This window comes from Triticum urartu, chromosome 2 (genome assembly GCF_003073215.2).
Source record: "Triticum urartu cultivar G1812 chromosome 2, Tu2.1, whole genome shotgun sequence".
NCBI classification, from domain to species: domain Eukaryota; kingdom Viridiplantae; phylum Streptophyta; class Magnoliopsida; order Poales; family Poaceae; genus Triticum; species Triticum urartu.
This window is the reverse complement of record NC_053023.1, coordinates 291,142,601-291,286,779: the sequence shown is the minus strand read 5'-3', so window position 1 is coordinate 291,286,779 and position 144,179 is coordinate 291,142,601. Positions and strand designations below refer to the sequence as shown.

At 45.6% G+C, this 144,179-nt stretch overlaps 1 pseudogene; it reads left to right on the top strand.

Annotated features, from left to right (window-relative positions):
• The first annotated feature begins 30,858 nt into the window (after positions 1 to 30,858).
• LOC125536308 lies at positions 30,859 to 138,188 on the top strand (annotated as a pseudogene).
• Positions 138,189 to 144,179: the final 5,991 nt, after the last annotated feature.

Genomic DNA, 144,179 nt, shown 5'->3' with positions numbered 1-144,179 from the left:
AAACCCTAACTATATTGCTATGTTCGTCATGCCGTAACTTTGCATCCGTAGCTCCGTTTTGGGCATATAGCATATCAAAATGTTCGTCTCCAAGAGATCATCATTTCATCTCATTGCATCATTTTCATTTGAGTTCATCTTGATGCCCGAAATGCTGTTGGAAGAATGCTATTTGAGATAATTGTCAGATCTGCTGCTCCAATTAGATATTTGTCATTTTTGCCATGTTTATTGTGTGCATGATATGCCCAGGAGCTCTACATATGTTTTGTTACATGCTTTGTAAAATTTCCAGTGGTGCCATCCTTGTATTTTTGTGATGTGTGTGGTGACTAGCACAAGCTTGCAAAGTAGTGCATTCGTTAATGCTGATTTCAGGGACTTAGCAATTCCACTAAGTCCTTGATCTGTTTATTTCAATATGCCATATGTTCATGTTGTTTCCTAGTGATCCGTGCCTCTTTTGAGGATGATCAGTAAGGATGATTTGTTAATCTTGTAGTGCTCTATCCATCCATGTCTTTGTTTGTAATTATGTAGCACCCTGGCTTGAGTCAATCGAGCTCTACTTTTGTCATTTCGTGAATCTGGGCAGATTATCTACTTGTTAGCGATTTTGCCGAGGATGTTGTAGTTGATCCGTGCATTCTATGTTATTGTTCTTTCCATGACTAGCTTGTATAATGTGTATTCTTGATGGGTGCATTCTTAGATTGTCATGCCTTGCTCTGTAGTGAGTGCATCGAGCTCGTAAACATGCCTTGATATCTGTTTTTGCATGCCCCAGTTTTTCACCAAGTCTGTGATCTGTTTATGTTTTTCCCATGTTCACATGCTTGCAAATGTATTTTCTGATCCCTTTTGGCTCAAGGTCACTAAGGAACTTTTGTTAATCTCTTTGAGTAGCTCCATGCCATGCTTTACTTTGCCATGTTCAGGCCCTGTATCATATAGTTTTCATGCTCCAAAGTGTGCTACCTGATCTGAAATTTCAGACAAGTGTTAATTTCACAAAGTCTGAAATCTGTTTACTAAATGCATTTTTTCCATGCTTGTTTGAACCTGTTAATGGATGAATTGGCCATAGCTCAGTGTTCCTCTTTTGTTAAGCATCTTGGATGGATCCCTGCCATGTATTTTGTTGCCATGTTTGGGTGCTGTAGCATAATTATCTTGTTGCTTTTAGATGACTACTTGCTGTATATCGAAGACCGGTGCCATATTTGTTTTGCTTGCCATTTCCAAACCATGTCTCCGATTCCAGCGTTCTTTATATTGTTTTCAAGCGATTTCATCTCACCTTTCCATTGGCACACTTGGATTTCCCAGTTGAGGCCAGATTCATTCATCTCTTGTCAAATCTTGCATATGCATCACATATCGCATCCCGCATAGCATACCATGTTTGCATCATGTTGTTTGACTTTGCACGTGGTTGATTGTGTTCTTGTTGCTTGTTTTTCTTGTTTGGGTAGAGCCGGGAGACGAGTTTGCTAACAAGGAGCCCGTTGAGTTTGCTTTCGAGGATCCAGTCAACTCTGACAACTTTGCAGGCAAGATGATCATACCCTCGGAATCACTTCTATCTTTGCTTTGCTAGATGCTCGCTATTTTGCTATGCCTATGCTACGATTACCTACCACTTGCTTATCATGCCTCCCGAATTGCCATGTCAAACCTCTAACACACCATGTCCTAGCAAACCGTTGATTGGCTATGTTACCGCTTTGCTCAGCCCCTCTTATAGCGTTGCTAGTTGCAGGTGAAGATTGGAGACCGTTCCTTGTTGGAACATTATTTACTTGTTGGGATATCACTATATTATATTGTTATCTTAATGCACCTATATACTTGGTAAAGGGTGGAAGGCTCGGCCTTTTGCCTAGTGTTTTGTTCCACTCTTGCCGCCCTAGTTTCTGTCATATCGGTGTTATGTTCCCGGATTTTGCGTTCCTTACGTGGTTGGGTTATAATGGGAACCCCTTGATAGTTCGACTTGAATAAAGCTTCTCCAGCAATGCCCAACCTTGGTTTTACCATTTGCCACCTAGCCTCTTTTTCCCTTGGGTTTCCGGAGCCCGAGGGTCATCTCATTTAAACCCCTGGGCCAGTGCTCCTCTGAGTGTTGGTCCAAACTAGTATTGTGCAGTGCCCCCTCGGGGAAACTCGAGGTTTGGTTTTAGTTGTATGGAGCGCTCATCTGAGTGTGCCCTGAGAACGAGATATGTGCAGCTCCTATCGGGATTTGTCGGCACATTCGGGCGGTGTTGCTGGATTGGTTTTAACTTGTCGAAGTGTCTTGTAGAACTGGGATGCCGAGTCTGATCGGAATGTCTCGAGAGGAGGTCTATTCCTTCGTTGACCGTGAGAGCTTGTCATGGGCTAAGTTGGGACTCCCCTGCAGGGATTTGAACTTCCGAAAGCCGTGCCCGCGGTTATGGGCAGATGGGAATTTGTTAATGTCCGGTTGTAGATAACTTGAACCTTAACTTAATTAAAATGAATCAACTGTGTGAGTTACCGTGATGGTCTCTTCTCGGCGGAGTCCGGGAAGTGAACACGGTGTTGGAGTAATGCTTGCCGCAGGTTGTTCTCTAGTTATCCATTCGTGCCTTGCTATCTCTTCTCGCTCTCTTTTGCGAATAAGTTAGCCACCATACATGCTAGTCGCTTGCCGCAGCTCCACATACTTACCTTGCCTTACCTATAAGCTTAAATAGTCTTGATCGCGAGGGTGCGAGATTGCTGAGTCCCTGTGGCTCACAGTTTACTTCCAAACCAGATGCAGGGCCAGACGACTCCGTTCCAGATGACGCGTTAGAGCTCAAGTGGGAGTTCGACGAGGACTCACGCCGTTACTATGTATCTTTCCCTGATGATCAGTAGTGGTACCCAGTTGGGGTGATCGGGACCATGTCGCTTGTTGGGTTGGTCTTTTATTTTGGCGCCATAGTCGGGCCATGAGTGATTGAATGATGTAATGCTATTTATGTACTTTGATTGACGTGGCGAGTGTAAGCCAACTATGTATCTCCCCTTTTATTATCTATATTACATGGGATGTTGTGAAGATTGCCTAACTTGCGACATTGCTTTCAATGCGGTTATGCCTCTATGTCATGCCTCGACACGTAGGAGCTATAGTCGCATCGAGGGCGTTACAAGTTGGTAATCAGAGCCTTCCCCGACCTTAGGAGCCCCATTGCTTGATCGTTATTAGCGGCCGAGTTGTGTCTAGAAAAATGTTTTGAGTCATTTAGGAATTATATATCGGAGAGTTTAGGAATTCTTTTTACTTCCCAGTCCCTTCATCGCTCTGGTAAGGCATCCTGACGTAGTGTTTTGACTATTCTCTTCTCAAATTTCACTAAAATAAATTTAGGATCACGCGGGTATCTTGGAATCGTTCCGATGGTTTTGTGACGAGAACATTGTTCTTGGTGCCTCCTGTCTTTAGGGGTTGTGGCAGTGTCCCGGGGAGTTGAGCTCCGAGGTGTTGTCGTCACAATTTTATCGTTGCAGTTCTGCAATAGCTGAGTTTAGTACGCCGACATCGAAAATCTCTTTTATGCAGCTCGTTGGTGAGATAACCTCGACGCCACCCAGTACCGGGGCGGGAGTTTGGGAGTATTGCATAACTTGTATAACGGATGCTTTTCGAAGGTTGAGGTAGATGGTTTCCGAAGTTTTCTCGGTTATGTGTTGAAGGATGGATACAGCTGGATGTAGGATTTGCTAGGTTTGGGTGAGATATTATGCTTCCCCTATATCCCCAACACCTGATTGCATAACCAGAAAGGTTCGGGAGTTTCATAGGTGGGAATTCTTGTAGCTCTAGTTCTTCTTCCACGGGTATTTGGTTTGAGATTGGGATTTCTTACCAAGTATTCGTTCTTGATCTGTACCTTGTTGATTTATTCCTCTACCTAAATTCTAAGTGGCTTCTCAATTTATGGATATGTGACCATTTCTAGTGGAATGCATTCATTCATTTTGTGCGGATGTGAAGACTATATGTTGCAATTTTCTTTCCGTTGGATCCAGCTTCAATATTTGTCTATCTATGGGCTAATGGATGTCAACCTCTTCAGGATGGCTCCTCCAACGTGCACGACTCCGAATCCTGATCCGCCACCACCTCCCCCTCCTCCGGAGGCATGGCAAGCTGTGATGGCTGCTACTAATGCAAACACGCAGTTGATCATGCAAATTCTTCAAGAGCGCAATCAAGAGAATCAAGGCAACCAAGGCAACAATCAGAATCACTTTGCTACACTCAACCAGTTCCTTGCTAACGGGCCAAAGACTTTCAGCAATTGTGTTGAGGCAACTGATGCTGACGATTGGCTCATGGACCTGTGCAAGCATTTCATGTGCAGTAACGTCAGGCCTAAGGACTTTGTCAAGTTCGCTTCCTTCCAACTCAAAGACCAAGCTGCAGAATGGTTCCAGCAGTACAAGGATTCAAGAGGAGGCCGTGTGATTACCTGGGATGAATTCCGTCAAGACTTCAAAGCTCATCATATTCCTCAAAGCATGGTTGAAAGCAAGCGTGAGGAATTCCGCAACCTGAAGCAAGGCTCTTTGTCTGTCTATGACTACAACAAGTTGTTTCAGAAGCTCGCCCGCTTTGCTAAGCAGGACGTCCCTGACGAGAAGAGCATGATATACCAGTTCAGGGGTGGTTTCAAAGAAGAAATCCAGCTAGCTCTTGTTCTCTTTGAGCCCTTGAGGTACGATGAGTTCTACAACATGGCATTGAAGCAAGAGGCTGCTCAACTGAAGTGTGATGCTTCCAAGAAGCGAGTCTGAGATGCTACTCCTTCTTCCTCTACTCAAGTGGCCAAGCAGCAGAAGTATTGGCTTCCTCCTCCTCCGTTTCGTCAGCCGTATCAGCAGAAGAGCAAAGGTGGCAGTGGATCTTCCCACCCACCCAACCCTGGCTTTCAGAACAAGACTTCGTCTCAAGCTCCAAGATCGAGTGTTCCGTACCACTGTCCGCTTTCAGAGGTCACATGCAACAAGTGCCAACAGAAGGGTCACTATGCCAACAAGTGCTTCAATCAGAGGGGTCTTCCTCCTCCTCCTCCTGTGAGATCGGCAAGTATAGCTGTGGTCAAGCATAACCCCAAGTACGCCAAGGTCAACATGGTGAATGCAGCTCAGGCAGAGGACTCGTCAGATGTCATCATGGGTAACCTTCCTGTTAACGATATTCCAGCTAAAGTTCTTTTTGACACTGGTGCATCGCATTGTTTCATTTCCAAACCTTTTGCATCAAAGTATGAGTGCGATTATCAGTATCTGCAAAGTTCCTTGCAAATCGTGTCACCGGGCAAGCAAATGACAGCTAATACCTGCGTCCCGGATGTTACTATCACGTTGGGCGACTACAAATTTCTAGCGTCTCCTATTGTTCTGGGCGACTCAGATATTGATCTTATTCTCGGAATGGATTGGCTTTCTAAGCACAAGACGCATCTTGATTGTGCTGCCAGGCAGATTCAATTGACTCATTTGTCTGAGGACGTAATTGTCTTTGCCGCTCGTGATGATACCATCCGTCTGTTTTCTCTCAATGAGAAGGGTGAACTCGATGCCATCTCGCAAATTCCTGTCGTTTGCGAATATCAAGATGTCTTTCTAGAAGAGCTTCCAGGAATGCCTCCGCACCGGCCAGTTGAATTCGTCATCGATCTTGAGCCTGGCACGGAACCTGTTTGCAAACGTCCTTACAAGCTCGGACCTGAAGAGTTGAAGGAGCTGAAGAAGCAACTCGATATTCAAGAGAGAATGGGTCTCATCCGACCTAGTTCTTCTCCATGGGGTTGTGGTGTTCTTTTTGTGAAGAAGAAGGATGGAACGGACCGACTTTGCGTTGATTACCGTCCATTGAACAAGAAGACTATCAAGAACAAGTACCCACTTCCCAACATCAACGAGCTGTTTGAACAACTCAAAGGTGCCCAAGTATTCTCCAAGCTTGATCTCCGTATGGGTTATCATCAGATTCGAATCCGTGAACAAGATATTCCCAAGACGGCTTTCAGGACAAGCTATGGTTCATATGAATACACTGTCATGTCTTTTGGCCTCGTCAACGCTCCTCCGACTTTCTCTCGCATGATGCACTTCATCTTCAACCCCTACACCAATGACTTCGTTTTGGTCTATCTCGACGACATTCTAGTCTTTTCGAAGAACAAGGAAGATCATGCCAAGCACTTGCGTTTGGTGCTCGATAAGCTCAGAGAACATCAGTTCTACGCCAAGTTCTCAAAGTGCGAGTTTTGGCTCGATGAGGTTCTTTATCTTGGGCATATCATCTCTACCAAGGGCATTGCGGTGAATCCCGAGAAGGTGTCTGCAATTGTGAATTGGGAACCTCCTCAGAACGTGAAGCAACTCCGTAGCTTCCTCGGTCTCGCAAGCTATTGTCGAAGGTTCGTGGAGAACTTTTCAAAGATCGCGAAGCCCCTTTCCAACCTTCTCCAGAATCACGTCAAGTATGTTTGGTCTCCGGAGTGTGACATTGCTTTCAACACTTTGAAAGAGAAATTGGTTACTGCTCCAGTTCTGACTCCTCCTGTTGAATCCAAACCGTTCGAGGTCTTCTGCGATGCCTCTCTCCAAGGTCTTGGTGCAGTTTTGATGCAAGAGAAGAAAGTTGTGGCTTATACCTCTCGCCAGTTGAAGCCCAATGAGAAGAACTACCCCACTCATGACCTCGAGTTGGCGGCAGTTGTTCATGCTCTTTTGACTTGGAGACATCTCTTATTGGGAAGAAAAGTGGACATCTTCACTGACCACAAGAGTCTCAAGTACATCTTCACTCAGCCTAATCTCAACCTCAGGCAGACTCGTTGGGTCAAAATGATTCAAGAGTATAATCCGAGTATCGAGTATACTCTAGACAAGGCCAATGTGATTGCTGACACTTTGAGCAGGAAGGCTTACTGCAACAGTCTGATTCTCAAGCCTTATCAACCCGAGCTTTGTGAAGCTTTCCGCAAACTCAATCTACAAGTTGTTCCCCAAGGTTTCCTCGCCAACCTTCAAGTCTCTCCTACCTTGGAAGATCAGATTCACCAAGCTCAACTTCTTGATGCTATGGTGAAGAAGGTGAAGATTGGGATTGCCAAGAGTCAACCCAAGTACAAGTGCTACCGCCTAGATGACAAGGATACTCTCTTCTTCGAGGATCGTATTGTCGTGCCCAAAGGTGACCTTCGTAAAGTGATCATGAATGAGGCTCACAATTCTCTCCTCTCCATCCACCCTGGGAGCACGGAGATGTATCAGGACCTCAAGCAGGCTTATTGGTGGACTCGAATGAAGCGCGAGATTGCTCAGTTCGTGAATGAATGTGATGTCTGCAGAAGAGTGAAGGCAGAACACCAAAGGCCAGCTGGTCTCCTCCAACCTCTTGCCATTCCAGAATGGAAGTTTGACCACATTGAGATGGACTTCGTGACTGGGTTTCCAAAGTCCAAGCGTGGCAATGATGCTATATTCGTCGTCATCGACAAACTCACTAAAGTGGCTCACTTTCTGCCTATCAAAGAGTCAATCACTGCAGCTCAATTGGCGGAGCTCTATACCTCTCGAATTGTCTCGCTGCACGGTATTCCACAGGTGATCTCTTCAGACCGTGGCAGCATCTTCACCTCAAAGTTTTGGGATTCTTTTCAGAAGGCCATGGGCACCAACATCCGCTTCAGCACAGCTTTCCACCCTTAGACTAGCGGTCAAGTCGAGCGTGTCAACCAGATTCTTGAAGATATGCTCAGGGCTTGTGTGATCTCCTTCGGCATGAAGTGGGAGGATTGTCTTCCATATGCTGAATTCTCATACAACAACAGTTTTCAAGCAAGTTCGAGTAAGGCCCCATTTGAAATTCTGTATGGCAGGAAGTGCCGTACCCCTCTCAACTGGTCTGAAACCGGTGAACGTCAGCTTTTGGGAAATGACTTTATCACAGAGGCAGAGGAAATGTGCAAAGTCATTCGTGATAACCTCAAAGCAGCCCAATCGCGCCAGAAGAGCTACTATGATAGTAAGCACCGTGATTTGGCTTTCGAGATCGGAGATCATATTTACCTCCGCGTCTCTCCAATGAAAGGTACTCGTCGCTTCGGTATCAAAGGGAAGCTTGCCCCTAGATACGTGGGACCTTTCAAGATCGTCAGCAAGAGAGGCGATCTCGCCTATCAACTCGAGCTTCCTTCAAAATTTTCCAATGTTCATGACGTGTTCCATGTCTCTCAGCTCCGCAAGTGCTTCAAGACTCCTGACTGCACCGTCAACTTCGAAGACATTGAGCTCCAAGAAGATCTCTCTTATCCTGAGCACCCCGTTGCTATTCTTGAAGAGACTGAACGCAAGACTCACAACAAGTCAATCAAATTCCTCAAAGTCAAGTGGCCACACCATTCCGACCGTGAAGCTACCTGGGAACGCGAGGATCACCTCCGTTCTGAGTACCCGGTGTTCTTTCAGTCCTAGATCTCGGGACGAGATCCTTTCGTAGTGGTGGAGTGTTGTAACACCCCTGATATGATTTACCCAATATGTAATCCAACTCTTGCCGTTTCCGACGTTAAGTTATTTTATTTCCTCGGGTTCGGGTTTTTGTCTCCGTGTGGTGTTGTTGTTGTCATGCATCTCATATCATGTCATCATGTGCATTGCATTTGCATACGTGTTCGTCTCATGCATTCGAGCATTTTCCCCGTTGTCCGTTTTGCATTCCGGCGCTTCGTTCTCCTCCGGTGGTCATTTCTACCTTTCTTTCGTGTGTGAGGATTAAACATTTCCGGATTGGACCGAGACTTGCCAAGCGGCCTTGGTTTACTACCGGTAGACTGCCAGTCAAGTTTCGTACCATTTGGACTTCGTTTGATGCTCCAACGGTTAACCGAGGGACCGAGAAGGCCTCGTATGTGTTGCAGCCCAACACCCTCCAATTTGGCCAAAAACCCTCTCCATCATCTAGAGCGTTCAATCACGATCGCGTGGCCGAAAACCGCACCTCATTTGGACACTCCTAGCTCCCTCTATGTCTATATAAAGACCCCTCCGAAATTCTCCTTCCCCTTCCCCCCGAAACCCTAGATCCACCCACCTCGTGCGCATCGGACACGTCCGGCCGCAACCGGACACGTCCGCCCGCCGCCGCCAACCACTCAGACAACGCCACGTGTCCCGCCCATGCCCACATCGCCGCTCCCGCCGCCGGCCCGCGAGGGCCCAAGGCCGGCCCTCCCCATCGCCGACCGGGCCCCGAGGCCACCTCGCGCCGCACCGCCTCTTCCCCAGCTCCGCAGCCCCAGGAGGCGGGGTCGCCCAGCGTGACTCCACCACAGGCGGCAGCGCCACTGGAGAGTGATCCCTTCGCGGCTTCTGTCCTGTTTTTATTCCTGCAACATGCACCATGCCTCGCGGAGGCGTTTAAACTTGTGTTTGACGTCGTGAAACAATCTATGGCTTGTAATATTTGCTTTGAATTTCCTAGAATTTTCGTTGTTCTTCCCTACTTGCTCGCACTCTACGTCGGCAGGGCCCGGCCCCGCGCAAATATCACCCAGCGTTAGCCCCGACCGGAAACCAGAACGGGACTAAGGAGTGAGGGGCTACGTGGCAAGTTAGGCTCCTGAGTCGCGGTGCTCAGGAGTCCCCCTTGACGCACAAGCAACAAGTAGGAAAGGGGGGAACGAGGAGTGGATTGATCGTTCTGCGTCGGTAGGGCCCGGCGCCACGCGTACCTCACCCAGCGTTAGCCCCGACCGGAAACCAGGACGGGACTAAGGAGTGAGGGGCTACGGAGCAAGTTAGGCTCCTGAGTCGCGATGCTCAGGAGTCCGCCTTGACATTCAAACGGGTTTCCATACCTTGGCTCCGCTTGGGGAGGGGCGTGTGATGACCAGGTCCGAGGGACCTGGCTGTGTGGCGTGCGCTCAGGCAAGACCCGGGCGTAACCTCCGTGTCCAGCCCCCTCGCGCGGCGCTCCCGAGGGGAGGCGTTGCGATGGTGCCGAGCACTGAGCTCTGGGGTCCCTGAAGTTGGTACGGCCGTAGGCCGCCCTCAGTTGTTTATCACCAGCACGGAGCATAGCGCTTCCGTATGTGTACGGGCATAGCCGCTCCTCGGCAGTGTCGTCAGCTAGCGCGGAGCATGGTGCTTCCACTGGTACGTGGGAGGGGGCTCCCCTCCGGGAGGAGCCCCCGGGGCGTGTACAGCCCCGCCCTGACACGTGGCCGGCACGGTAGGGCTAGGAGAGGTGTATCTGGGCACTCGTGAGCCAGCGCAGGACTCACAAGGCCCTACCTCGAGGCGGGTTGCGCCTAGCTCTGGGCCTTTATCAATGGTGTGTTCCTGCAGGGTGGTTAGAATGCAAATTCTCTACGTCCTCAGGTCCCGGCCCTCGAGCGAGCTCAGCCGCTGCTGGTATGACAGGTCACGATGCCGTGGGTCAAGGCCAGGGGGTGAGGGCTGGAGAGCCAGTAGGAGCACATGAGTCGCGATGCTCAGGTACCCCCCTTTTAACGTGCAAGCGCTTTGCATAAAAGCGGAGAAGTCTGCGATAAGCAGTAGGTGACAATTAAGCACGAAAGAGAAAATTCATTTTAAGTAGACGCGGGAAAAGCAAACGCCGCAGGGCCAGGCCCGAGCAGCTCGGGGATGATGCAGCCCGAGGGGCGCCCCCAACAAGGTAAGTAAAGAGCATAAGCAAAATGGATACACACCGCAGGGACGGACCCACGCAATCTGGGAATGATGCGTCCCTGTGGGTGCTCCCATCTAAAACGGAACTTAGAAAGATGTCACCTGGTGCCGTTGAAGATGGAGTGATGTTGCGGAAGCGGGCGATGCGCGATGAAGACGTCGATCCTTACGAGCCCCCAGGCCTAGGAGCCTTGGAAGGCTCCGGGGGCACTGGTGGGTTTCCGAGGGCCTTCTGCATCTCCGCCAGGACCATACCATGCCTGAGCTCCTGAGCCTCCAGAATGCTCCTCAGCAGGCGCTGATGAGCGGCGACCGCGTTCGGCAGGCCGAAAGGCATGCGGACGTAGCTGTGAGGTGGACCCTCGCAACGCCCCGCGCGCGAAGGCCAGAGGCGCTCCTGAGACGCGGCCTGGTTGAGCCCTGGCATGTCGATGCAGATGCCAGCCTACCATCCACGCCTGGATGTGGGGCCATGGCGGGCAAGCGGCGGCTGCCGCGCATGACTCTCGACTCCTGTAGCTCCTGGGTGTTGCTTGCGATGAACTCCTGAGGGTTTGGTCTTCCTTGCCTTGTACCTTCCTAAGGGAAACGTGCCTGGAAGCACCCCTCCAAGCGGTGCCCAAGCGCCTCCCTCGCGACCTCGGCAAGGTCGGTGGCTCTCCAAGAAAGAGCCCCCGAGCCCTGCCTGAGGAGGGTGTCGGGCACGCCTTCCTATGCGAGAGAGGGTGGCGCTCCTTGATTGGGCGCAGATCCTGACCCAACACCTCCGGAGGCGCCTACCTCCTTATGGCTTGGGCCAGACGAAGCCCTCTTCTTCTTGGGGGTCACCTCGGGAGGTCTTCCGTTCCTGTGGTCCGGGTCTTCGATTGCTGCGGCTTGGAACGCGCGCTCCAGTGAATACACTGCGTCTCTTTCTTCACAGGGTACGGTGATGACTCCACCGCTTCCTGGCATCTTGAGGATATTGTATCCATGGTGAGTCACTGCCATGAACTTGGCCAGGTCTGGGTACCAAAGGATGGCGTTGTATGGCAGACGGATGTGGGCGACGTCGAAGTCGATGAGCTCGGTGCGGTAGCTGTTGCGCTGCCCGAAGGTGACTGGAAGGCGAATCTGCCCTATCGGAACAATGGAACCATCAGTGACTCCTGACAAGGGCTTGGTTGGCTGAAGCTAATCGTACGGCACTTGGAGATTGTCGAACGTCTCAGCGGACAGGACGGTGAGTCCTGCTCCGCTGTCAATGAGGGTCCTGGTGACCTGCACGTTGCTAATGACTGGGGAGCAAAGCATTGGGAGGACTCCGGCCGTTGCCACGCACTTGAGCCGATCCGCTTAGCTGAACGTGATAGCGCACGCAGACCGCCTGAGAGGGCGCATGGCCTCAAGCTTGGGGAGGACTGCATTCACCTCGCGAGCAAACTGCTTGAAGATGCGCTGTGAGGCTGGGGCCTGTGCGCCACCCAAGATGCAAGCGATTGCGCGCGGCTCCTGGAATCCCCCAGCCCCCTCGTCTTGATGTTGGTCTTCGTTCCTCCTTGGTGGTGGCGGCAGAGGAGGAAGGCCTGCATTACCGCGCGGGCGATCCTCACGAGGCTGATCTCTCCAGCCTCCCTCGCGAGGCTGGTCCTGCCAGTGATCCTCGCGAGGTCGGTCACGCCACCCTTGGCGAGGGCCACGGTCTTCCCATCGTCCGCCACCTCTTCCTCCTCATCGGCCATAGCCCCTGTCGTTGCGCTCGGGGCGTCGCCCGACACGTCCATCTCTCACGGCCCTGAGCTCTTGACATTCGTTGGTGTTGTGGGTGTGGAGGTCGTGGTACACGGAGTACCGGCTGCCCTTGGATGACTTAGGCTGATCCCTGCCTCGCTTGGTGTCTGGCTCCGCTGGAAGCACGGCAGCCCCCTTGCGCTTCATGTCCTTGGCCTTGGGCTTCTTCTCTTCTGGGTCGGCAGCCGGGAGTTCGAGGAGGGAAAGGCGCCCTTCCTCAGCCCTGGCGCACTTGGTCGCCAAGTTGAACAGCTCCAGGGATGTGCACAGGTCTTCATGGATTGCTAGCTCCTCCTTCATCTTGATGTCGCGTACGCCATCGGAGAAGGCCAAGATGATGGCTTCTTCAGTCACCTTGAGGATCTTGAGGTGAGCGTTGTTGAAGCGCTGGATGTATTTCTGCAGGGTTTCCCCTTGCTGCTGCTTGATGCGGCGCAGATCGCTCACGACCGGGGGCCGGTCGCGAGTGCCCTGGAAGTTCGCGATGAAGCGAGTGCGCATCTCGTCCCAGGAGGAGATTGTGCCAGGAGCCAGGTTCAGGAGCCAGGTGCGGGCCCCGTCCTTGAGCGCCATGGGAAACCAGTTCGCCATGACCCTTTCGTCTCTGTTGGCGGCTTCGATGCACAGCTCGTAGAGCTGTAGGAACTCCGCGGGGTCTGCCGTGCCATCGTAGCGAGGGGGCAGGTCAGGCTTGAACTTGCCGGGCCATGCGACGCCGCGTAGCTCGGGGGTGAGGGCACGGCAGCCTGCTGTGGCCATCGGTGCAGCTGCCGTGCCCACCGGTGCCTTTTGCTGGTACTGGGCTTGCTCCTGGGGATTACCGCGCGCCGCCGCTTGGAGCAGTGCGGGGTCTTGGCGTGGAGGTGTAGGGACGCGATCTTGGCGCGCCGGCGCTGGGAGCGCATGAGCACCTTCTTGGGGACGAGGGATCTCTTGGCAGCTCCTTTCTTGCTGCGCAGGCACCGGACGCGGAGGGTCTCACCCTGGGGCTGCGCGCCTTGGAGCCAGGGCGCCTTCTTGGGGAGGAGGTGGTGGAGGCACCTCCTGATCCTCGCCTCCTGCGCGGAATGGAGGGCGAGGCAGCGAGAAGGACGACAATGGGGAGGCCCTTGTGGCACTGACGAGCTCGGTGATGCGGGCGAGCCAGTCTTCGTAGAGGTCGTCGATGGGGCGGTAGTGCAAGAGTTCTCTTGCCAGGAGCAGCGCGGCGTGCGTGTCCATGGGGGCGCGACGGACGTGGGACGACGAAGCGGCTAGATTCAGCGACGGTGTGGCGGTGCGGCCCTCCCGCCGTATCGAAGGATGCTGGGACGAGGCCTGCTGCTCGTTCCCCGCCGGGCCGGTGGCGGCGTTGGCGGCAGGCGATGGGGAACGACGAGGGCGTCCGCCGACGGGCGCCGTTTGGGCGACGCGGGTGGCGAGAGCAGCCCGGCGCTCGGCGCGAGCCCGACGAGCGTCAGCCATGGACACAACGGAAGATCACACGCGAACAACGGAAGAAAGATTCCGGCGCACCCCTACCTGGCACGCCAAATGTCGGATTTCGGGTTCCGGCAGAGCCTTGAGGTTCGAACACTGGGGTGCGTGCGGAGATCTTTCCCCTACCGATCTACATCCAATCTCCTCGCGTGATCTAGCTGGAAACAACGAACAACACAAGGGACACGAGGTTTATACTGGTTTGGGCCACCGTTGTGGTGTAATACCCTACTCCAGTGTGTGGTGTGGCGGATTGTCTCTGGGGTTGATGAGGAACAGTACAAAGGAAGAACATCCTCGCGAGAGCTGTTCTTGAGGTGGTGCGATGAACTGCTTGGGTGAGTTCAGTCGCCTCTCTCTCTCTCTCTCTCTCTGCTAGGGTTCTACCAGATCTCTAGATGTGTCTCCCTAAATCATTGCCTGGATTCCCCTACTATGTGGTGGCTAGCTCTATTTATAGAGGCCCTGGGCCTCTCCCCAAATAATGAGCGGGAAGGGCGCCAACAATTGGCCATTTTGAAGGGGAACATATAGTACAAGTTATCCTGACCAAAGGTGGTCTTCGGCTGCCAAAAGCTCTGGTGATGACGCCGTCTTGGGCTCCACGGTGACCTCCGTCCTTCCGCTCTGCTGGTCTTGGTCTTGTTGCACCGGAATGGTAACCTTTGCCCGATGCCTTGGCCTGTGCTTGCCCCCTTTGCACCAAAGGGGAAACAAGGACACTGCGCAGGCCGGCGCCCGCCTGGCGCCCGCCTGGTCTCGATAGTCATGGCTTGCGTCACGGGCTCCTCGCGAGGTATCCCTGCCTTGATCTCTCCGCCTCCTCGCGATGCCTGATGAGGCTGCCTTAGAGGAAGCTTTCTGTCGTCCGCCCCGCGATGCTTGGCCCCTCGGAGGGGTCTTGAGCTTTAGCTGATGAAGATGGGCCACGCTGGGCCCCCACTTGAGCCACACCGTAGGCCGTAGGCAGGCAAGTCTGGGGACCCCCATTCGCAGAATGCCGACATATACAATGCGAAAAATGGGTATAGATCCCTCGAGGATCAAACCCACCAAAACCACCTTTAAGGGCGTCATCCCAGGTGTAGAGGCCCATTGCACGGGCTCAATCACACTGGAAGTGGTCTTCGGATCACCGGAGAACTTCCGAAGCGAGGAGTTAATCTTCGATATCGTCCCGTTTTGTAGTGGCTATCACGCACTGCTCGGGCGAACCGCATTTGCAAAATTCAATGCGGTACCACATTACGCATACCTCAAGCTCAAGATGCCAGGACCTAGGGGAGTCATAACAGTGAATGGAAACATAGAATGCTCGCTCCGCATGGCAGAGCACACTGCCGCCCTCGCAGCAGAAGCACAAAGCAGCCTTTTAAGGCAAACCACTAATTCGGCAATATAGCCCCCGAACACCTTCAAGCGAGTCCGGAGTAAACTGCAACAGGATCGCCTGGCACATTCAGAGCTTGCCTAGTAATTCGGCCCCCGTCCCAGTCCCAGTCAAGAGACAAAATCCGTGCTGCGCGTACATAATTACGCACTGAAAATACCGTGGACATAGGCGGGGGCACGATCAGGGCACGTCCCGCAATGCGGCTTAACCGCCCTAGGGGTTGTATACCTTTATCATTTTCTCTCTTTCAGGACTTAACTCTCTCGAAGCCCTTTCTGGCAGTACGATTTCCGGACACATTACGGGAAGGAACAACCAAGGAGGCAAGAAGCTAAGATGTACACGGGAACCCTCAGGTGGTCTCTAATAATAATAGATATACCCGCTTTCTACTATCCATACGCAGCTTGCCCTTGGACAGGACATGTCAAATAGTCCTACTTTCTGCTTATTGCACTACTTGTATTAGTGCGCTTCAACGTATTATTTAAATAACAATGCATAGCATTAGTCTATTATTGCATTATTCATCCCCTTTTTCTTATATGTTCATTTACGACAATCTGCACCGGTACATTTGGGTATGGCCAGTACGCCAGGGGCTTTCGTTTACCCCATAATACGGCGTGAGAATTCTAAACACTTTCAATAGTGCGGCACCCTGAACTTATAGCATTATATGCATCAGCTCTGAATCATGTCATTGGTCAATAGTTGGGTTTGCCCGGCTCCCATGCTTTGGTACCTTATGTTCCGCTATATCGGCTAAGGTAGCGCTGGGAGAACTACTGTGATTGTGTCCCGGTTCTTCCGGACGAGCACCTCAGTAGAGAAAGCCGAAAACTGACTGTCATGATAAGGCGAGAGCTGGTCGCCTGCTCGCGCCTCCCGTGGCTGGCTGTGCTACCGGGCAGGCCTCACGGCCCCACCATACTCACATCCCTGGCATGGCTATCCCTCTACTCACCCATACCTACTGTTATTTTCCGGCGACGGTAGCCGAACCAGTCAACCCTCATACTCCCCGCCACGTGGGCAACCACTGCCACGTCTTCCCCGGCTTCGTGTCGTTCCCTTCATAGGCCTAGCCGTCGTCCACCGCCCTGGTGCTCTCAGCGCGGCGTGGTCCACTGACGACATCCATCGGAAGTGGACAGTACATGGAGAGGCTGACAGCTGGGTCCATGGTCGCACACAAGGAAGTGCCTCCATATTACGCGCAAAATAATGATTCCTCCACCTGACAGCTGGGACCCACCGGAAGGACCTCTTTATTTCGCGAAAAAATGTTGCCCCCGCTGATAGCTTGGACCCACCGGCTATATGTTCGCACGCAAGGAAGTGCCTCCTTATTACGCACAAAAAATGGATACTCCCCCTGCTAGCTGGGACCCACCATATGGGAGGCTGACTTGTGGGCCTACTAAGTTGACGCGGACGGAGGGCTTTGTCAACTTATTCAATATGAATCTAGCTCCAATGACCGTACGATGTCCATCCAACGGCCGTAGTGCTTCTTCAACCTCTGGTCTTCTTGCTCCAGTAGCCCAAACCAGTGCCGGTCGTGCCACCTGCTCCTGCCTCCTGTAGCCGGCTGTGCTGCCGCGGAGGCCTCACCGCCCCCTACTACTCCCACTGCTAGTCAGGCCATCCCTCTAGTCACCCACACCCCCTGTTATTTTACGGCGACGGCGTCCTCACACCGAAGCCGAACCAGTGAACCCTCATACTCATCTCTACGTGGGCATCCACTGTTGCGTCTTCCCCTGCTCCGCGTTGCCCCATTCCTAGGCCTCGCTATCGTCCACCGCCTTGGTGCTCTCAGCACGGCGTGGTCAATGTGGTCAATGAACGACTTCCATCAGAAGAGTACTGTACGTGGAGAGGGTGACAGCTGGGTCCACGGCCGCAGCAAGGAAGTGCCTCCTTATTACGTGCAAAATAATGATTCCTCGACTTGACAGTAGGGACCCACCGGATGGGCCACCATATTTCGCAAAAAAATGTTCCCCCTGACTGCAGGGACCCACCAGTTACATCGTCACACGCAAGGAAGTGCCTGACAGTCGGGAACCACCTGGTCGAAGCGTACGTAGCATTGTCATTCTGGTCATGAACGTGTACGTACATAGGATCAGACTGTCTGCAGGCTGCAGCGATTAACCGTGGCCGTGTAAGGAAGGGCACGTGTTGTAGTATAGGCGCGCACATGTCATAGTAGAGGTGCGCACGTAGCATGTACACATACGTACAACCAGGGTGCAAGAAAGTAAATACAACCAGGTACATACATACGGGCGGGGTCTCGAACGCCTAGTCGCGCATACGTACGGCTAGGGCTAGTGTACATGGCTGGGCCGTAACGGAGAAACTGCGTTGTGATGTCTACTACACAACCTTCTTCTTGTAGACGTTGTTGGGCCTCCAAGTGCAGAGGTTTGTAGGACAGTAGCAAATTTCCCTCAAGTGGATGACCTAAGGTTTATCAATCCGTAGGAGGCGTAGGATGAAGATGGTCTCTCTCAAGCAACCCTGCAACCAAATAACAAAGAGTCTCTTGTGTCCCCAACACACCCAATACAATGGTAAGTTGTATAGGTGCACTAGTTCGGCGAAGAGATGGTGATACAAGTGGTATATGGATAGTAGATAAAGGTATTTGTAATCTGAAATTATAAAAACAGCAAGGTAACAAGTGATAAAAGTGAGCGTAAACGGTATTGCAATGATGGTAAACAAGGCCTAGGGTTCATACTTTCACTAGTGTAAGTCCCCTCAACAATACTAACATAATTGGATCACATATGTATCCCTAAACATGCAACAAAGAGTCACTCCAAAGTCACTAATAGCGGAGAACGAACGAAGAGATTATGGTAGGGTACAAAACCACCTCAAAGTTATTCTTTCCAATCAATCCGTTGGGCTATTCCTATAAGTGTCACAAACAGCCCTAGAGTTCGTACTAGAATAACACCTTAAGACACAAATCAATCAAAACCCTAATGTCACCTAGATACTGCAATGTCACCTCAAGTATCCGTGGGTATGACTATACGATACGCATCACACAATCTCAGATTCATCTATTCAACCAACATAAAGGACCTCAAAGAGTGCCCCAAAGTTCTACCGGAGAATCACGACGAAAACATGTGCCAACCCCTATGCATAGGTTCATGGGCGGAACCCGCAAGTTGGTCACCAAAACATACATCAAGTGGCACGCGCTATCCCATTGTCACCACATATATCCACGGCAAGACATACATCAAGTGTTCTCAAATCTTTAAAGACTCAATCCGATAAGATAACTCCAAAGAGGAAACTCAATTCATTACAAGAGAGTAGAGGGGGGAAGAAACATCATAGGATCCAAATATAATAGCAAAGCTCGCGATACATCAAGATCGTATCATCTCAAGAACACGAGAGAGAGAGAGATCAAACACATAGCTACCGATACATATCGTCAGCCCTGAGGGAGAACTACTCCCTCCTCGTCATGGAGAGCACCGGGATGATGAAGATGGCCACCGGTGAGGGTTCCCCCCTCCGGCAGGGTGCCGGAACAGGGTCCCGATTGGTTTTTGGTGGCTACGGAGGCTTCTGGCGGTGGAACTCCCGATCTATGTTGCGTTCTGGAAGATTTAGGGTACGACGATATATATAGGCAGAAGAAGCACGTCAGGGGAGCCATGGGGGCCCCACGAGGCAGGGGGCGCGCCCTAGGGGGGGGGGGGGCGCCCCCACCCTCTTGAGCACCTCGTGTCTCCCCTAACATGGGGTCCAAGTCTATCAGGTGTGTTTCCTTCCAAAAATAACCTCTCCAGTTGATTTCGTTCCGTTTTGACTCCGTCTGATATTCCTTTTCTTTGAAACAGTGAAATAGGCATAAAACAACAAATCTAGGCTGGGCCTCTGATTAATAGGTTAATCCCAAAAGTAATATAAAAGTGGATAATAAAGCCCAATATTGCCCAAAATAGTAGATAATATAGCATGGAGAAATCAAGAATTATAGATACGTTGGAGACGTATCAAGCATCCCCAAGCTTAATTCCTGCTCGTCCTCGAGTAGGTAAATGATAAAAAGAGAATATTTGATGCAGAGTTCTACTTGGAATAATTTCAATGCAATTCTTCTTAATTGTGGGATAAATATTCAGATCCATAAGATTCAAGACAAAAGTTCATATTGACATAGAAATAATGATACTTCAAGCATACTAACAAAGCAATTATGTCTTCTCAAAATAACATGGCCAAAGAAAGTTATCCCTACAAAATCATATAGTCTGGCTATGCTCCATATTCACCACACAAAATATTTAAATCATGCACAACCCCGATGACAAGCCAAGCAATTGTTTCATACTTTTGATGTTCTCAAACTTTTTCAATCTTCACGCAATACATGAGCGTGAGCCATGGACATAGCACTATAGGTGGAATAGAATGGTGGTTGTGGAGAAGACAAAAAGGAGGGGAAGATAGTCTCACATCAACTAGGCGTATCAACGGGCTATGGAGATGCCCATTAATAGATATCAATGTGAGTGAGTAGGGATTGCCATGCAACGGATGCACTAGAGCTATAAGTATATGAAAGCTCAACAAAAGAAACTAGTGGGTGTGCATCCAACTCGCTTGCTCACGAAGACCTAGGGAATTTTGAGGAAGTCCATCATTGGAATATACAAGCCAAGTTCTATAATGTAAAATTCCCACTAGTATATGAAAGTGACAACATATGAGACTCTATATATGAAGAACATGGTGCTACTTTGAAGCACAATATACGAGACTCGCTATATCATGGTGCTACTTTGAAGCACAAGTGTGGAAAAAGGATAGTAGCATTGCCCCTTTTATTTATTATTTGTTAATTTTTTATTTATTTGCCCCCTTTTTTATTTGTCCTTTTTTGGGGGGACAATGCTCTATTGAATGATGATCATCACACTTCTATTTATTTACAACTCGATGATACAACTCGATACTAGGACAAAGTATGACTCTATATGAATGCCTCCGGCGGTGTATCGGGATATGCAATGAATCAAGAGTGACAAGTATGAAAGAATTATGAACAGTGCCTTTGCCACAAATACTATGTCAACTACATGATCATGCTAAGCAATATGACAATGATGGATGTGTCATGATGAACTAGATGGTGGAAAGTTGCATGGAAATATATCTCGGAATGGCTATGGAAATGCCATAATAGGTAGGTATGGTGGCTGTTTTGAGGAAGGTATATGGTGGGTTTAAGGTACCGGCGAAAGTTGCGCGGTACTAGAGAGGCTAGCAATGGTGGAAGGGTGAGAGTGCGTATAATCCATGGACTCAACATTAGTCATAAAGAACTCACATACTTATTGCAAAAATCTATTAGTTATCAAAACAAAGTACTACATGCATGCTCCTAGGGGGATAGATTGGTAGGAAAAGAACATCGCTCATCCCCGACCGCCACTCATAAGGAAGGCAATCAATAAATAAATCATGCTCCGACTTCATCACATAACGGTTCACCATACGTGCATGCTACGGGAATCACAAACTTCAACACAAGTATCTCTCAAATTCACAATTACTCAACTAGCATGACTCTAATATCACCATCTCCATATCTCAAAACAATTATCAAGTATGAAACTTCTCATAGTATTCAACACACTCATATGAGAATTTTATTATTCTTGAATACCTAGCATATTAGGATTTTAAGCAAATTACCATGCTATTTAAGACTCTCAAAATAATATAAGTGAAGCATGAGAGTTCATCTATTTCTTCAAAATAAAACTACCACCATGCTCTAAAAAGATATAAGTGAAGCACTAGAGCAAATGACAAACTACTCCGAAAGATATAAGTGAAGATCAATGAGTAGTCGAATAATTATGCAACTATGTGAAGACTCTCTATCATTTAATAGTTTCAGATCTTGGTACTCTATTCAAACATCAAGCAAAGCAAAATAAAATGACATCTAAGAATAGCAAACATCATGTGAAGAAGCAAAAACATTGGATCAACCGATACTAACCGATAATTGTTGAAGAAGAAAGGCGGGATGCCAACCGGGGCATACCCAAGCTTAGATGCTTGAAACTTCTTGAAATATTATCTTGGGGGGCCTTGGGCATCCCCAAGATTGAGCTTTTTTGTCTCCTTAATTCCTCTCATATCACGGTCTCCCTAAATCTCAAAAGCTTCATCCACACAAAACTCAACAAGGACTCGTGAGATAAGTTAGTATAAACCATTGCAAAAACCTTATCATACTCTACTGTAGCAAATCACTAGAATTATTATTAAACATTGAATACTAAATTTCTCTGCATATTTAATAGTCCTATCCTCAAATAGAATCATTAAAGAAGCAAACATATGCAAACAATGCAAACATAACAGCAATCTGCCTAAACAGGATAGTATGTAAAGAATGCTGCAACATCCATACTTCCCTAGCTCCAAAAATTATGAAATAAAATTCCCACTTTATTAAATTTATCATATATTAATATGCAAAAGGTTTCATCATTTTATCACATTCTGACTTTTCTAGGGAATTATTACAACAGCGGTAAACTTTCTGTTTTCAAACAGCAACATGTATACTTGTAACATAGGCATAGTAAAGGCTATCAATGCCACTTTTATTGAAATAAAAGATGCAAAACATTATTCTAAATAAAAGCAAGAAAATCCTAACAAAATAAATTGAAGCTCCAAGCAAAACACATATCATGTGGCGAATAAAAATATAGGTCCAAGTAAAGTTACCGATGAACGAAGACGAAAGAGGGGATGCCTTCCGGGGCATCCCCAAGCTTAGGCTTTTGGTTGTACTTGGATATTACCTTGGGGTGCCTTGTGCATCCCCAAGCTTAGGCTCTTGACACTCCTTATTCCATAGTCCATCGAATCCTTACCCAAAACTTGAAAACTTCACAACACAAAACTTAACAGAAAACTCGTAAGCTCCGTTAGTATAAGAAAACAAAAGACCACTTCAAGGTACTGTAATGAACTCATTATTTATTTATATTGGTGTTAAACCTACTGTATTGAAATTTCTCTATGGATTATAAACTATTTTACTAGCCATAGATTCATCAAAATAAGTAAACAACACATGAAAAACAGAATCTGTCAAAAACAGAACAGTCTGTAGTAATCTGGATCAAACGTATACTTCTGGAACTCATAAAATTCTCAAATAAATTTATGGACATGAGGAATTTATCTATTAATCAGCTGCAAAAAGTATTAACTAAATAGCACTCTACAAATAAAAATGGCAGCAATTCTCGTGAGTGCTAAAGTTTCTGTTTTTGACAGCATGATCAACAAGACTTTTCCCAAGTCTTCCCAAAGGTTCTACTTGGCACAAACACTAATTAAAAGCATAAAACCACATATAAACAGAGGCTAGATGGATTATTTATTATTAAATAGGAACAAAAAGCAAGGAACTAAAATAAAATTGGGTTGCCTCCCAACAAGCGCTATCGTTTAACGCCCCTAGCTAGGCATGATGATTTCAATGATGCTCACATAAAGGATAAGAATTGAAACATAAAGAGAGCATCATGAACAATATGACTATCACATTTAAGTCTAAAATTCTTCCTATGCATAGGGATTTTGTGATCAAACAACTTATGGGAACAAGAATCATCTTGCATAGGAAGGTAAAACAAGCATAACTCCGAAATTTTAAGCACATAGAGAGGAAACTTGTTATTATTGCAATTCCTACAAGCATATATTCCTCCCTCATAATAATTTTCACTAGCATCATGAATGAATTCAAAAATATAACCAGCACCTAAAGCATTCTTTTCATGATCTACAAGCATAGAAATTTTAGGCTCGGTCGCCCCTTTCTTTCCTCGCGATAGCTTGTTGCTCTACGCTGACGGGTCCCGGTCCCAAGGCGGCTATAGCCGTCGCTGGTATGCCAGGTCGCGATGCCATGGTCAAGGCCAGGAGGTGCACGGCCCAAGGTCTAGTAAGAGCCCCTGAGGCGCGATGCTTAGGAGGTCCCCCATAGCGCCCAAGCAGCCATGGTAAGGAAAGAAAGGAAGATGACTTGGCCGCAACGGGGTTGTGGAATGGTGCGAGCGACTATTAGGCCCAAATATTTAGCCGACCGAGGGAGAGACTTATCTTACTGACTTCGCGGTGATTCCTGATGTTGCGCTAGGGCTGCGCGCCAACTTTCGCGACATATCTAGGCCGGCCCATACGAGTTTTTCTTATCCCGAGCTCTTCTTAGTGCTCTACATCCTCAGGTCCCGGCCCTCGAGCGAGCTTAGCCAGCACTGGTATGCCAGGTCACAATGCCGAGAGCCAGTAAGAGCTCCGGAGTCGCGATTCTCAGGAGCCCCCCTTTTATCTCGCAAGCGAATCGCACGAGAGAAAAGGAGACTCGCGGTGCCGCCTGTTTTCCTTCCCGCTGGGTCCCTATGGTCAGGCACAAGAAGAAACACGGTTTGCCATTACTGCTGCCAGCCTGCCGCTGGTTGGTCCGTATGAAGTGAAGGCATTGAGGGCCTGGTGAGGTGACGTGCATGGCGCGTGCCGCGAGCCAGAGCTCGACCATTCAGATTTGTCGGTCGTGGCAGGGATAGACCCATGCACCAGCGCCGTGCCTGTGTAGAGGCCCCGAGGGAGGCGATGACCGAGCAGGTGATAGCAGTTGGCAGGTTAAGCATGAAGAGTAGATCGACCGGGATAAATGCAGGAAGATACATGCCACTGGGTCAGGCCCGAGCGGCGTGGGGATGATGCAGCCCGAGGGGCGCCCCCAACGAGGTAAGCCAGAGACATTAGCAAAAGGGATACATGCCAGAGGGACGGACCCACGTGGCCCGGGAATAGTGCAGCCCGAGGGGCGCTCCCAGCTTAAATGAACTTGGAAGATGTCACCTGGTTTTGTATACGAAGTAGAGTTGGTGCAGCTGAAGCCACGCGTTGAAGGAATGACCCCTCATGAGCCACCGGGACCCTGAGCCTCGGGAGGTTCTGGGGGCTCAAGAGGTTCCCTGAAGACCATCGCCATCTCCTCCAGAGCGGTGTGGAACCTGGCCTCCTGAGCCACCAAGACTTGTTGCACGTTGCACTGATATGCCGACGCCACGCTCGGCAAGCCGAAGGGCATGTGAACGTAGCTGTGTGGTGGACCCTCACAGCGGCCCGCATGTGATGGCCAGAAGTGTTCCTAAGATGCGGCCCTGTTGAGCCCTGGGATGTCGATGCAGACGCACAGTTCAGCACGCTCGCCTGGATGGTGAGCCGCGCTCGGCGAGCAGCTGTCACCATGCATGGCTCTCGCGTCTTGTAGCTCTTGGGTGGTCTTGGTGATGAACTCCTGGGTGGTGGGCACTCCTTGCCCTGTGCTCTCCTGAGGAAAGTGTGCCGTGAAACATGCTTCCAAGTGGTGCCCAAGCGCATCCCTCGTGAGATCGGCAAGGTCTGAGGCTCTCCAGAAGAGAGCCCCCGAGCCCTGCCCGAGGAGGGCGCTGGGCGCGCTTTCCTATGCGGTGGAGGGAGGCGACCCTGGAGCGGGCGCTGATCCTGACGAGGTTCCTAATGCGACGCCATCTTCTTGGGATCCTGCGCGGTGCGACAGCTTCTTCTTGGGGATGGTCTCCGGAGGGCCTTCACTTCTGCTGTCAGGGTCGTCGATTGCCGCTGCTTGGAAGGCTCGCTCAAGGGAACACACTGCATACCTTTCTTCACATGGGACCGTGATGATTCTCCCGCTTCCTGGCATCTTCAGAACGTTGTAGTCTGTTCGAGCGACACATGAAGAAGGCTAAAGGCTTCCACGGAGAGCAAGTTGTGGCCGGCGCCGCCGTCGATGAGGGTCTTGGTGACGGCCACGTTGCAGATGGTGGACGTGCAGAGCATCGGGAGCATCCCTGAGCCGGCGGTGGAGCCGGGGTGGTCTTCCGAGTCGAAGGTGAGGCCGGCCTCCGGCGCGGCCCAACCCGGCGTAGCCCCCGGGCGCTTGCAGGCTGCCCCAATCTGACGGAAGAAAGACTTGACGTGGCGATCTGAAGGAGGTGCTTGGGAGCCACCCAGTAGTGCCGTGACTGCGTGGTGTGCCGGCGCCGCGTAGCGCGCTGTGAAGAGGTCGCGGAGTTCCCCCCAGGTCGTCACCGTGGATCCAGGAGGTTGAGCAGCCAAGCGCGCGGCTCGCCGGCGAGGGCCAGGGGGAACAAGTTTGCAATGATCTCATTGTCGCCTCCGGCTTCAAGGACGGCCTCCTCGTATGCTAGCAGGAACAGCGCCGAGTCTGCCGCGCCATCGTAATGTGGCGGCATCTTCGACCTGAACTTGGCCGGCCACTGCACTCGCCGCAGGGCGGGGGCCAGGGCTCGGTACCCAGACTCCCTGCTGCTGGTGTTGGCCGTGGAGGTTGGTGGCGGGGCACCTGCCATGGGAGCGCAGTGCAGCAGTACGGGGCGCTAGTTGGTGGAGAGAAGCCCCGACGCACCCCTACCTGGCGCGCCAAATGTCAGATTTGGGGCTCCGGCTAACCCTTAAGGTTCGAACACTGGGGTGCGCACGAAGTCTTCCCCTCCCGCCGATCTACGCTCTAGCTCGCTAAGATCTTGCGGACGAACTCAACGAACTCACAACACGGAAAGACACGGGGTTTATACTGGTTTGGGTCACCGTTGTGGTGTAATACCCTACTCCAGTGTGGTGGTGGATTGCCTCTTGGGCTGATGATGAACAATACAAGGGGAGAACAACCTCCTGAGGTTGAGGTGTTCTTGCGCGTGTGAGCTTGTGGTGTGTCTCTTGATCTCTGATGATCTCCCCGGATCTCCTCGGATCTCATCTCTACTATGGTGGCTAGTCCAATTTATAGGGGCCCTGGTCCTCTTCCCAAATATCGAGCGGGAAGGGAGCCAACAATGGCGGGCTAATTTGAAGGGGGACAGCTAGTACAAGCTATCCTGACAAAAGAAGTCTTCACCTGCACAAAGCTCTGGTGGTGACGCTGTTTTGGGCTCCACGATGACCTCCGTCTTGTAGTCCATGGTCTTGGTCTTGTTGCACCGGAATGGCAACCTTTGCTTGATGCATCGGTACTTCGCGGTTGCACTTGCCTCCTTTGCACGAAAGAGGAAACAAGGACGCTGCGCGCGCTGGCGACTGCCTGGTGTCAATCGTCATGGCTCACGTCACGAGAGCCTCGTGAGGTTCACCTTGCCTTGATATCTCTGCTCCTCGTGAGCCTGCCTAGCTAGGCCACTCCAGAGGAGGTCTTGCGTCATCCGCCTCGCGAGGCTTGGCCCCTCGCGAGGGTCTTGGATGCTTTGTTTGGTGAACATGGGCCGTATGGCCTGCTGGATCCACCACGCCGTGGGCCGCAGGCAGGCAAGTCTAGGGACCCCTGTTCCCAGAACGCCGACATCCCTGAGTCAAGGAGGTGGACGTCGTCGATGGATGCATCTTTCTTCTCGCCTCCTGTAACTAGTAATGCATCGCCTCGTGGCCTTAATGTTTTATTAGTATATGGCATTTTTATTCCAGTCGTAACATTTTCACTGTGAGGTGGCACCGCAGTTGAGAAAACCGACCATCGGCAAATCCCCACCCCGCCCATCGCGTGTCGGTTGAGTTAGAATTTACAAGAGAGAAGCGAGGGAGAAGAGCTAGCTATCGCATGGACGCTGTTGTCAGATGGGAGTCGTGTTGGAAGAATAGGAGTACTGATTACTCGTACCTCTTTTTTGTGGGAAAAAGCAGTCGTACGTCTAGTACCACGAGTTGGGTGCGTGCAACCTATACCTTTCATCACTTTAGGTCTCCTTTTTGAATCGCAACTACTCTTCATAGTAGTACATATTTTTTCAGGCATTTATCCTCCTATATGTACTCCTAGGCTATTTCCACGTGCTCCCTTTTGCCGACATGTGGGACATAGAGCATCTGGGTCATAGTGCATGCACGACTCGGAGCATATGCAACCATGCCGGCGTACTTTCCATTTCAGACCTCACGAATTACTACAAGCAAACTGGATTATTTTCATAGAAACCGGAGCACGTTCATTAAATTTTGGACATAACACATTTATAAAAAACGACCGGACCTAAACCAGTCTAAGGTCCTCTTTGATTCGCATGATACTAAAAACATAAGAATGGGGAAAGTATGATGGCGATGAACCAAGACGAGGAGGAAGAGGGGTAGTACTGTACATGCTACAGACTGGAATGTAGCACATTGTTTTTTATGGCCATATCACCACATTGTTTTCTATGGCCTATTGCCTGCTGGTTCACTGGGTTGCCGTGGTTCGCACTCCTCCGACGTGAGTAGTAGTACCAGTATATACACTATATATAACGCATTATTCTTTGCTCCTTCTTACGTACTTCGCCGACATGTGGGAGTGCCAGCATCCGGGTCGATGTGTCATGCACCAGATTAGAGTGGGGAATGGAAGGGGGGTATCACCCTGGTCGTAGTGCAGTAATTCATGACTATAGTGAGTAGTCATATCACAAAACCTCGTCTTTCCAACAGTAACACAACGTCAAATCGCACAGCCCTACCTTGTTCAATGAATGGAGGACCGGGGAGTACTAGTAAGTAGGAGTCGTACAATTAGTCACGTTAAATACAGAGTTTCTTTTCTTTAATGCCACGTATACAAATTGAAACGCTTGTTGTGGAGAGAAAAATATAATCACTCCACTATATATATATAGGAAGGGGCGTGAGCGCTTGTTTTACTAGGGTTGCTCTATTATTCGATCATCCTCTCTAGATATAAACAAGACAGCGGTAGCAGCATTTTCTCCCTGCTCACCGCTGGTCATAGATCCGGCCGGATCCCTTCGGCCAGAGTGTGTAGAGGAGTAGGTGCATCATTCACGTGGTCATTGGCGTTGAGCGAGGAAATCCATAGCTGCCGGCGGGTCCCGATCCTCTGCCCGTGCCGTTCTCTCTGACACATCGACGGCTCGGGAGGTCCTCCGACCCTTCTTCCTCGCTGCCGTATTATGCGCAGATCTGACCTGCCGCCACCGACATCCCGACGACCCTCAAGTATAAGTTCTTTGAAAGCGGCCTTGCTCTACTGCCCCAGCTCCCCATGTGTCTGCATGTGCATCTTTTTCTACTTCCATAAGCTCTTCCAAAGCCACCTAAATTTTTAGTATTATTGGAGGTAAAGCTACTCCATGCTGTTGAATCTAGGACTTGGTTCAAACAACAAAGAAAGGGGGAAAGTCGTAGCATGAATCTAGGACTTGATTCAAAGAGGAAATAACAGGGGGAAAGTAGTAGAGACTGGATACCCAACCGGTCTCTTGGTTGAAAAGGGAAATAAAGGGAAAAGGGTACAAACTGGATAAGGAACAGATCTATATTGGTTGAAAAACGGATAGAAAGTGGCGGGTGGTGGACAAGTCAACAGAGTATGTACAGGATTAGATTTGCTTCCCTCACATAGTAAAAGGTCTCCAGGATTAGATTTGCTCCTGTCACATAGTAAAAGGTCTCTAGGATTAGGTTTTGATTCCCTCACATAGTAAAAGGTCTCCAGGATTAGATTTGTTGCCCTCACAGAGCATGAACAAACTCAGCATCGCCACTTTATGCCTCCTTGTAGGTAGATTGTGCTGATGTGTCCACTGTCGCATGTCCTTATACCAACTTTTTGCTGTTGTTAATGTAAGGGCGCATGTAAAATGAAGCGATCACATTGTTACCTTAAGGACATGTCTAACCAGTGTTATTGTTAATCTAATACCTCTAGTGATATGATGCAGTTAAACTGTGTTACAAATGGTACTCCTACTGTTTCCCCAGTATGATAAGTAAGTTGCTTATTTACGCTGCTGAGTGACCTAGCATCCCCACGGTCCCATGCCCTTCAACCAAGTCTTTAGATGATGTTGATTTACTTTATCTGGTAAACAAGCAATGCCACCATTAAAGTAATCCCATATTTGACGAATGTCATTGTTGATCGTAATGCTTCCGGTAACATGAAGCATTGCTGATGTTTTAAAATTTCTACTGTCCTTGCATGATTGCCATGAACATAATTAAGATGCTTCTTTTCGTTTTGTGTATGTTTCGTATCTTCTTATTTACCATCAACTTTTTACTTTCTACCCTTTCGTGTAGATAGGGATGTCCATTTCACCTTGTTGCTATTGGGACCTTTTGGTGAACTGCACAAAACACTTTTTGGAATGAGTGTCTTGTGCAGTTCAACTAAAATGTAACGTGGGCAACATCTCTCAATTTAGGTGGAACTGCACAAAATGGTGATTGGAGTTTCCAAAATCTCCGTCAAATTCTGCTGGTAATCTCGTGCAACATTTTATTAGCCTTTGCAAGATGAGCTGTCACTGTCACCACAATGGCTCTTTATTTTAGTAGAACTGCACAAAAGGATAATAAATTATAGTTGCACCTTACATGAGCAGGACAACCAACCTTAATGTTGCTCAATTTTTGTGCAACTACTAAAGAAGAACCTGCCAGCTCACGAGAGCAAGTATTCTTGCTAGATGAATGATGCAATCTTTGCTTCAATTTAGGTGAACTGTAGAAAAAGTGGCATGAATTGAATCATCAAGTGGATCTGCAGGTTGAGTTCAAGGAGTGCCACTATTATAGTAATCATGCTCTTTATTATCTGCATTGTGCAAACATGGATACTCAACTACAGATGTTGTGATGGTCAAGAGCATTCGCCAAGTTCTTGGGTTGTATGACACGGCTAGCCAAGATGGATTTAATCTCGATATTCACTTTATGAAAAGGCTCTAATGGGTTGGTTCTGAATCTTGCAATCTGGGAATCAATGAGATGTGTAGGCATCTTTGTTGTAGTTATTATTTGAATCTTATTTGTTGGTTCTGAATCTTGCAAGCTAGGAATCAATGAGATGTGTAGGCATCCTTGTTGTACTTATTATTTGAATCTTATTTGTTGGTTCTGAATCTTACAAGATGGGAAACACAGCATGATGTAGAAGACAACAACCATAACAAATAGTTCAAACTTGGTAGTATTATTTGTGTAAAAGTGCGACAAACGTGCTGATCGTGTGCGTCCTAACAATAATAATTCTAATAGTTGTGCATGTTGATCATGTGGCACTGATAGAACGAGCCAACGCATTTCTTGTTTTAATAATAAATTTTAATTAAATGTAATTAAATTTAAGTAAAATGACCACTAGCAATTCTTATTACAGTACGAATACAGACCCGCTCATGAACCAACGTGTGGCTGGAATAGGTTTCTTAATGGAGGCGTTTGAATGTGCCGAGGGTGCATGTTCTACCGGGTGTGCAACGGGCGAGGGAGGGGTAGTAACTGTTGTGGCCTGTACACACTCAGTTTACTATTGAATCCAGTTCCCCAAGAGATGAAAAACGAACTGCTGCCACCGCCTACCCACTTGTTCACTTGAAGAGACTACAATGGCGATACGAGGGGTGAGCCTGCTGGATATGGACTTCAGCAAGGATTTCACCTTTGACCTTGTGCCGTCTCCTAACAGGGACCAGTGGATCACCGTCGCCCAGGTATGCGTGTGGGACAAAGTTCTGGAGCATTCGTCCGTTTCATCGGCAACACCGACTGCACCTTTGCTACGTTGGATAGAAGGAAGAATGCGACGATTCGACCATCTGGTGCAACAAGCTTCTCGACATCCAGAAGCAATACAAGATCATCGGCAACGGGCAGGAGAAGGACTCCGTGGTTGACCTCGCCAAGACCATCATCGACCCCTGCTATGCTAACATGAAAGAAGACAACGATAGCAAGGACCTGAACACATGGGAGGTACCTATGAATGTAGCCTACATAACCTACGCGACCAAGGACGCATACGCATGCTACGACATGTACGGGCGAATCTTGGACATGAGAGCGTGTCTGCTTCCCGTAACCGATGAGTACACGGACAGCCGCAGCGTCATGATCAAGCATGCCAGGAAGGTCTAGATGATGTACTTTATCTGTTTAAGCACCTTTATCATCTAAGCATTTCATGCATTAGCGTATGTGTCGTAATTATCTGTTTTGTCCGAAATATTTCATCTAAGAACCCATTAACCTATTTTTAGTGGCTATTTGCTTATGTATGTAACTAGTTCACTAGGCTGTCGTGCTTTGAATCTCCTTCCTCCCAACATATTCCCCTTCTTAGGTGGACCCAACAGGTCTCGTACACAGACATCTGGGACCAACCACCTATCCATTTGTATTTCTTTATTTTGTTTGATCTTTCATCCTCTTCCTATACAACGGCTGGCAGCACTGCCGCGCATGCCTCGGTGACCCATCATAGCCTATGGCGTTGGCTAGGCCATCCCTCTACTCCCACACATTGTCCGACGACGGCAGCTCCACCGGCCCACCCTGCACCCGAACAAGTCAACAATCATACTCCCCTCCGCCTACATCTTCCCCCACTCTGGTTCGTTCGATCTGAGGTCTCAACATCGTCCTCCGCCTTGGTGCTCTCGCCGCGGCGTCGCTGTCTTCATTCCCAACATGGTCAGCAAAACAAGTGGAATCAGGAGACGAGTGCTCATTGATAGGCTGACAGTTCCGGGCCCACTAGGTCCATGGTCTAGGTTTTGTTGTTTAACATGCGTAGCCCATGACATGTTTAAGTTTTTTTTGGATCCAGTAGGTATCAAGCGGCCTCTGTGCCTCCCAGTCTAGCTTGTCTATAACATCAGTAGTCCAAGTTATATTTGTTTTTTCAAGATGACGCACAGCTCAGTTCTATTTTTCTATAAGAATGCAAAACTAATCCTATGTTTTCCCTTCGATAATAGTATTCATATTTAGATATATATCTTATTTTATTACATATATATAATAGAAACAACATAAGGTTCCGTTAAACCTATCGTTCGTCCAACCATTTTATAGACCTTCCCACTTCTTTTATTTTTGTTTTCATTAATCCTATATCTGAATATTCTCCCACTTTCTTTTTCAATGTAATCTGAGTTTTCTCCCAGTACTTTTCCCTAGAACCAACTCAACTGTCCCACGTCTAGCCTAAATAATAATAATACCCCACGTTCTATTAACTCATCAAATTAAAATGATATTTTATTTCATAAATCGAAAGTTCTTACAAAACAATAATAATAATTGTTCATATATAACTTGGCAAGTTAACTCCTGGTGATTGCATACATAATCTTGCAAAGATTTTACTGACTGATGCAGTAATAGACGTGTAATCATGTGTTTATGTTTTTATAACATTTCTTCGTCTAGCCCAACATGATATTTTCACCCAGCCCAGCAAGCCCACGGATTTCGAGAAAAATGCAAATGGGCTTTAAATTAGTCCATAATATATAAACGAGCTGCATAGACGCTACATCATTGTTTCACCCAACCCACCAAATGGACTAAAAAACAAATGGACTGGCTGACATGTGGGCCAGTAGGTCCAAGCCTATGCACTTTCGCTAAAAATAAAAGTAGAAAGGTCGAAGCCTAAGAAAGGTGTTGGATTTACATCCAACGGCCGACATTCTTCTTCAATCTCTCGTCTTCTTCCCCCAGCACTGCCGGGACCGCCTGCTCCAGCCTCCAGCATCCAGCGGCGCTGTTTTGCACGCCTCAGAGCAAAACGCTACCACAACGACGGCCAGGCCATCCCTCCACTCCTCCCCACCTCCTGTTATTCTCTGCCGAGTGTAGGCCCACCCCACACCCGAACTAGTCAAGTTTCCCACTCCCCTCCGTCTGCGACTCCACTGCCGCATCTTCCCCATCTCCGGGGTGCTCTAGTCTGGGGCCTCGCCATCGTCCATCGACTTGGTGCCCTCTGCACAGTGTGGTCAACATGGTCAACAAACGAGAGTCATCGAAAGATGACTGTACGTGAGAGGGTGACAGTTGGGCGCACCACGCCGATGGACGTATGCATGCAACTGCATCCTTTTTACCCTGAAAAATAATGTTTTCTCCCCTGACATCTGGGACCCACCAGCTACATCGTTGCATGCAAGGAAGTGTGTTCTTATTACGGGCAAAAAACGTTCCCTCGCTGACAGGTCAGACCCACCAGGTATATCGTCCCACACAAGGAAGTGCCTCTTTATTACGCACAAAAAATGAATACCCCATGCTAGTTGGGACCCACCATAGTCGGAGGCTGACTTGTGGGCCTACAAAGTTGACGCGGACGGAGGGCTTTGTCAACCTAATCCATATGAACGATTCTAGCTCCAGTGACCGTACGATATATATCTAATGGTCCTAGTGCTTCTTCAACCTCTGGTCTTCTTGCTCCAGCCGCCCAAACCAGCGCCGACCGTGCCGCATGCTCCTCCCTCCCGTGGCCAGCTGTGCTGCAGCGAAGGCCTCACCACCCCCTACTACTCCCACCGTTGGTCATGCCATCCCTCTACTCACCCACACCCCCTGTTATTCTACGACGACGGCAGCCTCACACCGCAGCTGAACCAGTGAACCCTCGTACTCCTCTCCACATGGGCATCCACTTCCGCATCTTCCTCAGCTCCGCGTCGCCCCGTTCCTAGGCCTCGCCATCGTCCACCGCCTTGGTGCTCTCGGCACGGCGTGGTCAATGTGGTCAAGGAACAACTTCCATCAGAAGAGTACTGTACGCGGAGAGGCTGACACCTGGGTCCACGGCCGCAACAAGGAAGTGCCTCCTAATTATCCGGAAAATAACTATTCCTCCACCTGACAGTAGGGACCCACCGGACGGGCCATCATATTTCGTGAAAAAAAATTCCCCCTAACTGCTGGGACCCACCAGCTACATCTTCACACGCAAGGAAGTGCCTCCTTATCCTCCTTGACAGTCGGGGCCCACCTAGTCGAAGCGTACGTAGCGTTGTCATTATGGTCGCAAACGAGCACGTACATACTAGTCGATCGGTCTGTCTGCGGGCTGCAGCGATGAACCGTGGCCGAGTAAGGAAGGGCACGTGTCATAGTAGAGGTGCACGTGTCGTAGTAGAGGTGCACACGTAGCATGTCACGCAGTCCCGTTAATATCGTGTACACGTACGTACAACCAGGGTGCAAGAAAGTACATGCGGCCACGTACGTACATACGGAAGGGGTCCCGAATGCGTACTCGTGCATACGTACGGATAGGGCTCGTGTACATGGAGAGGTAGTGATGACATCTTGCTCATCGGCAGCCAATCGACTGGGTCGAAACGGAGAAACTGCATCGTCGTGTTCATTGGGATTCAACCGGCTTGGACGGAATAGCTGATCGAAACGAGGACTGGCATACCTCATAACGGAGGAAACGACCTTCTGTTCGATAGGCCACGGTCGAAACGGGATCCTGTTCATCGGGAGGGGTCTGGCATACCGCAAAATGGAGGAAACAGACTTGTGTTCGAGTGCCTACAGTCGAAACGGGGTCCTGTTGATCGGGAGGGGTGTGGCGTACCGCAAAATGGAGGAAACAGACTTGTGTTGGAGCGCTACGGTCGAAACGCCCCCCCCCCTCGGAGGGGTGTGGCATACCGCAAAATGGGACTCCACGGGCTACTGTACATCTCCACCGTCGACCTCCTCCAGCCTCCACCTGTGACTGTTCATCCCCGGGCTCCTGTGCATCCAGCATCCACCGCTCCTCCACTGGCTACTGTTCAACCAACCCTCTCCACGGGGTCCTGTTTAACCACCCCTCCACGGGCTATAGTTCATCCAGCCCTGCACCGGCTACTATTCAACCAGCCCTCCACGAGGTCCTGTTCATCCAGCCCTCCACGGGGGTCCTATTCATCCACCTCCAACCGACTCGATCGGGGTCCTGTTCATCCAGCGGCAACGGCCTCTACTACCACGGGGGCCTGTTCATCCAACCCCCCACCGAGACCTGTTCATCCACCCCCAACTACGCTCACTGTTCATCAAGAGGCAGCAAGTTCGATCGGCTTCAGTTAGTAGCAGTAGCGAAGGAATTGCTCGATCAGGTTTAGTTAACAGCCAGGGATCGATCGCTCGTGTTCAGTAACGCGTAGCCTGTAGTGCAATCGCTCGGCTTCAGGAGGCCAACGCCTCGCTCGGGTTTAGTTAGAGCGCAACGCCTCGCACACACGCGTGTATGTGTACGAGAGAAACACGCAAACCTCTATGCATCGCTCGGCCCCGACCACCCACCATAACCGGGAACTCCCCGATATTTTCCTCGCCCTCGCTTCTACCATGGTTTTTCCGTCATGGATGGCCCAAAGAATGTTATGCAGCTACATCTGTGGCCTGCCCAGGTCGAAAAGCCCATTTTTTGTCATAGAAGTAGGAGCCGGCCACAACTATGATGATACCGGGTTTTGTCACAATTATCGTCATAGAAGTGTCATAAGCATGACAGAAAAAAAAATCGTTCGGCCCAAAATGTCACGGATGTGTCTTTTTTTGTAGTGATGGCAGTATGACCGAAATACAACAATCTGGGATGACTAATACATACACTTTCATTCATGCCGGGAAGAAAATGATATTGAAACCGATGAATGTGAGATTAATTAGATCTTCTTTCGATTTGACAGTGTCGCAGAAGATGATGTCCAACAAGAATGTGAAACCAATGACAATTTCTCTTCAAGTGGAGGAGGGTGCTATTCTTTCCGTGAATAAGAAGGTCCCTGAACCTACCACGAAGCTGAGGACGGCTTCGTTTGAAGCGGGCCAGGATGATGTGAATACTAGTGATGATGTCGTGTCATTAGACACTAGCTCTAGTTCGGCATGTGCTACTATGTCACATGTTCATAAACCGGCGGGTGATAAGAAGAATGGACTAAAGCTGAAGGCAAGTTCAAATAGACTAGGCACTATTCCATGTGCTACACCGCAGAAGGAAGAAAACATGGGCAATTCTGATTATTGCATGCTGACCTAGTTGAAGGAGGCCCCCGTTACTGTTAGTGGACAAATTGCAATTCAACTTGTAGCTCCACAGGAAGTGAAGCGACGTTTAGAACGCCATGCAAATGGATCATAGTTGGTTCATTGCCAGTTCCTGTTATGTAAGGATCTTATCAATATTCGTTTTTATTTATTAGAGGATTTTTGTAACACCCTCGATGCGACTATAGCCCCCACGTGTCGAGGCATGACTTAGAGACATAATCGCATTGAAGGCATATGTCGCAAGTTAGGCAATCTTCACAACATGCCATGTAATATAAATAATAAAGGGGAGAATAACATAGTTGGCTTACACTCGTCACGTCAATCAAGTACATAAATAACATTACATCAACCAAACACTCATGGCCCGACTACGGCGCCAAAATAAAAGATAACCCAACAAGCGACACGATCCCGATCACCCCCAACTGGGCACCACTACTGATCATCAGGAAAAGAAACATAGTATCGTTGAGAGTCTTCGTCGAACTCCCACTTGAGCTCAAGCGCGTCACCTGGAGCGGAATCATCAGGCCCTGCATCTGGTGTAATAGTAATCTGTGAGCCACAGGGACTCAGCAATCTCGCACCCTCGCGATCAAGACTATGTAAGCTTATAGGTAAGGCAAGGTACAAATATATGTGGAGCTGCAGCAAGCGACTAGCAAATATGGTGGCTAACTTATTCGCAAAAGAGAGCGAGAAGAGGAGGCAAAGCGCGAGCGATAAACTAGAGGACAACCTGCGGAAACATTACTCCAACACCGTGTCCACTTCCCGGACTCCGCCGAGAAGATGCCATCACGGTAACACACTCAGTTGATTCATTTTAGTTAAGTTAAGGTTCAAGTTATCTACAACCGGACATTAACAAATTCCCATCTGCCCATAACAGCGGGCACGGCTTTCGAAAGTTCAAATCCCTACAGGGGAGTCCCAACTTAGCCCATGACAAGCTCTCACGGTCAACGAAGGAATAGACCTCCTCCTAAGACGTTCCGATCAAACTCGGTATCTCGGTTCTTCAAGACACTTCGACAGGTTAAAACAAGACAAGCAACACCGCCCGAATGTGCCGACAAATCCTGATAGGATCTGCACATATCTCTTTCTCAGGGCACACTCAGATGAGACTAGCTACGAGTAAAACCAACCCTCAAGTTTCCCCGAGGTGGCCCCGCAGGCAGCTCAGTTCGGACCAACACTCAGAGGAGCACTGGCCCGGGGGGGGGGGGGTTTAAATAAGATGACCCTCAGGCTCCGGAAACCCAAGGGAAAAGAGGCTAGGTGACAAATGGTAAAACCAAGGTTGTGCATTGCTGGAAAAGCTTTAATCAAGGCAAACTATCAAGGGGTTCCCATTATAACCCAACCGCGTAAGGAATGCAAAATCCGGGAACATAACACCGATATGACGGAAACTAGGGCGGCAAGAGTGGAACAAAACACTAGGCGAGAGGCCGAGCCTTCCACCCTTTACCAAGTATATAGATGCATTAAGATAACAAGATAATATAATGATATCCCAACAAGTAAATAAATGTTCCAACAAGGAACGGCCTCCAATCTTCACCTGCAACTAGCAACGCTATAAGAGGGGCTGAGCAAAGCGGTAACATAGCCAATCAACGGTTTTCTAGGACATGGTGGGTTAGAGGTTTGACATGGCAATTTGGGAGGCTTGAAAGCAAATGGTAGGCATCGTAGCATTGGCATAGCAAAAGAGCGAGCAAACTAGCATAGCAAAGATAGTAGTGATTTCGAGGGTATGATCATCTTACCTACACAGTTGTCAGAGTTGACTGGATCCTCAAAAGCAAACTCAACGGGCTCCTCGTTAGCGAACTCGTCTCCCGGCTCTACCCAAACAATACAAACAAGCAACAAGAAGACAATCAACCACGTGCAAGGATCAAACAATATGATGCAAACATGGTATGCTATGCGGGATGCGATGCAGGATGCATATGCAAGATATGACAGGAAATGCAAGAACCTGGCCTCAACTTGGAAATCCAAGTGTTCCACTGGAAAGATGAGATAAAATCGCTTGAAAACGATATAAAGAACGCCGGAATCGGAGTTACGGTTTGGAAATGGCAAGCGATTTAAATATGACACCGGTCTGCGATTTTCAGCAAGTAGCCATCTAAATGCAATGAGATGAACATGCTACAGCACCCAAACATGACAACGAAATACATGGCAGGGACGCATACAAGATGCTTAACAAAAGTCTAGCACTGAGCTACGGCCAAATCATCCATTAACAGGTTCAAACAAGCATGACAAAAATGCATATGGCAAACAGATCCCAGACTTGGTGAAATTAACACTTGTCTGGAATTTCAGATCAGGTAGCACGCTTCGGAGCAACAAAACTACATGCTACAGGACCTGAACATGGCAAAGTAAAGCATGGCATGGAGCTACTCAAAGAGCTTAACAAAATTCCCTTAGTGACCTTGAGCCAAAAGGGATCAGAAAATACAATTGCAAGCATGTGAACATGGCAAAAACATAATCAGATCACAGACTTAGTGAAAACTGGAGCATGCTGAAAACAGATATCAAGTAGGCATGTTTACGAGCTCGATGCACTCACTATGGTGCAAGTCATGACAAGCTAAGAATACACCCATCAAGAACACACAAAATGAAAGCTAGACATGGAAAGAACAATAGCATGGCATGCACGGATCAACTACAACATCATCAGCAAAATTGCAAACAAGTTGACAATCTGCCCAGATTCACAAAGTAGCAAAAGTTGATCTCGATTGACTCAAGCTAGGGTGCTCCATAATTTCAAACAAAGGCATGGATGGATAGATCACTACAATATTAACAAAACATCCTTACTGATCATCCTCAAAAGAGGCACGGATCATTAGGAAACCACATGAACATAAGGCAACATGAGATAAACAGATCAAGGACTTAGTGGAATTGCTAAGTCCCTGAAAACAGAATTACCAAGTGCACCACTTTGCAAGCTCGTGCTAGTCACCACACACATCCCAAAAATACATGGGTTGCACCTCTGGAAAGATGACAAAACCCTTAACAAAACATATGTAGAACTCATGGGCATATCATGCACACGATAATCATGGCAAAAATGACAAAAAGCTAAATGGAGCAGCAGATCTGACAATTATCTCAAGTAGCCCTCTTCTAACAGCATTTCGGGCATCAAGATGAACTCAAATGAAAATGATGCAATGGAATGAAATGATGTACTCTTTGAGACGAACAATTTGATATGCTATATGCCCAAATCGGAGCTACGGATGCAAAGTTATAGCATGATGAAGAAGGGAACATGAGCTAGGGTTAGGAGGGAAAAAGTCAACCGCGGGGTACTCAGATCCAGATCCAACCGGCGCGCGGATCGAGGAGATTGCTGGATTTACTGTTCACCGGAGTCGAGGTGGCCAGAGCTCGGGGTCGAGGATGAGGGAGGAGAGGATGCCGGATCGAGGAGCTCGCCGGAGACCGAGCGGCGCGGCGAGGCGGCGGACTTGGCGGCGGAGGCGAGCGGCGGAGATGGCGCGGCGGCGGAGCTCGCCGGCGCCGGAGTCGATGGCGGGGAGCGGTGGCCGGCTCGGGCGAGGACGAAGGAGGCGCGCGCGGCGGCGCGTGGAAGCCGGGCCGGGAGGGCCTGCCCTGGGCCCGAGCGGGCTGCGGCGTCAGTGGGCGGAGCTTGCCACGTGGCGGCCCCTCAATGGCCGCGGGCGGCGGTGGCGATTTCATCCGGTGGCGGCCGGACGTGTCCGGTGACGGCGGGGGCGATTTCTAGGGTTTCGGGAGAGGGGAACCGCAAATTTCGGAGTGGGTGTTTATATAGGCATAGAGGGAGCTAGGAGAGTCCAAATGAGGTGCGGTTTTCAGCCACGCGATCATGATCGAACGCTCTAGATGATGGAGAAGGTTTTCGTGGGTTTTGGGCCAAATTGGAGAGGTGTTGGGCTGCAACACACATGAGGCCTTTTCGGTCCCTCGGTTAACCGTTGGAGTATCAAACGAAGTCCAAATGATACAAAACTTGACAGGTGGTCTACCGGTAGTAAACCAAGGCCGCTTGGCAAGTCTAGGTCCAATCCGGAAATGTTTAATCCCCACACATGAAAGAAAGGTAGAATTGACCGCTGGAGGAGAACGAAGCGCCGGAATGCAAAACGGACAATGGGGAAAATGCTCGAATGCATGAGATGAACACGTATGCAAATGCAATGCACATGATGACATGATATGAGATGCATGACAACGACAACAACACACGGAGACAAAAAACCCGAACCCGAGAAAATAAAATAACTTAACGCCGAAATGGCAAGAGTTGGAGTACAAATTGGGAAGGTTACATCCGGGGTGTTACAATTTTCTAAGTCTGTCAACCAACATGGAGAAGTTGAGATCCGAAGGCAATCAAACTTGGCAGTTCCAACCGCATGGATTGTTACCATTTTTTGGTGGTCAAGTACTAGCTACGTAAGTAAGTTTTAGAATTTTTTTCTTTAATCATAGGAGGAGAGACGTTTATCTTTTTGGTAGGTTGAGGCTGTATCATGCAAGAACTCCTAAACTAGTTTGGGTACATAAGTGCCTAACTGCCATATAAAAGGCCGGGAGTCGGCCATGAAAAAGGTGATTAGATTATTTTGTCGGTTTAGACAACATGTGTATCGACTATTAAAATACTCTCTTTGCGTGTCGTCGTTATCTATTTTGTGTCAATTTTCTGCGTGAAAGTTGCACTTGGCTCAAGGCCCGTCGTCATCGACGGGTTGCACGCTTGTTATGTCTACTACGGTGGGAGGTTCCTCGTGTGTCGAGGCATTTTCTGTTGGTTGTCGTCACCCCTGCTTTAGGTTACGCGTACTGCTTGTTTAATTGGGAGTATTTTTTATCGGTGGATCTAGAAAGTTCCTGCATCATAAAAGATCAGGCCATATCAGCGGCGCGTCCGAGGTTGTGCCCTCATCAGTTGGTATCAGATTACTGGGTTTATTACAGTGCAAATTTTCTCTATAATTTGTTTGTACAGATTCATCAACTGCGATGAGAATGGAGCACTACTTTGATGGTGAGATGTCACAATGTGAGAAGGATCCGTCTCATGCCCTGTCTTGGTTTCAGATCTACTCAAGGGTGAAGGTCAGAAAAATTTCTGGCACCATGATGATAGACCATTCTTCCAAAATAAATTTGGCAAGTCAAACTTTGGTTGATGCACTGAAGCTAGCAGTGATGGAGCATCCAGACCCATATAAGCTCGCATGGCAAGGAAATTTGTGATAATAAAACATCAAGTTGAAGTTCCTTTTGGATTTTGTTGATTTAGTAATTCAGTTTTGTGTGATGTTGTACCATATCATATGTATGCGTGTAGCTTGATACTTGGCCAATCATGGACAAAAAAGGAGTTGCAGATTGAGAAATATGGTATTTTTTCTTGGAGGAAATTTAAGTTTGTTTGTCAAGGACGGTGGGCTTATTTTGAAGCATATTCTTCCAAAAATATTTGGAGGATCGTAAGAGGCGCGATCAAGCACATGCTGCAATCGATGCTAAGTCAAATAAAGAGCAAGGATTAGAAGCAAAGAAGTTGGACATAGTTCTCGTTGACAAAAACTCTACGCTTGACCAGTTGAAAAGGGAGGGAGAGACAGTACCTATGAGTGGCTAAACATGCAAATCAAGAGGATACAAGGCGATGGAGGAAATAAGGTCAGTGATGTAGGGTGGAGACCCTAGGGGCTGATGTTTTCACGAAAGGAGCGGATCTCGCGAAGAACACGAAGAACGCGAGGGGGAACACGAGGGGAAACACGAGAGAATCACTAAACCAACAAGAATGATCACACATATGCTATATCCTCAAACACATAAGAGATATGTGATCCACGATCAACTAAGGACGATACAAGTAGCACGATCTTCTCTGTGAGGAGGTCTTGAGTTCTTCCCGTGAAGGGGTCTTGAATCCGCTTGGGGGATCTTCTCCGAGGAGGCGCGATCTCCGAGGAGAAGGTAACCAAGTGGATGAGAAAATCTCTCACACAAAATGAGCCAATCCTTTGCTAACCCTAAAAAGTAGGTGGAGGGGAAGTATATATAGTCTAAGGGGCGAAGGGGTACATGGGCCTCGGCCTAGAAGCACTGCACGCAGGCCGGGAGTGGCCGGATGTCCGAGCTACGGGCCAGATGTCCGGGCGTTCAAGGAGGGCCGGATGTCTGGGCTGGAGGGGTCGGTCTTGTTTCTTTTTGCATCGGGAGTGTCCGGATTTCCGGTTTGGTGGCCGGATTTCCGGGTCGGGGCCGGATGTCCGGGCTGGTCGCCGGATATCCGGGCCCTGTAGACTTGGCCGCTGGTCCATTGCTGCAGGTGACACCTCCAGGGACTGGATGTCCGGGGTGCTGGTCGGATGTCCAGGTCCTGGGGGTTGTTCTTGGCTCCTTCCATTGGATCTCTTCATTCATGGACTCGGGGACTTGTTCATCTTCACGTGCATCTTCAGGAGGGTCCTCTTGGTACCTGATCATGCACAACATTCCGGACTTAGGTAGTAGCCATGTCTCGAGAGGATCATATGTGATATCACAAAGGAAAGAAGTCACCTCAGTCTCGAGAGCTCTAGCTCTAGCTCGTGTTATAGGTCCTCTTGGCACTACGTGAGATGATGGTAGGTCCATGGGATGATCGTTGGATGCTCCGCATCATCTCCCCTCCCTTGGGAAAGATCCGACCTCGGATCAAAATCTTCATCACCATGGTAGGGAGAGAGATATTTGACGTTGAAGATGTCGCTTACAGAGTACTTGTCACGTGGAATGTCGATCTTGTAGGCGTTGTTGTTGTAGCGTTCAAGCACCTTGAATGGTCCATCTGCTCGTGGTCGAAGTTTGGACTTGCGTTCGTGGGGGAAGCAGTCCTTGCGAAGGTGTAGCCACACAAGATCTCCAATGTTGAACACCATGGGGTACTTGTCGATGTTGAGCTTGGTCGCAAGACGTTGTACTTGGCGCTTGATGGTGAGCCTTGTATCCTCATGCACCTTCTTGAGATGGTGTACACGTGTAGTTGCGTCCATATTGATGTGCTCTTGTAGTGGTAGAGAGAGAATGTCCAAAGGGGACAATGGGTTGAATCAGTAGACGACCTCGAAGGGGGACTTGACAGAAGTTGAGTTTCTTGCACGGTTGTAGGCGAACTCGGCGATAGGTAGACACTCCAATCATTCCTTGATGTTCTTCTTGATTAGCACATGAAGTAGAGCAGATAGTGTGCAGTTGGTCACCTCCGTTTGGCCGTCGATTTGTGGATGGTACGCCGTGGAGAAGAGTAGCTTCATTCCGAGCTTGGCGCATAGGTTCTTCCAAAAGTAACTCAAGAACTTGATGTCGCGGTCCGAGACAATCGTCTTTGGCACTCCATGTAGTCATAAGATTTCCCTACAAAAGAGAATGGCAACATGTGAAGCATCGTCGATCTTCTTGCAAGGAATAAAATGTGCCATCTTAGAGAATCGGTCCACAACAACAAATACCGAATCCTTTCCATTTCTAGTTCTAGGCAATGCAAGTACAAAATCCATGCTAATATCTTCCCATGGTTGATATGGTATTGGAAGGGGCATATAGAGACCATGGATTGAGCTTTAGACTTAGCTTTGCGCCATGTAGAGCATCAGTTGGTGAAGCGGTTGACGTCGTGGAACATCTTTGGCAAAAAATAGTTCTTGGAGAGCGTAGCAAAAGTCTTGTCGCGTCCAAAATGTCCCATTAGTCCTCCTCCATGAGATTCCTGCAAAAGCAACAAATGAAAAGAAGACTCGGGGATGCATAGTTTGTTAGCTCTCATAAGATAACCATCTTTGATGTAATGGTGTTCCCAAGATGTATGCGTCAAACATTTTGCATAAGGAATAGCAAAAGTAGGATCATGCTCAAATAAGTCTTTTATGTGCTCAAAGCAAATGGCATCCAATTCAAGTTGAGTAACAAGCATGCGTATTGTGATAGCCTGGCTTATTAGGGATGATAGACTACTCATACCAATAAGGAATTCCTTCTTTTCCGGGAGCCCATTCGGACAGAACTCCAAAGTTAAGCGTTCTCATCTTGGAGTAGTGTAAGGATGGGTGACCAACCGGGAAGTTGCTCCCAGGTGCGCACGAGTGAGGACAAAGTGCGCAGAAAAGATTAGTATTGATCTATGGGGCCAGTCTAGATCCCGCCAGGAGTAACAACTACCGGCGGGTGTGTCCGGGGCGTTCCAAGTTGGTATCAGAGCCGACCCTCGCGGTTACACGGATGGTTGCGGATAGGTGCATGGTCATGTTGTTCATGACGTTTGTGACCCGTGGCACATAGCATGGTACATGTACTGGACAGGAAGCACATATGTATGTGCCAAGAGGGAACGTTCATGTGGCCCGACGAGGACGTCGGTTCCTCTGAGTGGGGTGTATGTGATAGCCTGGCTTATTAAGGATCATAGACTACTCATACCAATAAGGAATTCCTTCTTTTCCGGGAGCCCATTCGGACAGAACTCCAAAGTTAAGCGTGCTCATCTTGGAGTAGTGTCAGGATGGGTGATCGACCGGGAAGTTGCTCCCGGGTGCGCACGAGTGAGGACAAAGTGCGCAGAAAAGACTAGTATTGATCTGTGGGGCCAGTCTAGATCCCGCCAGGAGTAACAACCACCGGCGGGTGTGTCCGGGGCGTTCCAAGTTGGTATCAGAGCCGACCCTCGCGGTTACATGGATGGTTGCGGACAGGTGCATGGTCATGTTGTTCATGACGTTTGTGACCCATCGTGGCACACAACATGGTACATGTACTGGACTGGAAGCACATACGTATGTGCCAAGAGGGAACGTTCATGTGGCCCGACGAGGACGTCGGTTCCTCTGAGTGGGGTGTATGTGATAGCCTGGCTTATTAGGGATGATAGACTACTCATACCAATAAGGAATTCCTTCTTTTTCGGGAGCCCATTTGGCCAGAACTCCAAAGTTAAGCGTGCTCATCTTGGAGTAGTGTCAGGATGGGTGACCGACCGGAAAGTTGCTCCCGGGTGCGCACGAGTGAGGACAAAGTGCGCAGAAAAAGACTAGTATTGATCTATGGGGCCAGTCTAGATCCCGCCAGGAGTAACAACCACCGGCGGGTGTGTCCGGGGCGTTCCAAGTTTGTATCAGAGCCGACCCTCGCGGTTACACGGATGGTTGCGGACAGGTGCATGGTCATGTTGTTCATGACGTTTGTGACCCGTCGTGGCACATGGCATGGTACATGTACTGGACTGGAAGCACATACGTATGTGCCAAGAGGGAACGTTCATGTGGCCCGACGAGGACGTCGGTTCCTCTGAGTGGGGTGTATGTGATAGCCTGGCTTATTAGGGATGATAGACTACTCATACCAATAAGGATTCCTTCTTTTCCAGGAGCCCATTCGGACAGAACTCTAAAGTTAAGCGTGCTCATCTTGGAGTAGTGCCAGGATGGGTGAACGACCGGGAAGTTGCTCCCGGGTGCGCATGAGTGAGGACAAAGTGCGCAGAAAAGACTAGTATTGATCTGTGGGGCTAGTCTAGATCCCGCCAGGAGTAACGACCACCGGCGGGTGTGTCCGGGGTGTTACACATATGCGGGAAATAGCGTCTGCCACAACATTTTCCTTATCTTTAATGTACTTGATGACATAAGGAAAAGACTCAATGAATTCACTCCATCTAGCATGACGCTTGTTCAACTTAGTTTGACCCTTAAGGTATTTAAGCGTTTTATGATCAGTATGAATGATAAATTCATGACGGCGAAGATAATGTTCCCATTCATGCAAAACTTGCACTAAAGCATATAACTCTTTGTCATAGATGGGGTAATTGAGTTGCACTCCGGAAAGTTTCTCACTAAAGTAAGCTATGGGACGCTTCTCTTGCGTTAACACACCTCCTATGCCATTACCACTAGCATCACAATGAATCTCAAAAGGTTTGTCAAAGTTTGGTAAAGCAAGAACGGGAGCATGAGTAAGCAAATTCTTAAGCTCATTGAATGTGGTATCTTGGGATGGTCCCCAAACAAAGAGTGCATTCTTCTTACTCAAAGCATGCAAAGGTGAAGCAATGGTGCTAAAGTCCTTCACAAATATATGGTAGAAACCGGCTAAACCAAGGAAACTACGCACTTGTTGCAAGTTGGTTGGTTGTGGCCAAGTTTTAATAGCATTGATCTTAGAGTCATCGACATGAACACCCTTAGAGGACACAACAAAACCCAAGAAAACGAGCTTATCAATGCCAAAAAGGCATTTTTCCATGTTAGCATAGAGACGCTCTTTTCGAAGAGTTTGCAAAACGGTTCGAACATGGGTGACATGATCTTTGAGATATTTGCTATAAACAAGGATATCAGCGAAGTAGACCACAACAAACTCACCAATGTAAGGGCGAAACACATAATTCATAAGACGCATGAAAGTACCCGGTGCTTCTGATAAACCCATAGGAATGACTAACCACTCATACAAGCCAAACTTTGTTAGAGGAAATAGTGGCACCGCTAAGTTCATCAAGCATATCATCAAGGCATGGAATGGGGTACCTATATCAAATGGTGATAGCATTGATAGATCTACAGTCGGAGCACATGCGAAAGCTACCGTCTCTTTCTGGCACAAGAATGACCGGAATGGCACAAGGACTCAAACTTTCACGCACATGTCCATGGTCTATGAGATGTTTTACTTGCCTTTATATTTCTTTGGTTTCTTCAAGGTTGATGCGGTAGGGGGCCTTGTTAGGAAGAGGAACTCCAGGGATGTGGTCGATTCGGTGCTCAATGCCTCGTAGTGGAGGTAGACCCAGAGGTAGCTCGTCGGGGAAAACATCTTGGAATTCCTGCAAAAGAGAAGACAACACTAAAGGTAGAGTGTGAGAGGTGTTAGCTTTTGGTGCCTCGTCCTTGCACAAAAGGACATAGTGTAGGCCACTTGATGGGTTCTCACACACTTCTCTTATCTCACTTTTGGTGGCAAATATAACTAAGTTATTCTTTCCGCTCATTGTGGAGGCACTCAATTTGGGCTTGTGGCGCTCACTCTCTTTTTGGTGCTCGCTCTCTCACTATTCTCTCCATGATGGGTGGCTTGCTTGTCGGCGATCACTTGGCTTGGAGACATAGGGCGAAGTACGTACTCCTTTCCTTTCATCTTCAAGATGTAGTGGTTCGTTCGGCCATTGTGGATGACACCTCTATCAAATTGACATGGTCGTCCGAGAAGAAGGTGGAAAATGATCATTGGAACGACCTCACACTCCAAAGTGTCTTCATAAGCTCTGCTTTTGAAGGAGACTCGCACTCTATGCTCGACTTGGATTGTGCCAGTGTCGCTTAGCCATTGAACTTTGTAGGGGTGTGGGTGCTTCGTATTGACCAATTGGAGCTTGGAGCAAAGTTCTTCACTTGCTAAGTTATGGCAACTCCCTCCATCGATGATGACCTTGATGGACCTTCCATTGATGCCGGCCTTGGTATGAAAGATATGGCATATTTGGTCTTCTTCTTGTTGATGTTGAAGAGTCAAGACCTTGGAGTCAATGAGAGCGGGGCTTGAATCTTCATCACAAAAGAATTGATCCTCTTGATCTTCATTCACTTGGCGGTGCATTTCCACTTGCTCAAGGGCTTCCATTTCTACTTCGCTCATGGAGTCGTATGTACCATCATCGTTGAGGATCATGGTCCGCTTGTTGGTACACTCAAAGGACTTGTGGCCTTGACCTCCGCATGTGAAGCATTTGAAGGAACTTGTCTTGATGGTCTCATCAGTTGGGGTAGATGATGGTGAAGCTTTCATCTTGAAGTTGCTTGAAGTAGGAGGATGCCTTGAGGTTGTTGAAGCTTTCTTGTAACTCAACTTGTCGTTGTTGCTTGTAGAAGGCTTGGTTGATGTAGAAGGTGTTGGTGCCGTTGAAGCTCGGGTGTTGGATAAACCATAGGACTTGGATGAGAACTTGGCATACTTGAAGTCATCTTGCACTTGACGTTCCGCCTTGGTAAATTGATGCACTAGCTCGATGAGGTTCAAGTATGGTTGGAAGTCAGCCATCTTCTTGATGGGATGATTGAGTCCATTCAAGAAACGTGCCATAGTTTGCTCATCATCTTCCATGACATTATCTCATATCATTGCAATCTCCATTTCCTTGTAGTATTCTTCAACGCTCTTGGTTCCTTGCTTGAGTAGTTGGAGTTTCTTGAAGAGGTCGCGATTGTAGTAGGTAGGCACGAAGAGTGCTCTCATGACATCCTTCATTTGCACCCAAGTAGTGATGGGTGGTTCACCTCTTGCCTCTCGACGCTCAATGACTTGTTCCCACCAAATGAGGACATAGTCTTGGAACTCAAGGGATGCCATCGCGATCTTCTTCTCTTCTTCATAGTTTTGGAAGCGGAAGATTTTGTCGACCTTCAATGCCCATGAAAGGTACTCTTCGGGATCATTGCTTCCATTGAACTTGGGCATGGTGAACTTTAGCTTACCGTAGCGTTGCTCTTCATTGTGTTGGGGTCGAGGATGATGACATCGTTGTCGAGGAGGATCATCTCTCACAACTTGTTCTTGTCTTGGAGGATTTCCAATGTCTTCTTGCTCTTGTTGAACTTGAGGTTCTTGGCGAGGTTGTGGACGAGCTTGAGGAACTTGACGATGCACCCATGATTGGTAAATCCGTTCTTGAACTTCTTCGCGAAGTGCTTCTTCTTGTTCGCGCCTATGGTGGTTGCGTTGGTGAAGGGATCGAGAAGAGGTGTCTAGAGGGGGGGGGGTGAATAGACTCCTAACAAAGAAAAGTTGCAGTTTTTATTTTCTTCAAATTAAGCTAGAGTTTTAGCACAAGTTTAAACATCCACAATACATTCAAGAAAGCATGGCAAGAGTATATGAGCAGCGGAAAGTAAAGCATGCAATTTGCAAGAAAGTAAAGGGATGGGATTGGAGTGTGCAAATGCAATTGAAGACACGGAGATTTTGGCGTGGTTCCGATAGGTGGTGCTATCGCACATCCATGTTGATAGAGACTTCAACCCACGAAGGGTAAAGGTTGCGCGAGTCCACGAAGGGCTCCACCCACGAAGGGTCCATGAAGAAGCAACCTTGTCTATCCCACCATGGCCATCACCCACGAAGGACTTGCCTCACTAGGGTAGATCTTCACGAAGTAGCCAATCTCCTTGCTCGTATAAACTCCTTGGTTCAACTCCACAATCTTGTACGAGGCTCCCAAGTGACACCTAACCAATCTAGGAGACACCACTCTCCAAAAGGTAATAGTTGGTGTGTTGATGATGAACACCTTGCTCTTGTGCTTGAAATGATAGTCTCCCCAACACTCAACTCTCTCTTACTAATTTGGATTTGGTGGAAAGAAGATTTGAGTGGAAAGCAACTTGGATAAGTCTAGAGATCAATGTTCATATAGTTGGAATGGAATATCTTGGTCTCAACACATGAGTAGGTGGTTCTTTCTCTGAAAATGAATGTTGGAAGTATAGGCATGTTCTGATGGCTCTCTCCATGAATGAAGAGTGGGTGGAGGGGTATATATAGCCTCCACACAAAATCTAACCGTTACACACAAATCACCAAATTCGGTGGGACCGAATTAGAAAACTCGGTCGGACCGATTTAGTTCATAATGTGACCGTCAGGCATTTCGGTGGTATCGATATGATCAACTAGGTGGGACCGATGTGCTAGTGTTAGGGTAAACCCTCGTCTCGGTTTGACCGATTACATAAACTCGATGAGTCCGATTTTGGTAATAAGCAAAACAGAGAGTTGGTTAGGCAAACTCGGTGGGACCGATTGCATATCTTGGTGGGACCGAAATTTTTGCAATAGGTAACAGAGATTTTGCAAGCCCATCTCGGTGAGACCGAGATCCCATCGGTGAGACCAAATTGATTTAGGGTTTCTGGCAGTGGCTATGTCAAGTGAACTCGGTGGCGCTGGATAGAGTGTTTCGGTGGGGCCGAGTTTGACCTTTGGTTTGGGACATATGTGGATATGAGAAAGTGGTTGAGGGCTTTTGGAGCATATCACTAAGCACTTAGAACAAGCAAGCCATTAAGCAACACCTCATTCCCTTTTAATAGTATTGGCTTTTCCCATGGACTCAGTGTGATCTTGGATCACCAAAAGTAAAATGTAGAGTCTTGAGCTTTAGAGCTTGAGCCAATCTTTTGTCCTTAGCATTTTGAAGGGGTTCCACATCCTCTTGTCCACGCCACTCCATCTGTTGAACTTGTCTAAAATATTCTAGATAAAAACATTAGTCCAACAAGGGATATGTTGACATTAATTACCAAAACCACCCAAGGAGCACTTGTGCTTTCAATCTCCCCCTTTTTGGTAATTGATGACAACATACATCAAAGCTTTAGATAGAGATATATAAAGAATAGAAGGTAAAGCTGTGGAAAGACATGTAACATGCATAGGCTCCCCCTACATGTATGCATCCATGAAACTATGGAATATGAGTGCATGTGAATGCATAATCATGATAGAGCAAGCAGTGAGTTACATGTATCTTGGCTATATGCATCTGAGCAAATCATGTGGGTATGGGAATTGTACCTTCATGTTCATGCATCCTTGCAAACAATATGTACATCAGCAAGAGATCATCATGCACATGGGTGAGATGCATATACTTACCTTGTGGTCTTAAGTTGTCTTAGGAAGAGATGAACCTGAGTAAACAAGGTTAGATAACACAGATATATCTACTAACCAGAGCAAACCAAAGAGTCACAAGAGTACCCAGACTGGGATGACATGTAGAGAATGAGTACTAGGTACTCCCATTGGATATAAACATGTCCCCAAGGAAAAGATATGCAACGAATTCAAGATTTCCTTCCCTTAGATCTATTTTCTCCCCCTGAATCTTATGTTTGATAATGGGAGAATATAGGGAATAGAAAATTAGAGCAAGACAAATAATAAACTGACATGTCTTTCCCCTTTAAAGACATGTGACTTCTCTCCTCTTGAATACCAAGCATCCGGGGTCTGTCTCTATTTGATATGATTAATCATCCCCCCCTTTAAAGTACCCTCCCCCTTTTGAAGGGAATAAGCTTTTATGTGATCTCTCTCTCCCCCTTTGACATCAATTTCCAAGAAGGGATCTTCTGGATTGTGAGTCAAAATAGGTTTGGTCCTTGAGCCACAGAGCAAAGCAACATATGGAGTGTGATGCTGGTAGAGAACAAGAACCATCGAGTGGAGCTGGATCAATTATGCAGGATGCAAGTGGCAAATTGTCCTCTCAATGTTGAAATCGGTTACAACGAGTTGTTTCCTTCGGTGGCACCGAATTGGTTCGTTTTGAACGAAAAAGACAACCCGTTGTGTCCAAGTTCAACATAGAGAAAGTACAATTGTCATCCCAGCTCACTAGGCAAATAAGATCTCACAAAGATTTGCAATGAATTAACTGACGGATTTACAATGAATTGGATGCTGGGAATGCAGAACAAAACAATGAAAAAGAAAAGACATCTAGATGAGGGGAAACAAATATGCAAGAGACAAATGCAAGAATACATAGAAACACTAGAGAACTTCATCTAGAATTGGTCGGTGACAGAGTCACCTATGTTAGAGTATATTGACTGAGGAGTCAAGTGAGAACACTTGATCGTAGGTCATACTCATAGTTTAAGCTCAAAATGGGGTTACCATTTTTCGTTTAAGCATTTTATGTATTCACATCTTGTTGAATTGCTTTGACCCATGACTTGGGGTAAAGATTCTCTAAGATGGAATAACATACCTTGAGTGGTGGTGTTGAACTTGATTATGTAGTTGAACTTGTGTGGGATGCTCAAGGTTGATGTAGCTCATCAAAGATTGGGAGCAACCACCATATTGTAGAGACTTGGTGATGTAGAGATTGCTCAAGATGTGAGTGATTTTCAATCTCATAGATTTTGGTTCATCCAAGTACCTACAAGGTTTAGACAACATGCAAGGGTGCAAATATATCCAAGACATAAGATCATCATCACAAGAGAAACATCAAGGATTAGTCAAAGGCTCATGCATTGCATGTATCCAAATGGATTTTCCACTCCAAGTTTGAAGCATCAATGATGTTCAATTCACCTCTCAAACGGAAAAATACTTTCTCATCAAGCGGTTTGGTGAATATATCCGCCAATTGCTTGTCGATACGAACATGCTTAAGATCAATATCACCTTAGCAACGTGATCTCAAATGAAATGATGATGAACTTCAATATGCTTAGTTCGAGAATATTGCACGGGATTATGAGCGATCTTAATACCACTTTCATTGTCACAAAGCAATGGAACATGTTTCACATAGATCCCATAATCTTTAAGAGTTTGGGTCATCCAAAGTAATTGAGCACAACATGAACCGGCGGCAATGTATTCCGCTTCAACGGTGGATAAGGATATCGAATTTTGTTTCTTGGAGGACCAAGACACGAGAGATCTACCAAGGAATTGACAAGTACCCGAAGTGGACTTTCTATCAACCTTGTCTCCGGCATAGTCCGAATCGGAGTAGCCAATAAGATCAAAAGAAAACCTCTTAGGATACCAACTGCCAAAATTTGGTGTATGTATTAGGTATCCCACTATCCTTTTCACATCCTTAATATGACATTCTTTGGGGGCCGCTTGATCTCGTGCACACATGCACACACTTAGCATGATATCAGGACGGGAGACACACATATATAACAATGAACCAATCATAGAGCGATAAACCTTTTGGTCAACCAGTTTTCCATCCTTAGTCAAGTCAAGATGCCCACTAGTAGGCATGGGAGTTTTCATACCTTTGCTTTCTTGCATGTTGAACTTCTTGAATAAGTCCTTGGTATACTTTGTTTGAGAAACAAAGGTGCCTTCCTTAGTTTGCTTCATTTGCAAACCAAGGAAGAATTTGAGTTCACTCATCATTGACATCTCAAACTTCTTCGACATTAGCTTTCCAAAATTTTCACTAAAATGAGGGTTAGTTGAACCAAATATGATATCATCAACATAAATTTGGCACACAAATAATTCACCATTAACCCTTTTAGTAAAAAGAGTAGAATCAATCTTCCCAATCTTAAATCCTTTTTCAATAAGGAACTTGGTTAAGCATTTATACCATACTCTAGGAGCTTGTTTAAGACCATAAAGAGCTTTGTGAAGTTTGTAAACATGGCCGGGTTTCTTAGGATTAACAAAGCCGGGAGGTTGTTTAACATAAACTTCCTCCTCAATTTCACCATTTAGGAAAGCACTTTTAATGTCCATTTGGTACAAGGTGATATCATGGTGATTAGCATAGGCAAGTAAGATGCGGATGGACTCAAGTATAGAAACGAGGGCATATGTCTCACCGTAGTCCATACCTTTGACTTGAGTGTAGCCTTGGGTGACGAGACGTGCTTTGTTGCGGACAACTTGACCATCTTCGTCTTGCTTTTTGTGAGACACAAGTCTCCAAAAGGTAATAGACGGTGTGTTGATGATGAACTCCTTGCTCTTGTGCTTCAAATGATAGTCTCCCCAACACTCAACTCTCTCTCACTGATTTGGATTTGGTGGAAAGAAGATTTGAGTGGAAAGCAAGTTGGAGAAGGCTAGAGATCAAGATTCATATGGTTGGAATGGAATATCTTGGTCTCAACACATGAGTAGGTGGTTCTTTCTCAAAAAATGAATGTTGGAAGTGTAGGCATGTTCTGATGGCTCTCTCCACGAATGAAGAGTGGGTGGAGGGGTGTATATAGCCTCCACACAAAATCTAACCGTTACACAAATCACCAAATTTGGTGGGACCGAATCAGAAAACTCAGTCGGAACGATTTAGTTCATAATGTGACTGTTAGGCATTTCAGTGGGACCATATGATCAACTCTCTGGTACCGATGTGCTAGGTTAGGGTAAAACCTCCTCTCGGTTTGACCGATTACATAAACTCTGTGATACCGATTTTGGTAATAAGCAAAACAGAGAGTTGGTCAGGCAAACTCGATGGAATCGATAGCATATCTTGGTGGGACCGAAATTATTGCAATAGGTAATAGAGAGTTTGCAAGCCCATCTCGGTGAGACTGAGATCTCATTAGTGAGACCGAATTGATTTAGGGTTTCTGGCAGTGGCTATGTCAAGTGAACTCGGTGGCACCAGATAGAGTGTTTCAGTGGGGCCGAGTTTGACCTTTGGTTTGGTACATATGTGGATATGAGATAGTGGTTGAGGGCTTTTGGAGCATATCACTAAGCACTTAGAGCAAGCAAGCCATTAAGCAACACCTCATCCCCTTTTAATAGTATTGGCTTTTCCTATGGACTCATTGTGATCTTGGATCACCAAAAGTAAAATGTAGAGTCTTGAGTTTAGAGCTTGAGCCAATCTTTTGTCCTTAGGAGTTTGAAGGGGTTCCACATCCTCTTGTCCACACCACTCCATATGTTGAACTTATCTGAAATATTATAGAGAAAAACATTAGTCCATTAAGAGATATGTTGACATTAATTACCAAAACCACACAGGGAGCACTTGTGCTTTCAGTTGGGAAATGACGTGATTCGTGTCGTAGAGTGCATGTTGTGCCTCAAGTTGTCTAGCTTCTCGCAATTGTTGTTCTTGGCGTTGTGCCTCGACATCTTGTGCAGCTTGACGTAGACGCGCTCGTTCTTCCTCTTTCTGTTGGTGTTGTCATTGCAGTTCTTGTGCTTGCTCGAGAGTAGCTTGGTTTCGACGATGTCGATGTTCTTGCGCATGAGCTTGCTCTTGAGAGTTGTTGTCATGTAGAGGATTGCGGTTTTCTTGCCTATCTTGGCGCGCGGCACGACAAAGAGTGTTCAATGTCGGTGTACTTGAGCCGGATATGGTGTAGTCGGAGTGTCAACTTGAGCGGCTCCTTCTTGATGAGTACGAAGTGGAAGAACAGCGGTTGAGCAACAAAGAATGGATCTCGTCCATTCTTGCGTCATTCTCTTGCTTGTGGTCGTCGAGCTTGTGGTCGAAGTAGTCTCTTGTATGATGCTCGGAGAGTCGCAAGTCGGTGGCGAGGTTGTCGATGCGTTCGCTCATTGCTTGTTGCTCTTGATGCAAAGCATGTTGTACACCAAAGAGGTGGCTCTTTGTGACGTAGGAGTTCATGTCGTCGTCTTGCTCGATGAAGAGTGGGTTGGTAGAAGTACTTGGCCTATCCATCATTCCAAACAATTTGTGAGTGGTAGAAGGAGAAGAACAATACCAAATGTACCTTGACCAAAGTTGAAGATGGATCAATGATCATTCCAATGTGGGACAAGGAAATAGCACAATTGGTACCAATTCTTGTCGGTTTCTCACACCTACACAAGTAAAAGCTTATGGTGGAGCTCGGTTAGGATGGTGGAACAAAATTTGATGCAATTGTTAGTGACCTTCAAAAATGTTGGAACAGATTCACAAGTTTGCAATGCAATAAGTAGACCAATAGCAAAATATGGTACACAGAAACACACACACAAAGAGATAAGTGGGGTTGTGCAACCAAGGATGAGCCAAAACATGGAATCCACGAAAATGCTCTTGTTGCACAACACTAGAGAGACGCTAGTGATACGTCCATTTTGCATCATTCTCTTATATTGATATTTATTGCATTATGGGCTGTTGTTATGCATAATGTCACAATACTTATGCCTATTCTCTCTTATTTTACAAGGTTTATATGAAGAGGGAGAATGTCGGCAGCTGGAATTCTTGGCTGGTGTAACATCCCAAATTTTCAATTTGGAATGTTATACATAGATCATCCATGCATATCATATTTTATTGCATTTCGTTTCGCGATCCTCGAAATCCTAAGCAACTCAAGGACCCTCGGAGAGAGTTGGGGATTTCCATGTTTTCATATTTGGGTTTTCCCGAATATCAAAACGAGGATTTTTGGTTTTAATTATTTTTCTCTCCGAAAATATTTCATGTTGAAATATATGAGAGGAGATAATATGACTTCTCCAAAATAAATGAAATATTGGAGGAAAAGTATTAAAATCAAATATTTGATTTTTATTCGGAGTTTATTGCTCTTTTATTTGAATTAGAAAATTTGCACGTTTTTCAAAGTTGCATTTTAGTGCCAAGAAAATGTTTATCTTGTTCTAAATATTTTATTTAGACGAAGAAAATTTCTTTTGAAATTTTTAGATTTTTATTTTATTTTCTAGGATTTTTTTAGTTTCGGCAGAATTATTTGAAAAAAAGTGCGCAGTGGCCGACTGGGCCGAAGCCCTGCCAAGCCGGCCCGCTCCCCGCGTCGCCATCTCCGAGCAGGAGACTACGCGCACCGCCGCCGCCCGACCGGAGTCCGGCTGGGACTCTGCTCCTGCGCCTTGCCCCCTCCTCTAAGCCGCGCCGCCCCGCCCCCTCCTTATAAGCTGTCGCACCCCGCCCTCTAGAGCCTGAGCCGCCCGCCGCCGCAAGCCGTGCCGTCGTCGCCTCGCCTGTCTGCACCGCCCCGCCGCTTTGCTGCTCCGCCGCCGCCGGTCGCCGGAGCCGCCGCCGCCCCACGCTGCCCCGCCCCTCGCTGGAGCCGCCCGCCGCAACGGACCTCACCGGGGGTAGCGCCGTTCGTTTTTTTAAACCCGGTTCGGTTTTTTAGAAACCCTAGTTTTTTGGATAGATCGGTTCGCCGGTTTTTTCGGTTTAGTTACTTTGCGGATGTTCGTCCGTACGTTCATTTTAATGAACAGAGTTCATCTGTTAGCCTTAGACAACGAAGGCTCGTTCGTTAGCCTGTTTGTCAGTTTTCTTTTTCTCGGATTTTCCGCGATTATTTTCAATCACTTTCTGATCCGATTTTCGTTTTAGTTTATCTTTTCGCTCGTTTGTCGGAATCAGGCGATTCAAGCGCCTAGATCTTCGTCTCGAAACCCCCTTTCCGTTTAACCAACTTGAACAAGCTTTTGCTACTGTAAAATATGACCTAGGTCCAGATTAGTAAACGAAGCTTGTTTCTTTCGCAATTTGAGTTTGGTTGCTCCGTTTGATTTGATTCTTATCGCAAACCGGAGTTCTTAAGTTGAACTTTCTGGTTAGATCTTCTTATTTGAGATTTACCCGTGTTTCTTTGCTTGTTTGCTTATGTATGTTATTTTTTGTTTGCGATAGAACACCCAGAGTGCGAAGCGTGCTACTACGAGTCCCTAGGTTTTGCGGATCATCAGCAAGGCAAGTAACACTTTGATCATACCCCTTTATCACCCAGTTTTTATGCATTAGTTCCAATCCTCAAACATTGCATGATTAGGATGTGATTAACATGTGGGTTGGGAAGTAGTTGATGAGGTAGAACCTATTGCCCTGTTATTATCAAACCCTTGGGAGTTACTTCTACGCGTTGCTTATATTGCTATGCTATGCTCGTAGACCTGGTTTGGGTGAGTGAAATCCATGACAGATGTGAGATTGTTAATTAATGGTTCAACTTAAGGTGGCAACTTGAATACACATCTGGGTGGATTGTTTGTTGGGCACCTGGGGAATCCAGTGTTGTCCTAGGATATCCCGGAGTACCCGTGTGATAATCCTATGGTCCGCCACCCAGGATCAAAGGGAACTGAGATATTTTCATGCTAGAAACTTCCGTCTGCAGCCACAAGCTATTATGGGCTCTAACATAGTTGAGTAAGTTGCGTGAAGCTCCCGAAGAGGTGGATCAGCATGTAGAGGGATGTAGGTTGGTATGGTCTGCCCAGAGTAAGGGGTTAATACTTCTGAAAGACTGTGTCTCAGTCATCCGTTTCTCAAACACCATGTAGTGCGAGAAATCCAATGGAGGAGATCGGGTCTTGTGGGGAAAAGTGTGCAAACCTCTGCAGAGTGTATAAACTAATCATGGTTAGCCGTGTCCCCGGTTATGGACATTTTGAGTATCTAGTACCTGGAGTATCATAAGTATCTCATCACTCTAAAATAATATTGTTGGGTTGTTAGCTACTTTAATTGGGATTGAGTTGGAGGAACCTTCTCAATGATGTTTCAACTACCATGATAGTTAAATAAAATTTATTCCTTTGCTGTAGGAAAAAATTTGCTTTTCGCAAAATTGTAACCATAGAGCTTTCCACCAGCCAAATATGCATGTAGTGATAGCATTATTCTGTTCTTGCTCTACTGTGTTACTTTGACAACATATTCCATGTGCTGACCCGTTTTTGGGCTGCAACGTATTATGTTGCAGACTTTTCAGACGAGGAGTACGGTTCGTTAGGTCGTTGCCATGCAGCTCAGCTATGCCGTTGGAGTTGATGGACTCACTTTGTCTTCCAAGCCTTCCGCTGTTATCGTATTAGATGGCCTTAAGCGATATTTATTGTAATAAGTTCTCTTTTGAGACATTCAATGTAATAAGTGTGTGATTGCTACTCTGTTATAAATCCTCGAGTACTATGTTTGTCAGCAATACCAATCCAGGGATGACACTGAAGCACAGAGACTTGACTGTTTGAGGTCGGGTCGCTACAAAATGGTATCAGAGCACACGCTGAGTGTAGGACACGACCACTAAGCCAAAGCCCTAGATCACCATTTTCTTCTCATTTCTGACTCCTCTCCAATTTCTACTCTTTAGGATGGCGGACGCAAGGAACAAGTTTGCACAGCCGGATGAAGAAGCACCTTTTGAATGACACTTGAAGGAAGTCACTACGTACCTGAACATTGGAATACCAAGCTTCACCGGGACTTACAACGCCACTTTACCAGAAGAGGAGCGATGGATGATTAAAGTTCAAGTTCCAGGAAGGACATTCACGCCAGTCACTAAGCCCATCGAATTTTCCTTCGATGCACCAACCTGGACTCTAGGAAAGAGTATGGTAGCTCACATCACCATGGGACGCATTGGAGAAGTTTATCACAAGGAGCTTAAGGATACCATCTATCAAATTGGTGGGCACCGAGACAAGCAATGGGAGATGATCAGCACCAGGAAGGATATATCAATTGCAGCTTTTATCCAGTAGTTAAACCAACATATTCGTCGCCAGGAGAACCAGATGTGCGCAGGAATGATAGATCTGAAGAAGGCAATGACTAGGATCACGGAATTGGAGGAAGATCTCAAGGCTACTCGTGAAGATTATGAGGAGGAAATCATCGTACTAGTGGAGAAGAATGACGATCTGGAAAGGAAGCTAGGAGTATTCCTCGGAGACCCCACACCAGGAGGAGAAGACGAAGAACCCAAGGAGATTCGCCCGGAGGACTACATTATCATCGACGACACCGACTTGGACCCCGTCAATAGCGATGATGACTATGAAGATGATGTTGGAGCAGACATCATGGAGTCTTCAACCGAAGAATATTTTTAGTAGACCACCACATCAGTACTAGAATTCCACCATGTAAATAGTATAGTCCGAGCATTTTTTACGATAGTTAGATCGGTTGTATGCCCTTGCTTGATTGATTGAGTGAAATGATTGTGTTTGTCTCATGTGCATATGGGTAGTGCTTTCTCATTAGACCTCATTCTATTCTAATCTCTCCCCTCTAAAACCCATCAGATGCCTCCGAGACGTGACCCCGGATTTACCTTCCCACCGAAGCTCACTCAGTTGATCCACCAGTAGAATACCCTGATGCAGTTGTTAGTTCAGAACCAAGGCAACAACAACAACAACAATCCACCGCCACCACCAGCAGTTGATAACATAGCCCATTTTCTGAGGTTGCAGCCGCCGGTGTTTTCCAGTAGCACCGAGCCCATAGTAGCAGATGATTGGCTCCGAGGGATTGGAAGGGAGTTAACCACTTCAGGATGTACTGATGCTGAGAAGGTGCGTTTTGCCACACATCAGTTGGATGGACCAGCAGCCTCATGGTGGGAGAATTACACTGTCACCTACCCTATAGCCACGGTGACATGGGATCAGTTTCAGCAAGCTTTCCATACAGCCCATGTCTCAACTGGAGCAATGAGTATGAAGAAGCGTGAGTTTCGCAACTTACGCCAGGGGAACCATACTGTGGCTCAGTACGCGGATGAGTTTAGCAAGTTATCTCGCTATGCCCCTGACGATGTGGCCACAGATGCCGCCAAGCAAGAGAAGTTTATGGAAGGGCTGAATGATGAGATGAGCATGCAGTTGATGGTGGCAATATTCAACAACTACCAGGAGTTGGTAGATAAGGCTCTTATGATTGAAGGGAAGCAGCAGCAGATTGAGAGCCGTAAGAGGAAGTATGGGCAAGGAAGGTATATTTCAGGATCTCAACAGAAGCCTCGCCTAATCCCGAACTAAGGAGGACTTGTTCATTACCATGGAGTCCACACCCATAATGGAGGAAATAACCATAGTCATACTGGCCCAAGGAATGGGAATGGGAATGGAGCAAGCAACAATCAGAACCGCTCCAATCCAGCCACACCCGCGAAGAGAGACCTAAGCCACGTTACTTGTTTCAAGTGTGGGAAGACTGGACACTATGCCACGGAGTGCCCTGAATCGAAGAATGGAAACGGCAATGGGAGCGCTAGAAAGAAGTCCAATCCATTCAACAAAGGACAAGTGAACCACGTCAACATGGAGGAGGTTGAAGAGCAGCCAGACGCGGTTATTGGTAAGTTTTTGGTTAAGTCTTTTACCACCCTTGTTCTTTTTCATACTGGTGCATCGCATTCATACATATCAAGGGAATTCGTGGATAAGTTCAAACTACCAACCCAGACCCTTAGGACCCATCTGTTAGTAAGTTCACCTGGAGGAGAGTATATGGCTAGTCGATGGTGCGACCAGATACCCTTAACCATTGGTAGCCATGTTTTTCTGTCCAACCTAATAATCTTGGAGTCACAAGGATTGGATGTGATATTAGGAATGGACTGGTTGTCAAAGTATGGAGGAAATATTGACTGTGTTAGTAAGTCAATTTATCTCACCACCCCTGAGGGGAAAATGATCAGGTATGTATCTAGGCATGTGCCAAGAAGTAGTCAAGTGAATACCCTCACGGCATTTGTTCAGGAGGAAGTGCCCGTAGTCAAGGATTACCCGTATGTTTTTCTAGAGGAGTTACCAGGCATGCCACCGGATCGAGACATCGAGTTTTTGATAGATTTATTGCCAGGCACCGGGCCTATATCAAAGAGACCATACCGGATGCCCGCAAATGATCTAGAGGAGATTAAGAAACAGATCAAGGAGTTATTGGAGAAAGGATACATTCGACGGAGCTCATCACCATGGGGAGCCCTAGTGCATTTGGTTGAGAAGAAGGATAAGTCCCTAAGAATGGTTGTTGATTATCGTGCGTTAAATGAGGTGACGATCAAGAACAAATACCCACTATCGATGATCAATGATTTGTTCGACCAGTTGCAAGGAGCCAAGGTGTTTTCAAAGATCGATCTACGATCTGGATATCACCAGCTGAAGATACGAGAGAAGGACATACCAAAGACAGCATTCACCACACGGTACGGGTTGTACGAATATACGGTCATGTCATTTTGACTGACTAACGCCCCTGCCTACTTCATGAGCATGATGAACAAAGTGTTCATGGAATATCTAGATAAGTTTGTTGTGGTGTTCATTGATGATATAATGGTATACTCGAAGAACGAGGAGGAGCACGAAGAGCATTTGCTTTTAGTTCTCGAGAAACTCAGGGAACATCAGTTGTATGCCAAGTTCAGCAAATGCGAGTTTTGGCTGAATGAAGTTGGATTCCTTGGACATGTTATATCAGGAGAAGGTGTAGCAGTAGATCCGACCAAGGTTCAGTCAGTCACTGAATGGTTGGCACCCACTTCAGTTAGCGAGATCCGCAGTTTTCTTGGACTCGCATGATACTATCATAGATTCATTGAGAATTTTTCCAAAATTGCAAAGCCAATGACAGAGTTATTAAAGAAGGATACCAAATTTAAATGGACAGAAGAATGTGAAGCAAGTTTTCAGGAGTTAAAGAAACATTTGACCACAGCCCCAATGCTGATTCTGCCGGATATACGCAAGGAGTTTCAAGTGTGTTGCGATGCCTCTCGCTTAGGACTTGGAAGTGTGCTTATGCAGGATGGAAGGGTTGTTTCGTATGCCTCGCAACAACTAAAACCGCATGAAGTGAATTATGCCACGCATGATTTGGAGTTGGCTGCCGTAGTGCATGCATTGAAGACCTGGAGGCATTACCTTATTGGTAATCATTGTGATGTGTACACGGATCATAAGAGTTTGAAGTACATTTTCACACAGAAGGAGCTGAACCTTAGGCAGAGGAGATGGTTGGAGCTTATAAAGGATTATGACATGAAGCTTCACTATCATCCAGGCAAGGCCAATGTAGTAGCAGATGCCTTGAGCCGGAAGAGTTATGCTAATACCCTAGTGAGCACGGGATTGCCAAAGGAGTTAAGAGAGGATCTCAGGGAACTTCGATTGGAGATTGTTGCTAGAGGTTTTGTTGCAACAATGGAAGTGCAGTATACATTGTTAGGAAAGATTCGAGAAGCTCAGAAGGATGACAAAGAGGTTGCCGAGATAAAAGAGAGAATGAGCAAACGACAGGCCAAAGGTTTTCGTGAGGATGAGCACGACACCTTATGGTTCGAGGACCGTGTTTATGTGCCCAATAACACAGAGACCAGGAAGTTAATACTTCAGGAGGCTCATGACTCGCCATACTCGATACACCCCGGAAACACCAAGATGTATTTGGACTTGAAGGAACGTTTCTGGTGGACTGGTATGAAGAAGGATATTGCCGAGTATGTAGCCGTATGTGATGTATGTCAGAGAGTGAAGGCTGAACAACAAAAGCCAGCAGGATTGTTACAGCCTATGCCGATACCCGAATGGAAGTGGGACAAACTTGGCATGGATTTTATTACCAGATTACCCAGGACCAAATCAGGATATGATTCTATATGGGTAGTAGTTGATCACTTGACCAAAGTAGCTCACTTTATCCCAGTGAAAACCACCTATACAAGTGCAAAGTTGGCCAAGATATATATGACCAGGATCGTATGTCTGCATGGAGTTCCCGTAGCGACCCAACCCGAATGGATCAAGTCTCTGTGCTTAAGTGTCATCCCTGGATCGGTATCCTGACACACACAGTACTCGAGGATTTATAACAGAGGTAAATCACATGTATAATTAACGTAAATACTATTACCTCAATCCAAATAGCGGAAGTAACAAGGTTGTGGATTCCCATCAACACCAACGGCAAAGTTGAGTGTAGAAATCGTAACCGTAACGTATCACTTACTCGTCGTAAGAAATCCTGCAACATGAGACGTTGCAGCCACAAAGGGCCAGTACATTGAATGTACTCGCAAATTCACACTGTAGAGCAATGATGAATAATGGCTATCACCACATGCATATATGGCTGGTGGAAAAGCTCTACGGTTATAAGGTTTTTGCGAAAAGCCAATTTTTCCCTACTGCAAAGGAATAAATTTTATTTAACTATCATGGTGGTTGTTGAACATTGAGAATGGTTGACAACATTCTCAATCCCAATTAAGCATCATCATTAAAACCCAACAATATTCATTTAAAGTAACGTGATGAGATTCACATGATAATCCAGGTACTAGATACTCAAGATGTCCATAACCGGGGACACGACTAACCATGATTAGTTTATACACTCTGCAGAGGTTTGCGCACTTTTCCCCACAATACTCGATTGCCTCCGTTTGGTTTCTCGCACTGCATGGTGTTTGAGAAGACGGATGACCGAGACATAGTCTTTCAGAAGCGCTAGCACCTTACGATGGATAGACCGTTACACCTACTTTCCCCTACATCTGCTAGTCTACCCTGTAAGAGTTCGCACGACTTAATCAACTATGCTAGAGCCCATAATAGCTTGTGGTTGCACACGGAAGTTTCTTGTATGAAAAATCTCATGATCCCTTTGAGCCTGGGTGGCGGTCCATAAAAAAACAGGCAATCCTGGTCTACCCAGGTGCCTAGACATGCAATCCTGGAATACCGAGGTACCTCAATCCACCCAGATGTGTGTTTAAGTTGCCACCTTAAGTAAACCATTAATTAACAATCTCACATCTGTCATGAATACTCTCCAAAACCCAATCCACGTCTACGAGCATAGCGTGGCAATGCAAGCATAACATAAAAGTAACTCCCAAGGGTTTGATAATAAGCAGGTAATAGGTACTACCTCAACTACTTCCCATCCCACAATTTAATTAGATCCTAATCATGCAATGTTTGAGGATTGATCTAATGCAACAAAACTGGGTATGAAAGGGGATATGATCAAAGTGTGAACTTGCCTGAAATGTTGATGAAGATGATTCGCACTCATAACTCTTGATAGTTCTACTCGTCACACTCCGGTCAATCTATCGTAAGCAAGCAATAGTAACCACCCATAAGCAATCACTCAAAAGATCGGAGAGAACAAAGAAAACAATTCAGAGAACGTCAAAACCAAGAAAATAACTCTTGCAACATAAAACAATTTCTAACAGTACCAAAATTAAGTGAATTTGGCCTTATCAGAAAGTTTAGGTCAAGAGCTTCGATTTGCAAAAAGAATCAACTAAATTGGAGTTACGAAACTCAAGTTATGATCAAACGAAGTTTGAATTCAAATCTGATCTAATTCAAATTTTAAACTTTTCAAAAACATGTTTGAGTTGGATTACTGGATAGAGGGGATCATAACGAAGGCGTGAGCATTGGTTTCGTTGGCTTTGTACAAACGGTTGAAAAGTAATGATCGTTTGAAGTTTAGGGACTAAACTGTAAATAAAACCTTCACAGATGAGTCCCTGGCCGGAAATTAACAGAAAAAGAAAAGACTAAATAACGAACGTTCGCTAACTAGTTCTAAACAGAGAACGTTCTTTAAAATAGATCTAACAAAAAAACTAAACCGAGTTTTAAAATGAAAACCGAAACCCTAAAAATAAACCGGCGAACCGGGCAGACTTATTACCGGTTCACAGCGGGTTCGACGCCGGCGGCGGTTTTTCCGCGGCGGTTGGAGTCCAGCGAGGGGCGGCAGATCGACGGCGAGCTGGGGCGGCAGCGCGGGCGACGGCGATGAGCGGCGTGGGGCGGAGCAGCAAGCCGGCAGCAGCAGCGGGGAAGCAGCAGCGGCGGCGGCGTGCGGCACGGGGCGACGGAGCGTGCAGCGGCGGCGGCGCGATGCGGCGGGGTGCGGCGATCGAGGGGAGGAGGAGAGAAACGGGCCCAGGGCCTGGCTATATATAGGAGGGGGCGAGGCTTGGGCGAGGGGGCAGAAGGAGGCCGGGCGGCGCACGGCGAGCATGGCGCAGCGGCGGACTCGGGAGGACTCCCGGTCGGGGACGGAGGCGATGGCGCGCTGGGCCTTGGCCTGGCCGGTTGGCAGGGCCGGCCCAGTTCGGCGATGGAGGGTGTTAAAAAAAACATTTCCAAACAAATAAAATAATAAAAGCAAAATAAATAAAAATAGTATATAGGCATATAATATACCAAAATTTGCAGAAAAAGATTTTCTACAAGATGAACATTTTCCTAGCATTAAATAAAATTTGCACAAATTTAGATAATTCAAAGAGTGCTACTGGTCTAATAAAATCCAATAAAAATCATTTTAAAAATATCAAAATGATTTCAAATTTATTTCTCTCCAATTTTTTGTTGTAGGGAATCATGTTACCCTAATTTCCATATATTTTATTTTTGGAGAAAATAATTTGAATAAAATTCAAATAACTCCAAATTGAAAATAAATTCAAAAGAACTTTGAATTTAATTCTTTGAAACTCCCAACTCATATTTCATATAATTTGAAGAAGTCATTTTATCTTCTCTCATGAAAATCATTAAGCTGCATGAAGTTTATGAATTGAAATATTTCCAAATGAAATTCAATTATTTTCAAATACCCTTTCATTTAATTTAAATGGAAGAAGTCATATCATCTTCGCTCAAGGGTTTTGTATTTGAAAAGAATTTGAATTCATGGAGATCAGAAAGCAAATATGAAATTTTGGGAAAGTCCTTTTATTCCCTCTCATTTAACTTACAAAAAGTTTCGAATTCACTTAGTTTCAGACAATCAATCAGACAATCAATCAAATCTATATATTTATTATAACATTCCAAAATTTAGAATTTTGGGATGTTACAAACCTACCACCCTTAAAATGAATCTCGTCCTCGAGATTCGGAGAGGCTAGAAAGAAATAGGTTAGGGTTTGGTGGTCTTTCAAAATCCATAGATCATCACAGGGGTCTAGGGTGCTACCACCCTTAGAATCATTGTTACGGTTCCATCAAAACTCATATACTCCATCCTTATTCTTGACAGTGCCGGTCTTTTCAGATCGTAAAGGATAATTCCTTCTCTAGGCTCTTCAGGTAGTGGCATAACCTTTTCCTCAATTCTTCTGTCTTTGCTCTTGGTAAGGTTATTCCGAGATTGGGTCTTCTTACCTGACGGGTCTGGCGCCAAAACTAAACAACTATTGATATCTCATGGTGGTCAACAATTTATGGTTTCTCCTACAGGAAATGGGTATGGGTTGAACCTCACCGTATAACCTACGGTTGGCAACAACTGCCGTGTACAAGGGAAAAATACTTATACCATTCTAAGTTTAAACAGGGTTTTGATCGTTGTCTCTTTACTATAGGCAAGTCACTCAGATTTACCATCCCACATAGCAAGGCGAATAATAAGAGTAAGTCGGTATGGTGATCAATCCATCCCGCACCCAAATCATTACCTTGTATACGGTTTAGCGAATCTCGCATTCTAACACTCGGTCATCCTCACAAGCATTGCAGAATTTCTGTTGTCCACGAACTGTGTTCGGAATAATCCATTGATTCTGCAAGCTAAACAAACATCTATGTTCCTTCACAACTCTCAGGTTTTGCATTACTCCTATAAAATTGTCTGCCGATAAACATCGTATCTTCCTCTAGGGTTTTTCCTTCAGCAAGAATGTGCTTGCTTCTTGGCAGGTCCTGGGGCATGTGGGTTATGGTCTATCTCATCACTTGTAGTCCTTAACTTATCATCGGGCAACTGATCATTATTCCCACATCCTGCTTCCTAGCATTCTTAAATCCATCCAATTGTACTGTCTCCCTTCCATCTATTTGTACCAAACTAAGACGTCATTACTCAGACTCATCATGGAATTTCCCTTGATCCATATTTCCACCATCATACCTCCTTTATATCCAATAGTAATTCATCTTTTCATCCTCGTGGAATATCCCTCATACCGAGATAAAAACTTATACTTATGAAGTCCATATTCCACTTCGTGGAACATCAATATCCTTTCCAGGGTCAAGTGTCCTTACAGGGGAATATTGGCCATCTCTACATGGCACTCTTCAACTGAGAAACATGAAACACATCATGAACTCCTGACAGTCCTTCGGGTAACTCCAACTTTTAGGCCACTTCTCTCATACGCTCTAAAACTCGGCATGTCCTACAAATCTCGGGGCTAATTTTCCCTTAACTCCAAATCATTTAATTCCTCGTAGAGGGAACACATGAAGACATGCTCTATCTCCAATTTCATAGACTACCTCCTTGCGTTTTTGAGTCTACATATCTCCTCTGCCTGGACTAAGCTACCTTCAGTCTATCTCGAATCAACTTAACATTCTCTTCTGACTCCTTGATCACATTTGGTCCAAACAACTGACCGTCTCCAACTTCATCCCACATACTCTTGGGGAATCACACATATCGAGACAAAACTCGTATTCATTTTATCCAAAATCCACTCAGTGGGGTATCCTTATCTTTTCCAGGGGTCAAGGGTTCTTACAGGGTACTACCACCCTTAAAATGCACAAATCTTTTCTCATATCCTCAAAAATGGTCAAAATTCTTCTTCATAGGGTAACAACTCGTAAAATCCATATCAGTACCAACGATGCTAACTTTATTCATCCTCAAATGAATACGATCTCTCGCTTTTCCATTACATGTCTCAACTCAACACCTCAATATAAAAGGAAATATTCTCACTTCTACTACTCCATTTCTTTTGTTGCAAACTCAACTATCTAGCACAAGTTTCCTTCTCCTTGGGGCATTCTCTGGCAAAGTGCCCTGCTCCATTACAACTAAAACATATTACTTCTGACAAGTATCGAGGTTTCCTTTTTGGGCAATTGTTGAGGTAGTGCCCTGACTCCTTGCACTTGTAACAGGTGATATGACTCAGATCCTTCCTGGAATCCACTCTGCTTCTCTTTCTGAACTTTTCCATTCCAATTAGGGCTTCTATTTCCTGTGGGTCATACTCTACTTCCTCTGTCGGTAATTCTACTAGATCCCCATTCAAACAATTTTGGGAGATGTGTCCTTCTTCTCCACATGAATAGCAAGACTTAGTGCAGGGTTTACTCGGGTCCTCTTTAGGTGTGTCCTCCACATCTTCCTTCATCACAGCTTCTTCTAAAATTTCCATGAGGGCTCCTTTCATTACTTCTTTCTTCTGCTGGATGGTTCGTTGTACCATGGGGTAAATGTGACACTGAGCAGGGTAGTGGGTAGTCCCTTCACACAAGAAACAAGTAATCTGCCTAGTTGGGCATTCTTCAACTGGGTGACTTCCTTCACAATTAGGGCACTCATCCTTGTGTTCTTTATGGGTGTGTCCTATTTCTCCACAAATCTTGCATGCACAAGGTTTCTTCATATCCTTTCCGTAAGGCTTCAACTTCTGGGACACAAGCCGGGACTTTGGCAAAGTCAACTTAAATTCTTTCCAAGTGGTTACTCCTTGCCATCCATTGATTGTTTGGTACATCCTCCACCAAATAGCAGCACCTCGTTCAAAGCACTGAAGAGCATGCTGAGTCATACCATTTCCGACTATAAGGTTTTTCTTCATGTGATCCTCCATGTTCTGAATCCATTGGTCCATCTCCATTTGACTCATCAGTCCAGAAAATATAAGCTCATCTTCATTCATCCTCTATTGGGTCCATGTGGGTTTGGGGTAAGATAAGAGAGATAGAGAGGGATACACACAATACAAACAAAAGTTTTGAAAAGACAAATTTTATTTGTGGTTGTCCGGAAAAACATCAAACAAATGACAGCTCACAAACGCCGCATCTAACGTAGGTATATAATAGGGGTTTGGTCTTCTAAAGGTCAATAAATCTTCAACGTCTCCAAACTCTTCAAGCCTTGTTCATGCCTCCAATGGCTTCTTCCGATCATGCTTGTCTTTCTCAAGTTCTTTTGCCAGATCAACTCTATTGACGTGAAGTCTCTCGTCACGTCCTTCAATATTTCTAGAGTTGTGTTCCAAACTTCGGGGTTTCAACATCCTTGGCTTGAGCCAGGGTCCTACTGTCTCAGGTATCTCGAGGTTCTGTTTCCTCCAATTTGGCTACTCTCATCTTCAGGGTCCTGAGTTCTTCACGAAATGCTTCCTTGTCTAATACGGCTTCCTGGAGTTCCACCTTAAACTTCTTGATGTACTACTCCAGATCTTGGTGATACACCGGCTAAGGTTAAAACTTCATCTTACTAATGGGTGCTCTATCAGCCTTCTTCCATCAAATCCTTTCTGAAGAAATGCATCCTTAACTCAGCACGATGACAATAGCATCAGCGAGCGATGACATCACGGATAACCGTGTTTCTGCTCTTGTCATTCCCATGAGCTATCATTCCATAGTTGATATCTCCTGCCTTAGGGTTTTCTTTGACAAAGCTTCGAGTTCTCATGCTCCTTGTTTCAGTCTTTCTCCGATACACCTTGATCTCGGGTATTGAAAACTTCCGTAGTCTGCCAAGTTCCATAAGGGTAGCCTTCCTAGTCATACAAATCGGGAAATTCTTCAGAGTCTTCAAATTCTCCTAGTCTTCAGAGTCTTCAACAGTTGTAGTTTCCATTATCATAATGTATGGTAAAATCCTCTTCATTCCGTAGTGGTCGTGGTTGTCCGATACCTTGTACTTCTTGGAGTGGTCTCATCAATCAAATCTTCGTGTGGTCAAAAGGGGAAAGGGGTATGGTCTCATTAAAGGGAATTTTTTAATAAGCTCAGAAGAGAAGAGAGGTAAAAGATCTTTTTGAAAGGGAAAGTTGTAGAGAAAAATCTTTGCTATGGGCTTGCCAGTTTCTAGGGTCACGTCCTACAGTCAACATGTGCTCTGATACCATCTTGTAGCGACCTGACCCGAATGGATCAAGTCTCTGTGCTTAAGTGTCATCCCTGGACCGATATGCTGACACACAGAGTACTCGAGGATTTATAACAGAGGTAAATCACATGTATAATTAACATAAATACTATTACCTCAATCCAAATAGCGGAAGTAACAAGGTTGTGGATTCCCATCAACACCAACGGCAAAGTTGAGTGTAGAAATCGTAACCGTAACGTATCACTTACTCGTCGTAAGAAATCCTGCAACATGAGACGTTGCAGCCACAAAGGGTCAGTACATTGAATGTACTCGCAAATTCACACTGTAGAGCAATGATGAATAATGGCTATCACTACATGCATATATGGCTGGTGGAAAAGCTCTACGGTTATAAGGTTTTTGCGAAAAGCCAATTTTTCCCTACTGCAAAGGAATAAATTTTATTTAACTATCATGGTGGTTGTTGAACATTGAGAATGGTTGACAGCATTCTCAATCCCAATTAAGCATCATCATTAAAACCCAACAATATTCATTTAAAGTAACGTGATGAGATTCACATGATAATCCAGGTACTAGATACGCAAGATGTCCATAATCGGGGACACGGCTAACCATGATTAGTTTATACACTCTGCAGAGGTTTGCGCACTTTTCCCCACAAGACTCGATTGCCTCCATTTGGTTTCTCGCACTGCATGGTGTTTGAGAAGACGGATGACCGAGACATAGTCTTTTAGAAGCGCTAGCACCTTATGATGGATAGACCGTTACACCTACTTTCCCCTACATCTACTAGTCTACCCTGTAAGAGTTCGCATGACTTAATCAACTATGCTAGAGCCCATAATAGCTTGTGGCTGCACACGGAAGTTTCTAGTATGAAAAATCTCATGCTCCCTTTGAGCCTGGGTGGTGGTCCATAAAAAAACAGGCAATCTTGGTGTACCCAGGTGCCTAGATAGGCAATCCTGGACTACCCAGGTACCTCAATCCACCCAGATGTGTGTTTAAGCTGCCACCTTAAGTAAACCATTAATTAGCAATCTCACATCTGTCATGAATACTCTTAAAAACCCAATCCACGTCTACGAGCATAGCATGGCAGTGTAAGCATAACGTAAAAGTAACTCCCAAGGGTTTGATAATAAGCAGGTAATAGGTACTACCTCAACTACTTCCCATCCCACAATTTAATTAGATCCTAGTCATGCAATGTTTGAGGATTGATCTAATGCAACAAAACTGGGTATGAAAGGGGATATGATCAAAGTGTGAACTTGCCTGCAATGTAGACGAAGATGATTCACACTCATAACTCTTGATAGTTCTACTCGTCACACTCCGGTCAATCTATCGTAAGCAAGCAATAGTAACCACACATAAGCAATCACTCAAAAGATCGGAGAGAACAAAGAAAACAATTCGGAGAACGTCAAAACCAAGCAAATAACTCTTGCAACATAAAAAAATTTCTAACAGTACCAAAATTGAGTGAATTTGGCCTTATCAGAAAGTTTAGGTCAAGAGCTTCTATTTGCAAAAAGAATCAACTAAATCGGAGTTACGAAACTCAAGTTATGATCAAACGAAGTTTGAATTCAAATCTGATCTAATTAAAATTTTAAACTTTTCAAAAACAAGTTTGAGTTGGATTACTGGATAGAGGGGATCATAACGAAGGCGTGAGCGTTGGTTTCGTTGGATTTGGACAAACGGTTGAAAAGTAATGATCGTTTGAAGTTTAGGGCCTTCATAGATGAGTCCCTGGCCGGAAATTAACAGAAAAAGAAAAGACTAAATAACGAACGTTCGCTAACTAGTTCTAAACAGAGAATGTTCTTTAAAATAGATCTAACAAAAAAAACTAACCTGGGTTTTAAAACGAAAACCGAAACCCTAAAAATAAACTGGCGAACTGGGCGGAATTATTACCGGTTCACAGCGGGTTCGACGCCGGCGGTGGTTTTTCCACGGCGGTTGGAGTCCGGCGAGGGGCGGTAGATCGACAGTGAGCTGGGGTGGCAGCGCGGGCAACGGCGATGAGCGGCGCGGGGCGGAGCAGCAAGCCGGCAGCAGCAGCGGGGAAGCAGCATCGGTGGCGGCGCGCGGCATGGGGCGGCAGAGCGTGCAGCGGCGGCGGCGAAATCCGGCGAGGCGGCGCGATACGGCGGGGCGCGGCGATCGAGGGGAGGAGGAGAGAAACGGGCCCGGGGCCTGGCTATATATAGGAGGGGGCGAGGCTTGGGCGAGGGGACAGAAGGAGGCCGGGCGGCGCACGGCGAGCATGGCGCGGCGGCGGACTTGGGAGGACTCCCGGTCGGGGACGGAGGCGATGGCGCGCTGGGCCTTGGCCTGGCCGGTTGGCTGGGCTGGCCTAGTTCGGCGACGGAGGGTTTAAAAAAAACATTTCCAGACAAATAAAATAATAAAATCAAAATAAATAAAAATTTATATAGTCATATAATATACCAAAATTTGCAGAAAAAGATTTTCTACAAGATGAACATTTTCCTAGCATTAAATAAAATTCGGACAAATTTAGATAATTCAAAGAGTGCTACTGGCCTAATAAAATCCAATAAAAATCATTTTAAAAATATCAAAATGATTTCAAATTTATTTCTCTCCAATTTTCTGTTGTAGGGAATCATGTTACCCTAATTTCCATATATTTTATTTTTGGAGAAAAATAATTTGAATAAAATTCAAATAACTCCAAATTGAAAATAAATTCAAAAGAACTTTGAATTTAATTCTTTGAAACTCCCAACTCATATTTCATATAATTTGAAGAAGTCAATTTATCTTCTCTCATGAAAGTCATTGAGCTGCATGAAGTTTATGAATTGAAATATTTCCAAATGAAATTCAATTATTTTCAAATACCCTTTCATTTAATTTAAATGGAAGAAGTCATATCATCTTCGCTCAAGGGTTTTGTATTTGAAAAGAATTTGAATTCATGGAGATCAAAAAGCAAATATGAAAGTTTGGGAAAGTCCTTTTATTCCCTCTCATTTAACTTTCAAAAAGTTTCGAATTCACTCACTTTCAGACAATCAATCAAATCTATCTATTTATTATAACATTCAAAAATTTAGAATTTTGGGATGTTACAGTTCCGAGGACCATCGTATCAGATAGAGGGACACAGTTTACTTCAAAGTTTTGGCATCAGCTGCACCAAACTTTGGGGACAAGGTTGGAGTTCAGTACAGCATTTCACCCACAGACCGATGGACAGACCAAGAGAGTCAACCAGATACTGGAGGATATGTTGAGAGCCTGTGCGCTAGATTATGGATCTAGCTGGGATGATAATTTGCCCTACGCGGAGTTCTCATACAACAACAGCTACCAATCCAGTTTGAAAATGGCATCGTTCGAAGCCCTGTATGGACGAAGGTGCAGAACACCGTTGATGTGGGATGAAGTCGGAGACATACAGTTGTTTGGACCAGATCTGATCAAGGAGTCTGAAGAGAATGTTAAGTTGATTAGAGATAGACTGAAGATAGCTCAGTCCAGGCAGAAGAGTTATGCAGATTCGAAACGCAAAGAAATAACCTATGAAATTGGAGATAGAGCATATCTGCGAGTGTCACCCCTGGGACGAGTGAAACGTTTTGGAGTTAAGGGAAAGTTAGCCCCGAGATTTGTAGGACCTTATAGAATTTTAGAACGTATGGGAGAAGTTGCCTACAAGTTGGAGCTACCTAAAGGACTGTCAGGAGTTCATGATGTATTTCATGTTTCACAGTTGAAGAAGTGTCATGCTGAGATGGCCGATATACCGTTAAGAGATACAGTACCCTTGGAGGCGATTCAGTTGGACAGTGATTTGACCTATGAGGAGAAGCCAGTCAGGATTCTCGGATTTGCGAGCCGAGTCACCCGCAGCAAGGTTATCAAGTTTTGCAAAGTTCAGTGGAGTCACCATACCGAGGATGAAGCCACCAGGGAACAAGAGGATGATCTTCGCAAAGACCACCCACACCTATTCTCTAGCCAACCCGAATCTCGTGGGCGAGATTCATCTTAAGGGGGTAGGTTTGTAACATCCCAAATTTTCCATTTGGAATGTTATACATAGATCATCCATGCATATCATATTTTATTGCATTTCATTTCGCGATCCTCGAAATCATAAGCAACTCAAGGACCCTCGGAGAGAGTTGGGGATTTCCCAATTTTCATATTTGGGTTTTCCCGAATATCAAAACGAGGATTTTTGGTTTTAATTATTTTTCTCTCCGAAAATATTTCATGTTAAAATATATGAGAGGAGATAATATGACTTCTCCAAAATAAATGAAATATTGGAGGAAAAGTATTAAAATCAAATATTTGATTTTATCCGGAGTTTATTGCTATTTTATTTGAATTAGAAAATTGCACATTTTTCAAAGTTGCATTCTAGGGTCAAGAAAATGTTCACCTTGTTCTAAATATTTTATTTATACAATGAAATTTTTTTTTGGCATTTTTAGATTTTTATTTTATTTTCTAGGATTTTTTAGTTTCGGCGGAATTATTTTAAAAAAAGTGCGCAGTGACCGACAGGGCCGAAGCCCAGCCGAGCCGGCCCGCTCCCCGCGCCGCCGTCTCCGAGCAGGAGACTGCGCGCATCGCCGCTGCCGCTTCCCCACGCCGCTGCCGCCCCACGCTGCCCCACCCCTCGCCGGAGCCGCCCACCGCACCGGACCTCGCCGGAGGTAGCGCCATTCGGTTTTTTTAAAACCCGGTTCGGTTTTTTTAGAAACCCTAGTTTTTTGGATAGATCGGTTCGTCGGTTTTTTTCGGTTTAGTTACATTGCGGAAGATCGTTCGTATGTTTGTTTTAACAAACGGAGTTAACCCGTTAGCCGCAGACAACGAACGCTCGTTCGTTAGCCTGTTCGTCAGTTTTCTTTTTCTCGGATTTTCCGCGATTATTTTCAATTGCGATTTCTGATCCGTTTTTTGTTTTAGTTTATCTTTTCGCTCATTTGTTGGAATCAGGCGATTCAAGTGCCTAGATATTCTTCTCAAAACTCTATTTCCGTTTAACCAACTTGAACAAGCTTTTGCTACTGTAAAATTTGACCTAGGTCCAGATTAGTAAACAAAGCTTGTTTCTTTCGCAGTTTGAGTTTCGTAGCTCCGTTTGATTTGATTCTTTTCGCAAACCGAAGTTCTTAAGTTGAACTTTCTGGTTAGATCTTTTTATTTGAGATTTACCCGTGTTTATTTGCTTGTTTGCTTATGTATGTTATTTTTTGTTTGCGATAGAACATCCAGAGTGCGAAGCGTGCTACTACGAGTCTCTAGGTTTTGCGGATGGCAAGTAACACTTTGATCACACCCCTTTATCACCCAGTTTTTACGCATTAGTTCCAATCCTCAAACATTGCATGATTAGGATGTGATTAACATGTGGGTTGGGAAGTAGTTGATGAGGTAGAACCTATTTCCCTGTTATTACCAAACCCTTGGGAGTTACTTCTATGCGTTGCTTATATTGCTATGCTATGCTCATAGACGTGGTTTGGGTGAGTGAAATCCATGACAGATGTGAGTTTGTTAATTAATGGTTCAACTTAAGGTGGCAACTTGAATACACATCTGGGTGGACTGTTTGTTGGGCACCTGGGGAATCCAGTGTTTTCCTAGGATGTCTCGGAGTACCCGTGTGATAATCCTATGGTCCGCCACCCAGGCTCAAAGGGAACTGAGATATTTTCATGCTAGAAACTTCCGTCTACAGCCACAAGCTATTATGTGCTCTAGCATAGTTGAGTAAGTTGCGTGAAGCTCCCGAAGAGGTGGATCAGCAGGTAGAGGGATGTAGGTTGGTATGGTCTTCCCGGAGTAAGGGGTTAATGCTTCTGAAATACTGTGTCTCGGTCATCCGTTTCTCAAACACCATGTAGTGCGAGAAATCCAACGGAGGAGATCGGGTCTTGTGGGGAAAAGTGCACAAACCTCTAAAGAGTGTATAAACTAATCATGGTTAGCCGTGTCCCCGGTTATGGAAATTTTGAGTATCTAGTACCTGGAGTATCATAAGTATGTCATCACTCTAAAATAATATTGTTGGGTTGTTAACTACTTTAATTGGGATTGAGTTGGAGGAACCTTCTTAATGATGTTTCAACTACCATGATAGTTAAATAAAATTTATTCCTTTGTTGTAGTGAAAAATTGGCTTTTCGCAAAACTATAACCATAGAGCTTTCCACCAGCCAAATATGCATGTAGTGATAGCATTATTCTGTTCTTGCTCTACTGTGTTACTTTGACAACATATTCCATGTGCTGACCCGTTTTTGGGCTGCAACGTATTATGTTGCAGACTTTTCAGACGAGGAGTACGGTTCGTTAGGTCGTTGCCATGCAGCTCAGCTATGCCGTTGGAGTTGATGGACTTACTTTGTCTTCCAAGCCTTCCGCTGTTATCGTATTAGATGGCCTTAAGCGATATTTATTGTAATAAGTTCTCTTTTGAGACATTCAATGTAATAAGTGTGTGATTGCTACTCTGTTATAAATCCTCGAGTACTGTGTGTGTCAGCATTACCGATCCAGGGATGACACTGAAGCACAAAGACTTGACCATTTGAGGTCGGGTCGCTACAGCTCGAAAAGGAGCAAATATTGGAGACCTATTCTGCACAACTCGAAAAGTCTTGAAACTTCTTTGGAATATTGAAGACCTATTCGCTACAACATGTTTTTGAATATATAAAAAATACCGGCGAAAGAATTAACTAGATGGGGCCCACACCCTGGCCACGAGGGTGGGGGGAGAGCCCTACCCCCTAGGAGAGCCCCCTGTCTCGTGGGCCCCCTGGCAGGCCTCTGGTGCCCATCTTCTACTATATGAAGTATTTTGTCTGAGAAAAAAACATAAGGAAGCTCACGGGACGAAACTCCTCCACCACGAGGTGGAACCAATCTAGGGCTCCGGCAGAGCTGTTCTACCGGGGAAACATCCCTCCGGGAGGGGGAAATTATCACCATCATCATCACCATCAGGAGGGGGTCAATCTCCATCAACATCTTCACTAGCACCATCTCATCTCAAACCCTAGTTCATCTCTTGTATCGAATCTTTGTCTCAAAACCTCAGATTGGTACCTATGGGTTGCTAGTAGTGTTGATTACTCCTTGTAGTTGATGCTAGTTGGTTTATTCGGTGGAAGATCATATGTTCAGATCCTTTATGCATATTAATACCTATCTGATTATGAACATGAATATTATTTGTGAGTAGTTATGTTTGTTCCTGGGGACATGGGAGAAGTCTTGCTATAAGTAGTCATGTGAATTTGGTATTCGTTCGATATTTTGATGAGATGTATGTTGTCTCTCCTCTAGTGGTGTCATGTGAACATCGACTACATGACACTTCACCATTTTTTGGGCCTTGGGGAAGGCATTGGGAAGTAATAAGTAGATGATGGGTTGCTAGAGTGACAGAAGCTTAAACCCTAGTTTATGAGTTGCTTCGTAAGGGGCTGATTTGGATCCATATGTTTCATGCTATGGTTAGGTTTACCTTAATACTACTTTTGTAGTTGCGGATGCTTGAAATAGGGGTTAATCATAAGTGGGATGCTTGTCCAAGGAAGGGCAGTACCCAAGCACCGGTCCACCCACATATCAAATTATCAAGGTACCGAACGCGAATCATATGAACGCGATGAAAACTAGCTTGACGGTAATTCCCATGTGTCCTCGGGAGCGTTTTCCTTTATATAAGAGTTTGTCCAGGCTTGTCCTTTGCTACAAAAAGTATTGGACCATCTTGCTGCACCTTATTTACTTCTATTACTTGTTACCTGTTACAAATTACCTTATCACAAAACTATCTGTTACCAATAATTTCAGTGCTTGCAGAGAATACCTTACTGAAAACTGCTTATCATTTCCTTCTGCTCCTCGTTGGGTTCGACACTATTACTTATCGAAAAGACTACAATAGATCCCCTATACTTGTGGGTCATCAAGACTCTTTTCTGGCACCGTTGCCGGGGAGTGAAGCACCTTTCATAGGTGGAATTTGGTAAGGAAAAATTTATAAAGGGTACTGAAATTTATTATCACTTGTTACTACGGAACATAACCCTTTGAGGGGCTTGTACGGGGTATCTTCACCCCGACCAGTAGAGCAAAGAGTTTATCCTCAACCTACTGAACCTACTGAAAATGTTTACTTTGAAATTCCTTCGAGTATGATAGAGAAACTGCTAGCTAATCCTTTCACAGGTGATGGAACATTACATCTCGATTTGCACCTAATCTATGTGGATGAAGTTTGTGGATTATTTAGGCTTGCAGGTGTGCCCGAGGATGTTATCAAGAAGAAGATCTTCCCTTTATCTTTCAAGGGAAAGGCATTGACATGGTTTAGGCTATGTGATGATATGGGATCATGGAACTTCAACCGACTGAAACTTGAATTTCATCAGAAGTTTTATGCTATGCATCTTGTTCATCGTGATCGTAAATATATATATATATATATATATATATATATATATATCTATATATATATATAATTTTTGGCCTCATGAAGGAGAAATCATCGCTCAAGCTTGGGGGAGGCTTAAGTCAATGTTATATTCATGCCCCAATCATGAGCTCTCAAGAGAAATTATTATTCAAAATTTTATGCTCGGCTTTCTCTCAATAATCCCTCCATGCTCGATACTTCTTGTGCTGGATCTTTTATGATGAAGACTATTGAATTCAAATGGGATTTATTGGAAAGAATTAAACACAACTCTGAAGATTGGGATCTCGACAAAGGTATGGAGTCAGGTATAACAGCCAAGTTTGATTGTGTTAAATCTTTTATGGATACCGATGTTTTCTGTGAATTTAGCACTAAATATGGACTTGACTCCGATATAGTAGCTTCTTTCTGTGAATCCTTTGCTAATCATGTTGATCTCCCTAAGGAGAAGTGGTTTAAATATAATCCTCCCGTTGAAGTAAAAGTAGTTGCGCCTATTAAAGTTGAAGAAAAGACTATCACTTATAATGTTGTTCCTATTGTTCCTACCGCTTATATTGAGAAACTACCTTTCCCTGTTAGAATAAAGGATCATGCTGAAGCTTCAACTGTGGTTCGTAAGAGTAATACTAGAACACCTACACCCTCTGAGAAAATTAAAGTTGAACCTAGTATTGCTATTGTTAAAGATATCTTGGCCGATAATATTGATGGGCATGTTATTTACTTCTATGGCGAAGCTGCTAGAATTGCTAGACCCGATACTAAAAATAAACATAGACCTGTTGTAGGCATGCCTGTTATTTCTGTTAAAAAGGGATCATTGCTATCATGGCTTATGTGATATGGGTGCTAGTGCAAGTGCAATGCCTCATTCTGTATACAAAGAAATTATGCATGATATCGCACCTGCTGAGATAGAGGAAATTGATGTTACAATTAAGCTTGCCAATAGAGACACTATTTCACCAGTTGGGATTGTTATAGATGTTGAAGTCTTGTGTGGGAAAGTTAAATATCCTGCTGATTTTCTTGTTCTTGGTTCCCCACAAGATAACTTTTGTCCCATTATATTTGGTAGACCCTTCTTGAATACTATTAATGCTAGGATAGATTGCAAAAAGGATGTTGTTACTATTGGTTTGGGGGATATGTCTCATGAGTTTAATTTTGCTAAATTTCATAGACAACCCCATGATAAAGAATTGCCTAGTAAATATGAAATTATTGGTCTTGCTTCTATTTCCGTGCCTCCTAATGATCCTTTAGAACAATATTTGCTCGACCATGAAAATGATATGTTTATGAATGAAAGAAGGGAAATAGATGAGGTATTCTTTAAACAGGGACCTATTTTGAAACACAACTTGCCTGTTGAAATCCTAGGGGATCCTCCTCCACCCAAGGGTGATCCCGTGTTTGAGCTTAAACCATTACCTGATACTCTTAAATATGCTTATCTTGATGAGAAAAAGATGTATCATGTTATTATAAGTGCTAACCTTTCAGAGCATGAAGAAAAGAAATTATTGAAAACTCTGAAGAAGCACCATGCATCTATTGCTTACACTCTTGATGATCTTAAGGGCATTAGTCCCACTCTATTCCAGCACAAAATAAAATGGGAGAAATACGCGAAACCGGTTGTTGATCACCAACGATGGTTAAATCCTAAGATGAAAGAAGTGGTAAGAAAAGAAATATTAAAGCTTCTGGGGGCAGGTATAATTTATCCCGTTGCTGATAGTCAGTGGGTAAGTCTTGTCCACTCTGTCCCTAAGAAGGGAGGTATTACTGTTGTTCCTAATGATAAAGATGAATTGATCCCACAAAGAATTGTTACATGTTATAGAATGGTAATTGATTTCTGCAAATTAAAAAAGCTACTAAAAAGGATCATTACCCTTTACCTTTTATTGATCAAATGCTAGAAAGATTATCCAAACATACAAATTTTGCTTTCTAGATGGTTATTCTGGTTTCTCTCAAATGCCTGTGTCAAAATAGGATCAAGAAAAGACAACTTTTACTTGCACTTTCGGTACCTTTGCTTATAGACGTATGCCTTTTGGTTTATGTAATGCACCTGCTACCTTTCAAAGATGTATGACTCCTATATTCTCTGTCTTTTGTGAAAACATTGTTGAGGTTTTCATGGATGATTTCTCCATATATGGAACTTCTTTTGATGATTGCTTAAGCAACCTTGATCAAGTTTTGCAGAGATGAGAAGAAACTAATCTTGTCTTGAATTGGGAGAAGTACCACTTTATGGTTAATGAAGGTATTGTCTTGGGGCATAAAATTTCTAAAAGAGGTATTGAAGTTGATAAAGCTAAAGTTGATGCTATTGAAAAGATGCCGTGTCCTAAGGAAATTAAAGATATAAGAAGTTTCCCTGGTCATGCAGGTTTTTATAGGAGGTTCATTAAAGACTTCTAAAAAATTTCTAGGCCTCTGACTAATCTCTTACAAAAAGATGTTCCATTTGTCTTTGATGATGATTGTGTAGATGCATTTGAAATACTTAAGAAAGCCTTGATTTCTGCACCCATTGTTCAGCCTCCTGATTGGAATTTACCATTTGAAATAATGTGTGATGCTAGTGATTATGCTGTAGGTGTTGTTCTAGGACAAAGAGTTGATAAGAAATTAAATGTTATCCAATATGCTAGTAAAACTCTAGACAGTGCCCAGAGAAATTATGCTACTACTGAAAAAGAATTTTTGGCAGTTGTATTTGCTTGTGATAAGTTCAGACCTTATATTGTTGATTCTAAAGTAACTGTTCACACTGATCATGCTTCTATTAAATATCTTATGGAAAAGAAAGATGCTAAACCTAGACTTATTAGATGAGTTCTCTTGCTACAAGAATTTGATTTGCATATTATTGATAGAAAGGGAGGTGAGAACCCCGTTGCAGACAACTTGTCTAGGTTAGGCAATGTTCTTGATGACCCACTACTGATTGATGATAGCTTTCCTGATGAACAACTAGCTGTCATAAATGCTTCTCGTACTGCTCCATGGTATGCTGATTATGCTAATTACATTGTTGCTAAATTTATACCACCTAGTTTCACATACGAGCAAAAGAAAAAGTTTTTCTATGATTTAAGACATTACTTCTGGGATGACCCACACCTTTATAAAGAAGGAGTAGATGGTGTTATTATACGATGTGTACCTGAGCATGAACAGGAACATATCCTACGCAAGTGTCACTCCGAGGCTTATGGAGGACACCATGCTGGAGATAGAACTGCACATAAGGTACTGCAATCCAGTTTTTATTGGCCTACTCTCTTCAAAGATGCCTGTAAGTTTGTTTTGTCTTGTGATGAATGTCAAAGAATTGGTAATATTAGTAGACGTCAAGAAATGCCTATGAATTATTCACTTGTTCTTGAACCATTTGATGTTTGGAGCTTTGATTATATGGGACCGTTTCCTTCCTGTAATGGGTATACACATATTTTAGTTGTTGTTGATTACGTTACTAAGTGGGTAGAAGCTATTCCAACTAGTAGTGCTGATCATAACACCTCTATTAAGATGCTTAAAGAAGTTATTTTTCCGAGGTTTGGAGTCCCTAGATACTTAATGATTGATGGTGGTTCACATTTTATTCATGGTGCTTTTCGTAAGATGCTTGCTAAGTATGATGTTAATCATAAAATTGCATCTCTGTATCACCCGCAGTCTAGTGGTCAAGTAGAATTGAGTAATAGAGAGCTTAAATTAATTTTGCAAAAGACTGTTAATAGATCTAGAAAGAATTGGTCAAAGAAACTTGATGATGCACTATGGGCCTATAGAATTGCATATAAAAATCCTATGGGTATGTCTCCATATAAAATGGTTTATGGAAAAGCTTGTCACTTACCTCTCGAACTAGAACATAAGGCATATTGGGCCATTAAAGAGCTCAACTATGACTTCAAACTTGCCGGTGAGAAGAGACTTTTGACATTAGCTCACTTGATGAATGGAGAACCCAGGCCTATGAGAATGCCAAACTATTTAAAGAAAAGGTTAAAAGATGGCATGCCAAAAGGACACAAAAACGTGAGTTGAATGTAGGTGATCATGTATTGTTATACAACTCTCGTTTAAGATTTTTTGCAGGGAAACTCCTCTCTAAATGGGAAGGTCCTTACATTATCGAGGAGGTCTATCGTTCCGGTGCCATAAAGATCAACAACTTCGAAGGCACAAATCCGAGGGTGGTGAACGGTCAAAGAATCAAACATTATATCTCAGGTAATCCCATAAATGTTGAAACTAATGTTATTGAAACCGTAACCCAGGAGGAATACATAAGGGACAGTTTCCAGAACGTTTCAGACTCCGAAAAGGAAGAGGTATGTGGTACGGTAAGTAAACCGACTCCAAAACAGTTCTAATAGCAATTTTTCTCCGTTTCAGAATATTTAAGAAAATAGGAAAATAAGAAGCAGTCTGGGAAGGACACAAGGATTCCACGAGGGTGGAGGGCGCACCCTACCCCCTTGGGCGTGCCCCTGCCTCGTGGGCACCTCGTGTGCTCTCCGGACACCGTTTTCTTGCAAGATACTTCTTTTGGTTGGTAAAAATTCATTATATAATCTCCTGAAGGTTTTGATCACCGAACCACGCAAATATCCTCTGTTTTTATTTCGAGCTGTTTTTCTGACAGATCTAGATCACCATGATGTCTCCAAGTGCCCCCAAGGACAAGTTCTTCAAGAAGGTCATCAACCCCTACCTCGCAGAAGTGCTGCAACATCCTCAAACTATTGAGATGCGTGAGGGGTTGCTGCACATCCGCGATGTTGAGGGACTAAGGAGGACCGGAAGCGTGGAGACAAGGCTCGAGGCAATGGAGCAACAAGTTTTCAAGTGCAAAGAGATGGTGGAACGTGGAATCGATGCCAATCATATAATGATCACGGAGTTCACCAACAACCACAAGCTGGATGCCAAGAACATTGGGGAGGCCATCTTCAAGCTTCATGAGAAAATTGAGCGCCTCCAAGCCCAGATCTATGACCTGCAAACTAAAACTGTGAGTATGAATATAGATTCAAGAGGATGAGTTTGGCTGCAGATTTGAGGATCTCAGAGACTCGATCATCCTTTTACGATGGTGAGCCTATGCCTTGGAAGATGGACGACAAGCCTACATCTTCAACAACTCCACCATCAACACCCCCGAGGAAAGAGATATAAACATATGGGTTGGGCACTCCCCTTGGCAACTGCCAAGCTTGGGGGAGGTGCCCCGGTATCGTATCACCATCAGACTCCTGTCTTTACCATTTTTTCTTAGTTCCACCCTTTTGGTTATATTTTGATCTAGTAGAATAAACTTTTAGTATGATCCTTCTATGTAATCGAGTCCGTGACCTATATATAATAAAGATTAGTTTCGAGTCAAGGTCTTTGATTATATTACTATGATCTTGAGGGAATAAAAGAAAGAATAAAAAGAAATAAAGAGCTCATATGGATCTTATGGAGAGTAATGACTTCACATATAAAGAGTATGATGAATAAAAGTTGTTGAGATTGACAAACATAGTTTTGGTCATCGTTGCAATTAATAGGAAGTAATAAAGAAAGAGAGGTTTTCACATATAAATATACTATCTTGGACATCTTTTATGATTGTGAGCACTCATTAAAATATGACATGCTAAAAAGTTGATGTTGGACAAGGAAGACAACATAGTGGGTTATGTTTTCTTACATCCGAAATAAATTATATTGTCATGGATCATCCAACATGTTGAGCTTGCCTTTCCCTCTCATGCTAGCCAAATTCTTTGCACCAAGTAGAGATACTACTTGTGCTTCCAAATATCCTTAAACAAAGTTTTGCCATGATAGTCCACCATATCTACCTATGGATTGAGTAAGATCCTTCAAGTAAGTTGTCATTGTTGCAAGCAATAAAAATTGCTCTCTAAATATGTATGATGTATTAGTGTGGAGAAAATAAGCTTTATACGATTTGTGATGTGGAAGAAATAAAAGCGATGGACTGCATAATAATGGTCCATATCACAGTGGCAATATAAAGTGACGTTCTTTTGCATTAAGATTTCGTGCATCCAACCATAAAAGCACATGACAACCTCTGCTTCCCTCTGCGAAGGGCCTATCGTTTATCCTTGTCTTATACTTTATACAAGAGTCATGGTGATCTACACCTTTCCTTTTTACATTTTATCCTTCGGCAAGCACTGTGTGTTGGAAAGATCATGATATATATAGCTAATTGGATGTGAGTTTTCATGAATTATTATTGTTGACTTTACCGTTGAGGAAAAAGGTTGGGAGGCAAAACTATAAGCCCCTATCTTTCTCTGTGTCCGATTAAAACTTCATACCCATAAATATTGCGTGAGTGTTAGCAATTGTGATAGACTAAATGATAGTTGAGTATGTGGACTTGCTGAAAAGCTCTTATATTGACTCTTTTCGATGTTACGATAAATTGCAATTGCTTCAATGACTGAGATTATAGTTTGTTAGTTTTCAATGAAGTTTCTGATTCATACTTGAAATTGTGAATGAATTGTTACTTTAGCATAAAAAAATCATATGACAATATATATATATATATATATATATATGTTGTTATAAGAATGATCATGATGCCCTTATGTCCGTATTTTGTTTTATCGACACCTCTATCTTTAAACATGTGGACATATTTTTCGTTATCGGCTTCCGCTTGAGGGAGTTGATACGTCCATTTTTCATCATGCTCTTATATTGATATTTATTGCATTATGGGCTGTTATTACACATATGTAACAATACTTATGCCTATTCTCTCTTATTTTACAAGGTTTACATGAAGAGGGAGAATGCCGGCAGCTGGAATTCTGGGCTGGAAAAGGAGCAAATATTAGAGACCTATTCTGCACAACTCCAAAAGTCCTGAAACTTCACGAGAGCACGTTTTGGAATATATAAAAAATATTGGCGAAAGAATTAACCAGAGGGGGCCCACACCCTGGCCACGAGGGTGGGGTGCGCGCCCTACCCCCTGGGCGCGCCCCCCTATCTCGTGGGCCGCCTGGCAGGCCTCTGGTGCCCATCTTCTGCTATATGAAGTCTTTCGTCCGAGAAAAAATCATAAGGAAGCTCACGGGACGAAACTCCGCCGCCACAAGGCGGAACCTTGGCAGAACCAATATAGGGCTCTCGCGGAGCTGTTCTGCCTGGGAAACATCCCTCCGGGATGGGGAAATCATCACCATCGTCATCACCATCGATCCTCTCATCGGGAGGGGGTTAATCTCCATCAACATCTTCACCAGCACCATCTCATCTCGAACCCTAGTTCATCTCTTGTATCGAATCTTTGTCTCAAAACCTCAAATTGGTACCTGTGGGTTACTAGTAGTGTTGATTACTCCTTGTAGTTGATGCTAGTTGGTTTATTCAGTGGAAGATCATATGTTCAGATCCTTTATGCACATTAATACCTCTCTGATTATGAACATGAATATGATTTGTGAGTAGTTACGTTTGTACCTGAGGACATGAGAGAAGTCTTGCTATAAGTAGTCATGTGAATTTGGTTTTCGTTCGATATTTTGATGAGATGTATGTAGTCTCTCCTCTAGTGGTGTCATGTGAACATCGACTACATGACACTTCACCATTGTTTGGGCCTAGGGTAAGGCATTGGGAAGTAATAAGTAGATGGTGGGTTGCTAGAGTGACAGAAGCTTAAACCCTAGTTTCTGAGTTGCTTTGTAAGGGGCTGATTTGGATCCATATGTTTCATGCTATGGTTAGGTTTACCTTAATACTTATTTTGTAGTTGCGGATGCTTGCAATAGGGGTTAATCATAAGTGGGATGCTTGTCCAAGGAAGGGCAGTACCCAAGCACCGGTCCACCCACATATCAAATTATCAAAGTACCGAATGCGAATCATATGAACGTGATGAAAACTAGCTTGACGATAATTCCCATGTGTCCTCGGGAGCGTTTTCCTTTATATAAGAGTTTTTCCTGTCTTGTCCTTTGCTTCAAAAAGGATTGGGCCATCTTGCTGCACCTTATTTACTTCTATTAATTTTTACCCGTTACAAATTACCTTATCACAAAGCTATCTGTTACTGATAATTTCAATGCTTGCAAAGAATACCTTACTGAAAACTGCTTATCATTTCCTTCCGCTCCTCGTTGGGTTCGACACTCTTACTTATCGAAAGGACTACGATAGATCCCCTATGTGGGTCATCAGCTAGCACGATTGCACAATATGCGGATACGAAGACTTGTGCACAACCTACTAAGCAAAACTGCAACGGCTTCTATCACAACGATGCTCTATGTATGGTATTCCGATGATATGTTCCAAGATGATCTAGTATGACAATCTTAATTTTGCATAATGCTATGGTTCTTGCTTAAAAGCTCTTTGCTTATCTTTCCCTTTTGCTTAAAAGCTTGTTTGGCTCTTTTGTTGTTTGAGCTCTTTTCTCATGCAATGCTTCACTAACCAGGATAGCAATTGTGTATGCGATGACGACTTTGTAACACAAAAGATGACACCAAGATATGCACCAATGATATGTATGTATGCTATGGGAAGTATGATCACTAATGTGCACAAGTCACGTTGCCGGCAATACTCAATGGCTAGTCTCGATGGGTAAGATACGCAAAATTGGGCTATGATGGCTATCAATGCAATGGCAAGAATGATGTATCACTATACCAAGACGAGGTTACAGATGCTTGCATATGGTATGGTGTCAAAATGGTGTAGTGGTTGTTGCCGATGACGAATCCGTGGTGAAGATGAGCGGCGGTGATGTTGATGTTGAACCGTACCTAAAGATCCGAAACACAATAGGACACGGAACTGCAACTCAAATTCTCAAGACAAAACAGGACAAAATTGTCGGAGTTGGTAGTGGTAAGCGATGGTGGTGTAAGTGGTATATGGCGGCTGCTATGCGGAAGTGGTGGTGGTATGTGGGCACCGGAACAAAATTTGACGAAATTTGGATGGAAAACGGGGCGGTGGATGGAAGTGATGCTACCAGGGGCCGGATGTCCGGGCTGGATTACCGGATGTCCGGGGTGGGCGATTGTCCAGGGGTTTGAGCCGGATGTCCGAGATTTGGATCTGTGGACGAACTCCGCGAGGAAAGTGGCAAATCAAGGCAACATTCAGGGTAATTTGTGGATGGAAATTGGGGAAAATATGGGGGAAAGCTAGATCTACCTGCAGCACATGAAATCTATGGATCATATCCAACAAAACTTTATCACACCAACAAATCACTAAAATATTTGGGGGCTATTTTTGTGGGGAATTTTCGAATTAGGGACAAAATCAACAAACAGAAGGCTAGAAAACACAATGGGGAGGCTCCGAAATCGTGATCAACATGTCTCTAGATACCAAGATGATGTAGGGTGGAAACCCTAGGGGCCGATCTTTCACGAAAGGAGCGGATCCCGCGAAGATCACGAAGAACGCGAGGGGAAACACGAGAGAATCACTAAAACCAACAAGAATGATCACACATATGCTAGATCCTCAAACACATAAGAGATACATGATCCACTGTCAACTAAGGACGATACAAGTAGCACGATCTTCTCCGTGAGGAGGTATTGAGTTCTTCCCGTGAAGGGGTCTTGAATCCGCTTGGGGGATCTTCTCCGAGGAGGCGCGATCTCCAAGGAAAAGGTAACCAAGTGGATGAGCAAAGCTCTCACACAAAATGAGCCAATCCTTTGCTAACCCTAAAACATAGGTGGAGGGGAAGTACATATACTCTAAGGGGTGAAGGGGTACATGGGCCTCGACCCAGAAGCACTGCACACAGGCAGGGAGTGGCCGGATGTCCGGGCTACAGGCCGGATGTCCGGGATGGAGGGGCCAGATGTCCGGGCTGGAGGGGCTAGATATCCGGGCTGGCGGGCTCGGTCTTGTTGCTTTCTGGATCGGGGGTGTCCAGATTTCTGGGTCGGGGCCGGATGTCTGGGATGGTCGCCGGATGTCCGGGCCGTGTAGACTTGGCTGCTTGTCCGTTGCTGCAGGTGACACCTCCAGGAGCCAGATGTCCGGGTCCTGGGGGCTGTTCTTGGCTCCTTCCATTCGATCTCTTCATCAGTGGACTCGGGGACTTGTTCATCTTCACGTGCATCTTCGGGAGGGTCCTCTTGGTACCTGATCATGCACAACATTCCGGACTTAGGTAGTAGCCATGTCTCAAGAGGATCATATGTGATATCACATCACTAAGGAAAGAAGTCGCCTTGGTCTCGAGAGCTCTAGCTCTAGCTCGTGTCATAGGTCCTCTTGGCACTTCGTGAGACGATGGTAGGTCCACGGGGATGATCGTAGGATGCTCTACATCAGTTAGCGTTATAGTTTGTTTTAGACTCAATGCAACATAAAGGGTGTGTCATGCAAGTTAATCATTGACAGAGGTAATCGCACTAATGGAATCAGTAGGACGATGGTGGAAAAACTTGGGTTGTCCACATGAAGATATAGAGATCCTCATCATGTGGGTTGGTTGAACAGTTGTGGCATGCTCAAAATAACTCATAAGGTGTGTGTGTGATTTTCGATTGGGCCGTATGTTGATGAGGTGGAATGCATTGTTTTGCCACTGGATGTATGTGGTTTATTACTAGGACGACCATGGCATTATGACCAATATACAACATTCTGGGATCACTAATACATACACTTTCATTCATGCGGGGAAGAAAAGGATATTGAAACCGATGGATGAGAAATCAATTAGATCTTCTTTGGATTTGATAGTGTCGCAGAAGATGATGTCCAACAAGGATGTGAAAACAGTGACATTTTATCTTCAAGTGGAGGAGGGTGCTATTATTTTCATGAACAATAAGTTCCCTAAGCCTACCATGAAGCCGAGGATGGCTTCGTTTCAAGCGGGGCAGGATGATGTGAATACTAGTGATGATGTCATGTCATTAGACACTAGCTCTAGTTCTGCATCTGCTACTATGTCACATGTTCATAAACTAGCAGGTGATAAGAAGAAAGGGCTAAAGTTGAAGGCCAGTTCAAATACACTAGGCACTTTCCCATGTGCTACACTAGAAGGAAGAAAACATGGGTGCTTCTGATTATTGCATGCTGATCAAGTTGATGGAGGCCCCCGTTACTTTTAATGGAGAAATTGCAATTCAACTTGTAGCTCCGCAGGAAGTGAACCCGACGTTTAGAACGCCATGCAAATGGATCATGGTTGGTACATTGCCAGTTCCTGTTATGTCAGGATCATATCAATATTCATTTTTATTTATTGGAGGATTTTCTAAGTTTGTCAACCAACATGGAGAAGTTGAGATCCGAAGGCAATCAAACTTGGCAGTTCTAGCGGCATGGATTGTTACCTCTTTTCTGGTGGTCAAGTACTAGCTACATGAGTCAATTTTAGAAAGTTTATTTTTTTCTTTAATCATAGCAGGAAAGACGTTTATCTTTTTGGTATGTTGAGGTCGTATCATGCAAGGACTCCTGAACTAGTTTGAATACGAACATGCCTAAGTGCCATATAAAAGGCCAGGAGTCGGCCATGTAAAAGGGTATTAGGTTAGTTTCTTTAGTTTAGACAACATGTGTATCGACTATTAAACAACTCTCTTTGGGTGTCGTCGTTATCTACTTTGTGTGGATTTTCTGCGTGAAAGTTGCACTTGGCTCGAGGTCCGTCGTCAACGACGGGTTGAGCGCTGGTTAGTTTTACTATGGTGGGAGGTTCCTCGTGTGTCAAGGAATTGTCTGTTGGTCACCGTCACCCCTACTTGAAGTTATGCGTACTACTCGTGCAATTGGGAGTATTTTTTATCGGTGGATCTAGAAGGTTCTTGCATCGTAAAAGATCGGGCCATATCAGCGGCGCGTCCGAGGTTGTGCCCTCATCATTGTGCCTGTTGATGTCCTGCCGGAGAGTTCCACTAGCAAGAAACCCAAAGTTGCTTCACCTGTAGTAAAGAAGGTCCTGACAAGGCAAGATGGTGCTGACGGTACATTCGCCATCAGCGCCACCCTTGATGAAAAATAGGAAAGCGCGCTCATTGCTTTCCTGCGGGCGAATGTCGATGTGTTTGCTTGGTAGCCATCTGACATCCCCGGTGTTCCCAGGGAGGTAATCGGCCACCACCTTGCTGTCTGTCCTCATGCTCGGCCCGTCAAGCAGAAATTCAGAAAGCAAGCTCTAGAGCAACAACAGTTTATTGCTGAGGAAACCAAGAAACTTGAAACAGCGGGTTTGGTCAGAGGGTACTGCATCCGACTTGGTTAGTGATTCTAGTGGTAGTGCGCAAGGCAAACGGGAAATGGAGGCTCTGCATTGATATCATGGACTTAAACAAGGCATGAGCAAATGATCCTTTTCCTCTGCAGTGCATTGATCAGATTGTTTATTCCACTTTCGTGTGTGATTTGCTATCCTTCTTGGATGCGTACTCTGGGTACCATCAGATATTTATGCCTAAGGAAGATGAAGAGAAGACCGCGTTCATAACTCCATGTGGCACGTACTGCTTTGTACGGATGCCTTTTGGGTTAAATAGCGCTGGATCCACTTTTGCAAGGGCAGCGCAAATTGGTTTTGAACCCCAACTACACAGGAATGTAGAAGCATATATGGATTATGTAGTGTCCAAGACTAAGGACAGATCAACACTCATTCAATATTTGTAAGAGACCTTTGCAGACTTGCGTAAGATCAATTTGAAGCTAAACCCTGAGAAGTGTGTGTTTGGCGTTCCCTCCGGCAAGCTCCTTGGTTTATATGTGTCCCAGTGGGGGATAGAGGACAACCCCGAAAACATCAGCGTAATTGTGCAAATTCAGGAACCCAAGACTATTAAAGATGTGAGGCATTTGACTGGATGCGTTGCCGCACTAAGTAGGTTCATCTCCAAGTCTGCCAAGCGTGCCTTTCCTTTCTTCAAAATCCTGAAGAAGGCATGCCCGATAAAGTGGACCCCGGAAGCAGAAGCAACACTGCAAGACCTAAAAGCCTACCTTTCTTGTGCTCCCACCTTAGCCGCATCTAAACCGCAAGAGTCGTTGTTCATATATTTAGGTTCGACGAATCAAGTGGTTAGTGCAGCGCTGGTGGTGCGATGAGAAGTAGATGAGGAAGCAGCCGCATCAACTCTAGCCTTTGGAGATGGAACTGAACCAGTCGCGGCAGGACTGGACACGGACCAAAGGGAGGCGGAGCCAGCCAGCGAAGGCGATCCCAAAACTGCGACAAGGAAGAAAGTGGTGCAGCGGCCAGTGTACTTTGTCAGCTCTGTATTGCAGGGGGCTAGGTCAAGGTACACTGGAGTACAAAAGCTGATGTTTGGCCTTATCATGGCCTCGAGGAAACTGCGGCACTATTTCCAAGCCCACGACATCACTGTTGTCACCCGCAGTGCATATTGAGGAACCCGAAGCCACAGGCAGAACAGACGAGTGGGCACTTGAATTGTCAATCTTTGGCTTAAAGTATGAAGGCAATTCAACTATTCAGAGCAGGGCATTGGCAAAATTCATTGCAGAATGGGCACCCACTCCAGACAAAGAAGTACCAGAGACAGTTCACCCCGGCAAAGAAGCACCTCAGGAGTGGATCATGTATTTTGATGGTGCTTTCTCATTGCAGGGCGCCGGAGCGGGCATACTTCTTATCACACCAACCGGCGAGCACCTCAAATATGCGGTGCGAATGCACTTTCCCTGGGAGAAGGCCACGGACAACACTGTTGAGTATGAGGGGCTTCTTGCCGGACTCAGAATTGCGGTGGAGTTGGGAATCAAGAATCCGATCATTCGCGGAGATTCTCAACTAGTGGTGAGGCAAGTTAACAAAGATTATCAGAGCCCGCTAATGGAGGCATATGTGGAGGAAGTGAGAAAGTTGGAAGAGCACTTTGATGGATTGCAAGCAGAGCACGTGCCACAAGCAGAAAATGGCATCGCCGACCATTTGTCGAAGTGTGCTACGCAAAAGCTCCCTCTGGAACCGGGGACTTTTGTTCTCCATCTGACTCAACCATCATTATCCCCTTCAACGATGGCCAGAAAAAGAAGAAAACTGAATCCCGATGAGCATTTCCAGACAAAACTCCCAGAAGCCACTGACAGAGAGGTTGGTGGGGGTAACCCTATTTTGGTTGGTGAGCTGCACCCTCCTGCAGAACCACAAGTTCTTGAGGTAGAAGGGAGCGCTCCCACGAACGAGGAGGTGCCTTTAGTCCTTGTTGTCGAGCCACGAGCTCCAACTTGGGCGCAACACATAGTCATTTTTCCTTCAAATAGGAGAACTTCCCGAACGGCAAGAAGCTGAAAAAGTAGCCCGTCGCTCCAGTATGTACCAGTTTGTCGATGGCACTATACATAAAGAGGCCAAACATGGTGAAATTGAAGTGTATCTGTCAGGAAGATGGACTAAAGCTATTGGCTGAGATACATGGGGTATGTGTGGCTCTCACATTGGATCAAGAGCCCTGGTTGGAAAAGCCTTCTGGCAGGGTTTCTACTGGCCCGCAGGCCTCCAGGATGCAACTGAACTCGTCACCAAGTGTGAAGCCTGTCAGTTCCATTCCTAGAACATTCATCAACCCGCTCAAGCTCTCCAGACGATCCTTTATCCTGTCCATTTTCGCTCTGGGGGCCCAAGATCCCTTCCCCCGTGCTACTGGGGGCTTTGAATTCTTCTACATTGCAATCAAAAGTTTACAAAGTGGCCAGAAGTGGAGCCAGTGAGGAAGGTGAACGGACAATAAGCCGTCAAGTGCTTGAAAGGATTGGTGTGCCTTTTTCGAGTACCCAGAAGAGTGATAACCGACAACGACACACAATTCACGAGCCTCACCTTCATTCAGTACGTCCAAAGCCTTGGGAGCAAGGTCTCCTTCACCTCTATTGCTCATCCCCAGAGCAATGGGCAAGCTGAGAGGATGAATGCAGAAGTGTTGCGTGGGCTCAAGACAAAAACTTTTGATAAGTTGCAGAAATGCGGCGGATGCTGGATTGACGAGCTGCCAGTGCTTCTTTGGACCCTCCGTATGATACCGAATCGAGCCACCGGCCATACTCCCTTTCCCTATGTCACGCTTGTAGATGACACATCTGAAGTGGACTGAAAGTGCAGTCCAGTTAACTGCAGTTAACTGAACCGCAATGAGTGTGGGGCGTGCGTATTAGGCAGGAGGCCATGTAACGTGTGTTGGCCCAGGCCAGGGTTGGAGCCCAGGTGGGCAGCTACATATTGTACGTTTATGAGACGATGACGCAGCAAGTGAATTGTGAACCAGTTTCCTCCTTTCCCCTTCTCCAAGCTCGCTCTCACTAACCCTGTTGCTCCTCACCTATCTTCTCGATCTCGATCCCGATCCCCTTCTCCCTAGGTCATGACAATCTGGTAATCAAAGCCTAGATTTTTTTCCACCACTCACCGCTGTCACAAATCTCATACCCTCTCGATCGCCGGTAACACCCATCGGGGCAGGTGCTAGCCGCTCCGACGAGCTCGCTCAAAATCCTGCTCGGGATTCGGTTGATTTGGAGCGGGACCACGACACCTTCCAAGCCATCGGCGCAGACCCGCCACATTCTCGATGCGATGGCGGAGACCACCAACAAGCTGCAGAGCTTGCTTGAGATGGTCATCCTCCGCCTCGATGCTAACCAGAAGACGACCGACGAGCGGCAGCAAGCTCAGCTCTCCTACAAGGAGCAAGTCTCCACCAAGCTCAAGCACCTCTCCAAGCAAATCGATCTCACCAGGCATATGTGGATGAGGCTCGCAAGGCCACGCTAATGTTCAACCCCTCCACCACACACCACACCGCCGCCCTGTCGTCATCCGCCATTCCGATAATGACGGGCTCCTCTGCACCCGCACTACCACCACCAACACCTCCCCGCCATCGCGTCCCGTGCCCCTATCGCTCTACAGGAACAGGGCAGCCCAGTTGCCGTTTGGACAGCTCGTCAACCACGGGCTGCCTCTACTGCTCCATCCATCACGTACGGCTTCCTATCGGGATCACGGGAGCAACCTATACACCAAACCGCCCAAGCATGACTTCCCATGATTCAACGGTGATGCCCCATGCATCTGGCTCAAGCAGTGCGTCTCATACTTCGAGCTGTACCTCATGCCCCTCATAGCTGGGTCACCACGACCTCACTGTACATGGACGGACTTGCGGCGATGTGGCTGCAGGCACATCGTCAGAAACATTCCGGACTGTGCTGGATAGCATGCCGTGCGGTAGTAGAAGAGGAATTTGGACCAGAGGAATTTGAGGCACAAATGCACCAGTTGGTTCAATTATGTCAGACCGGGAGCACGCAAGAGTATCATCATCAATTCTAGACACTAATGTACCATCTCCTGTCGTTGGATCCCAACTTCAGTATGCAGTTCTTCATCTCCCAGTTTCTGATCAGTCTCAAAGACAAGCTTCGGCTGGGTGTGCGCCTACAGGCTCCGACCAGCATCACGTGAGCTGCAGTGTTCGCACGTACTCAGGAAGAGGAGTTGGAGAGACAACACGCACATCGCCAACGTATTGTCCTAGTGGGTCATCCGCCACCACTTTCCGCGGCAGCAGCCACCATTCCAGCTCGTGCCGCCGCACCACCGCGCCCAGCGGCTGACGACTTTGCCAGAGAGTGGCAGCTATGGGCATTACGATGAGCCAATGGGCTATGTTTCGACCGTGATGAGAAGTACTCTCGTGAACATTAATGCAAACACACGGGACAAATCCTCATGATCGAGGTGGGTAACTTCGGGGAAATTCTGTCTGATGACACGGTGCACGCGTTGTGGCTGCTGGATGAACTGGTTCAACAAGAACCTGAATGTTGCTCTCTGAGTCAGCGTGCCATTTCAGGAGAAGAAGGTACATCCACTATTTGCCTGCATGCACAAGTTGGCGATCAGATCATGTTGCTGCTGGTCGATTCAGCGAGTTCTCACAGTTTCATCAGTGAAAGTTTCACCACCCGGATTGCTGCCAAGACTAAAGAGCTACCCCTGGTTTCAGTCTGTGTGGCCAATGGACAATGACTGCTCTGCAACAAACTGGTGTGTGCTACTTCTTGAGCTTGCATTGGTTTTTCCCTAAAGAGGAAATAGTGATGCGGCAAAGTAGAGATAAGTATTTCCCTCAGTTTGAGAACCATGGTAACAATCCAGTAGGAGACAACGCACAAATCACCTAGTACTTGCACAAAAAATCAAACAACTTGCACCCAACGTGATGACGGGGTTGTCAATCCCATCATGGTAACTTGCAAAAGTGAGATCTGATAGAGATAGATGAAACTAAATAAAAGGTAAAGTAAATATTTTTGGTTTATAGATCGGAATGTAAAAGATTGCAAAATAGTAGATCGGAAACTTATACGATGGAAAATAGACCCGGGGGGCATAGGTTTCACTAGAGGCTTCTCCCATGATAGCAAATAATATGGTGGGTGAACAAATTACTAATAAGAAATTGATAAAAAAGCGCAAAGTTATGATGATATCTAAGGCAATGATCATGAATATAGGCAACACGTATGTGTCAAGTAGACCGAAACAATTCTGCATCTACTACTATTACTCCACACATTGACCGACTCATTCCTGCATCTAGAGTATTAACTTCATGAAGAATAGAGTAATGCATTCAGTAAGATGACATGATGTAGAGGAATAAACTCAAGCAATACGATGTAAAACCCATCTTTTTATCCTCGATGGCAACAATACAATACATGCCTTGCTTCCCCTACTATCACTGGGAAAGGACACCAGAAGATTGAACCCAAAGCTAAGCACTTCTCCCATTGCAAGAAAAACAATTCTAGTTGGCCAAACCAAACCGATAATTCGAAGAGAATTACAAAGATACCAAATCATGTATAAAAGAATTCAAAAAAGATTCAAATAATATTCATAGATAAGCTGATCATAAATCCACAATTCATTGGATCTCGACAAACACACCGTAAAAGAAGATTACATCAGATAGATCTCCAAGAACATCGAGGAGAACATGGTATTGAGAATCAAAGAGAGAGAATAAGCCATCTAGCAACTAGCTATGGACCCATAGGTCTGTGGTAAACTACTCATGCTTCATCGGAAGGGCAATAGAGTTAATGTAGAAGCCCTGTATGATTGAGTCCCCCTCCGGTAGGATGCCGAAAAAGGTCCCTAGATGGGATCTCATGGGTACAAAAGGTTGCAGCGGTGGAAAAGTATTTTCATGGATACTGTTGGTGGTTTGGGAATATATGTGAATATAGAGGCGAAGGAATTAGGTCAGGGGAGTCACAGGGGGCCCACAAGACAGGGGGTGTGCCCTCCACCCTTGTGGCTGCCTCGTGGCTCCTTCGACTTGATCTCTAAGTCTCCTGGTGTCTTCTGGTCCAAGAAAAATCATCGCGAAGGTTTCATTTTGTTTGGACTCTGTTTGGTATTCCTTTTTTGCGAAACTCTAAAACAAGGAAAAAACAGAAACTAGCATTGGGCTCTAGGTTAATAGGTTAGTCCCAAAAATAATGTAAAATAGCATATTAATGCATATAAAACATCCAAAACAGATAATATAATAGCATGGAACAATAAAAAAATTATATATACGCTGGAGAAGTATCAAGCATCCCCAAGCTTAATTCCTGCTCGTCCCCGAGTAGGTAAATGATAAAAACAGAATTTTTGATGTGGAATGCTACCTAACATATTTATCCATGTAATTTTTCTTTATTGTGGCATGAATGTTCAGATCCATAAGAATCAAAACAAAAGTTTAATATTGACATAAAAACGATAATACTTCAAGCATACTAACAAGGCAATTATGTCTTCTTAAAATAACATTGCCAAAGAAAGCTTATCCCTACAAAATCGTATAGTCTGGCTATGCTCCATCTTCATCACACAAAATATTCAAATCATGCACAACCCCGATTAAAAGCCAAGAAATTGTTTCATACTTCTGATGTTCTCAAACTTTTTAAACTTTCATGCAATACATGAGCGTGAGCCATGGACATAGCACTATAGGTGGAATAGAATATGGTGGTTGTGGAGAAGACAAAAAGAAGGAGATAGTCTCACATCAACTAGGCGTATCAACGGGCTATGGAGATGCCCATCAATAGATATCAATGTGAGTGAGTAGGTATTGCCAGGCAATGGATGCACTAGAGCTATAAGTTTATGGAAGCTCAAAAGAAAACTAAGTGGGTGTGCATCCAACATGCTTACCCATGAAGACCTAGGGCAATTTGAGGAAGCCCATCATTGGAATATACAAGCCAAGTTCTATAATGAAAAATTCCCACTAGCATATGAAAGTGACAACATAGGGGACTCTCTATCATGAAGATCATGGTGCTACTTTGAAGCACAAGTGTGGAAAAAGGATAGTAACATTGCCCCTTCTCTCCTTTTCTCTCATTTCTTTTCTTTTGTTTGGGCCTTCTCTTTTTTTATTTCGGCCTTATCTCTCCCTTTTTTATTTCCTTGCATGGGACAATGCTCTAATAATGAAGATCATCACACTTTTATTTACTTACAAGTCAAAATTACATCTCAATACTTACAATGAAATATGACTTTATATGAATGCCTCTCTCGGTGTACCGGGATGTGCAATGAATCAAGAGTGACATGTATGAAATAATTATGAACGGTGGCTTTGCCACAAATACGGTGTCAACTACATGATCATGCAAAGCAATATGACAATGATGGAACGTGTCATAATAAACAGAATAGTGGAAAGTTGCATGGCAATATATCTCGGAATGGCTATGGAAATGCCATAATAGGTAGGTATGGTGGCTGTTTTGAGGAAGGTATATGGTGGGTGTATGGTACCGGCGAAAATTGTGTGGTACTAGAGACGCTAGCCATCGTGGAAGGGTGAGAGTGCGTATAATCCATGGACTCAACATTAGTCATAAAGAACTCACATACTTATTGCAAAAATCTATTACTTATCGAAACGAAGTACTACGCGCATGCTCCTAGGGGGATAGATTGGTAGGAAAAGACCATCGCTCGTCCCCGACCGCCACTCATAAGGAAGACAATCAAAAAATACCTCATGCTCCAACTTCATTACATAACGGTTCATCATACGTGCATGCTACGAGTATCACAAACCTTAACACAAGTATTTCTCAAATTCAAAATTACTCACTAGTAGGACTCTAATATCACCATCTTTATATCTCAAAACGATCATAAGGAACCAAACTTGTCATAGTATTCAATGCACTTTCTATGAAAGTTTTTATTATATCCCTCTTGGATGCCTATCATATTAGGAGTAAATTTATAAGCAAAGCAAATTACCATACTGTTTAAAGACACAAAATAATATAAGTTAAGCATGAGAGTTCAATAATTTCTATAAAAAAAACCACTGCCGTGCTCTAATAAGATATAAGTGAAGTACTAGAGCAAAATTTCCTAACTCAAAAGATATAAGTGAAGCACATAGATCACGATTCATGCATGTCCCTCTCAAAAGGTATTTACGACAAGGATGATTGTGGCAAACTAAAAAGCAAAGACTCATATCGTACAGAAATCTCCAAGCAAAACACATATCATGTGGTGAATACAAATATAGCCTCAAGTAAAGTTACCGATAGACGAAGACGAAAGTCGGGATGCCTTCCAGGGCATCCCCAAGCTTAGGCTCTTGGTTGTCCTTGAATATTACCTTGGGGTGCCTTGGGCATCCCCAAGCTTAGGCTCTTGCCACTTCTTATTCCATAGTCCATCTAATCCTGACCCAAAACTTGAAAACTTCACAACACAAAACTCAACAGAAAATCTTGTAAGCTCCTTTAGTATAAGAAAATAAATCACCACGTTTGGTACTATTGTGAACTCATTCTTTATTTATACTAGTTTAATATCTACTGTATTCCAACTTTTCCATGGTTCGTACCCCGATACTTCCCATAGGTTCATCTAAATAAGCAAACAACACATAGAAAACATGATCTATTAAAAACAGAACAATCTGTAGTAGTCTGTAACTCTCGAATACTTCTGTAAAATTAGGCCAACCTAAGAAATAGTTCTGTAATACAGCCCCGTGGCTCCTCCGACTTGATCTCCAGGTTTCCTGGGTGTCTTCTGGTCCAAGAACACTCATCGTGAAGGTTTCATTCCGTTTGGACTCCGTTTGGTATTCCTTTTCTGCGGAACTCTAAAACAATGAAAAAAATAGAAACTGGCACTGGGATCTAGGTTAATAGGTTAGTCCCAAAAACAATATAAAATAGCATATTAATGCATATAAAACATCTAAAACAGATAATATAATAGCATGGAATAATAAAAAATTATAGATACGTTGGAGACGTATTAGTGCGCCAATTGGCATGGTAAGTACTCGACCACACCTTCCACATCGATCTTCGAGTGCTACCACTGAGCGCATATGACGGTGTTCTAGGAATCAACTGACACTCAGCCCGTAGCACCATGTTGTGTCACTCACTGGTGCGCGTCGGTCCTAAACAAACAGTTTTTTTACCCCTTTCCGTGATGGCATTTGGAACCGTCGCCAAGTGAGTGTGGGCGATAGGGGGGTCCTTCCCACACGACCTAGAAACCATTGGGGATAGAGAGCCTTGATGCATACAGTTGTCCCTATATAACCATTTCCGATATCTCGAATATCCCAAATGCTTCATCCTGGCCACTCGTTTGTGCTCACATTGACATCGCAGTCGGAGTTTTGTGGTTCTGCCTAAAACCATGCAGATTCCAAGCATGGCAGTTTTCTAGGCAGATTCTAGGCACGGGAGATTTATGATGCCAGGCACATCCCAAACAGTTCATGATTATAAACCATGTATGATAGGTAGACAATTACACACATTTAGTTTTCCCGCACCGTATGTGATAGTGTCTGACATCACATGCGCTTTGCAAATGGCAACTTTGTGCATGCTTGCACACGTTTCCTCTCTGTGAACCGTCTCGGATTATTGTGTATATCGCAAATGTTTGTGTTTTACCAACTGTGTGTGCCGTAATGACCTGCACAACGTAATTTCGCCCTAATTTAATTACTGCTATTTAAAACTGTACCTAATTTAAACTTGAAAGTAGGCTATAGCTTTATTGATATCCATCAGGTTCAAACAACCAATGCATTATTCGATTCACAGGTACATATGTTTAAGAATTACAGAAGCACCAAATAAAGAATGATGTACCAGGGTTCTATACTTGTACTATTATAGATGGTAAATAAAGAGGCGACAGACATTCCAGTTGCTGAACAAGGGGAAGAGGAATGGCCCTATTGTGCTCTCCTGGATGCAGAAGGCATGCATGACTCTAGTCCAACCCCTTGTGATGGCCGGCCGCCAATCATGTAGTTTGAGAGGTAATCTTGAGTAAACTGCTTCAGGATCCACTGCAAAAGAAAAAATATTAAGATATTGTCATCTAACACAACTCATTACGGGCAGTAAAAAGAAGGCTACAAGGTTCTTACTTACCATCCTGCAGTTCACTATTGTCTTGCATAAAGTGTAAACAAATAGTTCCATTGGCATCTTTTGACCCATTTTAGTAACAATCTTTATCAGTTTCATTGCTTGATGCTGGTTCATGAATATCTCATTGCCCCATGCGCAGAAAGGGTGAAGTGTGGATCTTTGGCAATAATATATGTACCTAAAAGCACCAAGTTAATATTAGAAGCTAAACAACAATTGAAAAATGATGTAGTTAAACATTCCATCCATCCCATTATATAAGATTTTAGTACATGTATATTTAGACATCATCAGAACATTAAGGTAACACTCTTCCTTGTTGCTATGTAGCCTGGGATTGCATATGTAGTTATTCAGTACAATGCATGTTGCTAAACAGCAATTGAAAAACGAAAAGGCATGTGAACTGCAATATCCTTAAGAGCAACCAAATATCGTAATTCATAGTGGTATTGTTGAACTGTTATTGATGAAATTGAACTGCACAACAAATAGTTGCACATATAGAGCATCACATTGTGAAGAACTGAAATAAACAAGTCATAAGGACATCTCTAGGTGATCCTTAAAAATTAAAGCACTAAAACCCTTAGTGGATATATATACTCCAACAATTTTTGGCCTTTTCTAGTCGATCCCCTAAACTTAAGGTTGTAAACTTCAATTTGATCAAGTTCCAAGCAGGTTCAACCGAAAGTAGCATGCATTCAAACATAAACATAGATAGTTTTGCATGACCGAACATAAAACATAAATTTAAACTAAGCTAAACTACTTTCGGTCGAAGTAGAGGTCGAGCCAATCCTTCCTCGTCCTGGGGGCCCACCTCGACGCCCTCCATGCCACCGTTGCCGCCGCCTTCGACCTCGTCATCAGAGGAGTGTGCGATAACCTCGCCGCCCTCCATGCCGCCGTCCTCACCGCCTTCGACCTCGTCATCGGAGGAGAGCGTGATAACCTCGCCACCCTCGGCACCGGCAAAGATCGCCCGCTCCGCTGCCATGAGCTCCGGGTGCTGCCAGCAGAGCTCTTGCATGTAGGCCTCGTCGGCAGCCTCGGCCTTGAGACGCTCCCACGCCTCGCGCTCCTCCCGCGCCATAGCGGAGCGCACCACCCCTGGCTTTGGCGGAACGAGGTGGACCGGACGTGTGCCGAAAGGGAAATTGAGCCTAGCCGCCACGCCAATGTAGCGGACCTACCAGCGGTCGTACTCCATGGCCGCGAGCTCGGCCGTGTGGAAGCTACCGAGCCACCGGCGGGTGTGGGTTTCTCGATCTGTAATCTCGGCGACCCACGTCCCCCACCGCCGCTGCCGGACCCTGTGGTAGGACTTCGTCGGCTGCCAGGTTCGGGGAAGGACAGGGAAGTCCTCGAACCGGCGTAGGGGCGCGGCGGCGGGCGGATCAGGGGACCGGCGACGGCGGATCGGGCCCGCGGAAGGCGACGGGGACAGCTCGGCGGCCACCTTGCCGGCGTCGGGCGAAAAGGCCGCGATAAACCTCTTTTTGGCCATTGGCTACTCGAGCTCCCCGGCACATAGGCAGAGGTTGAGGATGGAGGCGCCGACGATGGCGACTACCTACCAATGGTTTTGAGGATTGTGTGTGTCTGTGTGAGCGGAGGTTGTGTTTGAGGAAATACTGCGGCAACTGAAAATTTTACTAGGCGGGAGTAACAAGGCGGGGATACTAAAAATTTGGATCAAGGGCGAGCAGATATTTTTGAGATTGCGAGGGATGCAGAGGCGGGAGTAAAATGCCGGGGCTACTGAAAATTTGAATAAAGGGACTGAAGCAGAGAGGGATGCACATGCGGGAGTTTTAGGGAGCGAGCTAGTGTGCTTGACACGCCGGCTGTGGACTATAGCCGACACACCTTCTTGCGTAAGCCATAGGCGTACTATACACCGACGGTGCTCCAAGATATTTTGTGCTAGATCTCACACGGTTGGTGAGAATAAACTGTGTGGGATCTACTTGATTTGAATTACAAAATGGGGTCACATCGGCAATGGACAGTGTTTGAATTGCTAGACCTTTTATCTGTAGTGAACATGCAACTATATGTGTGCCGTAAAAGAATTGGAATTATTCAGGGTTCGTTTGGACATTTCATACATTAAACTGGTATTCTTGCCATTTCAGGTTGACAATTCAAAATTAAACTACATGCACATGCTCCGGTGCATACAAATTGGTTGAAAAATCAAATCTGTGTCCTTCATTGCATGCTTAGGTCCCATGGAAGAAATGGGAATGAATTTTTCGGTGTTCGCTTGGCCTTTTTTATATATTAACTGGGTTTTCTACGCATTTTATGTGCATAATTCAAATTTGAACTACAAGCACATGCTCCAATGCACTAAAGTTGGTTGAAAAATCACATGTATGTCCTTGGGTGAATTTCTAGGTCCCATGCAAGAGATGGGAATGAATTTCAAACACCAGGGCACTATTGATTGCTGGCAAAACGTTGAGATACGTGGTTTTTAAATTCCAGTAAATCCAAAACTCATCTGAAATTCATGAAACTTGGCATGCTATCATGGAGCGGCATCAACATGCCGTGGTGAAAATTTTGTCCCATTTGGGGTAGGTTTGGGTATAAGCTTCTCACAAACCAGAGCTTCTCACAACAAGCATGATGGTTTCTATAGGGAACGTACCACCTTTGGGGACGAGACGATAACCGTTGCCTCTTATTGCTTTCAAAAAAATTTCTAGTCTCAACAACAGGAGTGTTGTGTTCAATCTTGGAATTTTTCGGGGTTCGTTTGGCCTTTTTTATACATTAACTGTGTTTTCTAGGCACTTTATCTGCATAATTGATTTGAACTACAAGCACATGCTCCAATGCACCAAAGTTGGTTGAAAAATCCCATGTGTGTCCTTGGGTGAATTTCTAGGTCCCATGCAAGAGATGGGAATGAAGTTCAAACACCATGGCACTGTTGATTGCCGGCAAAATGTTCAGATGCCTGGTTTTTAAATTCTATTAAATCCAAAACTCATCTGAAATTCATGAAACTTGGCATGCTATCATGGAGCGGCATCAACATGCCGTGGTGAAATTTTTGTCCCATTGGGGGAAGGTTTGGATATAAGCTTCTCACAAACCAGAGCTTATCAAAACAAGCATGATGGTTTCGGTAGGGAATGTCCCACCTTTGGGGACAAAATGATATCCATTGCCTCTTATTGCTTTCAAATATTTTCTAGTGTCAACATAGAACAATAGGAGTGTTGTATCAAGTTTTGTGATTTTTCGGGGTTTGTTTGGACATTTTTATGCATTAACTGGTTTTTCTAGGCATTTTATGTGCATAATTCAAATTTGAACTACAAGCACATGCTCCAATGCACTAAGGTTGGTTGAAAAATCTAATATCTGTCCTTGGGTGAATTTCTTGGTCCCATGCAAGAGATGGGAATGAAATTCAAACACCAGGCACTGTTGATTAGCGAGAAAACATTGAGATGCCTGGTTATTTAATTCTAGTAAATCCAAAACTCGTCTGAAATTCATGAAACTTGGCATGCTATCATGGAGCGGCATCAACATGCCGTGTTAAAAAATTTGTCCCATTTGGGGCAGGTTCGAGTATATGCTTCTCACAAACCAGAGCTTCTCACAACAAGCATAATGGTTTCGGTTGTAGCGACCAGACCTCAAACGGTCCAATCTCTGTGCTCAGGTGTCATCCCTGGATCAGTAATGCTGACACCACACAGTACTTGAAGGATTTATAATAGAGTAGCAATCACACACTTATTACATCGAGTGTCTCAAAAGAGAACTTATTACAATAAATATGGCTTAAGGCCATCTAATAACGATAATAGCGGAAGGCTTGGAAGATAAGTGAGTCCATCAACTCCAACGGCATCACTGAGTATAGAAGCCCGACCTAAAAAGCACCTTACTCGTCGTCTGAAAAGTCTGCAACATAAACGTTGCAGCCCGAAACGGGTCAGGACATGGAATAAGCTGACAATGTAACACATAGAGAGCAATGAAGGAATAAGACTATACTATATGCATATTTGGCTGGTGGAAAGCTCCATGGTTACGGTTTTCCATAAAGCCAATTTTCCCCTACTGCAAAGGAATAAATTTTATTTACCTATCATGGTGGTTGTTAAACATTGAGAGTGTAGACACCCTCTCAATCCCAATTAAGCATCATCATTAAAACCCAACAAAATTATTTAGAGTAACATGATGAGATTCACATGATAATCCAAGTACTAGATACTCAAGCTGTCCATAACCGGGGACACGGCTAACCATGATTAGTTTATACACTCTGTAGAGGTTTGCGCACTTTTCCCCATAAGACTCGATCTCCTCCGCTGGGATTCTCGCACTACATGGTGTTTGAGAAACGGATGACCGAGACATAGTCTTTCAGAAGCGCTAGCACCTTACGATCGGGTAGACCGTTACACCTACTTTCCCCTACATCTTCTAGTCTACCACTGTAAGAGTTCGCACGACTTAATCAACTATGCTAGAGCCCATAGTAGCTTGTGGCTGCACACGGAAGTTTCGAGTATGAATAACCTCATGATCCCTTTGAGCCTGGGTGGCGGTCCAAAAGAAAAACAGGCAATCGCTAGAATACCCAGGTGCCTCAATCCACCCAGATATGTATTTAAGTTGCCACCTTAGATAAACCATTAATTCAACAATCTCACATCTGTCATGGATACACTCACCCAATCCATGTCTACTAGCATAGCATGGCATAATAAGGAAACGTAGAAGTAACTCCCAAAGGTTTGATAATAAGACAGGTGATAGGTACTACCTCATCTACTTCCCAAACCCACAATTTAATTAGATCATAATCATGCAATGTGTGAGGATTGATCTAATGCAATAAACACTGGGTAGTAGGATGTATGATCAAAGTGTTACTTGCCTTGCTGATGATCCGCAAAACCTAGCAATTCGAAGTAACAAGCGGCGCACTCCGAGTACGCTATCGCAAACAAACAAGCATACAATAAGTACTCAACTAATGCACAGGTAAAACTCAAATAAGAGATCTAACCAGAAAGTTCAACTTAAGAACTCCGGTTGGCAAAAAGAACCAAATCGAACGAAGCAACGAAAGTCAAACGGCAAAAGAAACAAGCTTCGTTTACTATTCTGGATCTAGGTCAAATTTTACAGAGGCAAAAACTTATTTGAGTTGGTTAAACGGAGAGAGGGTTTTGAGACAAAACTCCAGGCGCTTGAATCGCCTGATTCCGATAAACGAGCGAAAAGTTATACTAGAACGAAAATCGAATCAGAAATCACGATCAGAAAAATCGCGGAATAAATCCGAGAAAAAGAAAAACGACGAACAGATTAACGAACGAACATTCGTTATCTGGATCTAAACAATGAACGCGTTCTTTAAAACGAATGAACGAAACGCTCGCTAAATAAACTAAACCGAACCGAAGAAAATAAAAAAACAGATCTAGGTTTTCGAAAAAAAACCGATCGGTTTTCTTCGCGAAAACCGAGGCAACAACGGCTACCTCGGGCGGCTTCGGCAAATGATGGCGGGGCGGCGCGGCACCGGTGCGGCGGCGCGCGCGGATCGAGGCGGCGGTGGCACGCGGATCGAGGCAACTAGGGTTTCTGCAGGGGCTGCGGCTCCGGTCGGGCCCTCGTGGCTATAAAAAGGCCAGGCGGGCCAGGTGTCCTGGTCGGACACGGCCCGGTTAGGTCGGTTCGACTTTAAAGAAAACTTACGCTCAGAAAAAAAACAAAAGGAATAAACGGACTCCAAAAATCCCGAAATAAATTTTCCCCGGCTTCTAAAATCAAGCCGCACAGGATGAAAATTTATTTGGGGCCTAAATGCAATTTTGAAAAACGTGCATTTTTCGTAAATTCAAATAAAATAGCAAATAAATTCAAAATAAAATCTTATTTGATTTTTTTTATTAAATCCTCAATATTTCTTTATTTTGGGAAAGTCATTTTATTCCCTCTCTCATATTTTGATAATAGAAATAATTGAAGATAAAATAAATAAAATCAAATGATCCTATTTTCAAAATTTGAGAAAACTCAAATATGAAAATAACTAATCCCCAACTCTCTCTGAGGGTCCTTGAGTCACGTAGAATTTCTAGGATCAACCAAAATGCAATAAAATATGATATGCAATGATTATCTAGTGTATAGCATCCCAAATTAAAAATTTGGGATGTTACAAACCTACCCCCCTTAAGATGAAGCTCACCCTCGAGATTCGGGTTGGCTAGAAAATAGGTGAGGGTGGTCCTTCAACAATTCTTCCTCTCGTTCCCAGGTGGGTTCATCCTCCGTGTGGTGGCTCCACTGAACTTTGCAGAACTTGATAACCTTGCTGCGGGTGGCTCGACTGGCATACTGAAGAATCTTGACTGGTTTCTCCTCATAGGTCCAATCACCGTCCAACTGAATCGCTTCCAGCGGCACTGTATCTCTCAGCGGTATATCAGCCATCTCTGCATGGCACTTCTTCAAATGGGAAACGTGGAATACATCATGAACTCCTGACAATCCTTCAGGCAATTCCAACTTGTAGGCTACTTCTCCCATATGCTCCAAAACTTTGTATGGTCCTACAAAACGTGGCGCTAACTTTCCCTTAACTCCAAGGCGCTTAACTCCTCGAAGTGGAGATACTCGAAGATAAACTCGGTCTCCGACTTCGTAAACTGTCTCCTTGCGTTTTGAATCTGCGTAGCTCTTCTGCCTGGATTGGGCTACCTTGAGCCTATGGCGAATCAATTTCACCTTCTGTTCAGACTCCTTAATCAGATCCGGTCCAAACAACTGTCGGTCTCCAACTTCATCCCATGAAAATGGTGTTCTGCACCTTCTTCCGTACAAAGCTTCAAAAGGGGCCATCTTCAAACTGGATTGATAACTGTTGTTGTAAGAGAACTCTGCGTATGGCAAATTCTTGTTCCAACTAGACCCGTAATCTAGCGCACAAGCTCTCAGCATATCCTCCAAAATCTGATTGACTCTCTCGGTCTGTGTATCTATCTATAGATGGAAGGTTGTACTGAACTCTAGCCTGGTACCCAAAGTTTCGTGCAACTGATTCCAGAATTCTGAGGTAAATTGGGTTCCTGATACAATGCTCCATGGAACTCCATGCAGACACACGATCCTAGTCATGTATATGTTTGCTAACTTGGCACTGGTATAGGTAGTCTTCACTGGGATGAAATGAGCTACCTTTGTCAAACGATCGACTACAACCCAAATCGAGTCATAGCCTGAACGAGTTCTGGGCAATCCTATGATAAAATACATGCCTAACTTATCCCACTTCCATTCGAGTATTGGCAATGGCTGTAGCAATCCTGCTGGCTTCTGATGCTCTGCCTTTACTCTCTGACATACATCACAAACTGCTACATACTCCGCAATATGCTTCTTCATTCCGGTCCACCAGAAAGTATCCTTCAAATCGAAATACATCTTGGTATTTCTTTGGTGAATCAAATATGGTGAATCATGGGCCTCCTGCAGAATCAACTTCCTGATCTCCGGGTCGTTGGGCACATAAACACGGTCTTCAAACCATAAGGTATCGTGCTCATCCTCACGAAATCCTTTAGCTTTTCCTTTGCTCATTTTCTCCTTAATAGAAGCGATCTCCTTGTCAGTCCTTTGGGCTTCTCTGATCTTATCCATCAAAGTGGACTGAATCTCCAATGCTGCTACATAGCCTCTCGGGACTATCTCCAAACATAGCTTACGAAGATTTTCGGCTATCTCCATTGGTAAATCTCCCGACATTAGGGTGTTGACATGGCTCTTATGGCTCAGCGCATCGGCTACTACGTTAGCCTTTCCGGGGTGATAATGCAATCTCATATCATAATCCTTGATGAGCTCCAACCATCTCCTTTGCCTGAGATTCAACTCCTTCTGCGTGAAAATATACTTCAAACTCTTGTGATCTGTGTACACCTCACAATGGTTTCCAATGAGAAAATGTCTGCATGTCTTCAATGCATGCACTACGGCTACTAACTCCAAATCATGCGTGGCATAATTTAACTCATGAGGCTTAAGCTGTCGTGAGGCATATGAAACAACTCTTCCTTCCTGCATAAGCACTACTCCAAGTCCTCAACGTGAAGCGTCGCAATACACCTCATAATCCTTGGTCTGATCTGGCAAAATCAACACTGGTGATGTAACCAAACGTTTCTTCAACTCCTGGAAACTGGCCTCATGTTCCTCGGTCCATATGAACTTGGTATCCTTCTTCAACAACTCCGTCATAGGCTTTGCAATCTTCGAGAAATTTTCAGTGAATCTCCGATAGTATCCTGCAAGTCCAAGAAAACTCCGGATCTCTCCAACTGTTGTTGGCGCTTCCCAATTTGTTACAGTGTCAACTTTAGTGGGATCTACTGCTATACCCTCTCCGGATATAACGTGTCTGAGAAATCCAACTTCCTTCAACCAAAACTCACATTTGCTAAACTTGGCATATAACTGATGTTCTTTGAGCTTACCATGTACCAAACGCAAATGCTCCTTATTCTCCTCTTCATTCTTTGAGTAAACCAGGATATCATCAGTGAACACTACGACGAACTTATCCAAAAACTCCATAAACACTTTGTTCATCACGTTCATAAAATATGCAGGTGCGTTAGTCAGACCAAATGACATAACGGTATACTCGTACAACCCATACCTGGTGGTAAAAGCCGTCTTAGGTATATCCTGTTCTCGAATCTTCAACTGATGGTATCCTGATCGCACATCGATCTTGGAAAATACCTTAGCTCATTGCAATCGATCAAACAGATCATTCATCATCGGTAGTGGGTACTTGTTCTTGATGGTTACTTCATTCAATCCTCGATAATCAACAACCATCCTTAACGATCCATCCTTCTTCTCCACTAGAAGTACTGGTGATCCCCAAGGCAAAGAACTTGGGCGGATATAACCTTTATCCAATAACTCCTTAATCTGCTTCTTAATCTCTTCCAAATCCTTTGCGGGCATCCTATATGGTCTCTTAAATATTGGCCCTGTGCCTGGCAAAAGCTCAATCAAAAACTCAATATCTCTATCCGGTGGCATGCCTGGCAACTCCTCTGGAAATACATCAGGGAAATCCTTTAATACTGGTACTTCCTCCTGCACAACTCCGGTTAACGAATTTACTTGAGTCCTTTTTGGCACATGTCGGGATACATACTTGATCCTTCTCCCTTCCGGGGTCGTAAGCAAAATTGACTTACTGGTGCAATCGATGTTTCCTCCATACATCATAAGCCAATCCATACCCAGAATTACATCCAAACCTTGTGATTCCAAAATGATTAAATCCGAGGGAAACACATGCCTGCCTATACTCAATGGCACTTGAAAACATCCCTTACTAGCCATATACTCCGCTCCTGGTGAGCTTACTAACATAGGTGTTCTAAGAACTTTGGTGGGCAGGTTATACTTATCCACAAATCCCCTTGATATGTATGAATGCGATGCACCGGTATTGAAAAGAATGAGTGCAGTAAATGACTTAACCAAAAACTTACCGATTACTGCATCCGGCTTCTCTTCAACCTCCTCCACGTTAACATGGTTCACTTGTCCCATATTAAAAGGGTTCGGCTTCTTCCAAGAGCTTCCATTGCCATTTCCATTCTGGGATTCAGGACATTCATTGGCATAATGTCTGGTCTTCTGGCACTTAAAGGAAGTGACTTGGCTCAGGTCTCTCTTGGCTGGGGTTGATGGGTTGGTACGATTCTGGCCGTTGCTTCCTCCATTCCCATTACCATTCTTGGTGCCATTGTGATTGTGCGTGGTACCTCCTCCATGGGTATGCTGAAAATGTCCTCCTGGTCTAGGGGTAAAACGTGGCTTCTGCTGAGCTCCAGAATTGTACTTCCCTTGTCCATACTTCCTCTTGTGGTTTTCAATTTGCTGCTGCTTGCCTTCAATCATGAGAGCATGATCTACCAACTCCTGGTAGTTGTTGAAGGTTGCTACCATCAACTACATGCTCAACTCATCATTCAGTCCTTCCAGAAACTTCTCTTGCTTAGCTGCATCCGTAGCAACGTCATCTGGGGCATAACATGCTAGCTTACTAAAGTCCTCCACATACTGGCCAACTGTCCGTCCTCCTTGGCGCAAGTTGTGAAACTCTCGCTTCTTCATGGCCATAGCTCCTGTTGAAACATGGGCAGTACGGAAAGCCTGTTGGAACTGGTCCCATGTGACAGTGTCGATAGGGAAAGTGGCGGTGAAACTCTCCCACCATGATGTTGTGGGTCCTTCAAGTTGATGTGCGGCAAACTTCACCTTTTCCGCATCTGTGCATCCCGCCATGGTCAAATCCCTTGTTGTCTTGCAGAGCCAATCATCTGCTACTATAGGCTCAGTGCTACTGGAAAAACCGGCGGATTCAACCTAAGGAAACGGGCTAAGTGATCAACAGGTGGTGGTGGTGGTGGGTTGTTGTTGTTGTTCCCCTAATTCTGATTCTGGACTAGCAACTGCATCAATGTGTTCTGCTGCTGGATCAACTGGGTGAGCTCCGGTGGGAAGGTAAATCCGGGGTCACGTCTCGGAGGCATCTGAGGGTTTAGAAAAGATGGGATTTAAGAATAGAGAGGGGTCTAGATAGAAAACACTACCCATATGCACATGAGGCAAAAGCAAACAATTCCCTTCATTCAATCAAGCAAGGGCATATAATCGACCTAACTATCACAAAAGTGCTCGGACTCCTGGCTTTACACTTTATGCTTCCGGCTCGTATGTTGTGTGGAATTGTGAGCGGATAACAATTTCACACAGGAAACAGCTATGACCATGATTACGCCAAGCTATTTAGGTGAGACTATAGAATACTCAAGCTTGCATGCCTGCAGGTCGACTCTAGAGGATCCGAGTCGGTGTCGTCGATGATGATGTAGTCTTCCAGGCGAATCCCCTTGGGTTCTTCTTCTTCTTCTACTGGTGTAGGGCCTCCCATAAATATTCCAATCTTCTTGATCAGATCGTCATTCTTCTCCACTAATACTTCGATTTCCTCTTCATAATCTTGACGTGTAGCCTTGAGTTCTTCCTCCAGTTACTTGATTCTTGTCCTTGCCTTCTTCAGATCTATCATGTCGGCGCACATCTGGTTCTCCTAACGTCGAATGTGCCGGTTTAACTCCTGGATAAAAGCTGCAACTGATCTATCCTTCCCGGTGCTGATCATCTCCCAGTGCTCATCTCGGCGCCCACAAATCTGGTAGATAGTATCCTTGAGACCATTGCGGTAAACTTCTCCAATGCGTCCCATGGCGATGTGAGCTGCCATGCTCTTTCCTAGACTCCAGGTTGGTCCATCAAAGAAAAACTCTATGGGCTTAGTGACTGGCATGAACGTCCTTCCTGGAACTTGAACTTGAATCATCCAGTGCTCTTCTTCAGGTAAAGTGGCGTTGTAGGTTCCGGTGAAGCTTGGTACTCCTATGTTCAGATATCTAGTGACTTCCTTCGAGTGACGTCCAAAGGGTGTATGTTCATCCGGTTGCATGAACTTGTTCCTTGCATCCGCCATCCTAAAAGAGTAGAAAAGATGAGAAGTCAGAATGAGAAGAGTGAGTAGTGATCTAGGGCTTTAGCTTAGTGGTCGTATCCTACAGTCAGCGTGTGCTCTAATACCATCTTGTAGCGACCAGACCTCAAACGGTCCAATCTCTGTGCTCAGGTGTCATCCCTGGATCAGTAATGCTGACACCACACAGTACTTGAAGGATTTATAACAGAGTAGCAATCACACACTTATTACATCGAGTGTCTCAAAAGAGAACTTATTACAATAAATATGGCTTAAGGCCATCTAATAACGATAACAACGGAAGGCTTGGAAGATAAGTGAGTCCATCAACTCCAACGGCATCACTGAGTATAGAACCACGACCTAAAAAGCACCTTACTCGTCATCTGAAAAGTCTACAACATAAACATTGCATCCCGAAACGGGTCAGCACATGGAATATGCTGGCAATGTAACACATAGAGAGCAATGAAGGAATAAGACTATACTATATGCATATTTGGCTGGTGGAAAGCTCTATGGTTACAGTTTTGCATAAGGCCAATTTTTCCCTACTGCAAAGGAATAAATTTTATTTAACTATCATGGTGGTTGTTAAACATTGAGAGTGTATACACCCTCTCAATCCCAATTAAGCATCATCATTAAAACGCAACAAAATTATTTAGAGTAACATGATGAGATTCACATGATAATTCAAGTACTAGATACTCAAGATGTCCATAACTGGGGACACAGCTAACCATGATTAGTTTATACACTCTGCAGAGGTTTGCGCACTTTTCCCCACAAGACTCGATCTCCTTCGCTGGGATTCTCACACTACATGGTGTTTGAGAAACGGATGACCGAAACATAGTCTTTCAGAAGCGCTAGCACCTTACGATCGGGTAGACTGTTACACCTACTTTCCCCTGCATCTGCTAGTCTACCACTGTAAGAGTTCGCACGACTTAATCAACTATGCTAGAGCCCATAGTAGCTTGTGGCTGCACACGGAAGTTTCTAGTATGAATAATCTCATGATCCCTTTGAGCCTGGGTGGCGGTCCAAAAGAAAAAGAGGCAATCGCTGGAATACCCAGGTGCCTCAATCCACCCAGATGTGTATTAAAGTTGCCACCTTAGATAAACCATTAATTTAACAATCTCACATCTGTCATGGATACACTCACCCAATCCACGTCTACTAGCATAGCATGGCATAATAAGCAAACGTAGAAGTAACTCCCAAAGGTTTGATAATAAGACAGGTGATAGGTATTACCTCATCTACTTCCCAAACCCACAATTTAATTAGATCGTAATCATGCAATGTGTGAGGATTGATCTAATGCAATAAAAACTAGGTAGTAGGATGTATGATCAAAGTGTTACTTGCCTTACTGATGATCCGCAAAACCTAGCGATTCGAAGTAACAAGCGGCGCACTCCGGGTACTCTATCACAAACAAACAAGCATACAATAAGTACTCAACTAATGCACAGGTAAAACTCAAATAAGATATCTAACCAGAAAGTTCAACTTAAGAACTCCGGTTGGCAAAAAGAACCAAATCGAACGAAGCAACGAAAGACAAACGGCAAAAGAAACCAGCTTCTTTTAGTATTCTGGATCTAGGTCAAATTTTACAGAGGCAAAAAACTTGTTTGAGTTGGTTAAACGGAGAGAGGGTTTCGAGACGAAACTCCAGGTGCTTGAATCGCCTGATTCTGATAAACGAGCGAAAAGTTATACTAGAACGAAAATCGGATCAGAAATCACGACCAGGAAAATCGCGGAATAAATCCGAGAAAAAGAAAAATGACGAACAGATTAATGAACGAACGTTCGTTATCTGGATCTAAACGATGAACGCATTCGTTAAAACGAACGAACGAGCGAACGCTCGCTAAATAAACTAAACTAGAAAAATAAACCGAACCGTAGAAAATAAAAAAACGGATCTAGGTTTTCAAAAACACCGATCGGTTTTCTTCATGAAAACCGAGGCAGCGACGTCTACCTCGGGCGGCTCCGGCGAACGATGGCGGGGCGGGGCGACTCCGGTGCGGCGGCGGCATGCGGGGATCGAGGCGGCGGCGGCGCACGGATCGAGGCGGCTAGGGTTTCGGCTGGAGCTGCGGCTCCGGTCGGGCCCTCGCGGCTATAAAAAGGCCGGCCGGGCCAGGTGTCATGGTCGGACATGACCCGGTTAGGTCGGTTCAACTTTTAAAAAAAATTACACTAAAAAAACAAAAGGAATACTAAACGGACTCCAAAAATCTCGAAATATATTTTCCCCGACTTCTAAAATCAAGCCGCACATGATGAACATTTATTTGGGGCGTAAATGCAATTTTGAAAACATGCATTTTTCCTAAATTCAAATAAAATAGCAAATAAATACAAAATAAAATCTTATTTGATTTTTTATTAAATACTCAATTCTTTATTTTGGGAAAGTCATTTTATTCCCTCTCTCATATTTTGATAATAGAAATAATTGAAGATAAAATAAATCAAATCAAATGATCCTATTTTCAAAATTTGAGAAAACTCAAATATGAAAATAACGAAATCCCCAACTCTCTTCGAGGGTCCTTGACTCGCATAGAATTTCTAGGATCAACCGAAATGCAATAAAATATGATATGCAATGATGATCTAGTGTATAACATTCCAAATTGAAAATTTGGGATGTTACATCGGTAGGGAACGTCCCACCTTTGGGGACGAAACGATATCCATTGCCTCTTATTGCTTTCAAAAATTTTCTCATGTCAACATTGAACAACAGGAGTGTTGTGTCAATTTTTGGGATTTTTCGGGGTTCGTTTGGACATTTTTATGCATTAACTGAGTTGTCAATGCATTTATGTGCATAATTCAAATTTGAACTACATGCACATGCTCTAGTGCATATAAATTGGTTGAAAAATCAAATGCGTGTCCTTGGGTGCATGTTTAGGTCCCATGCAAGAAATGAGAATGAATTTTAAACACCAGGGCACCGTTGATTGCCGGCAAAACATTGAGATGCCTCATTTTTAAATTCTAGTAAATCCAAAACTCATCTGAAATTCATGAAACTTGGCATGCTTTCATGGAGGGGCATCAACATGCCATGGTAATTTTTTTGTCTCGTTTGGGACAGGTTTGGGTATATGCTTCTCACAAACCAGAGCTTCTCACAACAAGCATCATGGTTTCGGTAGGGCACGTCCCACTTTTGGGGACGAAATGATATCCACTACATCTTATTGCTTCCAAAAAATTTCTCTTGTCAATATAGAACAACAGGAGTTTTCTGTCCATTTTTTTGATTTTTCGGGGTTCTTTTGGACATTTTTATCCATTAACTAAGTTTTCAATGCATTATGTGCATAATTCAAATTTGAACTACATGCACATGCTCCAGTGCATATAAATTGGTTGAAAAAACAAATTTGTGTCCTTGGGTGCATGCCTAGGTCCCATGTAATAAATGGGAGTGAATTTCAAACACCAGGGCACCGTTGATTGCCGACAAAACATTGAGATGCCTGGTTTTTAAATTCTAGTAAATCCAAAACTCGTCTGAAATTCATGAAACTTGGCATGCTATCATGGAATGGTGCCCGACATGATCTGGTATTTTTCGTGTCCATTTTGAGAGAAGGCGCACTCGCATAATGACAGCCAACAAAGGCATTTTGAAAAAATAGCTGCCACTTAATATCTGAAACGTTTATATAATTCAAAACGTGTGCGTTTTGTTAACCATTCACATGACGCCATGTGTCTTGGTTTTAATGGTTGTAGGAGGTGTCGTCCAGACAACTGCTTGACCTTGACTGAACGGGAGGCATGCGAAGGCAGTCCGGTGCACAAGCTGACCGAGAGGCATGCAAGCTGTCCTCCAATGCGCAGGCTCACCGGGAAGCATGGTTGCTTTAGACTGCGCAGGCTCACTGGGAAGCTAGCCCTTTGACTTCCATGGCCACCCGCCTTCCTCTCCATTAATGGCGCCCGAGCCGCTATTTAATATGGGCGGCCTTACTATTTGCCTCCCATTCCCCTCCCCCCACAGACCTCCACCGCCATGGCGCAGAATGATCATCTTCCACTAGTCTTCAAGTTTGGTGAAGTCGACTCCAAGCTGGAGGAGATAGAAAATAAGGAGGAATGGGGCCTCATGGACATTTCCCAGAACGAGCTGGCCGCGGCGGTTACTGCCCCCGCTCCAGTCAACTCCCATCCACGCGCCAGCGCCAGCGACCATGCCCGTCTCATTGACAGGCTATTCACTAAGCACCATCACAGAGCTGGAAGTCGCGTGCATCAGCGAGGTCTCTGCGGACCCGCGTGAGCTCATGTACATGCTAGCGCCAGCGCCCGTGCCCGTGCGCGCACCTCCAGCCACCGTGCCACCGGCCCCCGTGCGTTTGGCTACATCCGCCGCGCCCCTCCACCCACCGCGGCGCTGGTCCCCGTGCGTTTGGCTGCAGCCGCCGCACCCGTGCCCGTGCCCGTGCCCGTGCGCCCCCCCTCAGCGGCATGGGACGATGCCGTCGACTACTACCTCTCAGTGGCACCAGTTTCCATCCTCCCACGCCCCGCTCGTCAATCGCGCGACGACATGATGTTTGATTTACAAGTGAAGAAATTTTATGCTGCCTTGAAGACTTCAACAACGGCGTCCTGAAGGACGACAATGACAACAACGTCGCGGCACTCCGCCTCCACCGCCGCCGGAAATAGTCTTTTTGGGGTTTAATATTGTATCTCGAATTCTCGATCATATGAATATAAATTCGTAGTGTGATTGAATGAAAGATATGGTTTGAACGAACTTGCATTTCTCTCTCTTAATGTACAGACTTATCAAACGATTTTCTTTTGAAAAAAAACGTCAATGGTTTTTAAATATAAAACACTCATTGCAAACGTTTTAGTTAGAACACCCGTACACAAACCGACAGCTTCCCCAGGAAGCCAAGGGAAAATGTGCCGAGCAGGATTTCTGCATCCCTTCAACACAGACGGTTGTTTTGCATGACCCGTGTGCAACCACATACAAACAATTGTGTAAGATTTGCATATCTGTCATTTTGGGTATGTTGCCATTTCTCAAACTAGAAAGATTAAAATTTGTTTATCTAGTAACATTGCCATTTGTCAACCTTGTAACACTCCGATTTGTCAAAATATGCAGCTACAAATCACTAGCACTATCTATTTTTTGCAACTAAAATCACTAGCACTATTCATATGGACACCACTAGCAGGCGTGAGTTCACGGATGCATATACAAATGTACCATTGATTACATACAACAAGTCATCAACCCACAATGATAACGAGGATACACGTTGGATTATCGATCATTTCCATCAAAACATTCTAGTAAAGTTTTTCTCACACAACAAATAACAAAGCGATGAAATGAACTTCATCTCAACCACTCGTCGGCATTGGAAACGCTTGCTTTGAACCAGAAGTGATTCTCTAGAAAGGGCCAACTACTGTCAATCTCGAGACCAATGCAGGACTGATCATCCAGGCTGAAGTAGCCTGTTTCAATACCCATATTGGGACGGTAGGGAAGCATAGTAATGTACGAGGTATAGATACAGTTGCTTCTCATAAATGGTAGTAACGTTGTGTCAACAGCAGCTGGATCTCCTTCCACCATCATTGGATAGTTTTGTCCAAGGAAGAGCGAGTTTCCTCCAAGACTTTAAATACTGAACTAGGGAGAAGGTGTTGGTGCTAGTACACCAGTATCCATCCTGAATACCCTGCAACAAATGTTGGAATAGGTACGGAGAGTGTGACCATACGAGACAACACCTGCTTCCTTAGTAACATCAGCAGTGCCCCGTATACAACCAAGAAGAGGTGATCCATCAGAATAAGTTGCCAGGCGCCACTGAGTATATGGGTCCTGCTCGTCCTCATGCTCGTGAATAAAAGTTTCAAGTATTGGTGGTGGAATGTTCACAGGACCTTGGAAACACAAGAAGGTTAATTAATTAGTAAAAGGAAACTAGCTAACCCGCATGCATGTGGATGAAACAATTATAATTATGGTGGAAGACAAACGTACCGAAAGCATGATGATTCCATGCAAAAACAATGCCATGAGTGGTGGAAGCAAACACAAGACCCTCGTATTGAATTGCATCACAGTACTCATCCGTGTATAGAAACTGATTTTTGAGCAATATCCATCGAGGCATGGAGGTAAGGAAGGCAACAAGCTTGTCGAAGATAGCAACAACTTCATAGTTCGTGTAATCCCAAGAGCGATTGGGAACCATGATCGTATTTGAACTCGCATAGACCATCTGTGTGCTCAACCACTGGGCAGTCTGAGATTTTTGGAAGTGGAACCCGGTGACGAGTGTACCCACTCACAGTTGTACCCAATATAAACAACCCAATCTTCATTTGCGCCTGCACAAGCCTTGCCCTCAAGCGATGGCATCTTAACATCACACGTATCATTATCAAGCGGCATCGACTTGCACAAGGCGAGGCTTCCTCATCCCCGCGCCAGTCAACAGGGTCACGGCGAACAAGATAGGGAGATCAAACCGCTCCTGGACCCTTGGGTCCCTTGTAATGATGTTATTAGTTGAGTCGAGAATGGTCTTGAACGAACCTGCCATGCTAGCCGAGGTGATGATGTCGCACCGATCAATGAGTTCCTCCACCATGTCATCATTCAGATCGGGGCAAGAATAACATGCTCGTTTCCGGCTTGTTCCCTCCATGGAGAAGACGATCAAACAATGGCAGAAGGCAGGGTGAAGGCAAATGGAGGAGGAAGAAGAGCTAGTGTGTGACAACAGTTCCAAATCGAGAGGGAAAGGTGAAGAGTCGGTGGACAATTGCCACAGTACACGAAGAGGCGCCTGGGGAGTGAATAGTTTCCACAGAGGTCACACACTAATGATAAGGGCTGAGTGAACCGCATACAATCTCATCGCACAACACACACGTCTTGTTAAGTTGAACCGTTTCTATACTCTTGTGTCAACACAAATAGTTCATCCGAGTGAAACACATGCCAAAGATCCCACACAGTTTGATCTGCCTGACTGGAGGTAAACCGGTCTTATGTAGCCGGGTTGACTCCTTGAAGATTAGAACCCATGAAGATGTAAAGATGCTGGCGATTTACGAAGGGCCCAAAGGCAGGTTACAGTCTGTAAATGTAAACCGGCCTAGTCATGTAACTTGTATAGTAAGATAGAAAGAGAGAGGCCGAACCGGAAACGTTTATAATCCGGCTTCGGGACACTGTAGCCCGGCGGGCATCAACCTATGTATATAAAGGGACGACCGGCCGCGGTTTAGAGAGAGACAACAACAACTCGAGAGCCAGACAAAGCGGATTCACTCCCTGGCCTTCGAAACCCTAGCAATACCAATCCCAACTAGACGTAGGCTTTTACCTTCATCGAAGGGGCCAAACTAGTATAAACTCCCGTGTCCCCTTGTCCGGTTTAACCCCTTTAAGCTAACCCGTTGCGATGGCTCCACAACTAAGTCCTTTCACGAGGACATCTGCCGTGACAAACCCACGACAGTTGGCGCCCATCGTGGGACTATCGCACGATGGTTTTGAGGTCTTGAAGGGTAGCTTCGATGGACTCAAGGGATACGCTGTGGGCCGGATGATGAAGAGTCGCCACGGCAAGCTCTACATCGATAACGCAGGATGGGGTCCCGAGGCCGGTTCAATCGAATACGGGTACCGGGTCCCCTTTGGTGGGATTCACGTCTTCATCGGCAAGATCAGCGAACCGGCCCCCGAGACGGACATCTACACCGACATCATCGAAACGGCTCGGCGTGGAAGTTCTTCGCCGGTTCAGCCCGAGGCAAGGCATGTCTTCGTAGGTGTCATCCATGGATCGGGGTACGAGGACGGACCGGTGTCCGATGGGGAAACCGTAGTCTGCTCTGATGATGAGTCTTTTGGAGAAACCGAATCGCTTTACCAGTTGCAGGACGGCCGGATTGAGGGAGGATCCGAGGGCAACAGTATTCCGGATACCCCCGGTCTGCCAAACCGGGCTGCCATCTTCATGGCCGGCACACAATCGGCGCATCATTCATCTACTGCCGCAGCAATGCTCTTCGGTTCAGCGACGGCCACACCAGCAGGGGCAGGAAGCTCGGCGCCACCTCCGGCCCAAGTCTTGTCTGATTTGTTCGACGCTCTGGCAACACTGATGTCCACGGAGGTAGACGCAGCAGCCAAGGATCAGCACGATGCAGAGATTGTAAAGCTGAAAGATTAGATAGCCCAGGCTAAAGCGGACCTGGCAGCAGAGAATGCCAGGATGGCTACGGAGCGGGCCGAGTTGGAAGCACAGGCTTACCGGATTAGACTGGATCATAATGCTTCAAAGGAAGTCATGAGAAGAAGGTACCGATCATGTCTCCCATTGGTTTATGAGCTTCAGAATCTTTTCAACATGCCAGGCGCAGGAGCTGGTGACCAGCCCACGCTAAACTGGGTGGGGGCGCCGGGAGCAGGAGCGTCAGTTCAGCCGTGCACGACGGACCTGCCTCGCCAGAACAACGTTGTACCATCAACGCCGCCCGAGCATTATTCCAACCCGTTGGACAACATTGTGGCCGCCGCTTCACGCCTGACAGCCCTCCCAACCGACAGCGAGTCACCAGTTGCAGTGGAAGTGCATCGGGCCAGGGATCTCCTTCAGACAGCACTAAATCAACAGCAAGCATATTCACACAGCCGTGAGAGGATTCATTCCACTCCCCGTCCAAGCCGGAGTTATAGCAGACACGTGGAGGACGAACCGGCCGTGTCCAGTAGTGCACGTCACTGAAATTCTCCATGAGGGAACAACCCGGCTGGGGGAGGTGCTAATGCGCAAGATGTTTTGGACCATGGCCGGGCACGTCGAGAGGCCGAGTTGACAGCTCGACATGGAGTACGACAGCATACTCCAGTTCACCCCACCACCTCCGTGGAGCCAGGGGCAATGTTAAGTTCCTTAGGGGTACCGTGTTTAACTCCCGCTTTGCGTAATGTGCGACCACCCAAGGATTTCAAGGGACCCCATAAGGTACCAAATTACACCGCCGATTTGCAGCCAGAGGCGTTGGTGGAGAGCTATGAGATGGCACTGGAGATGTTAGATGTGGATGAGGCGGTGTGTGCTAATTCACCATGATGTTGGAAGGAACAACTCGCACTTGGTTGAAGAGCTTGCCGACCAACTCTATTGGATCATGGGTCGAACTAAAGCATCGGTTTATCTAGAACTTCAAGGATACGTGTAAGCAGTTGATGTCAATTGTAGATCTGGCCGCTTGTGTCCAAGAGGAAGGGGAGTCCATGACCCATTGGGTCAAACGGGTCTCGGCGATTTTGCATTCATCAGATCGTATCAATGCAGACACCGCAGTGTTAACGTTAGAAGACAATTGCCGTTTCAAACCGCTGAAACAGAAGTTGGGAAGGCTCAAACATCACTGCAACGACATGTCCACACTCATGGCTGCTTTGGTTAAATATGCCGATTCAGATAATACCAAGGATCCGGATTCAGAGGAGGACAAACCCGAGAAGGGTAAGAAGAACGGCAATGCCAATGGGCAACAACATAATCCGGAAGGCCATGGAAATGCTGGTAAGCGCAAGGCCGATAGTGGTTTGGACTTTGTCGCAAATACCAACGCACAGGAGAATGGGCAGCGCCATAAAGGCAAGCAGCCCCAGAGGGGTGGAGGTCCAGGCAACAGTTTGGAGCGTTTGTTAAATCAGCCCTGTCCAAAGCACGGATCGATGGATAAACCGGCATCACATCTCTGGAAAGATTGTTATTGCATGCGGGATTTCAAGAATTCCAATATGTTCCAATATGACAACGGCCCGCACGGTGGTTCAGGAGGAGGTTTCCACGGGCCGGGTTACGGAAGTGGTGGTTCCGGTTCAGGGTTTCCAGGCAATCAAACCGGACACGTCAATCAAGGACACCAAGGTAACTAGGGAGGTTACAACCATTAGGGGAGTCAGCAGCAGCAGTAGCAGTCGGGTTATTAGAGCAATCCCAAACAGCTGAACATCGGGCAATATCATGTCTTCACTACTAGTTTATGCAAACGTGATCAGAAGCTTCACAAAAGGGCAGTCAACTCTGTTGAGCCGGCAGTACCTCAGTATTTACGCTGGTCGGATCAACCTATTTTGTGGAGTAGAGAGGATCACCCGCCCCGGATTGATAATCCAGGTCATTTGGCCTTGGTGGTAGCCCCTCAAGTTGGGGGATACAAGTTCACTAAAGTGCTCATGGATGGGGGAAGTAGTATCAATATTTTGTATTATGATACATTCCGCCGTATGGGGTTGACAGATAAGGATCTTAAACCGTCGAATACGGTATTTCATGGTGTGGTGCCTGGTAAGTCTGCATATCCTGTTGGTAAGATAGCTCTGGAGGTAGCTTTTGGAGATGACTACGATTCAAGGTCAGAAACATTAACATTTGAGGTGGTGAAGATCAAAAGTCCGTACCACGCCTTGTTTGGGCGACCGGTTTATGCTAAGTTTATGGCAAGGCCATGTTATGTTTACCTACAGCTTAAAATGCCAGGACATGAGGGGACTACCACATCACATGGAAGTAGAAAGATTGCTTTGGAGTATGAAGAAGGCGAGGCGGCTTATGCTGAGTCGGTTTGTGCCACGGAGGAGTTAAAATTCTATAAGGAGCAAGTTGATCCGGCAGACATGACCTCCTTAAAAAAGCCAACTACGGAACATGATCCAGCATTGAAGTTCAAATTAGCTACAGACACTAAAATGGTTGACTTTGTTCCTGGCGATTCATCCAAATAGTTCAGCATCAGCACTAACCTGGATCCCAAATAGGAAAGCGCGCTCATCGAGTTCATCCATGAGAATCGGGACATCCTTGCATGGAAACCTTCTGACATGCCAGGTGTACCGAGAGAACTCGCTACGCACACACTCAACATTGATCCTAAATTCAAACCGGTCTGACAGTTCCTCCGCCGTTTCAATGAGGAAAGACGCAAGGCTATAGGTGAAGAGGTAGCCCGTTTGTTGGCTGTTGGGTTTATTGTGGAAGTTTTTCATCCAGAATGGTTAGCCAATCCGGTGCTGGTTCTTAAGAAAAACGGCACTTGGCGCATGTGTGTGGACTACACAGATTTAAACAAGGCTTGCCCTGCAGACCCCTTTGCTCTCGCTCGCATTGATCAGATAATTGATGCTACGGCGGGTTGTGACCGTTTGTGTTTTTTGGATGCTTACTCTGGTTATCATCAGATCAAAATGGCAGTTAAGGACCAGGAGAAGACAGCCTTCATAACTCCTTTTGGAGCCTTCTGCTATGTTTCCATGCCCTTTGGACTCAAGAGTGCCCGGGCAACTTACCAGCGATGTGTTCAGAATTGCCTTCATAAGAAAATTGGGCGCAATGTTCATGCATATGTGGATGATATTGTGGTCAAATCTAGAAAGGAGGAGACATTGTTAGATGATCTACGGGAAACCTTTGACAATCTCCGGGTTTACAAGATGATGCTCAATTCGGAGAAGTGTGTTTTCGGTGTCCCAGCAGGCAAGCTCTTAGGTTTTCTGGTTTCAAACAGAGGCATTGAGGCTAATCCGGAAAAGATTGCAGCAATTACGTCCTTGGCGAAACCGGCGTGTATTAACGATGTGCAACGTCTGGCCGGCCAGATTACAGCCTTGAGCCGGTTTATCAGCCGCCTTGGAGAGAAGGCCATCCCCTTATATCAGATGGTCAAGAAAACAGATAACTTTGTCTGGAGTGAGGCAACTGATAAGGCGTTTGAAGATCAGAAGAGGCAGCTAGTGGACCGCCCGTGTTGGCAGCACTGATCGATAAAGAGCCATTATTATTATATGTGGCTGCTAATTCCCGGGCTATCAGCGTAGCCATTGTGGTAGAGCGCAAGGACCCTGGCAAAGAGTATCCGGTTCAGCGGCTGGTTTATTATATCAGTGAGGTGCTCATTGAGTCAAAGTAGAGGTATCCACATTGGCAGAAACTGGTGTATGGGGTATTTATGGCAAGCCGGAAGCTCAAACACTATTTTCAGGGCCATCCTATCACAGTGGTCAGTTCAGCCCCTCTGGGTGACATCATTCAAAACAGAGAGGCAACTGGCCGGATTGCCAAGTGGGCCATTGAGCTTGGACCTCACGGGCTCAAATATATACCCCGCACGGCGATCAAGTCCCAGGCACTTGTAGATTTCATCAACGATTGGACAGAGTTACAGGCACCTGAGGAGAAACCAGATAATACATATTGGACCATTCATTTTGATGGATCCAGACAGTTAGAGGGCTCGGGGACTGGAGTCGTATTAACTTCCCCATGAGGTGACAAGTTTTGTTATGTCCTTCGTTTAATGTTCCCTTGTACTAACAATGCAGCTAAATATGAGGCTTTACTCCACGGTCTTCGGATGGCTAAAGAGATGAATTTGAGCCGGGTTAAGTGCTTCGACGATTCAGATCTAGTGGCTCAGCAAGTGTCTGGCACTTGGGATTCTAAGGACCCACTCATGGCTGCATATCGGCGAGAGGTGGACGCAGTGGCTGGTCACTTTAAAGGTTATCAAGTGGACCATATAGACCGGCGGAAGAATGAAGCGGCGGATGCTTTAAGTCGCCTTGGTTCCCAACGTAAACCGGTTCTGCCCAATGTCTTTCTTGATGTCTTGCACAATACATCAGTCAAAATACCAACCGAAGAAGATTTGGCTATTCCTGATCCGGAGGCTCAGTTGGTGGCAGCTCTGCATGCCATACCGGATTGGACGATCCCATATCTAGATTACATGAACCGGGGCGAGTTACCAGCTGAGGAAACGTTGGCTTGACAGATAATCCGGCGGTCCAAGTCCATGACCATACTCAACAGGGAGTTACATCGTTACAGTGTTTCAGGAGCAATTCAGCGATGCGTTTCTCCTCAAGAAGGTTGTGAGATTTTGTGAGAAATTCATGAAGGGGATTGCGGTCACCACACCAGTTCGAAGTCGTTGGTTGCGAAAGCTTTTCGCCACGGTTTTTACTGGTTGACGGCGCATGCTGATGCGGAGGATTTAGTCAAAAGATGTGATGGATGTCAAAAGTTTGCCTGCCGTGCACACGTTCCGGCTCAAGAGTTGCGGATGATTCCAATTACGTGGCCGTTTGCAACTTGGGGGCTGGATATGGTTGGACCCTTCAAGCGCTCCAAGGACAAGAATACCCATTTGTTAGTAGCAGTTGATAAATTCACTAAATGGGTAGAGGCAGAGCCAGTCAGCAAGTGTGATGCAGCCACGGCGGTTCAATTCATCAAAAAGGTGATATTCGGGTTTGGCTTTCCACATAGCATTATAACGGACAATGATACTAACTTATCAAAAGGGGAGATGGAAGAATTCTGTCAACGTGAGCACATCTGGCTTGATCTAGCATCAGTGGCTCACCCCCAATCTAATGGTCAAGCAGAAAGGGCAAATCAAGAAATTTTACGGGGTATCAAACCAAGGCTTATGGTTCCCTTAAAGCGGACGCCGGGTTGTTGGGTCGAGGAGCTACCTTCTGTGTTATGGAGCATCAACACCACACCCAACAGGTCTACGGGTTACACGCCTTTCTTCATGGTTTATGGAGCGGAGGCGGTTCTTCCTAGTGACATCCGTCATGATTCGCCCCGTGTGGCAGCTTATGGTGAAGCTGATAATGAGAAGGCACATCAGGATTCTCTAGACCTGTTGGATGAAGAGCGGGATCTTGCAGCAGCACGTTCAGCGATTTATCAGCAAGATCTTCGACGTTATCACAACCGCCGGGTTAAAACTAGAACCTTTCAAGAAGGTGATTTGGTACTCCGGCTCATCTAGGATCAGACTGATATGCACAAGTTATCCCCCCCTTGGGAAGGACCCTTTGTGGTCAGCAAAAATCTGCACAATGGATCCTATTACCTCATTGATGTTCGAGAGCATGAAGACTCACGTCAATCGAAGGAGGAGACAAAGCGGCCATGGAACATAGCTCTCCTTCGGCCTTACTATACTTGATGCCATAGGCTCTTCACCTGTACATATTTATGACGGTGTATATACCACATAATAAACCGGAGCCTCCATTATAAGCGGGGTATCTGTTCTTTCTTATATCATATGTGTTCTTTTACAAGTTAATGGTCAAAGTGGAGTCTTTGTTAAACCGGCTTTAGCAGTTGCATAGAGATAAAGAAAATCACTAGGGGGCTTGGTCATGTTTGAACCACAGCTACACCTCTTGATAGGCATTTCAGCCACACAAGGAAAAATTTGTGGAGCCAAAGAGGGTATTGTACACAGTACAAACTCAAACATAGGCACATGCTGAGCATCGCTCACAAAGTTACTTGGGGGCTCTTTTTTGCAAAGCAACAAAGAGTTTGAAAGGACCCTCGTAATTGGCTATCAAGCCACGACTTGGAAGCCTGGTGTATTCACCTAAAACCCCGGGTTAACCTGCCTTCATCAAGTAAGCCACTCCTATCCAGGTAATCCTGGCATGACCCATCGAACGTTTGACAAGTCAATCTTTTACAGACCCTGAACTTGTCATAGTTAAAACGATGATTGGTTAATTGGAGGCCCATCTTAAAAGGCTTTGTTAAATGGTTTAACTCAGAGGCCTGGCAGCCCATGAAAAGCCTCGATTTGGAGCCTGGCAGCTCGTAATAAGCCTTGCATATTTTCCTATTTGAATTTTGTTTGTTGATAATCATAAGTATTTTTTGATAAACCGGCGTCCTTGACCCAGCTTGTTTTCCAACCACCAGTTGTTGGCACATGATCAATTATAAAGCGGTGGTCACTGGCCCGGTCTGGTTTGACTAAATCACCAGTATTATAAAGAAAATCTGGTAGTTATACCGGTCCGGTTTAATAGATAGACCGGCATTATGAAGATGCAATTACCAAACGTATCGGGTTGGTGTTAAGCACCTTTGCTGTATACACGTTTGGTCAATCAATGATGTATGTTCTGTACATTATTTTTTGTACAAACATTTGATTATTTAGCTAAAGTACTATATACTTATTGGATATTATGACATGTTTAGCAGTAAACCGCTAGACACTTTTAAGTTGTTTGGACTCAGGAAGGCAAGTCATCATAGTCTATGCATAAAATATATCCTAAAGGACGGCACAGATTGACACAAAGCGTTATGACACATGCTCGATGGCATGGCAGATAAACAAAGTTTCAGCTATCCTATTACATGAAGCTTTAAAGCGGCTCAAACAGTGCCATTGTTTTTCACAGTAGCCATATAAACCAGCGACCGGATTAGGACTCTTCATCACGATGGTTTGACGGTTGCGGGTCAGTTGGTGTTGGCACTTCTTCATCCCTCCCCAGCCGCTGGAAATCAGACGTTGACCAGTCGATTCCGGTTAAAGCTTGGAACACTGCCTCCTCATGGATAAGATCAGAAGGGTTAATATCAGGGGCATAAGTGTGCTTACTAATCGGAGGCACAAGTTAATCGACTTCATGGATATCGATCGGCTGTCTTTTCCCTTCTGCATCATAAAACAGTTGAAAATGGGACAAATCGATGTCCTCAGCCAATTTGCTGGCCGCTGGCCGCATCTGTTTGGTCAGCCGCCGAAGATCATCATTGTCAAAGTTTGTCCGTCTTCTTTAACGCCTAGATATCCTTTAATGATATCCTCCGCTTCAAGGTCTGGAATCCAGGCCTTGGCTCGAATAAGGGCGGTTAATGCTCCTGCTCTTGCAGCGGCTCTTTTCAACCCGACAATACGCGCCGGTAACATGCCCAGCTTCTCAAGGGTCTCCTTAATCAATGTTGGCGCCGGTTTGTTATAAGCCGCTGTACTAATGGATCGCTGAGATCCAGAGTATAGCTGCTCAACCAATGTATACGCCGCTTTGAGCTTCATCCGCATATCCGCACCAAGATGAGTGATTCGAGTTCCTGCCAAAGATTTTATCAACATTTTGGTCAGTTTTAATATTCATTGACTGGTGCAACATACATAAGCAGACACTTACCAAAGATAGCAGAGGTCATAGCATTGATTTGGCGCTTCAAACCGGATAGTTCTTCAACCATCGGTTTCAGGGCTTCCTCGGCATCTACAGCTCTTTTGGTCAAACCGGCTTTTTTGGTTTCCCATTCAGCACGATCTCGGTTGAAGGATTCTTTCAATTCTTCCATTCCGGCCAGGGCCTGCGTCAGCTCCTCTTTGGCTTTTGCAGCTTTGGCTTGTTGAGATTTCACATTTTCTTGCAAGTCAGAGTTTTGGGCATCTTTTCTTCTCAGTTCAGCCTGCAATATTGAAGGAATATTCAACAAAACAACATATTTATGCACTAAGTATAAAGCATATAACAAGTTATCCACTACATACTTGGGGGCTAATGCCTATTTGCTCTCAAATACTACCCTCTATACAAGTCTCCAGAACAATGCAAGCATTATCCTTGACACTTGGGGGCTAATGTACGTTTGTTCTAAACCGGCGGTGTGGATTAAAAACCGGATTAACTTGCCAAGTTAAACCGGCCTTTGGGGGCTATGCTGCAGAACGTTATCTAATTTTTTCAAACATGAGTCTTATCTATGATTGAGGACACGCCTTTGCAAGGATCAATGATGGGATGCTTGAAGTGTTACAAAGACTCGGTTTACAATTAACAATCATAAAACGACCCTTGGAGGCTACTTGGAATAGTATTTCAGCTATAAATCAATGTACAAAGGAGAAGCATTTACCTCATATCGTTCTTTCATCAAATTCACCAAACCGGCTTCATAGTCCCGGTTTGAGTGCAGACGGTTCAGGAAGCCGGAATGAAGTTCATCAGCATTGACATGAGCATAGTTTGATAAGTCGCTGCTCCATTTACCTTTATCCCTGGCAATTTTCTCTTCTTTGGCACTATGCTGAGCCAAAATGACGGGATGACCAGGAGAGCTGTGGCCTGTTCTAGTAATAATAACATCATCACCTTGGCCTTCAGGATTTTTGGTGGATGATGATGGAATTTCAGTATCAGGGGTGGCACGTTCAGCATCTGTTGGTTTGTCAGTATATTGGCCGTCAAGGGGCGGATCATCAAAAGTTGTTTCAGGATGAAGGCCTTCCGGTTCACCAGTCTGCTCCGGTTCACCTCTTGGCTCTTCTTCTTCGGCAACAGGGCCTTCTAGCGGATTGGTGACCCGAGCTTTCTTGCTGGGTCTAGCTTTGGCCCTGCAAATAGAATAAAAAAGGATTAACATCCTGTTCAAAAGATATAGGGCGCATTGAAAGGAAAGGTTTTTCATAACTCACCCGGCCACAGTTTTCAAAGGGGGGAGTTGAGTTGCTGTCGATTCACCAGAAGAGGAAGGAGGTGTCACCTGATAATTTGAATCGGACGGATTAAGAGGCTGTCTGAAATAACCTGCCTTGGGGTAAGAATGGTCAGGACTAGGAGAGACCTCAGACCGGCGCTTCCGAACCGGAGTATCAGGTAAACCGGTAGAGGTGACCTGTTGGCCACTGTGCCGGGTTGTCCGACGAGCTTCATGCTATCGAGTCTTCAAAATAAATGTTGGATCCAAGTGAGCAAGAGGATGAGAAAAGCTTACTTTCTGGATTGCTTGGCGAGTTTTTTGTGTTGGCATAGAGTCTGAACCGGAGGAAAGGGTAATTACCTCTACATCATCATCCTGACTGGCTTCTGCCTCCTCCTGAGGAAGATCATTGTTAACAAGATGCATAAAAAGAGAGCCAAGTGAGTCAAGTTCTACCTCAACTTATGGGTCATCAGTATCATCATCAAGTTCCATATTAATCCGGTTAGCCGTTTTCCGCTTTGACGTCCGTTTTACGGCTTTGGTCTTCGGGCGGGTTGGCTTGACCACTTTGTCTCCAGTTGGCTTTGCCGCTTTCTCTATGGATTTCTGTTTCCAGAAAGGGTCATCACCCTATGTATATATAAAGAAGAAGGGTTACATCTTGTATAAGTTAAATATATTAGAGATGAAGAGGAAGTGTAATGCTTACAGCAGGCGGTTTGTTGTTGGTATGGAAGGGACTCAGACCGGTTTGACTACAGACCAGTTCCGATTCATTCAGAATTTTCTTTACACCTTTGGTAACTTCTTCCTCGGATAATTGGATATTGCAGTGACGTTGAGGATCGTCAACTTCACCGGTATATTCGCACATTAAACTGGGACGATGGCTTAGCGGCAAGATACTCTAGGATATCCAACAGCGCACCAAATCCACGCCTGTTAAACCATTTGCCATAAAGGCCCGAAGCTTGGCGATTTGAGGAGCGTATTGTGCCCTTTCTGAAGAACTCAGGCTTGTGGCATTGGGTGAGTATTGGATAATCTATGACCACGGAAGCCGGGGAGGGGATTTTTATCCTCAGGCGAAGTGTCTCTGCAATAGAACCATGTTTGGTTCCATTCCTTTGGGTGGCTATGGTGTTTGGCATGAGGAAATTCCACTTCTTTCCGCTTTTGAATTGAGACACCACCAAGCTCTGTGTTCGGGCCATTTACAAACTCTGTGCACCGGTTTAAGTGAAAGAAATCCTGGAACAATCCTGTAGTTGGTTCTTCTTGTAAATAGGCTTCACAGAAGACTTGGAAATTACATAAGTTGGAGACTGAGTTGGGGCCAATATCTTGTGGATGCAGTTGGAAGCTGGCAAGTACATCTCGATAGAATTTTGACCCTGGCGGTTTGAAACCACGTCCTATATGGTCAACAAAGATTACCACCTCGCCTTGTCTTGGGGTTGGAGGATTCTGTGTGCCTGGAACTCGCCATTTAATCTCAGTTTTCTTGGGCAGAGAGCCGATGCTGACCATCTCATTCAATTGATCCTAAGTAACCTGGGAACGAGCCCAGTTGCAGGCAGTGAATTGTTTGGCCATTGCAAAGCGAACAAACTGAAAATGAAAGGCCGGCTTATAAATTACGCATGATTATGCACAAGATACAAGGGAGTAAGGAACATGCTGATATGATAAAGAGTACAAACCGAAAACTAGTATAATAAGAGAGAAAGGTAATGCTAGCACAGGGTTGATCAGACACTGTTAAACCGGAGCATAATTGTGAAGGTAACATGCTCTTCCGGTTTATCAGAGGGCTAATGGCATAGACTATTTATACAATGCTAAACCGCTTATATTGGTGCGAGGAGAAACGGATCTCACAGGAGCATAAAAACAGATCTCACAGTGATGTATAAAACTTTCAGATCTAAAGCTAAGACAGAAAAGCAAAAATAATTGGATCTTGAAGGGGTACAGAACTGAAGCAATTTTTGACAGACTAGATAAGTTCTTTGCGCATAAGGATTTGTGATGACCATGGTAGGTAAGCTACGGCAAGAGATGTATCAAGCATGAAGTGTCCATCTATTTAAGGAAGAACAGGGAAGAATAGCACAGATGAACTTCGAAAGAACTGCGAAGAATGTCGAAACCCTAGAACAGATCTATGGCGAAGGAAGCAGAGAACTTACCGGAGCTGGTGAGGAAGCGGAAGGGCGCCGCAGTATTCTGGTGCGTTCAGGGTGATGCAGCGGCCAAGGTCGGAGCAGAGGCGACGGTCGACGGTGGCGGCGCAGCTCTAGAGGCTGAGTGGCGCGAGGAAGACGACACGAAGAGGCACGGGGGGAAACGGTGAAAATGACCCCTCGGTCCTATTTATAAGGCGAAGTGATAAAATGGCAAGTACGGGAATCGAGGAGCCCAAAAAAATGGATAAGTTAATAAAGGTGTCGCCTCGATGACTGGATATGTATTAAATGAAGGAAATCTCCGACATCAACGGATGGATGACGTCACGGCGGTTTATCGTAATTTTGAAGTATGACGTCACGGCGGTTTACAAGATCAAAAATGAAGATAAGAGAGAAGATTTTTTCTAAAGTGTGGAAGATTGACATGAACAAGTTCAAACCAATCTAGGGCCTAATGTTGGGGATATTACTACTGGAGGTAAACCGGCCTTATGTAGCCGGGTTGACTCCTTGAAGATTAGAAGCCCATGAAGATGTAAAGATGCTGGTGATTTACGGAGGGCCCAAAGGCGGGTTACAGTCTGTAAATGTAAACCGACCTAGTCATGTAACTTGTATAGTAAGATAGAAAGAGAGAGGCCGAACCGGAAACGTTTATAATCCGGCTTCGGGACTCTGTAGCCCGGCGGGCGTCAACCTATGTATATAAAGGGATGACCCGACCGCGGTTTAGGGAGAGACAACAACAACTCGAGAGCCAGACAAAGCGGATTCGCTCCCTGGCCTTCGAAACCCTAGCAATACCAATCCCAACTAGACGTAGGCTTTTACCTTCATCGAAGGGGCCGAACTAGTATAAACTCCCGTGTCCCCTTGTCCGGTTTAACCCCTTTAAGCTAACCCGTTGCGATGGCTCCATGACTAAGTCCTTTCACGAGGACATCTGCCATGACAAACCCACGACAGTGTTGCCTAATCACAAACAGTTCATCCAAGTGAACAGTATGCTGTTTATCACACACACCTTCATGTGGCTCCCCGTTTCTTTTGTGTTGCCTAATCACAAACACTTCATCCGAGTGAACCATATGCTATGTGTCGCACACGCCTTCATCTGGCTGCCCGTTTCTTTTGTTCCTCCTCATCACAAACAGTTAATTGAACTGAACCATATGCCCTTCATCGCACACGCAACTAAAACATGAACCGTGTTTGATGCATCATCATCGCAAATGTTTTATACATCTCTGACGGTTTTCATACAACACCATTTGTGATTATGGCATCACACACAGTTTCTTGAAGGGTCTCTGATTATAGTGTCGCGTTAGCAGCATCCTGCAGTAGTGACTGGCAACGAAAGACAATTTAGTTTGAGATGGAGGGCAAAACAGTTAAGTTGCAAGCAGTGAAAATGACGAATCTGTCTTCCATATCTGAGCTAGAGCTTACGAGCTTCATTGAATGGAGGTGGCCAACGATATCTGGACAGCAGCTCTCATCACAGTTGAGCAGACTGACGAAACGCCCTCTACACTGGTTCCACCCAAAATTCAGACAATTTTGAATGAATATCAAGATGTCTTTGCTGAACCAACAACCTTGCGCCCGCGCCGCCAATACGACCACAACATTAATCTGGAGCCGGGCACAACACCGATCAACACCAAGCCGTACCGCTACTCGCCGATGCAGAAGGATGAGATTGAATGACAAGTCCAAGAGATGCTTAGCTCAGGCTTCATTCGCACATCATGAGCCCCTATGCCGCACCTATGTTGCTCGTGAAAAAGAAGGATGGCATCTATCATTTTTGTGGGGATTTTTGACACCTGAATACTACAATAGTGAAGAATAAATTTCCACTTCCCGTTGTTGATGAGCTGCTCGATGAACTGGTCGGAGCCAAATATTTCTGCAAGATCGATCTATGCATGGGGTACAATCAAATCCGCATGCGGGAAGAAGACGAAGATAAGATTGCCTTCAAGACGCATCACAACCACTACCACTTTCGCTTCATGCCATTCGGCTTGTGCAATGCGCCGGCTACATTCCACTGCTTGATGAACACAATCTTTGGTAGCTACATCCGTAAGTTCATAATCATCTTCCTGGAAGACATATTGGTTTTCAACATTGACCTTCAGGAACATAAAGAACACCTGCGCCTCACTTTGAACCTCCTCCGCGAGCATCAACTTATCACCAAGGCCAGCAAGTGTTCATTCGTGAACACAAGCATTGAGTACCTCGGGCATGTGATCACCCAAGACGGTGTCGCCACTAACACAAGCAAGACCAGTGCCATGCAGGCCTGGCTCGTGCCATGACACCCACCAAGCTGCATAGATTTCTGGAGTTAACAGGTTACTACCGCAAATTCGCCCCCCACTATGGCATCATCGTGAAGCCCCTGACTCAACTTCATGCGCAACAAGGCGCAACATCTAGAAGAAAGGCTTTCTTTGGAGCGACAAGGCACAACAAGCATTCGACATGCTCAAGCAAACCATGGTGAGCACGTCGGTCTTGGTACTCCCCAACTTCATGCGCCCGTTCGCCGTCGAAACCGATGCGTGCGACACTCGCGTGGGTGCGGTTCTCGCCTAGGATGGCCACCCAGTCGCCTACCTCAGCAAGGCTCTACGGGTGCGAAATCAGAAGCTTTCCACGTACGAGAAGGAATTTCTCGCCATGATGATGGCCATCGACAAGTCGCAGCCATACCTGTAGCGCTCCCCATTCGAAATCGTCACCGACAACAAGAGTCTCCGTGCGCTTGGCGATCAACAACTGGTCACCGATCTCCAACACAAGGCCATGTAGATGATGTTGGGCCTCCAATTCTCCTTCTGTTACAAGAAAGGCGTTGACAACGGCGACACCAATGCGCTGTCTCGCGTCCGCCATCTCCTAGCGCTCGATGCACTGTCCATAAGCCAACCGTAGTGGCTGCAATAGGTGGCGAACTCCTACGAGACCGACCCCAACTCCCAAGAACTGCTTGCCAAGCTACCCGTTGTCAGCGAGGACGACCAAGGCCGCACGCTGCAAAATCTTGTGATTTGACAATGCAGCTGCCTGTGGATCTACGCCAAATCTGCACTCCAGACCAAGCTCATCGCCGCACTCAATCACAACGCGGTTGGGGGACACTCTGAATCCACAACCACCTACCATTCGGTGCGCAAGCTCTTCGCCAGGCCCGGCCCAAAGCGCACCATGGAGGATTTTGTGCGTCAGTGCACCGTCTGCCAGCATGCCAAGCACGAGAACAAACACCCGACCGGCAAGCTACAACCCCTTCCGATCCCGGATGCGCCACGACAGGACTTGACCATGGACTTCGTCGAGGGGCTGCCCAAATTGGAAGGATGTGACTCCATCATGGTCGTCGTGGATCGGTTGACCAAGTTTGCACACTTTGTGCTGCTCCATCACCCCTTCACCGCGGTGCAAGTAGCACTCGCGTTTTGGAAGCACATCATCAGGTTGCTGTTGGGAAATGTTGCATGGAAAACAAAAAAAATTCTACGCACACGCAATGATCTATCCATGGAGATGCAAAGCAACGAGGGGGAGAGTGTGTCTATGTACCCTCATAGACCGTAAGCAGAAGCATTTATTCAACACGGTTGATGAAGTCGCACACCTTTGTGATCCGCCCGATCAAGTACCGAACGCACGGCACCTCCGTGTTCTGCACACATTTAGCTCGGTGTCGTCCTCGCCATCTTCATCCAGCAAGCGCGGCAAGGTAGTAGATGAGTTCCGTCAGCATAGCGGCATGGTGATGGTGCTGTTGAAGTAATCCTGCAGAGCTTTTCCTAAACACTGCGGCGATGTAGAGCGGATGAGTAAACTAGTGGCGGAGGGGTGCCGACACACGACATGGAATAAGTTGCGTCTTGTGTGGCACCCTTCCCCACATATATATAGGTGTGGGAGGGGAGGAGGCAGCCCCTAGGGCGTCCTAATACGTGTGGCGGCAGCCCTAGGGCTCCTTCCTTTGGTGCACCCCCTTCCAAATAATGGCACAAGGGGGAAGGAAAGGGGGGAGGCGCCCCCTTCTTTCCTTCCTCTCTTCTCCGGGATATGGTAAGAGGGGGTGGCGCCCCCCTTTACCATGTATTAGGCGTGGAAGCCTCAAGGGTGGCGCACCATCCCATGTGGGCTGGTGTGTTCCCCTCTACATGGCCCAACAAGGCCCAATACACTCCCGGTGCCTCTGGAACCCCTTTCGGTATAACGGTAACTTTCCGGTGCATTCCAAAACCATTCCAGAGACCAAATAGCATCGTCCTATATATCAATCTTTACCTCTGGACCATTTCGGAGCTGCTCGTCATGTCTGTGATCTCATCTGGGACTCCAAACAACATCCGGTTACCAAACCACATAACTCATATAATACCAAATCGACATCGAACGTTAAGCGTGCAGACCCTACGGGTTCGAGAACTATGTAGACATGACCGAGACACCTCTCTGGTCAATAACCAATAGCGGAACATGGATGTCCATATTGTCTCCTAGATATTCTACGAAGATCTTTATCGGTCGAACTGTTATGACAACATACATGATTCCCTTTGTCTATCAGTATGTTACTTGCCCGAGATTCGATCCTTGGTAACTTCATACCTAGTTCAATGCCGTTACCGGCAAGTCTCTTTACTTGTTCTGTAATACATCACCTTGTGACTAACTCCTTAGTTATTTTCTTGCAAGCTTATGATGGGTATTACCGAGAGGGACTAGAGATACCTCTTCGATACTTGGAGTGACAAATCCTAATCTTGATCTATGCCAACTCAACAAACACCTTCAGAGATACCTGTAGAGCAACTTTATGATCACCCAGTTATGTTGTGACATTTGATAGCACACAAGGTATTCCTCCGGTATCCGCGAGTTGCATAATCTCATAGTCGAAGGAATATGTATTTGACATGAAGAAATCAATAGCAATAAACTGAACGATCATTATGCTATGCTAATGGATGGGTCTTGTCCATCACATCATTCTCCTAATGATGTGATCCCGTTATCAAATGACAACACATGTTTATGTTTAGGAAACCTTAACCATCTTTGATCAATGAGCTAGTCTACTAGAGGCTTACTAGGGACACAGTATTTGTTTATGTATTCACACATGTATTTAAGTTTCTGATCAATACAATTCTAGCATGAATAATAAACCTTTATCATGAATAAGGAAATATAAAATAAAAACTTTATTATTGCCTCTAGGGCATATTACCTTCAGTTGCACACGACATCCGCCACTCCATCGTCTCCGACAGGGACAAAATCTTCACCAACGCGATGTGGCAGGAGCTGCTCGCCGTAGACAGCACCAATCTCCTGTACTCCACTGCCTACCATCCTTAGACGGACGGCCAAACCGAGGGGGTCAATCAATGCCTCGAGATGTACCTTCAATGTGCCATCCACGACATCCCGAAGCAATGGCGCAAGTGGCTGCCGACGGCGGAATTCTGGTACAACTCCACGCATCACTCGTCGCTCAAGTGCTCTCCCTTCAAGGCGCTCTGCGACATCGACCCCAACCTGGGGGGCTTGCCACACTTCAACTCCGCCATGCCAGCGGACGCGCCAACAGGCGAGCTGGAGTGGACCGCGCACACTGATCAGCTTCGCGCACAGCTTGCCCGCGCCTAGGCACGCTTTAAGAAGCAGGCCGTCCGCCACCACGCGTTCAACATTGGGGAACAAGTACTGCTCAAACTACAACCATATGCTCAGTCTTCGGTCGTCAATCGCCCTTGCCGGAAGCTCTCCTACAAGTTCTACACTCCGTTCAAGGTGGCCGAACAGATTGGCACACTTGCACATCGCCTGCAACTGCCGGCAGATTGCCGCATCCATCTGGTATTCCACGTTTCCCAGTTGAAGCCTTTCACTCCTGATTACACCTTGTCTTCTCTGAATTACCATGAGTACTTGAGCTGGTCACCAGAAAGGCGGAGCCCATGGCCATCTTGGAGCGTCGCATGATGAAGAAAGGGGACGTGCCCATCATCCAGCTACAAGTGCAGTGATCAAACATGCCTCCGGCGGGCACCACCTGGGAAGATCACGACATCCTCAAAGAATGCTACACTATGGCCTGCATCTGGGATGGAGCTCCGTCACAAGAAGGTGTAATGTCACGCCTGCAGATGACACATGTGCAGTAGACTGAAAGTGTAGTTCAGTTAACTGTAGTTAACTGAACTGCAACGAGTGTGTGGCGTGCTTATTGGGCCGGAGGACATGTAACGTGTGTTGGCCCAGGCCAGGGTTGGAGCCCTGGTGGGCAGCTACATATTGTACGACTATGAGACGATGAGGCAGCACGTGAATTGTGAACCAATTTCCTCCTTTCCCCTTCTCCAAACTCGCTCTCACCTAAACCTGCTGCTCCACACCTATCTTCTCGATATCAATCCCAATCCCCTTCTCCCTAGGTCATGACACCCTAGTGTATGGGGCAGAAGGAGTGCTCCCCACGGAACTCATATACGGGTCACCTCGAGTACTTGCCTACGGTGAAGTACAACAAGATCAGCTTCGACATGACGATGTTGTGCTCCTTGAGGAATGTAATGCCCCGGATGTAACATTCCATAATTGTAACTCCAACTCTTGCCATTTCCGGCAATGTGAAATGTTATATCCTCCATGGTTGGGTTTTGTCTTTCGCTTTTGCATTTTTTCCATGTCATGTATTCCATCTCATGTCATCATGTGCATCTCATTTGCATTCGCGTTCGTCTCATGCATCCGGTCATTTTCCCCTTTGTCCGTTTCGGAATCCGACACTCACACATGCACACGTTTCACCTCTCAGACCTTTTTCGTGAGCGGGAGAAAAACATTCTTGGAATGGGCCGAGATTTTTCGAGTGGCCTTGGTACACCACTGGTAAGCCGCCTGTCTTCCATTTGGAGGTCGTTTGATGCCCCAATGGTTAACCGGGTAACCTCAAAAACCCCTCTCTCATTGCAGCCCAACACCCCTCCACAACAGCTAACTAGCCCATCTAAACCCTCTCCATGCTCTCCGTCGTTGGATCACGATCGTGTGGGCGAAACCCCACCTCATTTGGACTCTCCTAGCTCCCTCCACCTATAAATATGCCACTCCCCCCGAAATTTGCGGATCAAACCCTAGCCACCACGTCCTCCGCGCCGCCGGACACGTCCGCGCCGCCGCCCTCGACGAATCATGACGCACCACGTGTCCCCCTAAGCTCCACCTCCGCCGCCAGCCCGCCAAGGCCCACGCGGGGCCCTCCCGGCCGGTGCGCTGGCGCCCGCAGCTCTGCCCCGCGCCGCCCTTCGCCATCGTGTCGCCGTCGCCCGCCTCCACATCGTCGCATCGCCGTCACCCACCTCCACCTAGCCACTCCGCCCTAATGCCTGCGAGCTCCGCCACCCAACACGCCGGTGCCGCCCCAGATCCAGCGTCCCCGACCTGCCGGTGACCTCCCCGCCAACTCCGGCCACCGCGTCCCTCATATCGGGCGACTTCGACGTCGAGCCTCAATTTATGTGTCCGGGTCAACCCTAGATCCGGAGGTGATTTTCTTCTAAGTCCCCAAATTCTTTAATCTCATGTGCACATGTTTGACCGGCGATATCTCCATGCTCGTTGCTCTGATTTGCGCATATGATATATCGAAATGTTCGTCTCGTGATGCTCTACATGCTAGTGTCATTTGCATGTATGTTACTGTCCATATTGATGCCCTAATATTTGTTGCAAAAGTGCTAAATGATGTTGTCTGCTGGAATCCATCATAACTTGTTGATTTGTCATTTTCATAACATTTTGTGTGTGCATCTTTTGAGCATCATGTCTACATGTTTTAGGAGCACCTTCATGCCATCTTTACAGTGGTGCAATCCTTGTATTTTTATGTGCCCTATGGTGACTAGCACAAGCATGCAAAGTAGGCCACTTGATGTTGTTGTTTTCAGCTAATTAGTTTTTCCTGCTAAGTCTTTTCCTGTTACATTATGTTGCTATGTTGTCTTGTTTCCCCAAGTAGATCCATGCATATTTTGATGAAGTTCAGTAAGAGTGTTTGGAAGATATGGTTATGCTCTATCCATTTATACCTCTGGTTGTAATTATGGAGTAGTGTAGCTTGTCATTACCAAGCTCATATCACCTGTGATGTTTGCATTGATGCTACCATCTTTTTGTGCATCTTTGGCTCAAGTTCAGTAAGGGAGTTTTGTTCATTGCCTTTAGTAATAGCATCCATGATCATGTTTGGCATGATATGTTCCTGTAGCATGTAGTTTACTAGCTCTAAACATTGCTAACTGATGCTGTTTATCCCATGTTTAGTATTTTTGCTAAGTCTGTGAAGCTGTTATAATTTGCATTTTTGCCATGCTGTTTTAGGCTTGTTGTAGTGAGTTCTAGCAGGAGCTCAGTGTTCATGATTTGTAGAGCTTCACTTGTACTTCATTGCCATATGTTTTGTTGCTATGTTGGAGTGCTCTAGCATAGTTTCATGATGCATCTAAGTGCAATGATGCTGTTAAGCGCAATCTTACCTTGTTCTTGTTTTGCTCGTCGTTTGCAAACCGTGCATCCGTTTCCGGTGATCTTTACATCGATGTCGACTGAAATCTCCTAATCTTTCTAGTGGCATGCTTGGTTTTCCAAGTTGATGCCATGATCATATTTTCCCTTCCAGAGTACCCATATGCATTGCACATCATAACTTGCATCTCATGTCATGTCTTGCATCATGTTGCATGTGCAGTGCACCGTGATTGATTGTGGTTCCGTTGCTTATGTTCTTGCTTTGGATAGAGCCGGGAGATGAATTCATGAACGAGGATCCTGTCAAGCACATCTACAAGGAGCAAGCTTTCGACAACTCTGAGAACTTTGCAGGCAAGATGATCATTACGCCCGATATCACTTCTATCTTTGCTTGCTAGTTGTGCGTTCTATCTCTATGTCGCACTACCTACCACTTGTTTATCATGCCTTCCACATTGCCAAGTAAAGCCTCTAACCCACCTTCCTAGCAAACCATTGTTTGGCTATGTTACCGCTTTTGCTCAGCCCCTCTTATAGCGTTGCTAGTTGCAGGTGCCTTGCAGGTTGTTCCATGTTGGAACATCGATATGTTGGGATATCACAATATATCTTATTTAATTAATGCATCTATATACTTGGTAAAGGTGGAAGGATTGGCCTTTTGCTTGTTCTTTTGTTCCACTCTTTCCGCCCTAGTTTCCGTCATACCAGTGTTATGTTCCTTGATTTTGCGTTCCTTGCACGGTTGGGGTTATGGGACCCCCTTGACAGTTCGGTTTCAATAAAACTCCTCCAGCAAGGCCCAACCTTGGTTTTACCATTTGCCTTATAACAACTAAAATTTTCCTAGGGAGTAATTAAACCGACGAATTTCTTAATCAACAACCGGGACAGTCTTCCTCTGTGTGCTGGTCCAACCTGGTTGATGTCCGGCGCCCCTAGGCAACCAGGCTCTCAGCCAGCCCGACGTCTTGCCCATCCGGTGTGCCCTGAGAACGAGATACTTGCGACTCCTATCAGGATTTGTTGGCACATCGGGCTGTCTTGCTGGTCTTGTTTTACCATTGTCGAAATTTCTTGTAACCGAGATTCCGAGAGAAGAAATATCCTTCTTTGATCATGAGAGCTTGTGATGGGCTAAGTTGGGACACCCCTGCAGGGTATAAACTTTCGAGAGTCGTGCCTGCGGTTTTGTGGCAGATGGGAATTTTTTAATATTCGGTTGTAGAGAACTTGATACTTGACTTAATTAAAATACATCAACCGTGTGTGTAACCGTGATGGTCTCTTTTCAAAGAGGTTCAGGAAGTGAACACGGTTGGGTTATGTTTGAACGTAAGTAATTCAGGATACTTCTTGATCACTTCTAGCTTCATGTCCGTTGTGTAGTTTCTCATCTTACTCTTGTACTCGTATGTTAGCCACCATATCTTCTTAGTGCTTGCTGCAGCTCCACCTTATAACCACATCCTACCTATAAGCTTAAATAGTCTTGATCACGCGTGTTTTGAGATTGCTGAGTCCTCGTGACTCACAGTTACTAGCAAAACAGTTGCAGGTGCCGATGATACCAGTGCAGGTGATGCCACCGAGCTCAAGTGGGAGTTCAACGAGGACCTTGGCCGTTACTATGTTTCCTTTCTGGATGATCAGTAGTGGTGCTCAGTTGGGACGATGGGGATTTAGCATTTGGGGTTGTCTTCTTTTCATTTGGATTCGTCTGTAGTCGGACTTTGTGTGTACTCTGAATGATGTATGGATTATTTGATGATTGTGTGATGTGGGAATTGTAAGCCAACTATTTACTTATCCTTGTTCTTGTACATGGGATTGTCTGAAGATGACCCTTCTTGCGATAATACCAAAATGCGGTTATGCCTCTAAGTCGTGCCTCGACACGTGAGAGATATAGCCGCAACTTGGGCGTTACAAGTTGGTATCAGAGTCATCCCGACATAGGACCCCCTTGCTTGATCGAATCGCTGACGTTGTTGAGTCTAGAACAAAACTGTTTTGAGTCTTAGGATTATATATATCGGAGAGTAGGATTCTTTTTACTCCTCAGCCCCCTTTGTCGCTCTAGTGAGGTCTCCTGGCGTAGATGTTTTGACTTTCCTCTCCTCATTTTCACTAAAAAAATTTAGGATCACGCGGGTATCTTGGGATCGTTCTGATATTCTTGTGACGAGAACATTGTTCTTGGTGCCTCCTGACATTTAGATGTTATGGCAGTGTCCCCGGGAGTTGAGCTCCGAGGTGTTGTCGTCACAATTTTATCATTACAGTTCTAGAATACCTGAGTTCACCGACATCGAAAATCTCTTTTATGCAGTTAGTGGTGAGATAACCTCGACACCACCAGTACTGGGGAGGGAGTTCGGGAGCATTGCCATAGCTCGTATAACGGATGCTTTTCAAACATTGAGGTACACGATTTTTGGAGTTTTCTTGGTTATGTGTCAACGGAAGGATACAGTTGGAGCGTTGGGCTTGTTAGTTGTGTGATATATATTGTGCTTCCCTGTATCCCCAACACCAAATTGCATAACCAGAAAGTTTCGAGAATTTATAGGTGGGAATTCAAGTAGCTCTTAGTTATTCTTCCGGTAGATAATTGGTACGGGATTGGGTAATCCTTACCACTTATTTGTTCCAGTCATACCTTGTTGTTTCATTCATCAACCTTTTGTCTAAGTGGCTTGTCACCTTAATGAACTTTGGACTTCATTCGTTCAATCTCTGTTCGGATGCTTATTGTGAAGACTGTACGTTGCACATTTCTATCCGTTGATTCAGCTTGTCTATCTGTCTATA